We start from the raw sequence: 122,725 nt of genomic DNA, 5'->3' as shown, positions 1-122,725 counted from the left end.
ATGCTCTCTATCCCTCTCTCTCTCTCTCTCTCTCTCTCTCTCTCTCTCACCTACACTCACACATCTTATGAGCTTTAAAGAGAGTCTGTTAAGAAGGCAGGCCCAGCTGTTGTGTAAGTCAAGGAGGCTATTAGAGAAGCATTTATCTGCAAGTCATTAAAAAGAAGATGAGGAAGTGACACAGCTGAAGTGGAAGAATTGCTGGACGGAGGGACAAGCACATGAAGGTAGATGGTATATGGATACTAGATGGATGCTCTGTACGTCAGTTAAGACCATTATACAGCCGTTAGTCTGCAAGTCGTTAAACTGGAGAAGGTGACACCTACTACAACGGATGAGCGGATAGATGGATAAGAGAGATTGATAAAGGGTTTATTCAGAAGAAAAGGCAGAGAAGCATCTGATCAAGAGAGACAGCGATGGTTTCTTAATTAGTGTCAGGGATTTGAGTAAATCTGCTTTAATACTACACAGTGTTAGAGGCTATTCTAACGGAGTAATAAGAGTTCAAACATCTGTTTAACACATTACCAAGAAAGGTTGTCAGAAATGAGATGCATCTGTTTCACTGAAATTGATGCAGGATAGGCACGGCTCACTAAACAAGATAGCTCACTTAAAAAGTTGCTGGCTTTGTAAAAAACGTTATTACCAAGCTGATTAAGAAGTTAACTGATTGGACATTAAGTGCGGTCAGTTTTGATTTCCAGAAATAACAGATAATATGTATTGTTTTTAATATAATCACATCACTCTACAGTCAAGATGATTGGTGGAGGTTTTATTGAATCAAATATTCAGCAGCATCTCTATATTACCGTGGTCATGGCCAAGGCTGCTGCTACAGTGTGCTGTGTAAATGACAGGTTATTCAAATCTTAGATATAGGTTTAATTTGACTATATTTGTACTTCTGGCTTCTGGCTTCTATACTATAAGCAGAGCCAAACATGTTAAAACAGCAGTTTAAGATAGTGACTGATTCAGTGTTCATTCTCCATTACATAGCAACTCAGACGTTCATAAGAGGCTGAAAATACGTGCACATTTTTGTGTCTTTGTTTATTCAAACAAAACTTTTCTCTTCTTTGTTATCTTCATCCAGACGTCCCTCGCAGTGTGCTCGTTCAAGTGAACAGTATATTTGTGGTTGTGTGGGATGGGAAATAATCTTTTGATGTTTTCCCACAGTTCCATATAGAAACCACATTTTCAATCCAGAAATATAATCGCTTTGCTGCTCGCTACACATCATAATATCTCTCAGAAAGGGGAGAAGCTTTTCCTTTTTCATAGACACAAGCATAGCAGTAGAATCTCTCAGCTGTCAAATCAGGTTTCAGCATTAGCAGTAGGTGTTAAAACTTTACATTTCTGCAGAGGTGTTGGGATTCAGGAGGAAAACACTGACCTTATGTCCAAAACGGCTCTGAATCACCCTGTTTATTAATGCAATGTTAGCTTACTGCATTGACAGAAGGACCTCATTTGTATGCCTGTGCGTGTGCTTCTCTCTATTTATGTTTGCGTGTCTCTTTCTAGGTTTTGACCTAGTACGCTGCGAGGAACCAGGTGTGCCTAGTTATGGCTATAAGACTCAAGACGACGGCCATTATGCCAACACCTTTGTCCTGTACTCCTGCAACCCTGGATACAGTCTCTATGGCACCGGGACACTAACCTGCCTGAGCGGAGACAGACGTGTCTGGGACAAACCACTTCCTTCCTGTAACGGTTAGTATGCCACCACACGTGTAGGTTCTACATACATCAATAATTCAAAACCACAAGGTCTGAATTATTAACCATCTATTCATTGAGAAACATAGCATGGGGGAAAATCACGTTTATTTTACCAAGCTCCTGCAAAATTATGATGATTCAAAAGAGGGAGTGAGCGAACAAGAGATTGAGTCCATTCGGCTGAATGCTTGAGAAGAGGGCATAGGAACTGATTCCACACTCTGTGGGAAATATTCATGGTGGCACTGAGTAAAAACATTTCTTGCTGATCCATCAACCTGCGCACACATAACTATCTGAGCGTGGACAGCAGGATGTCACTGGGCATGAGATTTTAGTGGACCAGGCCTCTCTGTACTTTAAGGATGGCATGCTTAAGGTGCAAACATAGGGGATGACTGAGTTGAACTGTGATAAATGTATAATGTAAGCAAGGCTACTTTCTTGTCCCCTGAAGGTACTCACAGTATTTTATGCCAACGCTTTTGACAGAAGCCTTAGATTTCACTTCTATTCTGAGTATGCACATAAATAGAATATTCAATCTGGAGAGATTTATTTTCAGATGGCAGTAAATGATGTGATGTAAAAACCTTATTGATTCATCTGAAATTGTTGACTAGATCTTTCTGGTGCTGGACTGGAGTAAAGGTGCAGCCATATGGACTTTAGTATTAGAACCCAACATGTAATGACTGCATCTTATTTAAATGGCAAACTAATTCGAATACAGTACTTAATTTCTCCTGGCAGTAATTCCACCAGGAGATATTCAAATTGTGTCATATAAGATTACTTTTATACAAATATCAACTGTGATAGGAAGAAGAGACACATGATAATTGAGAAAGATTGTATTGATCTTGAACAGGGTTATGATGAAAAGTACCCGAACGCATCACTTAATAGTGAGCCATCTACGTGTCTTCCGCGCTGCACTCCAAAATTATCGGGTGTCATTTTTCAGACCTTGAAAATGCCAGAAATAAAAGTTTATTTTCTGGCATTCCTAGAATATGTTTGAATATTTAATAGGTTTTAAGGTAGATAAGCTGCTTCAGGGCAGTGTTAGCTTTAGTTGGCACTTGGCAGCTGTTAATTAAGCTGGAGAGGAGTGTGCCAAACAATTCAGGTGCTGTGACATGCTGTTTTTCCCTTTTGCTTATGGACCTGTAACATTATTTTTGTCTTTTAGCCACAGCTTGTACAGCTGGCCATTATGATTCCTTATTTTCATTCACTAACCACCAGTGAAGCATGAACTTGACATTTGTTTGTTTGTATTGTTCCTACCTAGCTTTAAAGTCCCTAAAGCAGATTCACAATTTTTGAAGTCCATAATTCCTACTTGTCCATAAATATTTTGTGGTTTTGCATATTTGACAAATGAAAGCACTTTCCCTAAGTATTTTTACCTTGCTGAGTAGATGCAGGCACTTGGCACATGTTCATTTGGAATTCCCTCCTGCTACCCACAAAGCCTTGTGTCTCTCTAACCTGCCAAAACACCTGAACTCTCTGAGGTGGGACAGGGCCTGATGTGGTTGCTAATGGCAACTAAGAAGAAAGTGTGTGCATTATGTGGGGTGAATGCATTTATGTGGGTGTGAATGAGTGTGTGTTTGGTTGGATGTGTGTAAGTGTGTGTGTATCCCTGCAGTCAGTCATTAATTTGTAGCTGCTCTGTCGCTGCCTTATTTCAGGCGAGCCAGCAACCAGGAGAGTACTCTGGTGGAGCCCTGGGCTAACTTCCTCTAAAGCTACCTTTGTATCTTCCTCCTTTGTCTGTCTGCTGGGGCGTTCATCGTTCTGTCTCCCCCCCTGTCTGTCTGGCTTGCTTCTACATCTGCATGTTCTAGCATGGAGAGGAGGAGATGGTTTTGCCTCCGGCTGTTTCTATACTGTCTTTCTCTCGCTGTCTCTCCCACGTTGAGTCAAACAGAGTTGTGGTCTCCCTCTTACTCTTTCTGACGTTTTTCTATTCATGCAGTAAACCTGTCTATCTTTTTCTGCAATTGTGGGTGCCTGTTATTCTCTCATTCTTTTTCTTTGCCGGGAAATTCCAGTTGTGTTTGGGCTCAGGCTTACTATATAACTGTTGTTTTGTGCCTCATATCCTCTCTACCGGCATTTCAAGATAAAACATAGTGAAGTATATATAGAACTTTTTATTCATTGGGATAAACCCCTTGAGATGCACCATCTCGTAGTTACTTTCCTGCTATGTTTGTATTTTTATGTGTCTGGTAAAGTGCTTTCAAGTATATTTCCGGCCATGTATTTGATTGTCATTTGCTATCTCCTTTGTGTTTGTGTTTACATATGAATGTGTTTTTGTGAGCATTCTGCCGAGGGTAATACAATAGCAACGGGGTTGTCATATTATTGTAGATTGCAGAGCTGAGTTAATGGTGCCCTCTTAAGTCACACAAACACACCATGCACTCACTGATATGAAGCATTCCCTATACAAAACAGTTTTCTAATCTGCAGCGATCTGGTTGCTCAGTGGGCTGCCATGTACTTCCATGATGAGTTCAAAATCTGCTCCCAGCCTTTTCCCCTGCTTCCTGCTATCTCTGCTGATACTCGCCATTGAAGACAATACAAAAATAACATTAAAAGACAGTCTTCTCTTGTGCAATAAACTGCATCTTTTCTTGAAATTGAACACTATTGGGAGTCCCTTAGAGGGAAAACAGCCATTCAAGTTATTCACAACACATAAAACTGTATAGCAGGAACTTGGATAATTCAAGGTTGATTTAGTGATTCAAGGCCTTTTTAAATGGATTTTCATTTAACTCAACCTTCACATCCCAGGATTATTTACAGCAAAGTAATCACCTCTTATAGAGATATGGAGATGAGCTAAAACTGTAGAAGGACTGGAGAGAAGACAAGAAGAAATACCATACAGGGACTCAAAAATAGACCCAGTGCTGAACACAGTCGACCCAAACAGACCCTAAAGAACAGAGACAACAGTTATTAAACATGATATGCAATAGAAGGAAGGTTCATGTTCCCTAAGCAAAAACAAGTATGATACAGAAAACACTCCTGTACAGATCCGTAGTCAGCTGGAACTCATCTTTTCAAACTTTTGCAGAAAGAAGTTCTGCATTTTATTTTTGAAAATTATATTTGAAATGGGTCTGTGTGTATGTACAACTTAAATTGTTAGTTTTGTGTTTGGCTTAAGGATGGGTGAAAGCATGACGAAAATGTTTTTTCCACACTTCATTATTAATTACATAAGATAAAGTCCTAGCCATTATCTGTGAATCTGAGAGAGAGAGAGAGAGAGAGAGAGAGAGAGAGAGAGAGATAGAGAGAGAGAGAGAGAGAGAGAGAGAGAGAGGAAGAAAGAGCATGAGCGAGAAGCAGAGAGTAGAAGGAGAGAGATAGCGAGACTCTGAAGATCGCTCGAGAGGATGGGACTCTCGATCTGCTTCATGGATAGAAGAGGGAAAGGAACCCAGAGCAAGAAGCCTTGTATCAGATCGGGTTATAATTTTTTTCAGATCCACCACAAGTGAATTTGCCTAACTTAAGGAGTTATTTTCTTTATAAGGTCACCTTATGAAAAGTTGATTCAGGGACTCACGGTCTCCAATACAGTTCAAATGTATTTTTCATTCAATAAAGTGGATTTTATAACCGAGTTGTTGCTGCAAGTCTCCAACACTATCTACAGCAGAGTTTTTTATTCGTAGTAACCCAGCAGCAATCCTTGAAAAGATGGGTTTATTTCTACTTTGTTAAATGCTTTGATGCTCCTGCTGTCTTTGATATGTCCAGGTAAATGTGTGAAGTATCGTTAGAGCAGCGGTTTTGTTGTTTTAGTAATGATTTGATCGATACATTTCAAAGGACATAAATCAAAAGAGGTGAAAACCTATGAAATGTGGTGTCCTTGTGATGTTCACCCTTTTGTCTCGTGATTCTAGCGGAGTGTGGAGGTCACCTGACTGGAGCCGTTTCTGGACGGATACTTTCTCCAGGATATCCTGCTCCATACGACAACAACCTCCACTGCACCTGGACCATAGAGGCTGACACGGGCAAGACTATCAGGTAATCGTGAAGCACTTTAGAATGATGATGTCCTGCAGATTTAAATGAAAGGAAAATATGAATAAGACAACAGCTATTCCAACACGTATATGCAGAATTGCTTTGCTCTGGCTAAGTTGAGGTAAGCTTACTAGTTAACTCTCTTAACAAGGACTTTACACTTTAACACTTACAGGACTGTCAGGTAATGAGCTGCTGTGTAGGAGAGTACACTACATTAGTCATTATGCCATCACTGTGTTTCTCAACACAGTGTGGCCCCTGCTGTGTGATGTGTCTATCTTCAACCTCTGCTTCATCATTTTTTGATGGTTGACTTGATTTGGGTAAAGCTGCTGAATAAAGAACAGATGTTAATGTTTGTATTTGATCTCTGATCTCTTGTGTAATGTGTGTGTTTTCCTCAGCCTCCACTTCATTGTCTTTGACACGGAGGTCGGTCACGATATCCTGAGAGTTTGGGATGGTCCATCTGGGCCGTCAGACGGGGGGATCCTGTTGAAAGAATGGTCCGGCCCAGCCTTACCTGAAGATATCCACTCGACTTTCAACATACTCACACTGCAGTTTGATACTGATTATTTCATCAGCAAGCAAGGATTTTCTATCCAGTTTTCTAGTAAGTAAACTTATCGTCAAACGTAAAAAATGCACAATTATTTTATTGATTTGGATGATCTCTCTCCCTCTACACCCATCATCCATTTATGATGAAAAAGCTTTTTTGGAATTAGCAATTAATATAGCTAGTTAATAAACTCATCACACTAATAGTCTTAATTATGATATAAACCTCATTTATATTAGCTGTAGGAAAATTAATGTGGAATTAACGCTGCATTTAACAGGATTTCTGAAAAACCTTTAGCCAAAGAATCAAATGGAATTAAATGTAATATCTCACCCTCTGGGGCCGAGGCTCATAAAGTGAAGAGCCCCCCCCCTAGCAGGGTTGGTATATAATAATTAAGGATATTGATACATTTGAGTAATAATATAAAACATGTGCAGTGTGTTATTTTTATAGGCTAATAAAAAAAGTCGTTTTCATTCATTTTGAGGGTTTGAACTTACAAAAGTAACAACTATGAATCTCAGTATTTAAAAAGGTTTGAAGTGTTTTCATCATATCATTTCAAGAAGAGCAAACTGGACAATAACTGTTCCCCTTGGTTGCACTCGTGGCGTTCGCTGCTGAGCCACTGGACCCAAACATGTGTGCACAGTCCTTTTAGAGTCATTGGCCAAAGTCAATGCCATCCTCTGTGGCAGCGAAATCAATCAGAGGCATACACTCATATCAACTTTAAAAACACACCCACACGTTCATGTGCTCGTATATCTTCTCTATAGCATTTATTTACAGCACAACACCTCCACTTCCTCTGTTGTTTGTATAAATCCACATGCAAAGCGGCAGACACACTCTAACACACACATGAACTTGTTTTAATGATGCATACATCCAGTCAAAAATATTTACATCCAATGCTTTCTGTCCCTCACTCTTTTTCTCAATCTCTCCCTCACATTAGTTTTTCGCCTTGCTCCCCTTATTTAAAACAATAAATATTTGCACTCACAAACATGCTAATCACAGCAGTGTTATTCCATTACTATGGTAATGACTCCTTATATTTACCCCAATGTTGATTTACTGATGCAAAGATAATGGTCTTTGCCACCACACAGGATTATTTAAAGCAAGGCTTTGTGAATTTATTGAGTGGGTTTTTTTGGGGGGGGTTTTGTAAATACCCATTCATTTAGGTTTTTCTCTAATTTGATCTTTTTACACTTTCTGTGTTCCTGATGGTACAAAAAACTTATTTACTAAAATAATATTATAAATGTGATGTTTTATACGATTTTATGCTATATACAAATTGTAATATAAATGCAAAAGATAACATATATTTAGTCAGGATTGTAAATCAGAAGGCCGGCTTCCACAACAATGTTGGCCAGAACTCTAGCTAATATTTGAGATGAAACTTTCTTTGAATCCGAAGCTTCATGAGATGAAATGATGAGTCTACTGTTTAATGAGGATTCAAGCAGTGCCTTGTATGTCCACTGTCTGAAACATAACATACAAACTAAAAGAAACGTAACACATGCCTGCCTATTCCAGTTGTTCACAGGAACACCAACATATGAAACCTAAAAAAAAAGGACGTCTAATTTTGATTGGCATTTTTATTTTACAGTCTAAGTTTTTCCTTCCAACACTCAACCTCTTTTTTGATCATAACATTATTCTTTTGACAAAAATATGCTTTACACAGATTATGTCATACATAGACACTTATAAACATATATAACATTTGTTTTGCCTTTTTGAACTTGATTCATTGATATGAGTGGAAACACTCTTAGGTAATTCAAACAACAATTAAAACCCAGTAGCTGAAACCCCCACACACAGACGCTGATTGTTGTGAATCCACACAGCTTACCCTAAGGAGGATCCACTAGTGAAAAAACAAAACAAAGACCACATTTCATTGCACCTAAAGGAACTTACCATTTAGTCTCTAACTGGTCAGTTGAAGTTGTCACTTTAACTGAAGCTAAACCTTGCTATCTTCAACAGTCAAAATACAGTAAGAATATAATTAATAGTACTGATAGTGTCCTCCAACCAACAGTAGGTCAATAACTGTCTCGCCTTGTCCGTCTCACTTTCTCCAGCTACTACAGCAACAACGTGCAATGACCCCGGCATCCCTGTGAATGGTTCTCGATACGGCGACAGTAAGGAGCCTGGAGACAGTACGACCTTCCAGTGTGACCCAGGATACCAGCTGCAAGGCTCCGACACCATCACATGTGTACGGATGGATAACAGATTCTACTGGCAACCTGACCCCCCAATGTGTATCGGTAGGTGTACATTTATCTGTAGATAACTGACTGCCAAACTGAGATTACATTAAATTAAAAAATGATACTGTGCTCTGACATTAATGAGTTGGAGACTTCAATGTCATACTGTACATTAAAAATGGGAGACTAAATATGGATATTAAGATTTTAGATAACGTCCATTTGAAGCTGCAATGAATTTATCAAACAATGAAACACCAAGTGCAGAGCCTTTAGGAAGAGGAATGATCCAAAGGTGTATCTTAAATCTCAAGTGTAGAGAGCAGACAACAAACAGCTCTCTGTGTTGTTCTGCCACATCTGATACACTTCTCTGAAGGCACATCAACCCAGGCTTGCTGGTGAGAGGATCTCCAATCCCAAATGATGCTGCTGTCAGAGCCATTCATTCTGGATGCTTGGTCTTTAAGATCAGAACAGGTGCTGAAAGAACTAAGGTTTGGATAAGTATTCAGCAGTGTCGCTGTGGACCACACACATTCAGAAGAGGAGAGGTACAGTAGGGTTGGAGAAAAAACGGAATGACGCAGGAATCTGTCAAAGGGTTTCTATTTGAAAGCTTTGAAAAACAACAATGCTTTTTTTCTCTATCATCACAACCATCTGGCCCACCTGCTGCTTATAACCCAGAGAGCTTCCGCATCCCACTCCACACCGCATTCACACGATTGGGCTGCAGTTCTTCTTTTTGTCTCTCCCACTTTTGGGTGTCTTTCCTTTATCGGCTCCTTCTGACACACTTGACTCTCTTCTCTTAAAGAAGGAAGGAGGGGAAGACTGCCTTTCTTGAGAAGGTACAGGAATAGCAGAGTCAGTGCAAGTAAAAGATGATATCTGTAATGCAGCAAGAGCCCTTCAGTGTCCTCACCGTACAAGATAGAAATCCCATTTTAGTGCAAACGAAGCCTGTAGCACATTCCTGACCACACTTTCCAGCCGGTAGTTTGATGCTGCTAAACTACATGCCTTTTTTGGGTGACAAATACATGCTGGATCCAGTTATTTCATGTGCAATTAGAATCATAGAATGAAACCCTCTTTAATGGTCACACATGCAGAGCACACAGCACACAGTGAAATGTGTTCTCTGCATTTGACCCATCCTAGTACCAGGAGTCTAGTACTAGGAGCAGTAAGCAGCTATTGTACAGCGCCCGGGGAGCAATGGGAGTGGGGGGATATCCGGTGCCTTGCTCAAGGGCACCACGGCAGGGCAGGAGGTGAACTGGGACCTCTCCAAGTAGCAGTCCACACTCCATATTTAGGTCTGGTCGGGGGCTTGAACCGGCGACCCTAAGCCTCATAGCCCCTACTGACTGAGCCACTGACGGACCAATTACCGTGCACATGAAATATCTAGTGTCGAGTCGGTCTTAGATGGATGAGGAAAATCACCAGAGATAACCATAAAGGTGTGGGGCTGCGTGTTTTTATTGTTACTATGCAGGATTAGGTATAAAATAAGACACAGCTGAAATGTTGATTTTAACAACATTAGCAAGTTGGGGAATATTCCTGCAACATCTATCACCGTGGTGACCCTGGAGCTCCCTTTATGTTCCTTCCCCTCTCTTTATCAGCCAGCCGTGTTGGGAAGTCCTGAAGCACGCTCACAGAGACTTGCCTTGTAACCATGCCTGTGAAACACCTTTATGCTTTGTTCCTGATATTGCTCTGACTCTTTACCAGTGACCTCACGTTTTGCGCGACTGTAGATACAATGTAGGGCGTAAATCTTTGTCTCTTAGCTTAGTCTGCGTGCGCTTCTCTCTCCTGCACGCTCACCTTGGGAGGTGATTCCCTGGGTGTTCAAGCGCTCCTCAGATTAAACCAAGAGCGTGTGTGTCTGTGAGTGATGTGCAACTATTAATGCCTTTGTTTACCTCTATTTCAGGGTTGATAATCCGTTCACACCCACCTGCCACCCCCAAGACACCTCTCCATGTTTCAAATCCTTTCTTCACATCACCAAATTGCTGCTTGAATGCATCTCTCTCTGTCTCTCTTGCCAATATCTCTTTCCTGCTTTCTGGCTTGTTGTGGGATAACAGGACCGCTAGGGGTGATTCTCTCTGCTAACTACCCCCAGCCTCACACTTTGTCTAAATCTCAGTCTCTACCTCTATCTCCTTTTTGCTCTTTCAACCTCTTCAGCTACCTGTGGCGGTTTTATCAACGGCCCACCTGGGAGTCATTTTGTCTCTTCTAACCAACCTCTGCCATACTTCCCATCGCTAACTAACTCTCTTCCACTATGCCGACCTGTGGGGGCAATATGTGTGGTCAACCAGGAGTGATTCTCTTTCTAAATTACCCCAAGGCCAATGCTGCGTAATCATCTTTCTTCTTCTCTTTCCCTTTCTACCTTCTTCTCTCCGTCTCTCTCTTACTATTTATCTCCAGCGACCTGTGGGGGTAACGTCAGCGGCCCCTCAGGAGTAATTCTGTCTCCTAACTACCCCCAGCCTTACCCCGCAGGGAAAGAGTGTGATTGGAGAGTCAGGGTCAACCCAGACTTTGTCATTGCTCTCATCTTCAAAAGGTAAGCCGGCAAAATGTAAACCTTGGCTCTGTATCTATGTATGCACTGTGTACCTTCCTGATATGTATTCTTAAGCTTTATACCAGGAACGCAGCCCGTCTGTGCTCATAGAGCAATATATTTAGAGCTTAGAGTTTCCGGTCAGAGTTCAGACGTTCCTCTCTTGTATTTGATATTTAAAAAGCTGTCCATGTTTTTGTGGACTTAGATGCATTAGACGGGCAACAATGAGAAGTGTCTAAATATTAATCAAATAAACGGATTGCTTTATGACAAACCAGTGTTCATTAAACATTTGTTAGGTGTTGAAGAAGGATTGCTAACAGATCACAAATAATATTACAATAAAAGTAGACAGATAAGAGGGCAACATCTTTGTGTGTTTTCCTGCATGTTGAGGCTGCAACAAACACAGCAGGGCAGATCACTGATCTCACTCATTAAAGACATTTCTAATTAGTCCACCCAAATACCTGAGGAAGCATAACACATTTTGAACTTAAAGATTTAAAGGTTGAACAGGGTCCCATTAGATTTGTTTTTTAAATGTGTTTTTTCTACTGGCTTAAATTAAAAAAAGTATCACCCTCCATGGACTTTGTTTTATGAGTTTAGTTAGTGAGTGAGTGGAGACATGTCATGCCTCACTGCCCCTTACGCAGCGTCCACACAGCGGCGTGCGTTGAAGCTTGCCAGTGGGTGTGTCTGAAACTCGACCAACAACCAATCACATGAATCTCCCGCCCCGGACACACAAGCACGCGGTTTGATTGGCTAGAGCTTGTACTGGCATATGATTTGATTGGCTGACGCTTCCGTCGAAGCTTCAAAAGTTGAACATTGCTCCACTTTTGCGAGCAAAGCGAAGCAACGGAACCACAATGCAGTTCGGCAAAGCGTGACGTCACCCCATTCAAAGTGAATGGGCAGAAGCGTTGAAGCTTCAACGCACGCCGCCGTGTGGACGGGCCGTTACAGTGTGAAGGAGGTCTCTGCTGTATCGTCAGGGATCAGGTCCAGTTCAGTCTAATGTAAACTAACACTCAGTAAAGGATCATTAAGGTAACTAATAAACCCATTTGGGTCAGGAAAGCTTAATCCGTCTGAAAAACTACATTCAAATCCACTGACATAACTATTGTAACTTAATGTTTGGTTTGTGGTGAGATGGTCTTATCTTGCATAGATTCAGGAAGTTGAAATGTATGATGTATTTCCTATGCATCGTTGAAGACAGGATTCATAATATGAGAAAATAGAATTGCATGAACTTTTTACATATGTTGGCAGATAAACTTTGTTGATTTGGAGAGTGATATTCGGGAGTAAAGAGAAAGGGATTTCTCAGTGTTTCTGTGTTTTTGTTTTTTGGTAATAGGGCAGTGTTTGTTTACATTTCCCGTCCTGATTGTGCCTCAGTGGTGAATATTTTTACAAGTCACAGTGGTTAGGGGCTTATGACTAAGGCGAAAATGAAGAGTTTCACATATAGCAAAGGAGATAAAAGCAAAGCGGATAGCCAAAGGAGAAAAAAGCAAAGCGGATAGCCAAAGGAGAAAAAAGCAAAGCGGATAGCCAAAGGAGAAAAAATGACCCAATTTTGGCTTCATGTTTTTCAGCTGGAAAGATAATTCCCTTCTTTACTAACAGTTAGACAGTTTTTATTTTACTTTTAATTAAGTTGTCTTGAATTTGATTGTTATGTGAATGCTGTGTGCATTTTCTTTTTTCATTGTATGTCCAATTCGATCCTAGTAATTTTGTTTTTAGAAATACAGCTGGACTACAATTTGCCCCAATTTGTGATGATTCATTCCTTTGTTCAGTTTTTGAATCAAATCACTGTTACTTAAATATCGTGAGAATCAAGTTTGTGGTGTCACAAAACGATAATGTTAGTGTCCACATAGAACTGACCTTTCTTTTATAGTAGTGCTTAAAGGTTAGCAGCCAAAAACAGAGATGGAGATACATACATCATTAATTAGTAAGAAATGTTTTCAGCATTGCTCTTAATTTGAATTGAAGTCTTAACAGACACATGCGGTCATGAGAGGTTATGTTGTTGTCCCATTTTTTGTTCTGTGAGATCTTTATGTTCTTGACATTTAGTGGCTTTAGAATTCAGACAAGGATGTATCACTAATGCAAAAGGTATTAGCACGGATCATTTTAATGCTTTGTCAGTGGCAAAAGGGCTTATGTGCAGTTACTGTAAGCCCATTCTGTACCAGATAGATACACAGGGCTTAAACACGAGCATTCTTTATACTTATTTGAACTTTGGTATTCTTTTGAATATCATAAATTATTGATTGTCTTTTTGTGTCTGGCCTCTATGGTATTCTTTTTTACTTCTACGCAAAACGTACGTGTTTCATTTCCTAACATTGATTTGGAAGATGTTTGAAATGTTCCTATTATCCACTAATGTTCCTATATTATGTCAGTGCTTGTGACATAAAAAGGTTTCCTTTTGTACATGATTATAATAATATACAAGTGCTTCACAATGGCGACATTTGAAATGCAAAGACAAATAAATTAACGTAACAACTGAGAATAAAACACAGAGATCAAAACCAACTTAGAGTTCCCTAAACATAAATAAATAACTGAAAATCAATTTTAAAATAGTAGGGTTTGAAAGTGATGTAAACGATCCGACAAAGTTTACAGCCATGATCACCTCAGGCTGGTCATTTTCAGAGTATAGTGTAGAGTATGAATCTGAACCTAAAAACAACAAAGAGGGACGCATCAGACGACCTCAGGGTGCGACAAAGGACATAGGGCAATAAAAGATCCGATACATGACATGGGGCAAGGCCTCTCAGGGCTTTGTAAGTAATCAATACTATCTTCAAATCAAGCCTAAAAGCCAGTGTAAGATAGCCACACACACACACACACACACACACACACACACACACACATACACACACACACACACACACACACACACACACACACACACACACACCACACACACACACACACACACACACACACACACACACACACACAGTTAAGTCCCTTGACTTCCATAACACTAAGGTGTAGTTTTACCAGACAGGTAGTAGACCGAGCTCATACACACTCAAGAAACCATAGAGGGAGGTTTATATATATATATATATATATATATATTTGTTGGTCTGTACACTTACAGACACATTTTGGACAGATACGAGACTATGCTAACGCAACATACACTAAGACCTTGTGTGTGTGTGTCTGTTGTTGGACTTTTACCCTTACGAGGACTGCATGTCTTCACCTATGTATGGAGAGAAGAGGAAATGCTGTCGAAGTGAAAACCAGAAAATCTTTTACCAAGAAATATGCTTTAGGAGCTCCTGTAGGGTTAGGCTGCAGGTTAAATATAATATGTTGTGCCAAACAAACACATGCATACACATACTGAGGATATAAATCAAATAGATCTTTACAAACACTTTCAGAGTGAGACAACAGTTTCTCCAATATAATATTCAGATGATGCAGCACGACTGCTTTGCAGCAGCACACACACCATTGTTATGTTTGTTAAATATCTATGAAGTTCAATTATTTTTGACAATATATTGCCGTATTAAATTATTCAAGAGAAAACCAACAATAAATATTTAAAGTTTACATTTGTATTCCACTTAATAAAAAATCCAGTAAACATGTCAAAATGAAGGTGAGATAACAGACCATTAGAAGAATGATAGCACACACTAATTGGCAGTCATTAGATTAATTATACAACCATTTGAATACAACATACATCATTTGATTAGAGCATTTGAAAAAAGAGCACAAACAAACTATGCAGACACTCTTGCTGGATTCTTAACCCCAAGTTTCTTTTTGTTTTCTACCCCAGTTTCAACATGGAGCCAAGTTACGACTTCCTGCACATCTACGAGGGTGAAGACTCTAATGGGCCGTTACTAGCAAGTCTCCAAGGCAACCAGGCCCCAGAGCGAATAGAGAGCAGCAGTAACAGTCTCTTCCTGGCGTTCAGATCGGACGCCTCACTGGGCATGTCTGGGTTCGCCATCGAATTCAGAGGTAACTACACCCCAAAAACTGTGCTTTTAATACAAAGTCCTTGTTTATCTTTCCTGCTGAAATTGTTCTTAGGAAATGTTTCAAAGCAGTCTAATTTACAGACGATTGTTAGTTGTGGTAGTACACGTATAGCAAGAAGTAGAACGAAAAGTAACAGTTGAAGTAGTACTGATCACAGTGGTACTAGAACTTTAACTGCAGTATTATTAGAAACGGAAGTAGTTTAGCGGTATTAGAGAAGCTGCATTACTAAAAGCCCAGTATATGTAGTCTTGGTAATAATCTGCGACAGTTTTCGTTGCAGCAAAAGTAATACATTGGCACTCGATTCTGGGCCTGATTAAGTTCAAAGCTACAAAAATATTCCACTAACTAGCTGTGATTATTATATTTGATGGATTGCAGGAGAAATCAGTGCCGTATTACACTTTTAATATTGTATAGGGCAGACTATGATTTTGTATAGGGCAGAAAGAGCCCAAACATGTGCTGAATGTGTCGACAGATACATCTGGCTAGAGTCTCAGTTTGCTTGTGATTGATGCAGGAATTTGCAATTAAATATAAGCTTTTTTAAAACAAAAAATAGATTATTAGAAAAATGTGATAATTAATAATGAACACAAGATCTGATAACTGTAATTTAAACTTAAAGTGGTTAAAGGTTGTTGCTTCTCATTTATCAAACTTACATTATCTTACTTGACCATCATTGAACTGTTAAATCACCGCAGACTTTGCTTTTAAGTCAATGTTATGGCATTTAAGTGAATTGCTGCATTTCTGCATCTATATATACATCCCACTGCTGAACTGCCGATGAGTTGTACTTCACTTGCAGAGTGTGTCGTACAGGGCAGTCCTAGGTTCAGCTCAGGAGCTGACTGTGTAATGAGCTCATGTCTGAGTAAATTAGTCAACACACACAGATTGCCGACGCAAAGTCAATGTGAAATGCTCTCACTCTACATTTTAATCCTAACCCTGCCCCTGTATTTGATACATATTTGGATTGACATTGAGTACAACACATTTGATACAGGAGTGTTCTGTTGATTGGATTATATCTTACTCAAGTAATTTCTCCCTTTCTGTTTATTAGAAGAGTTTTCCAGTTGGAACGGCTGCTGTTCCATGTCAGCCCATGGCTTTCTTACTTTCACAGATTGTGACTCATACTGGTTTTACAGATGTTGCTTGACTGGGGGTGATTTAACAGCCACAGACAATGCAGAGCTGATGATTAGTTGTTTGACTGACTAGAGACTAGAGACTGCTCTGTCTAATGTTATGAAGTATTTTTCCTCGTGTTTCTCTCACTCCATGTATTTCTAATTAAAAAAAGATTATCTCCTTCTCTGTTGTCTGTCTCCTCACGCTGCCTCACACCTCTGTACTTTTGTCATTAATTCACTACCTTTCTTCTGCCATCTCTCTAATTAAAATACAACCTTAATCATCTCCCTGTTTCACTTCCATCTCGCCCTCCATCTCTCTCTCTGTCTGGCGGTTTTCCTCTGTCAGGCCCAATATCTCACTGTTATTGGGCGATCACAGTAAAGCAAACAAGCTGGCCCAGTGCCACGTCATAAATAGCCAAGACAGTTTTGAGTTATCTTGACTGCACGATTACCCTTATTTGTTCCTTCCTCTCCCAAGGGGGAGATGATATAAAAGCAAATATTCTATATGATCTATATTAGTCTACAAATAGCAGCCTGTCAAGTCCCTCCAATAGTGTTTGACCCCTGATGGAAGCTGAAATGTCCTTTTATTGAGCTGCATAAACATTTTAGACACAATTTAGAGTTAATAACTAACTCAAATGCATGTCTGTTTATATGTGTGCACTTTGCAAGTGTGCTCTAGAGATTAATGGGTCATATTTATTAGTAATGGGTTATGTAGGGTACACACTTTGAGTGTAGAAAGAGGGGACCCTTATTAACTGTTACACTGCTGAATGGCATTCTGGGAACAGTTTGCTGTCTTTTGATTCTTGTGATGTATTGCACCCAAATGATAGGTGAACTCCAGCATTTCTAGATGTGACCCTGTCACGGCAGGTGTATTGCTTAGAACCCAAGGAAGTGTTTAGTGTGACGTTATCTGGATTAGTGTTATTCAAGAAATCTGCAAACAGAAATACTGAAGCATATTTTGAACAGGAAATGCACTAGTTTATCCAAATTGTAACGAAAAAGCATTAATTTGCCATCAATTCCACCATGTGGATAGAAACCCTGCCTGTTACTGAGCCCTTTCCCTCACCGCATGGGAAACTGATACCAGGTGCTGATAAGAGATCTCATGAATTTACAGATACAAAAATTATGAAAAAATCCAAACATTAGTAGTTTAGTGATATTCAAAATAGTTGATCCTTGTCCTTTTTCGATTACACTAACTTTTACTCCCCATTCTCCACAGAAAAACCAAGAGAGGCCTGTTTTGACCCTGGTAACATTATGAACGGCAGTCGGACCGGATATGACTATAAACTGGGATCTCAGGTCTCTTACAACTGTCACCATGGCTACACAACAATGGGCGGGGAAAGCATCACCTGTGTCATGGGGAATGATGGGAAGCCTGTGTGGGACAGGGCACTGCCAACATGTAAAGGTAGGAGATACATACAATAACTGCAGCTTTACAAACACCATGATGATGAAAGTGTCATGTGGGGGAAATATCGCTTATGATAAATTGTTTTAAAAAAAAACAATCTGCGTGCACAAACACTCAATGGCCAGCTTTCACGGTCCAATAGGACAATCTCATAAATGCCAATATAACTGTTGTGCCACTTTTAAGATGCTTATATTTTGAAGTACTTGCTATGATGTGAGGTTGGGCCAAGAACTGTGTGTGTGTGTGTGTGTGTGTGTGTGTGTGTGTGTGTGTGTGTGTGTGTGTGTGTGTGTGTGTGTGTGTGTGTGTGTGTGTGTGTGTGTGTGTGTATACTGTCTGTGTGTGTGTGTGTGTGAACTTCAGAGACAGACTGAGAGTCTGTCAGGGATTGGAGGGCTGACCTGTCTAATTGATTGACAGCTCAGAGAGCCAAGGAAGTGACACCCTGCCAAACTGCCAATCAAGTGTGTGTGTGTGTGTGTTTGTTTGTCTCGCAGTGACAAACCTGGCCTGGTGCCAAAGGTAAATATTCAAATAAGCCACAGAGCGAGGTGGCAGGACAGGGACAGAATTTTAAATGAGCACAAACACATATATGCAGACATACACACACACACACACACACACACACACACACACACACACACACACACACACACACACACACACACACACACACACACACAGTACAGACTTACAGTACTTATACTTCAAACACTTAAAAAAGCTCATATGAAGCTGTGTTTAATAATGTCTGTGGGACAATATAAACTGGGATTACTGTATAGGTTTTTGTAGAGAATAAAGATGAGATTATTGTATCCAGTAGCTATTGGAGCACAGCAACCAAGAAAAACAACTTCTCATGTCATTCAATGTTATGTTCACTTTCTTTCAGTTTATTTCAATGATACTGCCACTTATCAACTTTATATGTGTTACTAAACTATATAACATCTTTGTCCAGCTGTAGTCTTGAACACAACCATTAGATACATTATTTTACAGGAAGTTCAATTCCTACATTTTTGTTTTACACTTAGATTTCATGAATTTAAAGTAATATGGCAGTCTTTCAATTCAACCAACTATCAAGCTGGCCATCAGATAGTTGGTAATTCAGCACATAATTTAACTACACAAACATTACCAGAACTTCTTGGTGGCAACATAAATAACTTGTATTCATTATCACATAAAGTGGAGCTGAAATTGATTCGGTGTAATATTTAGATGCCTTTATCCACAATAATGTATTTGTGAACAGAAGCCAAGTATTGATATTTCATACACATTTGATGGCTATAAATGGAACAACAACAACTAATGGTCCTCTATACAAAAAAAAGGATTTGAAACTACTCGAAACTTCAGCTAGAATTGATTAATGTTCTTTTACTGCAATTGATTTTGACATAATGATAGTATAAGGTGTGTTTCTGTCAGCTTGTTACTGTTGTTAACATGTATACTCTGCAGCTTTTAAGTGTCGCTTCACAGATCATTACGCTGGAAGAATGACCTTAGAACACTGTTTGTCATATCTGAGAACAGAGACAGACTATATTGGCAACTATACCAACACAAGACTTAACAAATATCTATTATATTATTGTTAGGGGCTGCCAGTCGATTAAATAGTTAATCGCAAATTAATCGCAAATTTTTATATCTGTTCTAAATGTACCTTAGAGGAATATTTTTCAAGTTTTTAATACTCTTATCAACATAGAGTGGACAAATATGCTTTATGCTAATGTTATTATCATTTGAACAATGACAATATTCTCATGAATATTAAACACAAAACCTCTGAACATTACAAATATTAGCCTCAAATTTCAACCTGGAACCTCCTCTCTACAATACTGTGTGTGTGTGTGTGTGTGTGTGTGTGTGTGTGTGTTGTGTGTGTGTGGCTGTGTGTGTGTGTGTGTGTGTGTGGTGCTGTGTGGTGGTGTGGTGTGTGTGGTGTGTGTGTGTGTGTGGTGTGTGTGTTGTGTGTGTGTGTGTGTGTGTGGGTGTGTGTGTGTGTGTGTGTGTGTTGTGTGGTGGTGTGTGTGTGTGTGTGTTGTGTGTGTGGTGTGTGTGTGTGGGTGTGATGTGTGTGCTTTTTGTGTGTGATGTGTGTGTGTGTGTGTGTGTGTGTGTGTGGTGTCGTGTGTGTGTGTGTTGTGTGTGTGTGTGTGTTGTGTGGTGTGTGGTTGTGTGATGGGATCGTTGGGATCTATGTGCAACTCAAGGGCATATATGGCTCGAACGGGGAGCTGCCTGGACAGCTGCAATCATGTTGCGCGCACTATCCGTGCTGGAGTGATGCTGACTTTTCGTACAATGTCCACTGTCTGGCTACCTGCATAAGTCAAGCTGCTTGGCGACAATGTCGCTCCTCTGGTGATCATTGGAAAATGACGGATCCGTCTAGCACAGGCTAGCACCAGATGCTAACAAACACAAATACCACGTAAGGTCCTCTCTCTCTCTTTCTCTCTCGCGTCTGCTCCGCGCCACACACCCTCACGATGGCCAGTCGGTGCCCTGCGGTGAGCGTGGAAGTGCAAGCGGACGGCAGGAGCGGGGCTGTCAGCATCAGCTTGTAGAAGGTATTTTAAAACTCGAGGACAAAAAATACACATGCGTTAATCATGTTAAAATAATTAGTGGCGTTAATTTTTTTATGCGTTATTAACGCGTTAACTTGACAGCCCTAATTATTGTACATTTATATAGAACAGAAACCATTGTTGTATCCACATTTTTCTTTGGGACTGTGTTTTAGAAGCTCTTGACTGACCCTGTATTCTTCAATGGAGTTGTTTGTCGTTTTCTCACAGTGAGACAGACTTGGATCTGGTTCCTGGCCGAGGCCCTTACTTTGTCCCAGATTCATAGATGGATCTGCAGAGATCACACTCTACACTTAAGGACAGTCACATAATCAAAGCAGAACAATTTAACTAAATCCAGTCCTACACAGTCATCTTGCTCTCTGCTCATATTGCACATTGGATTTTCTCACCACATAGTTAGAAGTGTGTCTGTCTGTCTGCCTGTCTCTCTCTCTCTCTCTTTCTTTGGGCAGCTCCTGGGGCTTTTAGACCAAACTCATTAGATGGGGTGAGACCTCTTTAAATAATACATCCCCACTTACACTCCCTCTGTCTCCTCTCTTCTCCTCTTTTGATGCCCTCACACTTTCCTCTTTCATCTTCTTCCGTTTCCTTTTTTCTGTAACTATTTCTCACTTCCTGTTATTTTATCCTCTCTCTCTCCCTTATTCTAGCCTGCTCTTACGTCCTCTGACTCTGTCTGATTTACTCTCTCTCTGTTTTCTCTCTCTCTCTCACACACACACACACACGCACAAACACACATCCCATCTTAAACCGCTCTTTTATTGGTTTCCATGGTAACTAAGAGCTGGTGCGAGTAAGGAGGAATTCTCCGTGACTGTTGATAGGGTGTGTGTGTGAGAGAGAGAGAGACAGAGCGGTACAGAGCGAGAGAGAGAGGCAGCTATTACAGAGTGCCGCCTAGAGGCAGTATTCACACAAACGCACACTAACCCCAAATTGTAGAATACCACTCACGGTTAATAATGCAAACACACTTGAATGGTCAAAGTTTAAAAATATACTATATGTTTGAATATTAGAAAGACAGAAACTGGAGACAATTTATTTTGTGCTGTAGTGTATACATTATCACATAGATTGTTGTTGGCATATGATACTGTACATGAACAAGTTTGGTAAATTGTGGCCCCATTTAGGATTCAGACCAGAGGTTTTCAAAGTGTGAGGTGCGCCTCCCTGGGGGGGCGCCAGAGAGCTTTAGGGGAGAGCAGCGTGAGAAAAAAATAACGAGAAAAAGATTAGTAAAGTGTCACTTGCACACTTTTGGCTGTCTGTGGACTGTGGAGACCGAGTTCCCCCAACTCGCCAAAAAGGCTGTAAAAGTGCTCATTCCCTTCACCTCCACCTACCTGTGTGAGTCCGGGTTTTCCACATTGACTTTGATCAAAAGCAAGTACCGGTCAAGGCTGCAGCCAGAGGATGATCTGCGTTCATTCCTGTCTACATTGCATCCCCGCCAGAGTCCTGCACGGGTCTGATTTTCAAGACCCGCTCCCGCCCTGTACCCGCGACGTGCAATACCGAACCTGCCCCGCCACCCGCACATATTGCCAATTAGTTCCGCAAACAGACCCGACCCTTCGGCACAAGATCCCCAAACCAACCCGAACCCGCATATCCTATGAGCAGTGAAAACATGCAATTATTAACACACGCAGTTGCGTATTTGGCTCAAAAAGCATGGGATGTTGGTTATTTTCTCCATCTAGGATGACACCAAAAGCCTTCCAGACGTTGGATTTCGCTCTTGAGGAAGAGTTATTTACAATGCTGTATTCTGGCGCGCTCAGCAGCAGACTGATGCGGTGCAGATGTCATGATTATGCGCGGTCCCGCAGTGGAGAGGTCTGAGGAATCTTTAAACATTCAATTAAATTATTATTATTTAAATGTATTTATTATGCAACACCCGCGACCCGACCCGCATCTTCTTTGTTTTACCCAGAACTGAACCCGGAAAAAAATGTTTGAAACAATACCACCCGCAAAAAAAGTGATTTGCGGGTGGTATTTTTTCAAACATTTTTTTCACCGGGTACCCGACCCGATGCAGGACTCTGATCCCTGCATCATCCGCCTGTGCGCATCAAAGATGCAGACTCATTGTTCCCACTAAAGTAGGGGTGAGTGTAAGGAGACAAAGTTGACGTTCAGTGTGTTGCCGGGAGCATATAAGGATTTATCCACGATGTTGAAAATGTTAAAAATGTTTTTAAAAAATGTTTAAAACATAAAGATAAAAAGGTTTGAAAAAGTTATTGTTTAATGTTTTAAGGAGGTGACGCTACTCAGCCAATCAAATCGATGCAGTCGGTGAGTAATTTCAAATGGCGTGCTAAAAAAAGAGAAAGGTAGACAGCGAAAACGGATCATTTAATGACATTTTCTCTTACTGGACCTCTTTGAAATGCAATTGACTACCCCTGCATTATAGCAACAATAATAATAATAATAGCAATAATAATTGGGAGGGGGGCGCGGCTGTTCTTATGTTCTCTGAGGGGAGGCTCACCTAACCACACTTTGAAAACCCCTGATTTAGACGATACATGGATACCTTTTTCCAGGCTTTGCCTAGAACTTCAACCCTGTCACTGTGTTTTCTGTTCATGAAAGTTAATAGTAACATTTTGGTCACCTACAAAATGTCTTGTCCATTGGTTGCCTTGTCCACCGTGCATAACCGTGCTCCACTCTCTCCTGTCAGTTCAGGTTTGAAAAGAACAAGATGGCAAAGCTGAAAAACTGTTGTCCCCAAACAAATGAGTGACATCACGCTGGCTACGTCCACTTATTTTATAAAGAAAAAGGCTTCTTTCAGATATTTCAAACATTCTTATCCTTTCTTTCCTTGATAATGAAAGTAAATTGACTATTGGGTGTTCTTAGTGTTTGCTTCAGAGTTTGTATTCTGTACATTGTTGTGATGAATCTAAGTCACTATAACTGTTCTGTTTATTGTGCTGAAAAAGACTCCAGAAGAATTGCAACTCTTCTTAAAGGTTTGGGACATGTTTGAAATATGTTCCTGTTCTCTCACTACCCCTTCAAAAGCACAGACTGTGAGAGGTAGGACTACAAAAGTGTACGTGTGAGTTCATGTGGATGTGTGGATGATCAAAGCGCAGGAATGTGTGAGAGAAAGAGAGTGACTTGCATGGCATTTCTTTGCATTTATTTGTGTGTGTATGTGTCAGAGGGTGTGAGTGATCAAAGCTCATATGTGTGAAGGCTTTTGATAAGGCTGACACCTGAGCTTAGAGCAGCACTAGTGGGGGAATGTGGGTAGATCAAGACAAGTCCTCTAGACCTGAGGGTGTGAATGCTGCAACACAACAAGAATCAATCCTAAAAAATATCAATCGATACCATTGCTCGGGAGCAGAAAGAGAGGAAAGAAAGAAGGTGATTAGTTTGATGCTTTAGGAAACAAGAAGAAGTAGAAAGAGTTGGAGTGGGAAAGCGGCGGAGGAGTTGGTTGGAGTACAACACATCTCTAGCAAAGGAGTAGATACCAAACCAAGCTGTATTTTTTATTCTAGGCATGTAAATCTGTATTACTGAGCCAAGTCTCAGACGAGAGTACAGGCCACGTCTCAGTGTCCACACTCACTGTCTCATAGGCTTTGACATGTGTTCCTGATAAGTCCACAAGGGCTCAGGCTGTCCCACTGTGAAATCGGAAAGTGCTTCAGGGCTCTCCGGTGGAATTTTGAGCCCTTAATGCACAGTTTCCACTGAAATGCTGGAGGCTTGAGGGAATAACCCTCAAGCGGGTGTTCAAAATCATCCAAAAGAAAAGAGCTGAAGGAGCTGGAACATTTGTAACATGCTCAGTGGACCTATGTCCCTCAGCAAGTTGTTTTTAAAAGGGTGATTTTTATCAAACATTGTTAATAACATTAAGGCTTTTATTACTTTTTACAAGACAATACATGTCAAATCAAATCCGTACATGTTAATGGCCACAGGCAGGCCTATAAGACCTAGGCAACATATTCATTTACAGAGTGCTGTCCCTTTTATATACAACACTTTAACCTCCGCCCCCTTGTGCTCTCACATTTTCACCGAGTACAGAGGTGATGATAATTAAAGTCTGTTAGGGATCACAGCGTGTACGAGGGTGGACATGGCACCGCGCCCCAGCGGTACGCACACTAGCAACCGCAACAAGAAAAAAAGTGAAGAGGAAAAAGAGGTGATAAAAGAGACAAGAGTACACAATGGGAGTGTGTGTTTGGGGGATGACGTTGACAGATGTGCTATTTGCTGCTGTTGTCCAAACATACACACACACTCAGACACTTACACTAATTTAATGAACCTCTGCCGGCCTGACCAGCACACGCCCACCTGCGTTCACTCACAAGGATTTGAACTCTCTTGGTGGTGCTGAAGATGGATCAAGTGTGTGTTAAGTTTGGTTTGTAGGTCATGAAATTGTAGTAGGGATTAATAGGCTTTTGGAAATTGCAGTACGCTGATACAGGAGCTCCCACACTGTGCATGGGCTCAGCATCACATACATTCATTCAGTGTTAAGTGTTTTATCCTGCTAGGTTTTTGTTGAGTGGAAGGAATAAGAATAATGCCACTACGGTTGTCGTTTTCATTGATGTTTTTTTCTTTTATATTAAAGGTCACCTGTCATGCAATATTTAGGCAATAGCATAGGTCTCAGATGTATAACAATGTATAAAAAACATGTCTATGAAGTGTTTTGCTCAAAATACCAAACAGATCACCCATTCTAGCCATGCCTCATATCCCTCTATTTCACTTCCTGTTACTAAAGTGCTCATTCAGGGAATAAAGCTCATTCAGGGGGCAGAGCTTATGCCTGCTCATGCGGGACCCGGCACATACTGTCTCTCTAAAAACGGGGCTACAAGGAGCTGATCTAGATTTGCCATCCGATATGCCATCATATCGGATGGCAAATCTAGATCAGCTCCTTGTAGCCCTGTTTTTCAGAGATTTGCGCACGGAGGAAAAGAGAGAGGGTTTAATTTTCTGACACTTTGTGAGTTCCCTGACACACCGAGGACACATGTTTATGTCTAAAAGACATCAAAAAGTGCATTTTGCATGATAGGTCCTCTTTAATGGTCACCTATTATGCAAAATCCACTTTATGATGTCATAATGATTTTTTTCGGCTTGTGTAACCATTAGCCAATCACCAACCAAGGTAACCCCCCCCCCACCTTATCACCTGAATCTCCTTTTTGTGTTCTTTTCTTTTTAACCAAATATCTCTCAGAGGGGAGTGGCTCCTTATTTTCATCTAAAGTAACATACAGAGAATCAGCACTTTTGAAACAGGGCTGAAACAGAGGGGTTTATGGGATGCGACAATGATCTGTTGTGTATTTTGAGCCAAACACTTCAGAGACATGTTTTGTATATATCTGAGACCTGTAATATATTGATGAAAAGCAGTATAATAGGGGACCTTTAAGTTACTATCAGCTACTGCTCTATTGTGCCATTTCTAAACCATCCACAATCTGCCATCAATCAATGAAAGGCATCACTTAAGATATAATATATATTTTCCAATAATTTCATATAATAAATGATAAGGTTTCAACTGAAGTCTATTTAAACACAGCTAGATATTTGGTTCACACGTATACACACACACACACACAGATCAAAAACACATTATATAACAAAGCCTTGGAGTCACAAGGGTCCAAGTGATATTTGGGGACACATATCTGCTAAACTAAACATCTTTTGATCCAAAGACATCCCGTTTTTTAACAGAATAACAGATTAGAGTAGTGATACACTCGCCAGCTTTGAGTGCAATGGGCATTGCTCCCAGGAGAAGGGAAAAAAATAGGAAGAGGCACATGAATAAAATGTGAATGCTTCACTTCAACATAATTTCTCTGAATGCTGAGGGGAACAAAGGGGATGAAACAGTTGGGCAGCCAGAAGTGTTGTTCCTATATTACCATAGTTTTACCGTAACTACAGTACAGGGTAGATCAAAATGATTGTTACTTTATTGTTTAGACATTGTAACCTGCAACATATATTTAATACATCTACGTCTGTGTGTCTCTCTGTTACTTAAAGTCTTATTACTACAGTATTATGTACTTAAAACAACATTGAAATCATATACTGTGCCTATCATTCAGTAAAGTGTCATCTTACTTACCGAAGGATTTGTTAAATGTATATAGTAGGCATAATTAGGAAATGTCATTGGAGCAGGTGGTGCATGTGTAGTGGTTTTGGTATCATTTGGATACAAATATTCAGCTACCTGAAATACATTTTTCACAAAGATCTACCAAAACATCAATGACATGCTTTGCAAAATTAGGCATTTTCAACAGTTGTGGACCCTTATGTTCCTGAAATGCTGACCTTCATGATTGCAAGGCTGTCGTTCTGTTCGGATGATAAGGTACCGTAAGAGACAGTTCTCAATCGTTGCCATGGATATGACTAACACCATGTCACAACTGAATATTTATGTAGATATGAGGAAATGAAAAGGACGCAATTTAATATTGTATTGGTTTCGACATTAACCTTATGCTGTCCTTTTTTCTGTATTGAGCCATCTCTTAAATAATGCAGCTGCTGCTTCTTAGAATCCCAGGTAACTGTTATTGTCAAAACAAGTGCAATCACCAAAGGGCATTAGTAACTCAGTGAACATCAGTTCAAGTTGAAATTGAATGACCACGGGGCCATAACTCAGAGTGCCCTCTTTGTTTGGTGTTATTGAATCTTCAGATACTGTGTCAATTTTCTGCTCTCTTTATTTCTCCAAAGCTCATTTTTATTTGTTGAAGAGATTCATTGCAGCCCCCCTGCACGTCTTTATGTTATGTGTATACGATTTATCTGGTGAGATTTCTATAGAAAATATTGTACGCTAATTAAATTCTCTCTCATCCCATTGCAACATTATTTTAATACATCTGTTCAAAGTTGAACTCTTTAAAGGTAAATCATTTCCCACACCTTGCCCTTTGCAGATCGTGTGCATATTATTAAGAGCACTGATATCATCCTGCCATTTACAAAAACATTCTCCATATACATATAGTAAAGAAAAGAGGCTGTCCTTTTTTCTTTTCTTTTTTTTATACTGTATAGCACATTTATAAACGATTTTTGGTCGAGCCAAAGTGCTGTACATATAATAAAAATAGCCTACAGTAGAGACACTTTACAGCAAATACAACAGCACAGATTGTTCAGAATATCAGTATGAGAAAAAACGACACCCTCTATCCTTTGACCCTCACATCGTACAAGGAAAACCTTCCAGAGAAAACCCACAGTTTAAGGGGAAAAAATGGGAGAAACCTCAGGGAGAGCAACAGAGGAGGGATCCCTCTCCCAGGACGGACAGACGTGCAATAGATGCCGTGTGTAAATCGAAGAGATAATACATTTTACAGCATAGGTAGTCCAAATGTTAGGAAATGCATGTGTCTGTAATAAGAAGATGAATCTACGAAGATGTCAACTACAATCCTGTGGGAGCCTTCAGGGAGGCAGCAAGACGAGACCCAAGGCAGGACCACAGGGACAGGTTTAGCCACGACCCGAAGTCCACGACTTAATCCAGAACTCAGGATAGAGGATCCAGGACCACAGCAAGAAGATCAGCCTCGACTCCGGATCCCGGCGTAGATATAGACACAAAACAAGAAAACATTTGGCTGGGTTAATCGGAACAAGAGAATACACAGACACAGACAGACAGACGGAAGAACAAACACTCCCTTAAAATAGATTGAGGGCAAAGGATAGCAAGTAAGAGAGTAAGAGACATAGGTGGAGAGGCACACTCACACGTCCTTCCTGTGTCTGACGTTGCAAATGGCTCTTATTGGAAAATATGTACTGTACCAAACACATACAACTTACCTTAAACACAGCTTTAGTTCAAGAAAAGAAAAATACTGAAATTCCCTTTATCCGTCTTTCTTTAGCTCCATGCGGAGGACAGTACGATGGATCTGAAGGGGTTGTTTTGTCTCCAAACTATCCCCTAAACTACACTACCAGACAGACATGCTCCTACTACATCACTGTCTCCACACAGTTTGGTAAGTGATCGTACTATACATTCTCCCAATTGTAATTTTATCACCACCATAAAAGCTCATTTATAACTTTTTCGTGTCTTGGCTGTCCATCTTCTTCAGTGGTGTTCGGTCAGTTTGCTGTTTTCCAGACAGCGATGAATGACTCAGTGGAGCTGTTTGATGGAGCCGATGAGAATGCTCGATTGCTCAGCTCCCTGGCGGGGTCACATTCAGGTGAGTCACACTCCCATAAACTCACTTATTTTGGGTTGGGATCATTTTAGATTTTTACAAAGCTGCCATTCAGTCGTAATATTTTAAAGTTTAATCTTTTTTTGTTCTCTTAAATACACCTTTGAAAGAGAAAAATAATGAAATAGTCTGTACGAAAGCGGCTCTTGGGGGCTGTAGAACACATCACCAGTGGTCGTTATCACAATTTATTTAACAGTGATGTATTTGGTGAAAATCCATTATAGGTTATCTTTACAAGAATAAATCAGCAGTGGAAAGCGCCTCACTGGGGCCTTACACCATGGGTGTTTCTCAATGTCAAGGAAGGATGCTCCAGAGCCACTATTTCAAGGATGCTACGTCATCGAGTCCCGCCTGTTCCAATGTCCAGCATACTTGGAATTCTACCGAGCCCTGCGTCCTTCGAGGCTGCACATGTGTATCCTCCGCGGTCTTAAAATCCCCACAATGCTTTGCGCACGGACCAATTTCCAAATCTTTGGTGGAAATCGCGTTCCATTTAAGGTGGGGCCTCGCATATGACGCACACCTGTTAGCCTGTTCCACCATTATTTTTGTCCGAGGCTAGGAAGGATTCTTGCCTCGCTTCTAAAGGAAGTGACTCGGAAGACCTGTGCTACCAAGGAAGCGTCCTCAACATTGAGAAACACCCGAGGAAGTAGTGCTTATACTCCTGAACACAATCCTCCCTGGGTTTCCTTATCCTCCAAGTTTGATCCATCCCAGCTTTTTAAGTCTCTACACAGTAAGACACTCAGCACAGATTCAGAGATGAGCCAATATCTATATAGGTGACATAGTATCAAATTGAAATATGAAGAAATATTGATAACATGTTGGCTAAATGTGCTCTCATTGCCTCAGAGTTACGTGTTCTTCTGTTACCTGTCATGAGCAGAGGGCACACTGCAGGGGAATCCCACTGGAATTGACTGTTAGTTTTTTCTAAAGAATACAGGCTTTCAAATATTCACTTTATAATATGTATTCATTTGTGTGCTTGTAAAATAATGACTATTTAAATGAAATGACTGCAACTGCCATAAAGGTTGGTAGAGTTTGATACAAATCTGAATAGAATTAGAGAAATCACAAACATGAAGATGGATACAGTATGATAGCTGCCTAGAGCCTTTCTCTGCATGTGTACTCTGATGTTTACATTTCTGCTTTACTGTGCTGTTTGTCCCCTTATTTAGTAGATCAGAGAGCTTGATTCAATATCATTTTAACGAGAAGGATGTGACAGTTTTTATTTGGCTAAATGTTGCTGCACAAAATGCAATTTATTTCATCCATCTAAGTTAGTTCAAAGGGAAGAGGCCTGTTTATGTAATGTAGAATGGGTGGCTTATTCTTTAAAGTTAATTTGAGTTGGAAATTCCCCTTTTGGCCAAACTGGCAGCAAAGAATGAAACACACCAGGCTTTACAAAATAATGTTAGCTGCATCATTACCCTATCACGCACGCACACGCACACACACACACACACACACAAGCAAACAGCTTCGTAGCACATTGTTCCAGCTTACTGACTGATTATCCTGACACAAACATATTAACACACATACACGTATACCAAATGTACACATACACACACACATCCCGACTCAGCTAATGACGGTTCTAAATGTCAGCCACGCTAGACCATGTTTTTCTCATTTATCACTGTTACTTCGTATGTGTGTGCATATACATATCTGAGTATGAGCCTGTTAGTTGGTTTGTGTGTGTGTTTGGCATTTTTGTAGGGGCCACATTTACCACACAGGGAAATAAGGAAGAAGCTTCTGCCTGAATGCAAAGCAGAACATTTAAATGTATGCTTATGAGTGTCTGTGGGTGTATTGTGTTTATAAAAAAACTGTATTTTGTGAAATTCTGGTGATAAATTGTATGCAAAGTAAAAAAAGTAAAGTAAAAGTAGAGCAATTGCTTTGTGTTTTCATGAGATAAAGTAATTTTTGTATTATTATTGACATTCATTTTTGAGATCTTCATGTGTGTGTAATTGTTCCTTCCAGGAGAGACATTGCCATTGGCAACTTCCAATCAGATCATGCTGCGGTTCAATGCGAAGAGTGGCCAGTCTGCTAGAGGCTTTCACTTTGTCTACCAAGGTATTTCTCACTCTGTGTGTCTCTCTATCTCTTTTTCTCTCACTTGCATTCAACAGACACACAACACGTTTCATTTCATTCAAGTTCAACATGGAAATGGACACATTAACTTTACATTTCAATTTACACTCTTTCTTCCTCTCAAATTGTTGAATTACCATCCTCATTGCAGCCGTGCCTCGCACCAGTGAAAGTCAGTGCAGTTCGGTGCCAGAGCCTCGGTACGGCAGGCGGATCGGATCAGAGTTCTCCACCGGCTCTGTGGTTCGCTTTGAGTGCAGTCCAGGGTATCTTCTGAAAGGATCCAGTGCTATCTGGTGTCAGGCCGTGCCAGGTGCCCTTGCTCAGTGGAATTCAACAACACCATCCTGTATAGGTGAGGCTAACCAGCACTGAAATGTTTACCCATCATATACATCAGGGGTCGGCAATTATATCTGGCCTCGGGCAAAACAAATTCTCAGCCACTAGATGCCGGGCAGGGGGTGGGGGTTCTAGTGAACTGTCAACGGGGGAGCCTCGCTGCGGTGCCGCTGCGGTGCCGCTGCGGTGCCGCTGCGGTGCCGCTGCGGTGCCGTTCCGTGGTTCTCTAGATTCTACAGATGGCCAGTCCGCCACTGCTCACAAACTTCTTAAGATCCAAAGCTTTATTGCGTTTTGAATCAATGCTGAGTACAGCCAAACTGGACAATCTCTTCTCTGTCATTGTAGACCGAATGCTTCTCCTTTTGCGCAGTCCCGTTGAAATGACAATCACATTTCCACGCTTGGGCCAGGGCCGGGGGAGGGGTTACAAGGCTCGCGTCTTGTGCTGCATTCACTTGCACTCGGACATTAGGGATTTTCTCATAAATGTCCAATGAGCCAAAACTTTTCTTTCAAAACAAAGCTGCCAACTGGGGTGGCAGCAAATGCACCACCACTCGCCCTCCATGATCAAGCGGCTTCTCCGATTTTGTTGTCAATGTTTTGACTGAACTTTGTTACTGTTCACATATAAGTAAACATTACGTTTGAATGATTTAATGTGCTGGTGTTATTTTTTTCAGACCACAAACCTATTGGCTATTTCAACACCACGCTATCCACCAACTTATTGATCCACTATCAGCGTCAGTGCACCCCGCTGCCAGATTGTGCCTGTGCTGTGTCATTCACTCTCAACATGGATAAAAGTACAATAAGCATTCTTCAGGTGTAGGTAGATTCTCTATTCGGACATTATAGCCTATATGTGTGACTGTCGGTCCGATATAGTAAAAAAGAAGAAAAAAAGAATCTCAAAATAATATTTTATTTTTATTCTCAAAATAATTTTCCGGGCCAAATATTATTGCCGGCGGGCCGCCTGTTGCCGACCCATGATATACAGTATGAAATCCGTCCTGTCTATGTATCACCCTGTGCTATTAGGGTTAGGGTGACATTCATTCCAACAAACTAAATGTATGCCTGCAGGAAATGCCTCTCTGCTGAGTAGAGAGAGGCCTGTTGCAAACAGCTTCAACTGTCACCTTTGATTAAACCATAAACAATGTTTATCATATTTTCTCTCTGTGGCTCCCTGTTGTGGTAATGTTGATCACCACATTGTTTCAGGGTATGCAGAGCAATTGTTCTAACAACCTGTCCTATCTTTTAGCTATTGAGTTAATACACTTTGCCAAGGAATTCATATTTCATGTCCCCATTCTAGTTCCCTGCAGTGGCAATTTGACTGAACGTCGCGGTACAATCCTTTCTCCTGCCTATCCTGAACCTTACCCAAACAGCCTCAACTGTCTGTGGAGGATCCATGTCAGTGAAGGGGCCGGGATACAGGTACACATATGAATACACTAAATAAACTATTAAAACATCTATGTGTGATGTGCATGAGCTAAGGTTGTTAAGTCCATTTCTTTTTCATTGTTCGATATAGATCCAAGTGGTTACGTTTGCTACTGAGCACAACTGGGATTCTCTGGAGATTTACGATGGAGGAGACATGACAGCTCCTAAATTAGGGTCATTTTCTGGTATGACAATATGCTCATACACACAAACTCACAAACACCCATGCACACAAATACTCCAGAGATCTATGATGGATGAGATTTGACAGCTCCTAAACTATAGATACACAAACACACACACATAGATTGACAGAGATACCCACACAAGATCTATGATGAATTACACATGACAGGTCTTAAACTATAGATACACACACAAACATCACAAACCAGAGATTTATGATGGATGATTTGTAATACCAACAAAACATGATATATATCTTTAATAAATAACAAACATTAAAAAATACTTATAATTTATCAGACATTCTGGCAGTAAAAGAAGGACAATAAATGAGAGAGGGAGGGAAAGAGTTTTAGCACAAGGTTGAGTGAAGGATCGAAGAGAAAAGGGGAGAGGAAGAAGACAGCGAGGGATAAAGAATGATCTAACCTTTTACAATTTCCCAAAGGAGTTTCCCCTGTGACCTGCCCCGAGCAGATACCTGTCACACACCTATCACACATTAAACATGCCGCCCATAGGGCAACACACACACACACACACTCACAAATGACTGTGCCCTTCTCAAGAAAGCACACTGGGGAGCTGCCCACTATAACCACAATGATCTGCGGTCGGCCTCTGAGCTGCTTCACCGGGGCAGATGAAGGTTGCTTCACATAAGGACACTAAAATGCTAGCTGTCCGTAGAGGGCGCGGGGTCGCGGGGTCGCTCACCCTCTCCACACATAATTTACAAGCTTCAAACAATACTCAAACCAGCAAGTCTTGATTCAAAGCATTAAAATATTTTTAAATGTAATTGTCCTTATTTATTCCCTGTGTTGTGTTACCAAACTTTGCTGTTCTTATTTCATATTCTGTCATTTATGTTTGTCTTTGTGTTTCACAGGAACAACTGCTCCCGCTCTCCTCAATTCAACGTCCAATCAGCTCCTTCTGCACTTTCAGAGTGACATCAGTGTGGTGGCAGCTGGTTTTCACCTAGAATACAAGAGTAAGTTAAAGCTTTTAACATAGATAGAAAGATTGATAGATAGATAGATAGACACTATATAGACACACATCTAGACACACATGTAGATAGGTAAACCACAATGCACATAAAACCCACGGACAGACACACTCACAATACACCGTTTCCACCAAAACTTCAACATCAAATAACAAGAGTCAGTGACCTGAACTGGTACAGCCCTGAAGCATGCACACATACTGAGACCCAAATCGGAGCCCACACACAGCTCACACACCTAGAGGGACGTAAAGGGGAGCACACAGACTGAGACACAAGTTGTGCTTGTGCCATACACACACATGTCCAAAAAAAGGCAGATACACACACACAAATGTGTAGACAAACAGAGGTATAGACATGGATATTAACGTCATGCATATACACACGTACAAACCTGTCAGGGCACTGTTGTGCTTTTCAGTCCTTTGTAGTTGTTTTAGCTTAGAATCACTTCTAGATCAATGAACATGTCCCCGTTTGTGAGTATGTGAGAGAGCATTAGTGTGTGTGTTTGAACGCACATTTTTTGTGTGTCTGTGTGTAGGTGAATGCACATGTTTGTGGGTCGATGGTCTGTATTTTTCTGGCTCTATTAGTCAACATGCCATCACTAGGAATGAGAACCTGGAAGAGTGGTCACTTTTAGGGACAGTTCATCATTTCTATTTCTTTTGCGATTACTCTCAGCTTTTTAGTGTGGCTTTTATAACTGGATGTGCCAGATCCATTACATTACATTTGAACTCCCTGTACAGTATCATAAATAATCCTCAGCCAATCTTTTTTATTTTAGCATTTATTTTGCTCAGGTCTGCACAAATGTATAACTGAATTGAGAGCACAGCAGGTGGCAGACTTTGGGGCTTTCTTTCTCTTCATGTCCCACATTTTCCATGCAGAGAGGATTTGGGGTGAAAGTTATGATGAGAGGTTTTGATGGGTCCTCTCTGTGTTTTGTAACAAAAACCCAATCTGAGACCTGACTAAGGTCTTAAATTATTTCAGTCAGACAACTCACGTGTTCTTAATATGTTTATTATAAGCAGCATATAGTTTGAGTTTGGCGTCTAGGCTCGGGCCTCATCACTCCACAGATTTACAAAGAACATTGAGTGATGATTAGATAACTATCCCCCGAGCCTACAGGTGGAAGCTGGGGTGGTGGTGGGGCAGGCAAGTAGCAGCAACATGAAACACAGCAGGAACATGAACGCAGCAATAGCAAGTGAACACAGCAGCAGCATAGCCAGGCAGAGGCAGGAAGACCTGGCAGCTTAAATAGAGCGGCATGTTTAGGAGAATGTGTTTGGTTGGTTGTAAGAGGGACGAGGTGCGTCACGTGTTAATGTATCATTGGTGCTCGAGTTGACTGCCTGAACTAGCTCGCAGGCTTCGCCCCATATATTATATTCAGTCTAAATAAGGTTGTGTAGGACTTGGGTCTGTGTGCCACTATGTTTAATATCTAACAGAGTCTGAGCTAACTCTGTATGAGCTCTGATCACATGACAAATCATTATAACAGGACAAAAAAGGGACATGTATGGCTGTATAGTATTTGTATTTTTATTTGATGCCGCCACCGTTGGGGTTCTCTCGCAATTTTGGTCGGTTGAAATCAGGTCTGATTGTACTTTTTGATATAGGGTCTCTCTTTTTAAATAAACCAAACACATGTTAAAGTATGAAGAGTGTATACGTAATGGGTCATTTGGGTGTTGTTGCCTTTGTGTTTGAGTCAACGTCTGCTATTTTGTGGAGAAATCAACACAATCTATGATGTTTCATAATGTTAGTCAGCAGGCAGGCCATGTTATTACAAAACCAAGCATGCTCATAACTTTTTCCAAGATCCCCTTTAAAATTAGATTTCAAACTTTACACCGCTATATGAGCACTTGCAGGACCCTGATGATGGTTTTGCTTATCTCAAAATGACTGCCAACTCTTTAATCTGTCGCACAATGTGTTCCACGTTTGCCTTAGAGGTTCTTAACAGGAGGTCTCTCCACAAAGTAGGCTTTTAACTTTTCATTAAACACGACATTTTGCCAAGGTCGGCCAATTTACCAACTCAATAGGTGATAAGAGCAGCCCACATTAGTATTTACCCTCAGATAATTGTTCATGCTAATTCTCATAGCAAACCCTTTAGTTAAAACAAATTGCACTTCCCTTTTTCATAATAAATATTTAGAGATTTAGAGCCTTTTATATCTCTAAATCTCTAAATATTTATTATGAAAAATAATTAAAAAAAATAAATAAATAATAATTGTAATGTCAACTCGAAAACCTGGAATAATGTAATTATTTGTAGTGCCTTTCAGCACACTGCTGTTCACTTTGTTTTCACTGTACTGTCTTTGTTTTCCATTGTGTTTCCTGTAGAAACAGAAAAAACAAAACCGCACATGTATCTGATGTCCTGTTAAGATTCTCCTTGTCAGTTTTGAAGTATAAGTATAAGTGGGCAACACCATCTGCTGGGGAGCCGAGGATGATTGTGGTGATGATGCCCTTATTGTTTTAAGCTGACCAAAGGGCCTTTCCTCTGAAGCTAGAGTGAGCCATCTCTCTCCCCTGACTGTCTTCAAATAAACTGAAACAGAAGTATAGTAAATCCAGTCAGTTAGACTTAAGTGCTGACGCTATCTAGTTGTAGTGTAGTGGCCCTAGTGGGGTATTTTGTGATATAGTCAGCATTTTACAGGGCATCACTGCTCTGTCATAACCAGGGAAAAGAAGTAGCCGTTTGCTTGCACAGAGAGAGAGAGAAAGAGATGGTCAGCCAAATGGAATAGTTTCATTGATCAGTTGTCCTGACAGCCTGCTGAAGCTCGACCTAATAACACACTGTGTGTTCATGGGTGTGTGTCTCCAAGTCACAGTCTCATGCAGCCTTTTCACTTATGCTCCATCTTTTAGAAAAGTCCCCCTCATCCCCTCGCAGCAAGCACACACTCATGTAACAGTCAGTCATGTACACACGCTCGCAAATGTCATACGCTGGTGCTGGGCCACCTGGATTTTTGTGTGTGTCTGTTTGTGCGTGTGTGCGTGTGAGCACAGTGGCATCGTTTTGCTGGTAGGAAGGTAGATAATGAACCAACAAGAAGAGACACACACGAGCATTCACTCCTCTCTCTTTCTTTTTCTCATTATCCCTCTTCCACCCCTGTGTTGCCATGGAAACCGCTCTAGGGCAGTCTCCTGCGGAAGTTTCCAAGTGAAACACACACACACAGATACACCCCTACTCAAACTGTTTGATGAAGGGCGGGCTGCTGTCAAACTTATTAAGGATGTGTTTATCCTTTATTGCGTTGGGAATACACAACCAAAGTCATTATGTTACCTTCACATATTTTTAAGCACATTTCAGAGGCCACTGTCACAGCTGACGACATACACGTTTTTTTTTTTTGTACTAGCTCATAAATAGGCAGTTGTTTATTAGGGCAAAGAAAAAACATTATGACCATTTTAAAATTAATCTGCCACATTATGTTTTAAACAACTTGAGTTTACTTTGATACAATATAACCTTGTGGGATGTTAACAAGTGGTATATAATATAGATAAACTGCTGTTTTTATCTAATCAAAAGGCCACATGCAACTGACAGGAAAAGCAATGCTTTAAAAGTCACCTATTGTGCAAAATCAAATGTTTCATGTCTTTTATACATCAACATGTGTCCCCTCTGTGTAAAGAGACTCTGAAAGTTTCAGGACAAAAGATTCTCTCTCTTTTTGTCCTGATCCATTTATATAAAAACCTGTCTGAAAATGAGCTGATCAGATTTTGGCCACTTTATGATGTCATAACGATTTTCTGGCTTGTGTAACCATCAGCCAATCAGCAACCAAGGTAACCCCCCCGCCCCACCTTATCACCTGAATGTCTCTCAGAGGGGCGTGGGGAGTGGCTCCTTATTTTCATCTAAAGTAACAGACAGAGAATCAGCACTTTTAAAACAAGGCTGAAACAGAGGGGATTATGGGATGCTGCAATGATCTGTTTGGTGTTTGGAGCCAAACACTTCAGAGACATGTTTTGTATATATCTGAGACCTATAATATCTTGATGAAAAATAGTATAATAGGAGACCTTTAAAGTGTTTTTCTTGACTAATCTTTAAGCAAAGACAAGGCAGGGAACAGAAAAGGGTATTTATTGTTGCTGTAATTTTAGTGTAATAAAAAAAGATATAATTTTCCATGATTACTTTGATGATTAAGGTCAAGACAGCAATGTGGTTTTAGATGTCTAGAACTTAAAGAAGAGATGATTATATCACATTTTGCTTACTTTTAATTTGTCATGGGTCAATGTCAGACAAAACCTTGGTGTTTCCATAGAAAATGTAATGGGAAAAACATAATAATCATGTTATGTCCTTTTTTTTTGTAGCTGTTGGACTTACCACCTGCCCAGAGCCAATGATACCAGCCAATGGGATTAAGTCAGGAGACAGATATATGGTCAATGAGGTGGTGGCATTCTCCTGTGAGCCTGGCTACACGTTACAGGTAATGAACACAACATGACCAATTAACACATGTAGAGTATATAATATACCTTTGTAATTTTAGATTATTGTACAATAACTGGTTCAAATATTGTAGTTTTTTTGAAAAAAAATGTAATATTGTGCAGCAAAACGTGTGTATGGACATTGGACACAAACTACTGTCAATAACCCTTAGCAAGCATATACCATAACATTTTCCACATTGGCTGCATAATGTGTTTACCTATCTGTTAATCAGACTACGAAATGATTGTCATGCTCCTAAATGAAGTTAAAGTCAAATTCCAAACCTAGAAAATCTTAAATCTTTTTTTTAAACTTAACCCAGTGTATTATTCCTTTAACACTTCCAGGGCCACTCTCACATCTCCTGCATGCCGGGGACTGTGCGTCGATGGAACTACCCACCACCTCTTTGCATAGGTAACACACACTGACTAAGAACACATACGATCTGCTGGCTGAATTGTTTTATGAATAATTGACCCAAGGGGAAAAGCATATGTCCTTCCTGCAGGTGTGTTGTTAACATAGACGTTTACGGCCTGCACAGCGAAGTGACTGAAGCATTCCAGTAGATTACAGATGTGAGCTTGTGCTGTCTTAACACTAAACATTTACAGGTTAATTGTCACATAGAAGTCTTTGAAAATATCTTGTTTGATGATTTTATTACTAATTTTCTATTTTTTGGCTGATAAGAAATCTCTTTATTAATGTCATTTGATTACAAGTTGTTGTGTGAAATTCTTTCGTTGCACATGATAGAAAACTATAAGTTACTTACGTAACCCCAGTTCTCAGAGTAACATGAAGTGAGATGTCTCACTATGAGATGCGCCTCATCGCGGAGCAAACGGAAGCATCAATCTCATTACGCCAATCCTGATTGGCTGGTGATCTTGACGTCAGCGTCAGGGAATTCACCCCCTATAAGTAGCTTGCGCCACGACGCATGCGTCATTCAAAATAAGCACCTCTTCTCGCTTCACCATAGCAAGGAGGGCCGTCTGGTGAGACATCTCACTTCATGTTACTCTGAGAACTGGGGTTACGTAAGTAACCTATAGTTCTCATTCATAACACTCCGTTCGATGTCTCACTATGGGAAATTGTAGCTCCCGTATTGTCAGACGAACTTATCTCGAAAATCACCAAACCAACCAGAACTTAACAGGTAGAGCTCTGACTCAACCAGGTGCCCAGCACTGCTTGAGTCACACTGGGAGCAGAACGTCCAGCCTGTTAAGAGGCGGACAAAAGTGAGCGGCGAGGACCAGCTCGCCGCTGCACCAATGTCTTGGATGGGAGACATCCTGGACAGAGTCCAGAATGCACCCAGACTCTGAGTTCAAAGAGCTCGCGGACCCGAGGATGCCTGCGAACTCTGACTCGTATGAGCCCCAAAGCAATTGCTTCCACAGACCAGTGGGAGAGCCGTTGCTTAGTAACAGGCTTGCCCGTATAAGGGTTAGCCCAGGACACAAGGGGTTGGTCATTATGACGAAGCACCCTTGATCTGTCCCTGTACGTGCGTAAAGCACGGGCTGGACACGGCAAATCCGGCCGCTGTTCCCCGGAGGAATACAGTGGCGGGGAGGATGCCTCAATGTCAAATGTGGTACCTGAACCAACCGCCTTAAGATAAAGGCAGGGTTGGGCTTCAACCACACTCTGTTTGCCCTGGGGCGAACTGAGTGCATGAAGACTGTACAGATAGTGCATGAGTGCCACTGGCTCGCTTGGCAGCTGCCAGGGTCAGCTTCATGTCACACTGTATTCAGATTGTACCACTCACGGGCCAGGCCCATAGAGCCAAGCGCTCTGGGTGTGGGTGAAAGATCGCCCCCCCCGCTTGGGACAGTATGTCCCTGCGTAGTGGGAGCTGCCATGGCTGCCCGCACAGCAGCTGATATATCTCCGCTAGCCAGTACATAGCTGGCCAGTGCGGAGCTATCAGGATAAGTGTGTGGCGTTGCTCTCTCACTCTGGCCAGAGTTGGGGGTATCAGAGCCAGGGGTGGGAACGCGTACAGAAGGCCCGGGGGCCAATTGTGCGCGAGTGCATCCACGCCTAACGGTGCATTTAGATCGCGCATCGAAAAGAACAGCTGACATTGAGCGTTGTCTTTCGATGCGAACAGATCCACCGCGGCTCTGCCGTAACGCACCCACAGCTGGCTCACAATCCTTGGATGTAGAGTCCAGTCTGCATAAAGTGGTATACCTCTGGACAGTAGATCTGCCCCGAGGTTCATCACTCCCGGTACGTGCGTCGCTCTCAGAGAGAGGAGACGTCTACCGCTCCATAGGATCAGTTTGCGCGCCAGTGTGTGTAACTGGAGAGAACGCAAACCCCCTTGGCGGTTAATATACGATATTGTGGTCGTATTGTCTGTCCTCACAAGGACGTGATGTCCCCTGAGGAAAGGCAGAAAGCGTTTTAGGGTGAGAAACACCGCTAAAAGCTCCAGGTAATTTATGTGCGCCCGCTGGAGGACTCTGCTCCAGAGACCCCTCACCGGGCGACCTTCATAAATACCTCCCCAACCTGTCAGACATGCGTCCGTGGTGACCACTTTCCGTGAAAGGACAGCACCCATAGGCACACCTCGTACTAGAAAAGTCGGGTGCAGCCAGTGGCGCAGTGCCATTACGCATTTCACAGTAACCATCACTCTTTAGTTTTAGGGCGGCCACCCAGCGCTGAAACTCCCTCATGTGTAAGCGTCCCAGTCGTACGACCAGGATGGCTGACGCCATGAGCCCCAGCAATTGCAGGCATGATCTGAAGAGAACATGTTTGCGCAGCTGGAAAAGAGCGAGACAAGCTCTGAAAGCTTTCACTCTTTCCGCTGACAAGCGAGCTGAAAAGGGCACCGAGTTCAGGCGTAAACCCAGGAGGCACAACATGCTCTTCTCTGTGTTTATTATGAAACCCAGGTTGAGCAGGTGCTTTACGAGGACATTTGTCTGCGTAACAGCCTCCTGCTCCGACTGTGCGAGAAGCAGCCAGTCGTCCAGGTAGGTCGCCAGGCGAATACCCTGTTGTCTTAACGGGGCTATCGCGGCTTCCGTACATCGTACAAACACCCTTGGACTGAGAGACAGACCGAAGGGGAGTACTCTGTATTCATAACAGATCCCCTGAAATGCGAATCTCAGATATTTCCTGTGTGGGTAATATACTGGGATGTGAAAATACGCATCTTTCAGGTCGACTGATGTAAACCAGTCGTCTTGTCGCACGAGCCGCAGCAGAGATGTGTGAGTGAGCATTCTGAACTTATATCTTTTTAGATATTTGTTCAGAGCCCTCAAATCAAGTATTGGCCGAATTCCGTTCCCTCCCCGTTTGGGAACGAGGAAGTACTTGGAATAGAAGCCGCCCTGAATCTGCTCGGCGGGTACAATAGATATAGCCCTCTTTTCTAGGAGAGAGAGAATCTCTCTCTCCAGAATATGGGCTGACTCTCCTCGGGCATGCGAATGCAGAATGCCCGAGAAGCGAGGGGGGGTGACAGCGAATTGGAGTCTGTAGCCCCGTGTTACTGTCTTGAAAACCCAAGCAGATGATGTGAACATCTTCCACTGCATGCTCCTTAGAGCCAGTGGAGATGTCACGTCTCTTCCCCTTTGAGTCTCTATTTGTTGTGTTATGGGGCCCTCTAGTGTCTGAACACAGTGGTGCCCCTTTTCGACAATCCCCACCGACACTGCGCATGCGCATGACGGTGGTGCCTTCACAACCCCAGCCGGCACTGCGCATGCGTGTGGCGGTGGTGCCTTCACAGACCCGCCTGTAATCCGCCTTTTGAGAGATGCCGTAGCTGCTCTCAGAAGGGGAACAGTTGACGGGCTGTTTATTGGTTTTATTGTTTTTCTTTTCATTTTTTTTTGAGCTGCGCCCTCGGCCTGAAGCCTGGATGCGTCAGCGGCAAATGTTTTATGACAGAAAAATCAACAAATGTGTGACATGTGTTTGTGCGGACTTGAGGATGGTGTTGAGGCATCTCTCGAGGCGGCGTGAACACATTTAGAGCTGGGGAACCGTGGACTTCCAGCTCTGTCACAGAGGGGAGAAGGAGGGGCTGTCACGCCGCTCGCTTCTTCTTCCTCGACTGCTGGCCGAAATTCTGGGTTGGCTGCGCCTGAGCTGCAGACGGAACCGGAGATTTTCTAGGCCAGCTCGCCCTCGTCTCCAGCCTGGGCTGGGGACTCGGGGCGGGCTGCGACCTCTGCGTCTTCGAGCAGGGTTCGAGGCAGCTTGGGCGAAGGACTGCTGCTGCGAAGGACTGCTGCTGCGAAGGACTGCTGCTGCGAAGGACTGCTGCTGCGAAGGCAGCGGCTGGACCCTTCGAGGGAGGCAGAGGTGGAGTGCCTCGTCCTCCTTCTTTTTCGACTCACACCTCCTTTGCATGGAAGCAAGAGCGGAGCCGAAAATTCCCTCGGGAACGATGGGCATATCCAGCACATCCTCATTTTCCCGGTCTTGGAGGTTGGTGAGGTTGAGCCATCTCGCTCTTTCCTGCACCACCATGATCCCCATTGCCTTGCCCGTGGCCTGGACGGCGCAGCGTTGGACACGAAGACAAATGTCCGTGACCGCTGCCATCTCGTCCAGAGTGGCTGCCCCCGGGTTACCCGACAGGTCCTCGCAGAGCTCCGCTTGGTAAGCGGTTAGCAGCGAGGACACATTCAGGGCCCTGGCGGACAACGCTGCGGCTTTGTAGGACCGTTCAGTCATTGTCGACTGAAATCGGTCCGACTTTGCTGGCAGCGTGGGGTTCCTGCTTGGTGACGGGCCCATCCTCGGTAGGAGGTGGGCCGCTACCAGCGGTTCCATGGGCGGTATGCGGAGCAGGCCGAGCTTCTCCATTCCGTCACAGTCTAGGGAGGAGGCACCCTGGATTGGGACCTTGTTGCTGAAGGGCCAGTCTCTCCACGAGACCGACACCTCATCCAACATCTCCGGGAAGACCGGAAGGTGTTGCCTCTTTGTCCGCGCTGCTTGGGGAAAATGTTTCCCTTCGTAGTGGGACCCGGAGGTCTCCTTGGCCATTTCAGGCCACGGGATGTCCAGTCTGGCCGCGGCGCGTTTACACACGGCCTGCAGGTCCATGCTCAGACAGGGCGAAGCTGGTGTGCTATCGCCCGGGAGAGCAGCCCTCGCTCCAGGCTTTGCAGCCTGAGCCGATGACATGAAGATGTCCTCTTCATGTTCATCCGACTCGGACAGGAGGAACACCGAGGCGTCCTCTTCGTCCTCATCGTAGTCCAGCTCGAGGACATCCTCCGCGGGTGAGACCATGGTGAGGTCTAACCGGGAGCCCCAGCTCGGTAAAGCGTGGGGTCCCGTTCCTGCGTGTCTTGCCGTCACCGGGTCCCGGCTTGCCAGGGCGCGGGATTCCGGTTCTGCAGCCATCGCAGATAATGAGCCCCAGACCGACACGGAGAGGGGTTCACTCTCTGCGGCGGACGCCCCCGCGTCTTGACTGCCGGCCGGCAGGTCAGTGGACATGGGGGGGTCCTGCTCCGACAGGATAGCTTGGCGTGCTAGCCGTCGGCGGAGGCTCTTCACGGTGAAGCGGACACAATGTCCGCACGAGCCGGGGTTGTCGATAGCGCCTCGGGCGTGTTCCAGCCCGAGGCAGGACGAGTAGACCTGGTGTGTGTCTGTGCCCGAGATCTTCAACCCGCATCCACAGAGTCGAGCCACCGAGTCCCTGACTCCTCTGGTGTGAGGGAGAGAGGCGTCCATCTTGTTCGCCTCGTGGCATGGAGAGGTCCCGCTCTCAACAGGTAGGTTGGGAGAAAAAAGGTGTTACCACCCTGTCCTTAATCCGGAGAAAAGGACGGTGTGGGTCTTTTATTCCCGGAGAATACTGACTGGTGTGACAGTATGCTCCTTTAATCCTTTCGTCCTCCGTGGGGAAGAGAAAAGAAAAAACGTCCTCGCTACCGTGGTGTCGATAGTGAGGGAGCGAGCTAACGCTAGCTTGAAAAAGTCAGACCTACCTTACTTTCCGGGGAAAGAGAACGGCGAGGTCGATTTCAATACTAACTGGCGTTAGTATTACCGTCTTCCTGCGAAGCAGAAGGAGTAGCCGGCGAGCGCCCGTCGACCGAAATGGTTATTTGGGTTCAGTCTGTGGACCGTTAAGCTTGTCCGGCTACTATAGAGATGTGCTCTGAAGCGAGAAGAGGTGTTTGAATGACGCATGCGTCGTGGCGCAAGCTACTTATAGGGGGTGAATTCCCTGACTCTGACGTCAAGATCACCAGCCAATCAGGATTGGCGTAATGAGATTGATGCTTCTGTTTGCTCCGCGATGAGGCGCATCTCATAGTGAGACATCGAACGGAGTGTTATGAATGAGAACTGTCAGTTATAAGTGTTTACCTTTTAAACTGTCAAAAAAAAAGTCAAGTCAGTAAATTCACCTACATATTTCACAAATAAATGAATAGTTGTAACTAAATGAGAACTTCTTAAATATGAATTATTTTTTATATTTAGTTATATATAACCTTGGAATCAGATGTGTGGAAGTAAGCAACTTCCTAAATGATATGATCAATATACCTGCTGGATACAAACATAATTGTGTAGCTTGTTATGTGAGCCAAGGCTTCCTTACCTACTCAAAGGAGTTTAGGGACCTTGATCACATCGATGTTTGTGTTTGTTGAAAACTTGTAGCAGGTCTGGGAAGCCAATTCGAGTTAAACTCAACCTTGACATGTCAGGACTAACTAAACTCAGCCACAGTCTCCTTCAGTATTTATTAAATTCAGCATTTCCTATTCCAGTCAGAGAGACTTGCGTCAACCAAATCATTTCTAAATCTGTCAACAGAAGGGTGAGTCATAATCAGAATCAGAATACCTTTATTAGTCCCACAGAGGGGACATTTGCATCTTTACAGTAGGAAAGAGCCACAGACAGCTTAATGTTACATTAAAAAAAAGTACTAAGTTATGATATAATAAAAAATATAATAAAAAAATAAAAGTAAAAAAAATACTTTTCAAAATACAAATCCTGTAACAGTTCTTAGGATTTAGCAGCCAGGTATATATTTCACAGTTATTAATGGCATATGTATATACTAATGTATATATTGCACATATAGCACTTATTGCACATAGTTTGATGGTATTTAACAGCAGCAAGTTACACAATTTACAAAATGCAAAAAACACACACCTTGTAACGGTTCTATGGATTTAGCAGCCTGGTATAAATTACACAGTTATTAACGGCATATATATATATTGCACATATAGCACATATTGCACATAGTTGATTGGTATTTAGCAGCAAGGGGTGATATAGTCTGTGTTGTGGTGTGTGTTGGGGAGGGGGGGTCTACTAGGGGCTGTGCTGGTTGTAAAGTCTGACCGCTGCAGGAAGGAAGGACCTGCGGTATCTCCGTGAGACAGCAGGGGTGCAGCATCCTGTCGCTGAAGGAGCTGCACAGTGAGGACATGGTGTCCTGGAGGGGGTGGGACATATTGTCCAGCAGGGAGGACAGCTTGGCTGCCATTCTCCTGTCTCCCACCACCTCCACAGTATCCAGAGGACTCCCCAGGACAGAGCTGGCCTTCCTTACCAGTCTGTTCAGTCTCTTCCTGTCAGCACCCGAGATGCTGCTGCCCCAGCAGGCCACACCATAGAAAATGGCTGATGCCACAACAGAGCTGTAAAAAATCTGAAGGAGTGCCCCCTGCACCCCGAAAGACCTCAGTCTCCTCAGCAGAAAAAGTCTGCTCTGTCCCTTCTTGTACAGAGCAGCAGAATTATCAGTCCAGTTTATTGTTCAAATGAACACCCAGGTATTTGTAAGATTTCACAATCTCAATGTCCGCTCCCTGGATGTTCACTGGTGTCGGGGGGGAGTGTTGGCACCGTCTGAAATCCACCACCAGTTCCTTGGTCTTCGCTGCGTTCAGCTGGAGGTGGTCCCTCTGGCACCAGAAGGTGAAGTCCTGCGTCAGCTCCCTGTACTCCCTGTCATCCTCGTTGGAGATGAGGCCAACGATGGCGGAGTCGTCAGAAAACTTATGCAGGTGACAGGTTGCAGTGTTGTGGGTGAAGTCTGCAGTGTAGAGGGTGAAGAGAAACGGTGCCAGCACCGTCCCCTGGGGGGCCCCCGTACTGCTGATGATGGTGTCTGATTGACACTCCCTGGTCCTCACGTACTGTGGGCGGTTGGTGAGGTAGTCCAGGATCCAGGAGGTGAGGTGGTGATCCACCCCAGAGAGCTGCAGCTTGTCCCCCAGGAGCGGGGGCTGAATGGTGTTGAAGGCACTGGAGAATTCAAAGAACATGATCCTCACAGTGCCCCCAGCCTTCTCCAGGTGGGAGAGGGACCTCTGCAGCAGGTAAATGACGGCGTCATCCACCCCAATGGCAGGCTGGTAGGCGAACTGCAGCGGGTCCATTGATGGTCCCACAAGGGGCCGGAGGTGTCCAAGGACCAGCCTCTCCAGGATCTTCATCAGCTGTGATGTCAGCGCCACCTTCCGGTAGCTGTTGAATTCCTTGGGGTGAGGGATCTTTGGCACAGGTACCACACAGGACGTCTTCCACAGTTGTGGTACCCTCCCTTGCTTCAGGCTCAGGTTGAATAGAAGCTCCACAATCCCACACAGCTGATCCGCACAGGATTTGAGGAGCCTCGAGCTGATGCCATCTGGACCCACCGCTTTCCTCGCCTTACGGCCCGTCCACACAGCGGCGTGCGTTGAAGCTTGAACGTTCTGCCCATTCACTTTGAATGGGGTGACTTTCACGCATCGCCGAACTGCATTGTGGGAGCAAAGCGTAGCTTTTCTCGCGGTGCTCGCTGCAAAAAGTTGAACAATGTTCAACTTTTGAAGCTTCGACGGAAGCGTCAGCCAATCGAATCATATGCCAGTACAAGCTCTAGCCAATGAAACTGCTGCTTGTGTGTCCGGGGCGGGAAATTCAGGTGATTGGTTGTTGGTCTAGCTTCAGACATGCCCGCTGGCAAGCGACAACGCACGCTGCTATATGGACGGGCCGTTACACTTCTGCAGCTCCCTCCTCACCTGGTTGGTTGTGAAGGACAAGGTGTCGTCAGCGGGTGGAGAAGAACCAGGGGCTGATGTGAGAGGTGTCTGTGAGCTGATGGCCAGGGGCTGAGTAGAGGTGGGAGGGGTGACAGGGCCATTTCCAGGCAGTGGAGACAATGGGGGGTGCAGCAGGGGGGAATTGGTCGGGGGTTGGGGGGGAGGGCGCATGACTGATCAAATCTGTTGAAGAAGTTATTCAAGTCGTTTGCCCACTGGCTTTCATAATGGGGAGCTATAATATCAAAATATATCTGTCTGTTTCTAACGGTTCTCAAGGATATACAGGTATTCAACACACACAAGCCCCTATACAATTTAGATTTTAGTTTTAAACATGATATCCTCTCTCTTTAAAAATTGGTTTCATATACGCAATAGCACCAAATGAACTAACAAAATGTTTCTGTTATCTCCAAGTTTGTTTTACATGTATATTTGTATGCCACTAATGCATTATACTTGCTACAAAGGATTAATGTAATATCACTGTCCTTTAACCTAAACTGAGAATGCAAGAAAAAAACGGAACATTATAAACTTTTCAAAAGGTACAATACAAACAGCTGTATTGAATTGCATTAGATTGTAGAGGTATATCTTATTAAGTGACCACTGAGTGTAAATGTCAATACAATAAATCCCCCTGTCCAACCGAAGGGTACTCAAATCCCAAAGGTTGCTGCTTGTTGCTGTAATTCCAAATATTCTTGTTTTTTAGCTCTGTAACCTTCTTCCTGTTAGAGCAGAGGAGATGAAGTGATGATCTCCACTTTACATTTCTCATGTGTTGCCTGTTTTAACAATGTGTTTGCTGGGCCTGTGTTGTCAGCTCGGTGCAGTGGGGTGTTGTCTGAGATGAGTGGTGTCATCCTCAGTCCGGGTTTCCCTGGCAACTATCCCGGCAACCTGGATTGCACCTGGCAAATCACCCTGCCAACTGGATATGGTAAGTATTATGGGATAAAGAGCATTCAGTACATCTCTTGGTCTATTTGGGAAAACAAATACTTTTTTCTAGCACCAACTCTGCAGCAGCAACATAATATTTATTGAAAGCTTTTTAATGCTGTTTAATGAGCAGTGGCGAGCCGTGACTTTTATACCTAGGCCCTCTGACCCCCACCCCTTCCCTCAAAAAAAAAAAAAAAAGGGAGTTATTACGTCACAGTGTATACTTCAGCTAAATATAAAAACAACGGCCCAGGGTGCAAAACGCATCAATGAAAGCAACCCTCTACCACACAAAACAACACCTGTAAATAACCCAATTTGTGTTCTTTGAAATTGAAAAGGATATTGCATTGTGTTTGTTACTTTCGTTGCAGTTGTATGTCTTCAGTGTAATTTGGCATGCTTTTATTTTGAAGGCGAGTTTACGCTGTTGACAGGAAGTTGTTGTTGCTATGGAAACAAGAAAAGCTTCACAGCGGGCGGAACTTGTCATAAAGTCCGCGATAATAAAACCCACCCATTTAGAGGGAAGATATGATTGGTCAATTTTACTGTCATTTGACATTACTCTTTCGTTCAGTTACTATAGCTGGCCCTCTGTGAATTCATAGCTGGACGTCCAATCAGCTCCTGTCTTCACCTCGCAGAGACAAGCTTCTTTCATTTAACCCTTCACATTCAATCAGAAACTGAATAGGCAGATTTGAAGGATTTATTTCTTTGGAAATGTTATTTTAAATACAATTAAATGAAGTTATTATGGTAAAACGAATGACAAATATAACTAAAAATATATAAAAAAAAAATATATATTTAAAAATGTTTTTAAATATTATTTTGTAGAATATCTTACTGAGGGCCTAAGATATTCTGCGGCTCGCCACTGTAAGTGATGGTTTGAAAATAAACCTTTTATGTATGTATTTTGGCATGGAATACATGTCCATGTGTGTAAATATTGCTAGATTTGAGTGGAAAGGATATGACATACTTCTTTCATTAATGCTTATTATTAATGATCAAAGACTTGATTCTTGTCATTTCTATTGCTTTGGTAATCTTTGGTATCCTTGGGACTGATTGTGAAAATATGTTCAAAATAAACTACATTGCATTCATTAAAGATAAGTTTTACTGTTATTATCATATATATATTTAATATGTTTTAGTCTAATACAATCTGTGTATGTATTCTAGGAGCACATATTCAGTTCCTAAACTTCTCTTCTGAAGACAACCACGACTTCCTTGAGGTCAGAGCTGGACCACAGCACAGCTCTGCTCTGATTGGACAGTTTACTGGCTCTCAGATCCCACCCCTTCTGCTGAGCACTACCCACCTGACGGTCATCCACTTCTACAGTGACCATTCAGAGAACAGACCGGGGTTTAAACTAACCTATCAGGGTGAGTTTACGTGTGATTTTTGAATGTTGACCTAAGGCCACAAACCCTTAGGTGTCCCTGCAGGCGCTTCCAGTTGAAAGTGGCCCCTCAAGGGACTAAACCTGTGTTCATATTGAGCCAACGGTTGGGAACACAAGATGGTTCCTTGAATGATTTAGAAAAGAGAGATGGACTGCCTATGGTTTCTGAATAATCCTAGTCCCCACATAACAAAGCCTTCTCAACTCCAAGAATGAAGGCTTCAATGAAAAAATGCATCGCTATTAGGTTTTGAGCTTTGATCCGTGGATGAGGCATGCTAAAGACTTAAAAAAAACGTATAGCTTTCCTCTCATCATTAAAAGAGATGGATTGTTAGTAAGCCCTGTGAGGGACTGGCATCTTGTCCAGCAGGCTTTGCTCGTAGCCCTAAGTGTTTCACTTCAAAGACACCAGAGATGCACTGTGGGTCTATACGCCAGCATAAGTAGAGCACGGCTTACTTACACATAGGCTAACCCACATGCACATAGTCTTTTTACCCTTTTTTCCTCCTAATTTGCAATGACATAGTCCCCTAAAACGGCATCTCTTGTCACTGCTTACTTCCACTTTCGGCTTTTGAAGCTTGTAGACATATTTTCCTTAAATAAAGTTGCACCAGATGCTTTTTTTCATCTGACATCAACTATCCTGTCCTGTCATAATACAATGATTGGTTTTGTTGAATGAAAACATTGTGAGAGCTCTGACAGGGTGCATGATTTCGGCCCGCAGCACTTAATGACATAAGCTCAGGTTCTGTTTTAAAGGTCCAGGAGGTATATGGTTCAGTAGGCTGAATTGCAGTGTGCACATCCACAAAATCTCAGAGGGATAAGTGCAAAAAATCAATAGAAAGTACCCTCACAGTGATTTTTAGACCCATATGTCGCTAATAACATCTTTAGGGAGATCTGATTCCAGTTTTAGTGTTTGGCACTCTGACATCGTACGTTCTTGATTGTAGTTTCACAGCCGCACATACTCCCCTATGACTGACAACTTTTGGCTTACATTTTCCACATTCTCTCCTCAGCCCCCGGTATCACTTTATCCTTTCCATCTCTTTCCCTTGATGCTGCTTTCACATGGGACCTCTACTGTACATCTGTCACTACTTACTTTTCTGTTCCTTCTGTATTTCCACTATGTCCAGGTCTTTTAGTCAATATTTGTATAGCGGTCGGTATCTAAAAGTGGCAGGGGTACTCAGTTCTGACGTTCTTAAGTGTCCTTTGTGGTGTCTCCAATCAGGACTTGGGATGGTTTAGCCCACAGGTGTTCCTGTACACATGCAGTTTCTTCCTGCATAAAGGTAGCCTGGCAGCAACTGTTAGTCAACTTTTTATTTTTGGTGATGCCCCTTGAAGTCTATATACCTCAGACAGAAAAGTTTTGACTGAAATTTGGCAAGCAGCCATATGGCGCATTTCCACTACAGCGCGGAGCTCGCTTTAAGCGTGCCGTGCCCGGCCCGTTTTTGGTTGCGTTTCCACTTGGCGTAGTACCGGCTAGCAGGTACTATTTCACAGTTTTTCTGGCTCTCCAAAATCGAGGTTCTTTCCGGGCCAACAACCGGGCTGAGTATGCTAAACTAGAAAGAGAATCGCTGGCAAGGGGGCTACAACTACAACAAAATGAACATATTTGACCGTGATTTAATTGTAATACACTTTTCAAAATGATGCTGAAGTAACAACAGACTGATACCGGTTAGTAAAAACCATGAATTAATGCTTTGACAAGTCTGCAGACAGACGGCAGGCGAAAAACCTTTTAAAATGCTTGTTTTCTAAATGGAGATCGGCTAAGCTAACGCAGTATATGCTCCGTCCGTCCACACTCACAACAACGGCCTATACAGACATAAATAAAGCAGCGACTGTATTCGCCATGACACAGACAGTCTGTGGTTTGTACTTGTTTAACTTTTGTCTAGTTTCTGAACAGATATGAGGAGCTGTGAGTTTGAGTGCTAACGGCTGATGTTGTTTTTCTGTGGTTCTCATTGAAGATGACGTCACGGCTCCGCCTACACTGCGTTACTATAGTTACTGCCCCAGCTACTAAACTGTAATGGAAACGCAGCATAAAGTGAGCCAGTCCTAACAAGTCCTAACAAGGCCTAACGAGGCCTAACGAGGCCTAGCCATACCGAGCGAGGCCCTGTAGTGGAAATGCGCCATTAGTGAGCTGCTGTTTAAGGCTACAGGGTACAATGCTAATAAACACATTCACAAATACCTTTGGTAATCTCAGTTGAATTGAATCGTATAACCTTAAAAATCAAGTGTATCTGAAATTAAGTTTCCAATTATTTCCACTCTGAAAGTTATTTTCTTTATCTGTCTCTTCAGCCTATCAACTTCAAAACTGCCAGGACCCCTTTCCTTTCCTCAACGGTGACATCATCAACGGTGACTACAGCGCTGGCCAATCAGTAACTTTTCAGTGCTACCCCGGTTATGTTTTGATCGGACACCCTGTCCTAACGTGCCTGCACGGGACCAACCGGAAGTGGAACCACCCATTTCCACGCTGTGAGGGTAAGAAGAATAACCAATGAAATGTTTTATACTATTTGATTTGATGGGTGATTAGTATGTATCAAGATTACAATTAAGATACAAATGTACAATTGTCACATTAGCCAGTTTATGTTGTGTGGTGATCCATTGTTTCCCAGAACATCCCCATCCATCAGGTTAAATGGTCATTTAAAGTCTAGACATTTGGAAAATGTTGTTATCCTAATTGAGTTTTAGAGAATGTAATCTCATCTTTCATCAGTACCACAAGCGCTATAAAGCAGCAGTTAAGAAGAAAGTGAATATTCCTATGTCACTTAGATATTTTACTTTATACATCAGTAGCACACTCATTGTTCTTATTAATAGCACCACTGCTGCTGCTTTTACTAATACTACTACAAATAATAATGATATTTATATTCCACACTGTCTATAGTTAAATATACATCTCCATCGTTTCAGGACTAGCAGGTTAGACGAATGGGACAAATTTGCACATAGATAATCTCATAACTCTGCTTTTTACAGCTCCTTGCGGCTATAATGTCACAGCTGAAAACGGGACAATCTATTCACCTCAGTACCCCATTGAATACCCCAACTTTCAAGACTGCAGCTGGCTCATCACTGTTCCCCACGGACACGGAGTTTATATCAACTTTACCTTATTGCAGACGGAGCCTGTCACTGATTACATCGCTGTCTGGTAAGCCTGGGTACACTTGAACTTACATGCACACACACACACACATATTCACTCAAATGCAAAAGCTTCTTTTCATTGTTGCCCTTTATCCTTGGCCCGATTTCATCACTGACAGCTAAGTCTTGAATTGACTTGCATCCTGCCTCCTCTCTGAACACCAATAAGAAGTTATATCAACTTTTGATTCTGTTTTTTATTATCATTCTGTCCCTCTCTCTCTCACACACACACTCACACTCACACTCACACACACACACACACACACACACACACACACACACACACACACACACACAAACAAACTATGGGCTCAGAACAGTCTCATAATACACACATGCACACAGAAGAATTCACACTTGTATTTCATGATCCGCAAAAGGATTCAGACTTGTATTTCCGGATCCACACTTGTGTTTTTCAATGCACACACAAATGTGTTCTGTTTCATATATATGTAAATAAAATCCAAATACATAAAAAAGTTTCACATATGTATTTTTGATCCTCACATATTTGTTTTCCGTTTAAAACCGCTGCACCTGCAAACACAACCCGCTCTCTGTGAACGGATCGCTGTGCATTCGTGTGTGGGTTTTTTGAGACTCCCCTGACAGTCAGCCGATTCATACTTGTAATTTTTTCTATCTATAGCCAATCAGATGTCTCCTTCATTCTAAGTCAATCACATGAGCGCGCCCCCACGAGGGTATGATTTCTTGCGTTCATGACACTTCATATATACGCATTTTGCGCTGTCCAGTCAGCTCGCTAAACAGAGGGCGGAGCTTCAGGTGATCATGCAGAGCTGCGTGTCTCCGTCAGACTCAGCAGCTGATCTGATCTCTCTCGCGTCCGGTTATACTTCACTCGCGTTTATGTCCATATCGATCAGATCCAGCTCTCCTGATCGGCCTTTATAGAGAGCACCGATCAAACTAGTGAATATCGGCCGATAATGACCGGCGGGGCTCCCCCCGTTGACAGTTCACTGTCTAGCACTGGCTTCGTAGTGCACTGATCGATTAAGCTAACCTGTAGCTGCTCCCTCCACACTCACAACAACTTCATACAGACAAAAATAAAGCAGCTGTATTCGCCATACAGGAAACACACATTTAAAACGGTTTTGCCTGCCATTTTGTGTACACAAGCATTCATCAATGGTTCGGAAAGTGGCGCTGTACCTTAATAATATAAAAGATTGTATTCGCGTGCATTTCCTGTTCGGAAAGTGGCAATGTACTGAGAGTGGAGATGTCCTGAGATTAGCGCCTGCAGGCAGGCTCCATGGACCTGTCAGCTCCGGACTGCGCAAAATGCGTAGATGAAGCGCTACGTCATGAACGCAAGAAATCATACCCTCGTGGGGGTGCGCTCATGTGATTGGCTTAGAGTTGAGGAGACATCTGATTGGCTATAGATAGAAAAAATTACAAGTACGAATCGGCTGACCGTCAGGGGAGTCTCAAAAAACCCACACACGAATGCACAGCGATCCATGCACAGAGAGCGGGTTGTGTTTGCAGGTGCAGCGGTTTTAAACGGAAAACAAATATGTGAGGATCAAAAATACATATGTAAAACTTTTTTCTGTATTTGGATTTTATTTACATGTATATGAAACGGAACACATTTGTGTGTGCATTGAAAAACACAAGTGTGAATCCGGAAATACAAGTTTGAATCCTTTTGCGGATCATGAAATACAAGTGTGAATCCTTCTGTGTGCATGTGTGTATTATGAGACTGTTCTGAGCCCATAAACAAACACACACTTCTGCTTTCTCTCACACACACTTTTATTAGTGGTAACCTTATTCCTGGCATTGATGGCTAGTGTTCATTTCGTCAGCTATTTTTTAATTTAGTTTTAGTCTTAGTCCTGTGTTAAATTTCCTTTTTAGTTTTAGTCATATTTAGTCACCTTCATCCTGTTTTTATTTAGTCAAGTTTTAGTCGACTAAAAGTCTGAGCATTTTAGTCTTATTTTAGTCAAAGAAAACTAATTATTTTAGTCTACTTTTTGTCAATGAAAACTGTTGAGTCTTTTTTAGTCATCAGATTATATAGAACATTTCTGTCAAACTAGTCTAGCCAAAACCAATAATTTGTCATTTTAGCATATATAAATAAATAAGATTATATCTTGTCCTTATTTGATGAAAAACACAGGTTGAATGATTAAGAAGCTTTGCAGAGAGTATCTGCTCAGGTTTGTGGTGTTTTCACTAGCTGTGTTTTGGCCACATTGCTTCCCTTCTGATGAAACAATGCATTCGCTTTTTTTCTCCGCCTCATTGTAGCGAAAATGGGCCCAAATATCACATTGTTCTCCCAAGCAGTGGTGGCTTTAGACTTTTTCGTTGTCAGTCATTTTGACGGACAGGATCGTAACATTTCCGTCATAATCCATTATTATCCGTCGAGTGCACAATTTATCAATCACTCGCGCTGACGGGGGGATATTCGGTTAACGCGAGTGCGACCACCGCTCCCAAGCCCTGTTGTTGCCATTTCATTTTCTGTTGAATAAGGTTAGTTAGACCATGAGTTAGACCCGAGTCTTCCTGACAGTTCATATTGTGCCGCTGCCCGGTGTAATTCAAATCTACCGCCGCGCGCAGCACGGACACACAGCTGCTGCCCTGCCGCAGCACCGGAAATGGAACTGCTGGGAGAAAAACTGACTATCAGAGATGTAACGTTATCTTTGATAATATTTCGTCTCCTCATTTTTCGTCATCGAAAGTAAAGAGAGATTTTGGCATAGTTTTTATTTAGTGAACTACATTTTCGTCTCGTCACTTTTTTTTTTCTTCATGATGATTTAGTTGCAGTTATTGTTTACTGCCGTCTCGTCATCGTCTCGTTTTCGTCATGGAAAAAAAGGTCGTTGACGAACATATTTCGTCATAGTTTTAGTCAACAAAATGAACACTATTGATGGCATGTCTTTCTTACCTGTACAAAGGAATTTACAGAGAAAACATCAGTGTCAATTGTTTATGATATCATACAGCGACATACACAAAAACCCATATGGATCTGTGTATGGCCTGGTTTATGCACAGGGATCACAGCAACATACAATACTAATACATACACCCATATATACTATGTGCTATGCATAGAATGAATATCCTGCAGTAATAATGGGATTCACTGTGGAGGTCAGATTGTAACAGGGAGTGTGAGAGTAATGCATTTACAATGGGACCACTGACCAATTCAATCTAACTCGGCACCATGGCCATAGGCAGACCCAGAGAGGGCTTAGGAACTCTGGCAGTAATGATGAGATTCAGTGAGGAGTGGGAAATGTAATGAAAGGAGCTGGGTTCACATATCCAATGGGACTCGGATGGCTCTGACAAGTTTGGGTCAGTGCGAGAGACATTTCTCACTCAATACAGTTTTGGAAAAATAATATAAAACAGTGAATCTATTACTAATACAATTAAGATCAAGTAGGATTGTGTCACTCACTGTCATCATCTGGTGGAGGTTGGTTTTAGGAAATACATATTTGGTGTTAGGTTGAAGCCAGTCTATAATTGTCATGCTCCAGAGTAAAGCTCTAGGGAGTGAGTAGTTGAAATGCAGGCAGTGGGAAAGTAATACATTTACACTCTGGGACTACTCGCTTTCAATCTCACCAGCTACCAGCGCTATGGATATAGCTACTGTATGGAGAGGCACAGCATCAAGTTATTTTGTAGTTGCAACTAGATTTCTGTGATTTATTTGGCACATTACACAGGGAACAAAATCCTCGATTGTAGGGTACCAAAAGACATCTGTGATGTGAGATTAGTGCATAAATGATGGACTGTTGCACTGTTCAATCCTGCTTTATTTCCCAACACATGAATATATTTGCAAGTGACTGGGGGCCGACACTGAAGGAAAAGTGCTTTGCTCAGAGCCAGTGGGATAGCATCTACCTTCCAGGGCCTTAGACGGATTTAGAGTGAGTGATCTGAAGGTCCGCTGATACTGCATTACACACATGTAAATAGAAAAGGAAACGGCAACGTCCAGAATAATCATAAAACATAGTCTTATTTTAAGATGGATAGATGGATTCAGTCATTCATTCATTTTAAATTAATATGTCATTCTCTAAGAAACGACAGAAATTCTCCAATAAAATATATTTGTTGTTATACTTCAAGGCAGATGTACTGTAGATATTGATTTCAGCGAAGTGGAAACACCCAGAATTGCTTTCCAGTTGTTGTCAGTCAGATCAAAGGCTGTTGCATCAGTGACTCTGCTCTGGACACCTTCTTTTCTGGACGGAGATGCATTGCTCATCTGAGCTTCGATAGATCTTCTATTCTATTTTTGTAATCCCTAATATCTTTTTCAGTGAGTCTTTGGCTTATTTTGACTTTGAGAATGTAATTTGCTTTTCATGTTGAAAGTTGTAGCAACAGGAGAGGTACTGTACAGAACAACGGATGTACACTGAGTCCATGTCATTAATGACACACAGAGTAAAGTGTTCATAGAACATTGCCTTTGTTCAGGTTGAGTGTGTTCAATGCCATAAGTATCAGCTGGCTTACAATCACCTCACACTCAAACAAGTCAATGAGGTTGTTTTCTTACTCATCTGAAGAGCCTACATTTACACTTCTCTGATCACTCATTCTACCGCTGTCAGTAGTTATGCTGATTTCCTCCTCCGCCAGCCTCCTCGTGTTCTCGCTTCTCATTAATCAAACTTGTGATGAATGTCTTTTGCCTTTGTGAATCACAATGTCCTGTTTTTTCCATAACTCAGTGATGTGTATCTTCTGGTTTCTGCCCTGTATACCCCTGGGGTTTATGTGACGGCAGCTGCATCCAGATGTCAGGGACTGAAGCCAAACTGTCTCTATGCTCTGCAACCAGCCGAAGTTTGGCTTCTTGCCTAATATCACTGGACCACTTCTAACAGTGGTCTATGGATCTAACACCAGAGCAACACAGTAGTTCTCCTAAAATCATCTGTCTCTAAAGTCTGGTTTGACTAAATGTGTACATGGTGTAAATGTATACACATACAAACTCAGAAAAAGACAATGTTTTATATCAGTGTACTTTCTTTTTCAGCATTAAGAGTTCACTTTATTTTACAAAGACTTTTTTTTGTTGGATCCACTTTTTTCTTCAAACCAGGACTCTGATAGGGTTGTGAAAAAAGTGCAGTGGTTTTACTGTAGGAGGGGGGAAATGTGATTTGGTTGATGGTGAATCATGTCAGCCCCATCTCTCTTCTATCTGTTAATGTATTCTTTCCAATTCCAGCCTATTCCCAGCTGCAGTGGGCTCTTGTCAATCACCTGTAGGAGATAGACAGAATAGATAACTCTTAATAAATCAAACTTCCTTTAAACCCTTATTTCTAGAGGTAAGGCTTACTTAAAACATTTTCTGCTCACGTATCAGCAGTGTTTGAGCTTCACAAACCAGCAGCCTTTTAGCCTCACAAGCTTACATCTTATGGTTCGAGGGGACTGACTCTATTAAATGGGTTTCATTGAACCTGATTCTTTCACTGAGGGAAAGGTCACTAACAAACTCTGGGAGCTAAGTCCAAGTCTTCTCTGTGCTGTTGTCCAATGTATTTACTTTTTCAGAAACAAGTTAAAAATATATAGTAATTACAACCCCCAAAAACACGTTATAATAAATGTTAAATGCATATGATAATTATATATTGGTTCTGTATATGTTCTCTAAGTAAAAATAGAGCCACAACATTCTAGGTCTGCTTTATTTTAAATGACCCAAAAAGCACATTTTGATTCTCCAAATGAGCTGCAACACCTTCAGAAGGCCTTGAATTATTGAGCAGCCATGAGATCCCAGGCGCTTCTCATGAATAAAATGTTAAAAACCCTTGTTTAATCCAATGGCATGTTCATTAAAAATCGAAAACTGGGCATTTAGGAACTTTAGAAAATGTAACCTTTCAGCAACATTCAATATTTAATGAGTTAAGTTAAGCCTTTAATCCACAGGCTTTGTTCAATGAACTTGTGTGAAATAGGTTAAAAAAAGCATACAATATTTGTTCTGCCCTTTAAAAAGCCAGGCGTGTGGTAGATACATGTTTTATTTTATTAATAAAGGTTGCTTTTGGTCTGTCTTTCTCAGTGTTATTACTTTTAATCAGTGAAAGCAAATGCAAGATTAACATTTCCTAAAAGGTTCAGACTGATCCAAATCCCTGACTTGCCTTTAGTGCTGTGGCAGACAACCAGTCAGCGGTTTGTTTATTCAGTATGATTTTAATTACCTAATCAATGTAGCCATTTAGGATTTTCATCACTATTATGGATTTTCATTATAAAGAATCCACTCAGACACTTTTGGAGATAATCATGGATTTGTAATAAAATATTTTTTCTGGTGATGTGGGGTTAAATGTTGCCGGCAAATCAATGAGACAATCCATATATTTCTACTCAGAGTAGAAGAGAAAATAAAAACTGTTGCAACTAATGGAGGTTGAGCCTGGGCAGATACAGTGCACCAGTGTTCCAGATTTACCCTCAGGTTACCTTTTAGTTTCATTACATTAATATTCCCATGAGTAAGATGTTACTCAGACTATGGCTGGTAATCCCCTGCAATACCCCAATACCTCTTTGAATCTTTTTAGTTTAAGGGCTTTGCTTGCAATGTAGAAAAGGATTTGTGGAACAAAAGTAAATCAGAGAAACAGTTATCTTTTTTTATTACACATAGTTGTCTTTCTGCCAGCTGTTACGTGACTTTTGGTTTCTCTCTGTCCATCCAACTATGTGCAATATGTGCAATATATACATTATATGCATATGCCATTAATAACTGTAATATATACCTGGCTGCTAAATCCTTAGAACTGTTACAGGATTTGTATTTTGAAAAGTATTTGTTTTACTTTTATTTATTTTATTATATTTTTTATTATATCATAACTTAGTACTTTTTTTAAACATATGTAACATTAAGCTGTCTGTGGCTCTTTCCTGCTGTAACGATGCACATTTCCCCTCGGTGGGACTAATAAAGATATTCTGATTCTGATCCGTCTTCTGCAATTATTCCAATGTTTTGTGCTTCCAGTTTAACCATCGTCTGTCGTCTGTGTTCCTCTCTCCGTGTCTTCATTCAGGGACGGCCCAGAGATGTCTAGTCCTCAGCTGGGAGTCTTCAGCGGCAACACAGCATTGGAGTCGGCCTACAGTACCAGCCCGAAGGTCTTGATCCGCTTCCACTCTGACTTTTTCCACTGGCGGGTTCTTCTTCAATTCTCAACTACCATGGTACAGATACAAACGCACACCAAAACCCTGTAGTATAAGCATGCTCATATGTAGCTGTGTACAGTGGTACAGCTTATACTGCACAAACAGTTAGACACATACGGTATATACAAATAGTTATAGGGACAGAGCAAACCACAATTTTTAACACTGCCAAATCATGGCACAGCAGCATAATGCACTAGAGTGTTTGAGTGGCCATCTGCGTCCCTGAATAGACCAAAGTGTTTTCCTAATTGGTTAAAATATGTTTTTGTTACATGGACTTTAGTGAAATGAATTGTGAACAGATCATCCACTCTTGGAAATGACCTTTCTTTTATTGTTTGTTTTTTTTCACTATAAATCTAAGGTACATTGATTAACACGTTTCTCTCTCTCTCTATCTCTGAGAGAGAGGAGAGCGAGGAGAGAGAGGGAGAAGGAGAGAGAAGAGAGAGAGAGAAGGAGAGAGCAGAGTGAGAGAGAAAGCTCCCGNNNTCTCTTCTCGACTCTCTCTCTCTCTCTCTCTCTCTCGATCTCTCTCTTCTCTCTATCTCTCTCTCTCTCTCTCTCTCTCTCTATCTTCTCTCTCTCTCTCTCTCTCTCTCTCTCTCTCTATCTCTCTCTCTCTCTCTCCTCTCTCTCTCTCTCTCTCCCCAGCCTACCGTCTGAAGAAATGTCCTGCTCCGCCTGTTGTGGAGAACTCAGAGGTGATCTACGAAGATGAAGACTTCCAGATTGGTAATTCATAATAATAAGATCTTAATTGAATCAAAGTGATGTCGCACCAACTAGTCTACATAACTTCAGCAAACTAAAAAAAAACACCTGGGTTACTTCTTGACCTTTGCTGTTTAATTCAACTTATTTTTTTATTACCTTTTGGGTGGGGGGTGCGGGCATCATACTGTAACATCAAAATGACCCTCACCTGACAGGTCTGACATACTGCCTGTTTTTTGTGGGGTCATTATGCTGTATACTAATGGGCTAAATTACTCTTTACATGCATATTCAACGTGAGAATGCTACTGTTAATTATATTTTGCTTTGTTAGTGAAGCTGTGCCCTCGCTCCAAATAAAATCCACACAGTGTACAACTGTGTGAGCATGTTGTCAGTATCTGTGACACAGAAAGAAACACAAGAGCGAGGAATTCACAAAAGAAAATTAAGTTATTCAAAATTCTTCATTAATATGTCAGTTGCATCTCTTTACTCTCAGTACAGAGATAGGTTTGGGGTGTGTCTGGTGCCTCTTAGCATAAACAGTGACAAACAGCTGGCTCCATCAATGGAGATAAAATAAGCCTTCCAACCCCTCTACAATTGGCTTAATGGTATTTAGAGTAAATATGATGTGTTGTTATATCACTAGTCTCCAATACATTTGAATACCACCTACATTTTGACCAGAAATGCTAACAAAAACGAAGCAGCCTATTCTTTGTCCGTAAATAATTAGGATATTTCCAATCTGTTTGAGCTGAAGAAAAATGCAATGTTAACCCAGTCATGGCTCTGTAATTGGTCAAAAGTAAAAACCTATGTTTGTGCACAGGACAGAGGAAATGCCATGATCTTATAAAGGGGAAGGCAGTGGGAGAGAGAGGGATAGTAAATCTGGAGGGGGGGGGGGTGTTAAGTTCCAATATCAATAATCTTTCTCCAGAATCACTGACTCCACCTTGTATGTGGTTTGTTGACATGTAATACCAGTATGTTCTCTCAAGATTTTGAAATACATTAATTTTGGTAGAAATAATCACATGTCAAGTTCTCCATTTCCCCTCAGTTCTGTGTTATGTGATTTGCTCAAAACATTTACTCTTAGGGTTGGTGACCTTTTGGATCAACAGGAGATGTGTTTTGAAAAAATCAGACATCTCATAAAGCCCCCGCAAGCTCAATTTGCCCCAGCCGATTTATGCAGAGCCTAGCCGCTGCTGGCGAAGTATACAATCATTTTTCTGCAGAAAACTCACATTTTGAAATGTCAGCTTTTTTATGAACTCTGGAAAGTTGGTTGATTTTCGAATAATTAGTTGATTTGGGGGATTTGGGGATTTTACACTTTTAAAGACACTTTTAAAGTGGTCAAACCCCAGAATCAGGAAAGACTTAATTATCCCTCAAATTGATATTAGAAAATGTTCCTTAGATATGATCTTCCTAACAGGACACTAACAATGTACAGAGTGATAATACTACACCAGAGTGACGTCAAATAATTGACACTTACACCACAGCAGCACCTTTCTCAGCGAGACTGAGTACAAATGAGGGCTATTTTAGAATAATCATACACAGAAGTCTCACAAGCCCTCAGAACGTTGGGCTGCATGTACTTAGAATTTTACATTGTCAAACTCTGGCCGGATGGAGTACCTCGGAGACCACACTACCTTTGTTTTTGTCGGTCAGTCTAATAGCCAATTATACAATCTGTGAACACGCTCAAAGAAAGGCTGAATGTTCTTGTTTGTTCTGTTTACCTTTTTTTATAGTCCATGCCTCATGCTGAGAGCTTTGGCACTATGCGCCTCTGGGGCAAAGTTTGAAATAGGCATTAAATCTGGTGGTGGATATGGATATCCTCCCGATTCAAGATCAAAACCCCTTCAAACTTTTTTTCTTTTCAAAACAGGGCACCACATCTTAACTATTTTGGAGCATACAATATTTACAGTTAATATATAAAGACAGTTATTGGTTGCGGTAATCGTCCTCCTGTCTATACTTGGTATAAATAGATCCTTCCTTGCACAAATGTGTATTAAAATACAAATATTATATTCATTCCTTGCAGCAATGTACTCATGCAGACAATTTAAGGCTTTTATATAAAAATCAGTCTTTTTATTGGAAAATATCCCAGGTACGTAGGAGAGCATTAACATCGACTCTGAATCTGCTTTTGGATATGATGTGTCCAGGGATTTGTACTTACTGCACAAACATAAAGACTCAGCAGAAGCACTAGTTAAATGTATAATCTGTGATCATTCAATAGACTTTTTATTTTGTTCCTGCTTAGGTGATATTGTGAGGTACCGTTGTCTACCTGGATATACACTGGTGGGAAAAGCCGAGTTGATGTGTAAACTCAATACCCATTTGCTTTTTGAAGCCCCGCCACCAACATGTCAAGGTAATGCTACTCCCAAACCATAAAACAACATACAGCATGTTTATGTCACAATCATACATTGACTCTGTGTTGTGTCGTTTAAAAAAATCCTCAAACAAATATGAATACATAAAATGTCATAACTATCAAAATTATTCGGAAACCTTGATCCTACGTATTGGATCAAGTGTCTACATATTGACATGTTAAAGCAGGAAAAGCACAGGTCAAGCAACTTTGTTTGGTCCAAGTAAGAGATGCCAGTTAGTGAGCGTGCATAGAACCAAGACCCTGGACCTTAAAGTAATGCATTTGTTTTCAAAAGTAATTTATTACATCTGTGCCTTTGCTGCCTTGACATGCTTACATGTCTGCTGTGAGAAAGGTACAGTATATTAGGCAGGTTGAGTTAAGCCAGTTAATGACATGAGAAGTAGCACATGTTTCTATTGTGTGACATTCCTACTATTGTGTGTTGAAGTTAAAAATTTTCAATTGATAATATATTCCACTTTTTCAATACTCTGAAATACTCACAACATTTCATTTTGGCATGTATGTGGCTCTTTATTTCAAGAAATTAAGAGGCAGCAGGAAAAAAGCACTTGACTTTCAGTTAAATGTATCCACACTGTGAGGTGCTGGCTGCAGTACCTGGTATTTCTACGAGACAACAGGGATGCAAACTTGTCACCTTTCGGCAAAATTTGCCGTTTTGAATCCAAAATAGGTCGATTGTGTGATTCATGTAGATCTGCAATAAAAATATTTGTGGGGTATGGGGGGGGTCTGGGACCCGGAGTAATCTGCGGCCGCGAGCCGTTATGTGCCATCACGCATGGTGTTCTTTTTTTATATATTATAATGAAGCTCGAGTCTTCCTGCCTGTCGGCTCTGCTCATCGATGTATAATAAGGCTCTGCTGCTCCGGTATGAGGGTCTAGCTTCAGCAGCTACATTACCTACGGGTGCGTTTCGTTAATATTAACTGTGTGGTCCGGAGTCACTGTGGCACAGACTGGACCGCTGGTGAACAGCTGTTAGAACGGGCCGTTCAGGTGTTCAGAGCAGAGCTCCCTGTCGGAGCAGCAGAGCGTGATGTGCACTGAAAACTTTTTCTGTCGCAATATTATCGTTGAGCTAGCTAGCTAGCATACATTGTCACAATCTGCTAACGTTAGCTTTAGCCTTCGTTTTCTAATAGTTTTTTTCATAGGCTATAAACGGAGGTCGTATAAGTATAGATCTGGTGCTTGAGTAAAAGTAGAAGTACTCAGGTCTTGTACTTGAGTAGAAGTACCAGAATGTAGGAACAATTCTGCAATCAAAATGTTCCTCAAATAAAAGTACAAAAGTATTATCATCAAAATATAGTTAAAGACAGTAAAAGTAGTCATTGTGCAGATTGGTCCATTTCAGAATAATATATATGATATGTTTTATAATGATTGATCATGAAAGTGTTCTCAAAGCTGGTAAAGGTGCAGCTAGTTTGAATGACTTTGTATACTGCAGGGTAGCTTGTGGATTTACTCCAGGTGGAACTAAAGTCTGATTCAACACTTGATTAGATTTCACATCATTCATCCACATCTGTGAAGTAACTAAAGGTATTAAATACATGTAGTGGAGTCAAAGTACACCATTTACCTCTGAACTGTAGAGGAGAAGAAGAACAAAGTAGCAAAACATTGAAATACTTAAATAAAGTACAAGTATCTCAAAATTGTACCCAAGTAGTACTTGAGTTTATGAACTTAGTTACTTTACACCACTGGCGATACAGATAGAAAGACTACGCCTTGCACAGAGGCATGAAAATACATTTTCAAAATGCTCAACAGTGCTGCCAAAATTATAAACTGACTGCTACACAATTAAAATAAATGCTTTTATATATTTCTATTAGATGTGACTCTTTGGCGTTTCTGTTATTATTAACTGCTGCTTTAGTTGTTCTGACTGCTAAAATCCTGTTATTCCTCATTTTAAAGCCGATATTCCGTGGGGTCGGGGGGCTCGGATCCTTGTCACCTTTTCCATACCTGATGAGTTTGCCTCCCTGCGAATACTGATTTGAATTCCTCTTTTGAGAAAACTCTTTTGTGTTGAACTGATGCTCAGCCTTCGCCATCATCGTGTAAGATGAACAGAATGTCCTTTTTATTATAAAGCAGGAGAAGAAAGTTTGGCGCCTTTTGTGTGAAATCCTGATTCCTAAACACTCATCACACAGAAAGATTGAGTCAGACTTCCATTGTCTCGCTAAAGGCTAATAAATAGGCACATTTTAAAGGCAGAGAAGATGGGCATGTGGCATTGAGATTATTTCGTAGACCCAACATGACCCTGACGCAGGCAAGCTAATTCGATAGAAAGTACATTTCAAAAGAAGGGCTCTTTATACATGTGAGTTGGAAAAAGGATACAGATAATGGATATGAACAGGTAAACGAGAACAGTGAGATGGATGCATTTTGAGAGTGGTTCACACCTAGTATGTACCAAAGAAAAAAGTTTCACGGTTCTTATCAATCTCACTGGCTTTTGTCTATAACTCCTCCAGCCCAGTGCCCAGCCAATGAGGAGCGGACATTGTCATCAGGAGTGATACTTAGCCCTGGGTTTCCTAGCAACTACCCCAACAGCCAGACGTGCTCCTGGCTGCTTCACATGGTTCCAGGTACAGTGTGTATGGAGGGGGTGTAACCAGTGTGTATTTCCATCCTGCTGTTTTATATATATCTGCACTTTGATTATAAATATGTATAACAGTTTTTTTTGTGTGTGTGTGTGTTGCATATTGCGGTTTTCTGGTTGTGCTTGTTAATAATGTTGTCTTGTTTTTCCAGGTTACACCATCAACATATATGTAGAGATGTTCCACAGCGAGAAACAATTTGATGAACTGGAGATTTTTGATGGTACACAGAGACGTCCTTTTCTATTTTGCAACTCACTAGACACACACAGAACATCACATACCCATACATGCATGCACACACATATCCACACTATCCACTTTTGAACAGGTGGAGGGTCGTGGTCCATAAAACTGGGATGAAAGTATACAATGTATTTCAATCAGGATCATGTAAAACAAGTCATCTGGAAGAAGTTAGCGACTTAATGATGCTGTCACCTTCATGTGATGCATGTCTCAGAAACAATAAAACACAACATGTTGTTCATCTTCATCTGAGCTTAGGCTCATACTATTCTAGGGGAACATTATATGTAAACCTACGAATCCCACCAACAAAAACAGACCACTAAGCAAAACGACATATTGTACGTGCATGTGTATTCATGAGAAATACTAATATATACAATATACTGTACACACAGCCGTCCTGAAGTGTCATTCATTTGTTTCTCTAGGATCCTCAGGGCAAAGTCCTCTTCTCGTCGCTCTAAGTGGAAACCACTCATCTCAGCTCAACTTCACATCGAAAACAAACCAGCTCTATCTACGCTGGTCCACTGACCATGCCACAAACAAGAGAGGGTTCAAGATACGATACTCAGGTACATACAATATCTTCCATTTTCTACATTCTTTATGTCCCTTATATATAGCTGGCCTTGTTATTGTTAATAAAACACCAGTTATGCATATTATGCGTCTGTTTACATGTGTAACTCTCTCTCTGTTCTAAATATTATTTTAGTTTGAATAACAATTACATGTAGATAGGACCGGCAGTTGCTCAGTCAGTAGGGGCTTGGACTGGGAGCCGTAGGGTCGCCGGTTCAAGGCCCCGAACAGACTTAAAGTATGGAGTGTGGACTGTTACTTGGAGAGGTCCCAGTTCACCTCCTGCCCTGCCGTGGTGCCCTTGAGCAAGGCACCGGACAACCCCCCCATCCCCCCTCACTCCCATTGCTCCCCGGGCGCTGTACAATAGCTCCTACTACTAGACTCCTGGTACTAGGAAACACATTTCGCTGTGTGTGCTGTGTGCTCTGCATGTGTGACCATTGAAAAGGGTTGCATCCCTCCCAATATTGTAGATGTGCATTACTTGCATGTCAGGGAAGACATCTTGAATGTGAGATTAGATCAAGATTAGTGTGTTGCCATCTGAAGAATACTGTCTGCTGGCTGCCCTGCTTCTGTCTATGCTTTCACACACTGTACCCATCCTTCTGTGTGGTAAAAGGTTTGACTAATGTTGGCTGAAGTGATTGGTCTCTAATAGAATTTATAACCAACCCCAGCTCCTTATGATGAAAATTAATTGGTGCATCAAGGCTGTAGGTACCTGCATTGATCATTGAGAAGACGTTCCTAACTGGAAACATTCTTTTTTAATGCATCAGACTAATTAAGAGCGAAAGAGAATTAGGAAATCCACTTTGTTAATTTGCCAATTTGTTTCAGCTTGAGTTTATTATATCTATCTGCAGGTTCTTGCCAACATTGTGGCATTCTGATCCTTAGCTTTGTTCGGTTTAGGTTGGCAGGTTTTCAGACGCTCCTTATTCATTGCTTTTAACATTTGAGGAATGTATTGAAGATGACCATCAATTTCGATATTTCTAAATACTATTTACAGTGACACTGATCCTCTTTGGACTTGAGATGAGTGAGTCACAAGGTCTGTCTCATGGCTGTCTGTACTGAAGAGCAGAGTGATATATTTTAGTCTGTGGGTTATATCAGCACAATGGCTTGAAGTAATAGTGTTTTCTTTTCCCCATGGTGTTGTATTGCCTTGACAACAGCAGCTATACAGAGGACATAAATATATGGTTGAGACTTTCACTTACAATACACTTTTGATGCTCTCGTATATTGAAGCACACATATTGCACAGTATATATGGTATACCTAGCTTTAGCTTATAACATGGGTTATTCTTCAAATGGTTATTTGAGGTGTAAGATCTGGTTTAAGGGTCAATGTAACAATTGAGTTTAGTGTCAGTGAAGTTATTATGTTATCTTTACGAGGGTCCTCAAACATGTTGTGAGTTTGTGTGACTCTGGATCTGTGTGGGCTGTAACATTCACTGCTGCATTTTCGTTATCGTTTTTCCTTGTTGTTCATGCTTGCTTTAGCTGTGAAATGACCTTGCAGACATTATGCTTAATGGTATCAGGTTTACCCACTGACCTTTCTGAAAGCAGCAATAGCTCATCGCTTGTATGCATCTTTCCTGGTGATTCACTATGAATTTCCACTCCTCTCTTTGTATCTCTCTTTGTGATATTTTTTCTATTTGCTGCCTGAATGTGTGTGGGGGCACTTGCTAATGCTATAAACAATAATGGCCCTTAATACATTTTAAGTAGGTATCAGCAATTGTACAGAAGTGCTATCAATAATATTTATCTCAGCATATTTTACCTCTATATGTGAGAACAAAGCTATTATATTTCTTACATAAACGTTAAGAGGTCAGCATTACTCAGCTAAAGCTATTTCAAATGGTACCAAAGCCATACAATATGTTTGTCAGTATCTTAGGGAGACATTGATAGCTATATTACAAATGGATAAAAATGCAGTCAATTTAATTATAAAGATAAGCATTGTGTGTTGACACGTTGTTATTATTATAGTATATATATATATATATATATATTATATCAAGGCTAGGGTTACATGTTAGTATATATATGAAATTAGATATGCATTGATGTCGGTTGTACATTAAGCAAGCAGGGTTTTCAAATTCAGCTGCTTAACTATCGTAAAATCCTTTGTCCCATTGTATCTGTGAAAGTAATACCATATCTACTTCTTATCCAAAATGTATCAATGAACATCACCATTTATTTTTTGCATGTATTAGGAAGTTGCCACAGAACAAATTAAGCATAATGATGATGAAAACTGAGAATGGTATGGTGTGTATCATTCAATGCAGAGGCAACGAATCATACACACCATGCCATTCTTTGCCTCTGCATCGTCCATTATCATGCAGCTGACGGACAGTCTCTAATAACTCTATTGTTGCGTTTTCCAGTATAGCCCTTTTGGAACATTATCAATGTTTTGTTCAAAGGAATTTCTCTTATCTTTCTTGCAATTTCCCATACTGCATCTGTATTTAAGTTTTCTATATTTTTTGTTTTGGAAGTCAAACTCAATGTTTCCAGAATATTCCTGTTGGAGAGAAGTGGACTGATAAGATATCAAATTAATGATGCAGATTACACACACATTTTAGAGCAGATAGAGTGAGCAAAAAGAAGGCCAATATGACTCTTTTGAGGAAAGGGAGGCATAAGATACTTCTTGGAAACAAAAGTTTACAGTAGAATGAAAATGAAAGCTACTCTTTTGTCCTGACGTGGGAAAGTAAATCCTCCAATGTGAAGCTGAAAGGGAAAAGAGCAAGTACAAGGCGGAGCAACGACCACATCGGACAGGGAGGAGCAAAGTGGCCCATTGAGGCCTGTTGTGGAGGATGGTTATATTGTACTGATTCTATATTCAGTTCCTGGAAGACAAAAACAATGCATTACTTGAAAAGGTTTCAGAAAAAGTTATTTATTTGCGTCCATTATATTATGATATAATGCCAGAAGGAATAAAGCTCATATTTGATATGCCTGGCAATAGCAGCATTAGTGCCGTATTGTTTCCAGGCACACCTTTTCTTATTTTAAATACACCCGCACGGAGCTAACCTTCTGTTTTCTCTCCTGCTCATTATTATCTCCATAGAAAATGAGTTAGATAAGACTGGTTAGTTTCCTGTGAAGTGTGGACACAGAACAAATGTTGTTTTTCCAACTTTTCTTCCTCTGTATCTCCAGCTGCCTACTGTAGCATCAATGATCCTCCAGTGAACGGTGGCGTGGTCAACCGAACCAAACTCCGTCCAGGGAGCAGACTTCAGTTTTATTGTAACCGTGGTTACCGCATGATAGGCTCAAGCAATGCCACCTGCAGGCTTCACCCCAATGGGCTTTACCAGTGGGACGTACCAACACCGTTTTGTCAAGGTAATATTTTAAACGATTGCTTCAAAAGAGATGACAGCAGCTTGTGAACGATACCATTTCAACACGTATCTCTTTACGGCAGCTGTCTCATGCGGAATTCCTCAGTCACCCGGCAACGGAAGCTTCCAAGCCAACCAGTACACCGTTGGTAGCCAGGTCACCTACCAGTGTAACCATGGTTTCCACCTTGACCCAGGTGCTCAAATGACTGCAGAGTGTTTGGAGGATGGCAGCTGGAGTAATACTGCCTCAGCCCCCAGATGCCTACGTAAGTTTTATGGGCAGTCAAGACTATGAGATGATAAGAAGAAAACATATTCTTAACTCAAGGTCATTTAGGACACTTATGGTTATCATTTCTGAGCTTTTCACCACATTTTGTAGTCTTCCTCTGTGAAAGAGGTGAGAGTGAAGTTTGCTCACTTTTCATGGTGTAACACTTTCTCCATGATATGACAGCTGATGAGATGCAGTTCAAAGCTCTGTTAAAAGCTTGTTAGTGGATTTTGAGGAAATAAACTGCTGTTCCCAAGGTCAATAGTATAATTCCACATTTCATTCAGAAAATGCAAAAGGCAGGACAAGGATCGTCAGATTTTCTTTTTTAATTATTTTGTTGAGAGATGCTAAGAGTATTTCACATACTGTAACACCCTGTTTCTTAAATACATGACCCCACTAGCTTAAAGTTTTGGAAAACATTCAATCAAATGGGAGTCGATACAGTAGCTTGTAGTTGAGGACATAAATGAAGCCTGAAAACCGAATTGAATGTTTTATGTAATAGTAATTTGACTACATTTTATTTTCCAGCGGTCCACTGCCCCAGCACAGAGGGCACCTTGTCAGATCACATGACCTCCCGCCTGCTCTCTGGTAGGTCGGCAGAGTTTGGGTCTATGGTGATGCTGGAGTGCTCCACAGGGTACTATTTGGGAGTGGGTCATCGGACTCTTCGCTGCCTTGCCAATGGGACCTGGGAGGGGTCAGACGACCTAGCTACATGCAAGAGTAAGTATTTAAAAAAAACACAAACAACATCGTGACTATCCTGTGCAAATGAAATCTCAAATGCTGCTGTCATGCTGCTGTAACCCTGCTGTAACCCCGTCCCCTCTGAACAAGATAATAAAACTTCACTATGATATTAGTTTTGTGCGCCTGTTCACCTCCCATGGCAACTCGATGACAAATAACTCAGACTTCGAGCCTAGAACTGTATTATAAGAGATACCCTTTAAACTGGGTTGATACACACATATAACCACATATATGAAGTGCTTCAACGTCATTGGTACTATATAGTGCACAGATCATTTTTTACTATTTATGTTTCGTAAGTTATTAAAGTAAACACCCTTTCATAGATGGAGAAGAAAAGGCACATGAACAGAGTGATGAAAAAGAGGAACCTCATCTCTCTCACACACACACACACACAAACCATATATACTGTAGACCAGTGCTTCTCAAAATATGGTCCGCGGACCACTGGTGGTCCGTGAGTATATTGGTAACATTTCACATTTGAAATAAATAAATAAATGTAAGTTTTCCGCACTCTCGCGGGAATATCTCCGCAATGGAGCGAGCTTAAGTTTCGATTGCATGATATAGCCCAGCGCAACACCTTCATCCTTCACCTTCACACATGTTGCCACTTGTTTGTACCATTTTCAGGCGATTTGTAATGTGTTCTAGAAAAACGATGTGATTTTGTATATTTGTGGAGTTAGGTGGTCCGCGAGTGTTTTTTTATTGGTTAAGTGGTCCTTGGTATGAAAAAGTTTGAGAAACACTGCTGTAGACACATATAGACACACCTGCATGAGCGGGCATCACATTCGCTATCAAAACAATAAAACCACAATGCAGTTGCTTCCAGAGTCTGTTTTGAACGAGTCATCAATACAGCTTGCCCACCTTTGTAAAAGCAAAATGTAAAGGAAAAGAGACAAAGGGATTTATGATTCTTTGTGCCCAGAGATGTTCACAAGTCTTTTTTTGCAAGTCCAAGTCAAGTCTCAAGTCTTTGTGGGGTGAGACTTGATCAAGTCTCAAGTCTTTGGTCACGAGTCCAAGTCAAGTCTCAAGTCTCTAAAAAATAAAAGTCTCATGTCTCTTCTGGTTGTAATAAGCCTTCTATTGTCTGCTGCTATCCAGTCTGTTAAGAATACTGCACAGCTATATCTAAGACATTCAAAGCATTGACTGTATTATTATCACTCCTATATCTATTAGCATACAGTATCAGTACTGATTAGTTGTTTGTTATATGATCACTTTAAACAGGCTATTGCAATGCAATATGAGGAAAAACATCACACTTTAGCTAAATGCAAACAACTTATAAGCAAAACACTTCAGAATCAGAAATCAGTATCACAAATACTTTATTAATCCCCCGCAGGGAAACTGTGTTAAAAGTACTTAAAAGTAAACATTTGTTCTGTGCCATTTGCAACTAAAAAAACTATTGCTGCAATATTATCTGAAATATACTGAACTGGTGATATTAAAACATGACCTGTTCCAAAAGAGATATCTACCATTAACACCATTTACCAGCCAAATGCTGGTAAATCATGCAAGTGGCTGGTACTGTATGTTGCACGCACCAGCCACAAATAACAATGGCAATCTATTGAGTGGCTGGTAACATTTCAACATTCACTAGGCTAGCCCAGAGCCGTATAATAGATTATCTATTATAAATCTAAATCTATTATACGGCTCTGGGCTAGCCATTTGGCCAGTGGACAAAAATGTTAAAATGTGACCTCTGCAACCGTATTGTTTAATTACACTGGGTCTCTAATGACATCTTTGAAGTCTACTATAAATAAACATATTCCTCTATCCTCTCACTCAAACCCAGTGTAATGGTAACCTGATACACCTGTAACATTAACGTTACGTGGTCAACAATAAACCTGTAACCTGCCTATAAACCGACAGATGTATTTATGTATGTAACTATGTATTTTTCTACGTTTAACGTTAGCCAGTAGATGGTGGCAGCGGAACGTAATGATTAACGTTACCGACCTTGTTTATGTCATGTCAAGAGTTGGATGTCAACGCCACTCAACGCAAACAAGTGTGACAAGCAAACATTCACTCATCTTTTCAAATATTCAGTTACAAAGCTAGTAGCAAACTAAGTTAACATTACATAGCTGATGCTGAGCTAAACATGTTTGCTAACCGTCCATATGCGTTAATGTGACTGACCTCTCCGGGTGAGTTTTCAAGTGCCTGATGACATTTGACGTTGTTGCACCAGCATCCTTGATTTTAATATTGCAGACTTTGCAGTGTGCGCTCCTTTTGTTGGTGCCGCCGGCGTTTTGTTCGAAGTTTTTATAGTTGAACCTAATTACAAGCGGTACAGCTGCAGGTGTCCCGCCGGTCGCCATGGTGTTACCATGATGTTAATGTTAAAGGTGGGGTAGGTAAGTTTGAGAAACCGGCTCGAGATACACTTTTTGTTATATTCCATGGAATGCTCTTAACATCCCGATAGCCGGCCCGGCTAAAGTAACTGGATGGCCTACCTGCCTGTCAGCCTCCATCGGGGCACAAACTTATCTCGTGCCCTCATTGGTCATGTGCTCGTTCGTGTGTGTTGGAGGAGGGGCTCTGTGAGGAAGTGGCAGATTTTCTCCGGTTGTGTATTTTCAAATTCTAGCGATCTCGAGCCGGTTTCTCAAACGTACCTACCCCACCTTTAATACGCCAAAAATAGAAAACACAATGATTGTTCACGAGTCCCAAAACACGAGTCCAAGTCGAGTCCGAAGTCTTTTGAGCAGGAGTCCAAGTCAAGTCTGAAGTCTCTGTGTGTGCGACTTAAGTGCGACTCGAGTCCGAGTCACAAACTCGAGTCCCCATCTCTGTTTGTGCCTGAAAAACCCGTGTTTGAGCAAAAGCATGGAAATGTATTAAAATGGCCGCCGCTGGTCTCGGATTGATGGCAGGACAGAGTTACTCTCTGTCTGTGTCTTACCAGGGGGCATCTTTACTGCACATTGTCTTGGGACTGTGATAACTATTTTAATCAGAATGCTATTTCTCGGCAATAGTGGAAAATTGGCTTTTCAAATTGAGTGTTACTATGAAATGTGCCTTTGCTGCTTCTTTCATAAAGGGAAGGGGTGTTAGCGCATTGTGACTTTGAAAACTTTCCAATAGGCACCAGAATTTCTTAGCATTGCATAATATATTACGTGCCAATGAAAGGGTGAAATGGGTACACTTGAAAAGTTTAAAACATGATTACAAATTGAAACCCATCTTACATTAGACCAATGTTTTTGTTAAATGTATTTTTGCTACATTTTAAATATATTTCTTAATTGTTCTAGTTGGCCTACCTACCACTGCTGCAGCTCTGAGGGATTTGGCAATGTAACAGAAGTGTCTTTACTTTAAGTTGGCCAGTGGTTTGGAAACAGTGTCACTCACATTAAGGAAGAAAAGGTCTTAAATCTTCTGACCTAAATCTAATTCAGCCTGGTATTGTTCCCAAAACTCAATTGACACTGTTCTAATCCAGGATGGTTTATAGTGTCATCTTACTTACAGATTTTTGAAATTAAAGATAATAAAACCGTACCCGTTGCTGCTTAATGTGATGTTATATATCATATCCATTGTCTTTTTGTAACTATGTGATCCTATCATATTTATTCCATTGTTTAGTCATCTCTTGTGGAGAGCTTCCCACTCCACCCTTTGGGACCAAACTGGGGACGCTGACTACATTTGGAGCAACTGCAATCTTTATGTGTAACCATGGTTACACGCTGGTGGGGTCACATGTCAGGGAGTGCGGTGCTAACGGGCTGTGGAGCGGAGCAGAGACCAGGTGTCTAGGTAAGGTCCATTAAATGTGATAGCATGTAAATCGTGTTGTGTCTGTCCAAAACCCCTTTAGCTGAGAAAATTACAATCACTTCGAAAAAGAAAGTAAATCTTTTTATATTGTTAACATTTCTGTACAGAATCAGGTTAGGGTATGGTATCAACAGTCACACTGGCTGTATTATCAATATTACAGTATTCAATATAGCATGCAAGAGCAAAACATGATATTCCAATTTAAAGGCCCATTTGTGCGAAAAAGAAAAAGGCATTTCATGTATATTTTTCTGCCATAACCTGTGTCAAGGACATTTGTAAAACCTTAGGCTCTAATGGAAATGCATGAACATACCAATGTTACAGGTAAGCTTTATTAATTTATGGGATTGCTACAGGTGTCTAGGTAAGGGCTATGGAAATGAGACCAGCAGAAAGGAAGACACATGCCTCAGTAACTCAAATGATCTAGTACTGAGGCATTTTATTACTTAATACATTAAGGGCTTGATATAGACCTTCAGAATGCACTGACCAGAGATGATTAATCCTGATTTAACATACACACTCTGGTTCAGGATTCAGCCTCGAGGTTACGCCTGAATAATAAGTCTCATGCGGGATGCACAGTTTATGTGTTGAACGTATAAATCAAACCACCGTCACATTAAAATCTGAGATTCTGATGCTAGCAGGGCAGCAAAATATACCTTGAGTTGATGAAAGAAGTTGATGAAAGAAGAGTTCAAAGTTAATCACCTCTACAAATATGGGTTTAAGTGGCCAGATGCAAATGTTTTTACCACAGGCTGTGTATTGCTGCTTTCTGCAGGTCTCATGCTGACATAATACAATCACAAATGTTATTTAATTAAAAGCTGTTGTAATTGATTGAAGAAAAATGTTGGGAAAAAACACCTGCTGCTCACAATTTGGAAAAGCCATGACTTGCAGTGAGTAACATGCAGCCTTTTTTACACATTCATCTTTGTATTCAGGAGGCACACATATTAATGACAAAACAAATCACTATTTGCTTCAGAAGAACCCTTAAAATAATGACACGTCTACTGTATATAGTATTGGTTTGATCAAATCAGACATCTTGGATAATGATTTTCCTTATACGTGTTGTCTTTGAAAAATTAGTAGAAACATTTGCATTACATCAACAGTAGTCTCCAAAGAGCTTCGCAAAATATTGAATCGTATAGATGTTTTCACAGCATTAATTAAAGTCTGAGAAATGTCGTATGTGCAAAGCAATTGGGAAATAAAAAAGACTATTAAAAGCTAAATACATGAAAAAGTACTGGGACACAGTCCTGACTTCATGCAGCACAAAAACATGAAGCGAAATACGAGTGATTGATCTCCTAATACTGTAGATGAAATGGTACTGAGCAGAATTCAATGATTCCCACACCTAGGCCAATGTTCCAAAGTTTTTCAGAAATCATAAAAGGATGTGGCACTTCAAGGCCTCTTAGGAGAACGCAGTTAAATTGTGTTAATTTGCCAATTTGAAAATGCCTTTAGGGCAGTCACAGAGCAGTGCTGCCTTCTCACATTGATTTCATAAATGCACTGAGGATGTCAATCACCCGTCATAGAGGGGATTGATGTCTACTTTAAGTAAAGACAGCTCATATACATTGTTTGACGGACTAACTGTTGCAATAAGTAGTTGAAATGGGCGTCTTAAGGTCGTAACTATGGGAACATTGATCCAGCACTGATGATTTAAAGTCACGGATAAGGAAAGTGACCTAAAGTTGTTTCTCATTATACTGCATTAATCCCTATAATTTCTTCTCCTGCAGCTGGTCACTGTGACTCTCCAGATCCTATAGTCAATGGACACATTAGTGGAGAAGGCTCTAGTTTCCGTGACACTGTGGTGTACCAGTGCATGTTGGGATATCGTCTTATCGGCACATCGGTCAGGATCTGTCAGCAAGACCATCGGTGGTCTGGAACAACTCCCGTCTGCGTCCGTAAGTTCTTTGTGATTCAAAAACCATTGTAGTTCATCTGTATTGTATGATGAGTCATTGCTCTTTCAGTTAATGTGAAGAGCTAAAATGCTTTTTTTATATAAAGTAAATCCATTACACACACTAGTCTCAAAATAAACCACATCTTCTTTGAAAGCCTTTCAGGGGTTTAAATGGTTCCTTGAATGAAAGCCTCTGCAGCATCTTTGTGTTCCAAAAAATATGGAATATAACACAATGCTGCAAATAATACTTTTTCCACACCTCAAATTTCTCATCATACTTCTCTGCTCCCTCAGCCATCACTTGTGGTCACCCCGGCAACCCAGGCAACGGGCGAACCAATGGCAGCGAGTTCAACCTCAATGATGTTGTAAACTTCACCTGCTACAGAGGTTACGTCCTGAGTGGAAATGCACGTGCTCAGTGCAGACTCAACGGCCAGTGGAGCAGCCCCCTACCTGTCTGCAAAGGTCACAAACACAGTTATTACCAAAGTTACACACTGACGTACATCCGAGCAAATGCTCGAGTGGAATAAGCTCTTTAAATTATAGTGCACACTGCACAGACAACATGTAGTGTTTTATGTTCAGTTTAACTTATGGTATATGTTTAGTACTGAAATAAATGATTTAGCTTTTTTATCTTGATTTAGATAACATACTTTACTGACAATTCCAACACCTTGGATCCTCTCAGTTGAAAAGTAAAATATTATCATAAAATCAGAAACCCATGCATTTAAATGGTCAGCATGGATTCAGTATTTGTTTTTGCCCTGATTTGCTTCTAGCTCCAGTATGTCAACTGGAACATTTTTGGCCAAATCTTCTGCCAGCTGACTGTAAAATTGAGAACTGAATAATTGTAGCATATAAACACACTTAACATTGTGCTGTATTCAGCCACAATCTGTGTGGTGTGTCTCTGAATTGACTAACACATTCATACATGTGCACAAAAACAGCTGGGTTCATGTCCAGAGACACGTTCTACTCTGTTAACCATGCATGGTCGTTACACTACAAGCCTCTGAAAACCTCCGGTAGTGTAACGGTTATGATAGACTAAAACACACACACACACAGAGCCATGAGAGCAGATCGATTCAACATCGTCGTTCACATGGGTTTTCTATGAGGAGATTCATGTTCGCCTGCTTGCTTTCTCCCTCTCCCTCAATTGTTCTGTCCTATCCCTCTCTCCTGCTCTCTCTCCCTCCCAGCAGCAGCTGTCAATTATAAGAGTGAAACTTTCTTTGTTCCCTTGGGGTGCCAGACACACACACACACCCTTATCCATGTCCCCCCATGGACTTGAATTTGAGTGAATGTCAGTCTCCCCTGTGACATGTGAAAAATAAAACCTCACTCTTATTGGACTGGCCTCCACTCAGAGAGAGTAGAAGGGACCAGAGGAGAGAGTAGAACAAAGAGCTCCAGGAAAGAGAGTGGGACACAACAAAATAGCAGTTTTTAGAAAAGACCAGAGTAACATAGATAATCTAAATTTGTAACCCTGTGATCCGGGGTTTAGTACCCGAAAAGTACCCAATTGTGTCCTGTTTTCTAATGGCTGCTTTTCAAAGATTAAGCTCCAAACTATTCACAGTCATTTGATTTAGTTGAACCCCAAAACCCTCCAAATCCAATGTAAGGTGCAATATATTTACTGTAGATCCATTTAAGGACATGTGTGTGTGACATTTATGCACTTCAGTGTCTTCAAAAATGATTCACAATGGCCCAAAAATATAGCAGCCATGCACTACTTTCCGCTAACAACCCCATTATGGACATTGTTGCACTTTCGGGATGAACAGTCATTAACTGTCAAGAATGACGTAAAGTAATGATGATTACGGTGTGTCCATATTGTTAATCTAATGGTCACTTTAAACTAAATTGTAGACTGCCTATTATACAGAGAGTAGTCATTTCAGCCACAGACAATGTTATCTACGCCCTAATGTTATAAACATATTTATTTCATTAAAAATATATATCTTAGGTGTTAGACCTTCTCTTCTCCTCTCTTTACATTACTGTTGTATTAGATTTTTCTTAGTACAATCTCTAACCATCAATATGAAGAAAGTCTACTTAAATAAATAGTTTGATTAGGTTTTAACAGTGTTGCTCTTCTGCAGTGGTCAACTGTTCCGACCCCGGCCACGTGGAGAATGGTGTGCGCCAGTCGAGCCTACGTTACCCAGAAGTCTTCAGCTACGGTGTATCCGTGGCGATCCACTGTAAACGAGGCTTCTACCTCCTGGGCTCCGCCATCCTCACATGCCAGCACGAAGGACGGTGGGACCGACCAATCCCTCGCTGCCTAGGTATGGATGGAATAATGATCTTTTCTTGAATTGATATAAACTATGTCAATGCAAGTTTAGGAGACAAATGGGGCATTCATAGTCCTTTTAATGAAATGGTTTCTACTATTGAAAAACAGGTTACAACTTTTTGGAACCCTGCAAAAGACAATGTCTGCAAAAGTTTGGCATGCTGAACACAGGTAGACATAGGCAGGTGTTTTTCTATTAATTTTGTCTTTATATTTGTCAGAGAAAGCCATTTGTGAAAGTGAAATGGCTTGGAGAGCTACTGGGAGGAGGATGAGGAGCGAATGAAAAATTGAGAGAATAAGACAGGGTTCAAGGGAGAAAATGGGAGGGAAGTAATCATAAAAAGAGGGCAAGAGTATGAAAGAAAGAAGCTTAAAGGTTTGAGCATCTGTGTGAGTGTGTGTGTGTGTTGTTCTGTGTGAAGAGAAGGAAAAAAGGTAAGCATGTGTCTCTTCGGGCAATAGGCATTCTTGTGAGGGAGCTACAATGGCCGATGGAAACATAGAGATTAAACTAGAGAGTGATGGAGAGAGGATGCTGATTCAGAGATGGAGAGAGAAGCACAGGGAGGAGAACAGCAGTGAGGACACAGTAACAGAGAGATAGGGACGAGGAAGCAGACAGAGGGAGAGAGCAGCAGACACTGGAGGGGTGTCTGTGCATCGAGCATTACATTTGAGAAACAACGTCTTATCGGAAATTTGGGGGATGAGGGCTGATGACTAAGAGACAAGGAGAGGATAGAGTAATACAATTTGGGGGTAAGGGGAGATATCGCAGGACCAGTCGGTTGGCAGAAATAGAAAATCAAGAACAGTTTCATATCTGTTTCCCCAAGTAAGATGTGCTCTGTAAATGTCGATTTTCCCCAAATTGAAGGAAAACGAAATAGCAGATTACCGCACTGATGTTCGTTGCTTTGACACTGGAATGATTTTGTTGGCTAAAGTGAATTTAGTTTGAGATAAGTTATTATGGGCTCAGAATGCAAAATGCGTATATGAAGCGCTACGTCATGAACGCAAGAAATCTACCCTCGTGGGGGCGCGCTCATGTGATTGGCTTAGAATTGAGGAGACATCTGATTGGCTATAGAAAATGACAAGTACGAATCGGCTGACTGTCAGGGGAGTCTCAAAAAACCCACACACGAATGCACAGCTATCCGTGCACAGAAAGCGGTTTGTGTTTGCAGGTGCAGCGGTTTTAAACGGAAAACTAATATGTGAGGATCAAAAATACATATGTAAAACTTTTTTCTGTATTTGGATTTTATTTACATGTATATGAAACGGAACACATGTGTGTGTGTGCATTGAAAAACACAAGTATGGATCCGGAAATACAAGTGTGAATCCTTCTGTGTGCATGTGTGTATTATGAGACTGTTCTGAGCCCATAAGTTATTGGTTCTCTCTTAGGCAGTTCAATTAAACTCAATAAAGATAAGCTTAAGTGTCATGACTATATTCTTCTGTACGGTTAAGGAAAGGAGTATGGGTACTGCTTAATGATGTGTATATTTACAAGTTTATGCGCCATAACCATTAGGTGCATCATTTTTATGCCTCTTCAAATGTTTCAATATAACCGTCCTCGGTTTGATTCCAACCCGGGGACCTTTTTTGCATGTCAAATGTTCCCACTGTAGACAAAGGGGTAGACAAACAACCGAGTGTAAACCATTTTTTTACATATGAAATAGTTTTTACTCTGAAAAGATACCCAAAAAAAGTAATTGTAAGAGAAAAGGGTTTCTTTCCACACTTAATGAATATGTATGCAGTAAAAAACAAGCGAGATTGTATTGTTGTTGAAGTTTTTGTAGCTTTTTGCTGAGTGTGTACTTTGACACCAACACACACACACACACACACACACACACGTACACAAAAACAACGCAGACCCAGTGTTATTTCCACCCCATCCTTGCTGTCACCCTCTCCCTCTGGCTGTCTCCTGCTAAGACACAGCTGCACCACCTAATGCAGTAGTATCTGGAATCTATACTTGGACCCAGTCTCGCACACACACTCCAACACTCTCTTTCAATCTCTCTGTCTCTGTAGCTATTTCCTGTGGCGACCCGGGTGTACCCCCTAATGCGGTAATATCTGGGACTCACAGTTGGACGTACGGTTCAGTGCTGCAGTACTCCTGTCTGCCTGCAGGGGTGCTGGTGGGCAACGCTTCTCGTCACTGTCAGGAGGACACCACGTGGAGCGGAGCGCCGCCATACTGCACTGGTAAAGGCACACTGGTCCACTGGTCGGGAGGCACAGTTTTCAGCTGGTGGAAAAGCAAAGCGTAGAAAAGTATTTTACTTTGTCATGCATGATCCTACAGGCTGTCATCAAATGGGAAACATGTTTGATTGTGATTTTAAATCTAAAGTGATAATCCAGCAAATACACCCTTCAAAATCAACGGCATCGATATTGGAGAGTTTAGTTTGTGAAAAAATGTAAATGCTCGAAGAAAATAAACAAATATATATCCATCAAGAAAACTAATTGCCAGATTAAGCTCAACAGATATACAAACTACAAAAGAACAACTAAAACTTGCTGCTTTAAAGAAAAATGGTTTTAGTTAAAAAAATAGTTTCAACTGTCAGAAAATAGATTCATCCCATCTGGGGCAACCAGCTCGAGGCATATCACACAGGCAAGTCTGTATAAAGATGTTTTCAGATTGTTGTTTCTCCAGCAACAATAGCAGGCACTAACAGGAACAAACAAGTCAAATATGATTGACAGAGATGTCCCTGTGTGACTCAGATTTCCATATACATTACATTTCAGCACACACTTCTTCAACTGGATTGGCCTTTGATGTTAGATCAGTGGGTGTGATGTACTGCATTTATATGATAACAGCGGTAGACTGTCAACGAGGCTACTACCTACTCTAGCCAAAGGTCATTCTTCATGTTGGCCTCACAATAAAATGGCTCTGTGGTCCAAATCTGGGGTGGTAGGCATAAATAATGCATAACAAATGCCTACTACCCCAGTCTTCTACAATGTTATTTGGCTTTGTTGAAGCTTGTCTTGTTTAGTAACTTGTGCTTTGTTATGTTCGGAGGGACTAAACCTGACTAAACTTAAATATCCAGCAGAATTACGACTGTCACTTTTGCCTGCAGCCACCAACATCCCTAAACTGCTCATTCTGCAAACAAATGTGTTCATATTTGAGAGTCCCTAACAAAATCCACACAAGTAAACAATGCGGCGGCAATTTATTTAACGCAATAATTTGATCTGTTATGGTGACATTAGGTAACATAATGATGGGAAAACAGGAATGACTCCAACTCTATGGCACACTCTTTCCACCCCAATACATATTTCCCTAGATCTGCCTCTGTTGGCCGAACGAGCATGTGTTACAGGACAAGACTTTCCCTAATTCTAGATATTAATAACATAACATACCAGAAGAAACATTATCATTTAAAATCCATTCAACCATTCACTGACAAACTGTAGCAAGTTGTTTTTATCTTTGATTATAATTGCTTACAGCTCACTGAAAACTAGGCTCTCTATGAACATGCTGCCCTTCTTTGTACATTGCTCCACAAAATCGTCTCTGTCCCACTTACATAAGACATACTGTAGGGAGAAATCATTTCAACTATTTTCCACAGCGTTAACTCCAGTAATTTCCCTGCTGGTGTTTGTGACAGATATCCCCATTCTGCTTATGCTAGTAATCTTCAGAAAGTGGTATATGTCGTTATTATCACTTCATTTAAAAATACAGAGAACAAACATGTATAACTAGTGTAAACTGAGCAATCTACTCTTCTGCAAGTGAGCAGGCTTGAGCTGCATGTGTAACAACAGGCAGGGGAATGAGGCGATGAGTCCTGGTTTACTTCCCAGGCTGTAAGTGCTGCTCTGCAGTCGGCTTACACAGATCCCACAACACGAAAATACTACAACTGATCATTTCCAAACTCAGCATCAACTGTCTCAATGGCTGAAATGCAATAAGCTTACTCTGCTCACCTCAAAAATGAATGCTCAGCAGGGCAGAATCCATTCTGCAGCTGAGGACCTCATTGAGATGCAAGACGCTGCATTTGGAGCTGTACCCTGTTAAACTCTCAAATCCCTACCGGTGGAATTTAAGCTGCTAAAATTGTGACACGCTCAGTGCTTTTAATGCTAGAACAATTTAGTATAGCCTAAATGCAAAGTGCAGCTCTTCAAAGTTTTCCATGTGTGGGTATGTGCATTTAATGTATATGTGTATGTGTCACTTCACGAGTATGTAAGACTGTGTAACTTTATGTACTTAATGTCTCTCGCTGCTATAGGTGCAAGTCCAGGAATCTGTGGCGACCCGGGGATGCCTCCCCACGGCGCCCGTCTAGGAGGCGAGGAATTTAAAACCAAGAGCCTGCTGCGTTTCAGCTGCGAGGCGGGATATAATCTGATTGGCTCAGTCGAGAGGACCTGCCTACACAACGGGACTTGGAGCGGCACACAGCCTGTCTGCCAAGGTGGGGAAGCGTGTCAATGTGAATTATGTGGCTACATTCAAAATTGACTCTGCAAAAATATAAAATGAAAGTCTCTATACACCCTTACTGCAACTCACTATCCTAGCATCAAACAAATCACCTTTATTTTAATTATTTTAAATACATCAATGCACTTGATTCTGTAGTATTTAATGTTAAAGCATTGAGTTTCAGTCTGATATTCCATTTATATACATCCTTCATTAGTCATGTTTAATATTTAAAAAACTGTTGCCTGTTTCATCCAAGGGACTTGATTTGGCAACATTTGATATGCCTGTTTAGAAAACGTCATATACTTAGATACCAACTAATCCCTGTCTTATTTGACGTTACCTTTGGGTCCCAACCCAGATTCTATAAAACATTGCTATATACAAATAAACATTGCTGTAAAATTAAGCAGAGCATATTTTGTGTACTTGTGGCATATGGACTTAATTATTCAGCATTTTATGGGGAAATAAATCCGCAGAGCTAGGTTAAACAGCTTCATATTTTCTTAGAGAATCAGGGTACTTGGCATGCTGGTGACAGTAAGTAAATAATCCATTACCAAACATAGCTTAAAGTATGTTACATACACTGCCCGCCGTACATTGTACCCGATGTATCGTGAGCAAAGATTACACATTGCTTATACATGCATGCATTCAGATGAATGACATTCATAAAGATAGTAGAATAAATATATACAGTTGTATCTGTCCTCTGTCCCTATTTTTTATATATGTTACACACACTTTTCAAATTAAATGGTGATCTAATAGGTTGACCAAATTTGCAATTATCTTTCGAAAGGAAAGGTCCACATATGTAGGAGGTTTATAGCACTAGCAGTTTGTAGAAAACGAGTGTTCGCATGTTTAAATCTGTGTGGCCCATATACGACGGATTGAAGGGTGCCACTCCTCCCTTACTGAACTGGATCTTCCACAGCGCTGTGATAATAAAGTGCGTCCTATACAACAGCAGTTTTCAAAGACACTCTTTAAACCCATGGGAGTTTAGGGGGAAATCAAAGTGGGTCCCCATAGTGCTGTAGGGCCACTAGAATACTAAGCTGCTGCCTGTGTTACCTTCCCCATCCCCAACTATGTTAGGATGGATGAGGAAAGCACCGCTGTAATTTAGCTTCATCGCACTCTGATGCAGATTTTAGATTCAGTTAGATAAAGATAAACAGGCAGTCATTTAAGTGGGTAGGGGGAGGAAGAGTGAGTCATATGTGTCAGTGTGCTCTTCTGCATTACTGTAGGTGACCTAAACACCAGCAGTTTACTAAATATAGTAAGTACTGTGTGTACTGTGAAGCATAAAGACCGCACTGACTTAGATGAGAGAAATCAGCAGTCACTGAATTAACATTGACAAATATGTTTGGCATCTTTAGTTTAAACCTTTTTAGGGGAACCAACAATTCATGGTTTTATAGTCATCAATCTTATGATTTTCTTTCTCGATTAAGCATTTAGTCCATAAAATGTCTGAAAATGCTATTCTTGAATGTCTTGTAATGTCAGTATAAAACCCAAATATATGCTTTTTGATTTAATATCAATGTAATAAGAGCAAGAAATATTCATTTTTGAGGGTAAAAACAGACTCTTCGAAGTTGATCAAAAACAGTTATTATTTTTCTGTGGATTAAATTATTGTTGTAGTTTTAAAATTGCAAAAATGTAGCCCTCTGGCCTTACCTTAGAGGTGTGTATCTCTCTTTGTGTGTGCGCCAGGGTCTGTGTTTGTGTACCTAATTATTTATGTCTGCCTACAGCTGTTTTTCATTGAGCTAATAGTGGCTGATTCAGAAAGGATGAAACATCTATCACTGAGACACAAACACAAAGAAATCCATACACACACACACACGTATACAAACCTTTACTCACAGTATGGATACTGATTACACTGCCGTAGATGTACATTATGTGCACCACTTGGACAGAGCTTTTAAGGGCTCTAACTAATGAATCCCGTCAATAGGTGTTTGATTGTTAAGCCGCTGTCAGTTGTCATGATCTCATTAGTGAAATGTGCTTTGGTTTACTTGCTTATCCCTGTCTCTGCTGTTAATGTGCTGTGCCAGCAAACTAAAGATCGATGAATCACTATTTTGGACAAGAGACTCCATAGCCATGTGCAGTCTTCTGTCCTTCAAGACAGTTTTGTCTTTCAATCAGGAGTGGTTCAAAAACAAAGAAAACTAAGGGTGGATTAAGACCCCAGCATTTGGCACAGATACAAACCAAGGAACAACTCGGCACAAAAAAATATCATTGTACATAAATGTATAAATAGCTACTTTATTTAGTAGGAGTCACCCCCCACAAATACAGTTATTTTACAAAGACCTAAAGTTGCTCTTTTTGATTTGAACGGCATAACTGAAATATCCACATTATTTCATTTTTCACCAAATGTCCTTGCAACAGACTGTTCACTGTAAATAATATCAAAAACTATGAGGGAACCATCATTGTCTCTGCAAATAGTCATGGTCCATCTGCTGATGTAGATGGACCATGACTATTGGCTGCTGTTAGGCCAGCAATCAATATAGGTATTTGTTTTTTCTACAGTAAGTGTCAATTTCAATAAAGAATCCTCATTCAACAATGTAATCAATAGAAACATGGTACAGATTATTACTTTACCTCTGACCGACATGAAAGACCATTTCTGGACCATCCCATACTATTTTTAAAAATGCCAGGAACTCCCTGGGGGGTGTGTAGATGTATTACCAGCCTCTAGCACACAACTGGAATACTGTGCAGCTGCCATTCAGAGCTGGGAATCAATCCAACACCCTTTAGTTGTTAATCAGCCTCACTGCCTCAAAGACATATTTTATGTTATTTCCAGCTGACTCCAGTGCTACGCTCATTATTGCAGCCTACAGCTGATCCTTGAGTGACAGCATTGCTCACACTGATATCATCACGCTGTTTAATATTTCCTCAATTCTCAGCTGTATCCTGTGGTAACCCTGGCACTCCAGCACACGGCAGAATAGTCGTAAATGATGGCGTCACCTTCGGCAGCTCGGTAGCTTATGCATGCTGGGACGGCTTCAAAACATCAGGTCTGATCAACAGACACTGCACAACCAATGGGACATGGACAGGACAACCCCCAGACTGCGCAGGTAGGATAGATATAATATCATTGCTTCTACTGTTACTATGTGTGTTGTTATTATCAGTGGTTACAGCAGCCGGTGCAGTCAATATTACAAAAGATGTTTATTACTATGATACAGTCAATTAGCATCAGTATTGGTTATCGATAACATGTAACAACAGTTTTTTTATTTATTAAAGTACTGTATTTAAGTACCATTTTGCGCTCAAACTCCTGCTAGTTTATACTTTAACTTGTCTCAATTATAGAGGGAAATATTGTAATCTCTATTGCACTGCATTTATCTTACGTGTAGTTTCTTTTCACATCACAAACACGTATTAACTTATATGATAATATGCAGTTATATACAACCAACTGCCTAAATTGCCCCTACAGTATATTGCCGAATTTGTTGTGACAAAACTGAATGATATGACATTCTACCATAACATAACACTTTTTAAGAATCTGAGTATGTAAAATTGTAAGATTTTTGATATCTTTTTTTATACTTAAGTAACATTTTGAGTATAGGACCATTACTTAAGTGAGTACTTCTTCCACCTCTGGTGTTGGTGCATCAATAGTGGTGTTTTAGTAAAGGATCCAAGGGTAGTATACATTTTGCATGGACTGTGCAACCCGCTGCTGTGCAGGTACAGACCTATACATTTGTAATATTATTGTGTCTGGGATTTCAGCTTCTAAAGTTAGACAGAGCCAGACAGAAGCTTGGGGAAAAGAAGGTGGGAGGTGGATGAAAACATGCTGGTACGTTTTTTTTTTTTAAAGGCAGGATGTAAGACAGATGAGTAGGAGATCGAAGTTAAGGGGCAGGCGGGTAAAAACAATGTTGTTCTGGGCTGTTGTGAAATCAAGGTTAGTTGTACAAAAATGTTACAGCCCTTGTGCACGACTGCAGGATTACATCTCATAACCTGATTTATGTTTTGTCCTGTCACTTTTCTCTCCCTTCCTTTAGTGATCAGTTGTGGAGATCCTGGCCCAGTAGCCAATGGCATCTATATAGGAAGTGATTTTAGTTTCAACCACACAGTGACGTATCGCTGTAACCCCGGTCACCTGATGGAGCCGCCTGCTCGCAGCGTTCTGCGCTGCAGCAAGGAGGGAACCTGGAACCAGACCAAACCCAACTGCAGAGGTGAGAACATCTTCCACTCTAAATAACTCCTTCCCAAGAAATGATGGACAATGCCAGATTTGAGTTTAGGATGGATCCACAGGTCCAGTAGCATGTCTGGAAACACTGTCTGGCAAATGTATTTGATTTATATTAGCCATCATTTGTTTTTGTTTGTTTTTAACATAAACGCATTATGTATGTATTCAGTAGTGTTCACCATTATTTAATTAAATTATGTTATATGTTGTTATTTTATAATGCATTTTTTTAATAAGTAAAACTAAAAGGTGGGTACACAATGTATAATCATGATAAATAATGCACTTTTTAAACACAAATGCTATATATACTGTACAGACTTCAAACAACTGCCTTACATTTGGTTTTTTAAAGTTATGTACTGAGACATTTTGCAATTACATTTCTTTTTTAAAACAAAGCATTTTATGTATTTTTAAAGAGTAATTACATTTATTTCAATAACAACAAAACTATATTGTACTTAAGAACGTAAGTATAGCGTGAGCAAGAATTTCATACCAACAACAAATTATAATTTGGATAGTCATTGTTCGTATATTGTCATATTAATGCGTCATTGATTCACTTTTTAAAAATCTCATTGTAACGGCAAAGTTCTAATAGTTAAAAACAATAAAGTAAATCAATGGCAGTTGTTGTTACAGAGCAGTGCAACTGTAGCAAATAAAGCTCCACAAAAACAAGGGACAATTTGAATGGGAGCTGGCATACTAGAGTAGAATGAGAGACTGTGACTTTCAACAGCACATTAGAAAGAGGCCAAGAGAAGATTTACATTGCTGCCTAAAATAAAACTGTGGTGAGTTAGGGTTTATTCCCTGAAACCCTTCAAATCAAATGAATCCAAGTTTTCCAACAGCCCATATTAGCAGTTCAGACGATGAGGCTCAATAACAGGAACAGGGCTGGTTTCCTGAGATCCTCCCTGCCGTTTCTTCCCACAAACAGAACATCTCCTGCTGGCTCTTGCAGTTGCAGAAGCTTTGAACTGAGATGAAAACATGTAGAAAGCCGGCAGAGTGGCTACAGAGGAGGAACCAGAGAGTGATGCAGAGAGGGGTAAACAGCAGAAGTGAAAGACACTGTAGGTGATAGAAAATGAGACTTAGGCTGCAGGTCTAAAGGGAAGAAACAGTGTGGAGATACAACTGATGCAAGTCCTCTCTCTTTCTGTATCTGTTGTCCTCCTCTTCACGTTCTTCTTATGCTCACATGTTTCTGTTCAGCTCCCCTGTTTTCCTCCCCTATGTTTTCTCCTACTTCAAACAATCCATAAGTCTTAATTTGATCCTATTTTGGAACAGCAGCTTCCTCCTACACAGACACACCAGCACACACTGGAACATATTGAATGAAGAAGTTGCAAGCTATAAAGGTGTAGCTCGACAGGCAGAATAAATCAAGTGAGCCAGGAGGAGAGATGGGAAGTAATGAGGATGAGAACAAGAGGGGGAAAAAAGGAAGTATCAAGAGAGGAGAGAATTGATGGAATGAAGAGGTGTAGTGGAACAAACATCAACAAATAGAGGAGATACAAAAAACCCACAAAGATAGAGTAATGCAGAGATTAAGAAACACAGAAAATGTGAAGTGGCTTAAGAGATGTTTAAGAGAGGAAATGAGAGAAGGTGATGAGCCATCAGTGCAGCTACAAGGAGAGATAGACAGAGAAGTGAGTGAGAGAGGAAGCAAGTGGTGGGAGAAACAAAGAGAAGCTAATCAATATCTGCCCCAAAGCTGTAAACACACAGTGAGAAAAGGGATTAAGTCCATCAAATGTGTTGCCTGGCTGAGTGGAGCCAAGAAAGATATATACCTGGGAGACGAAGGGAGGGAGTAGACCAAGAGAGCAATGGAAGAGGATATAAAAAGGATTGGAGCTGAGACGGAGACGAGTAAGAAAGGAGAGGAGAGGGGCTTGAGGAAGACATTGAGAACAAGTGGGAAGTCAGAGGAAGTAAGGGGATCAAAGTGTAAGAAAGAACAGAATGTGGAGACGTGAGTGGGAAAGAAGAAGTGGTGAGGAAAAGGGAAGGAGTGAGTGATCACAGTGACGTAGGTGTGTAAGACAGCCGGGGTAAAAGCCATGTGAAGCAAGCCCAGTCCATTCACAACAAAGAGCCCTGTGATTGCAGTTCTTAGGGCGTCAGAGACCTGCAGACATATTGTTTGACTGTTCTGTTCGATCCCTAACTACAGGTTTGTTTTTAGAAAACACATGTAATTATTCATTGGGATCCCCATTAGCTAATGGCTAGCCACCAGCCATTTTTCCTGGAGTCACACGACGGAAAGTGATGAACTGCATGCAGGATTTGTCAGTGTTTTGTGTGCAGGTGTCAAGATGTTTGACTAACACTAACACTTAGTAGATTGGAGAAAAACATGTTTGAGTCTGGGAGGATGACTGAGGGGAGATATGAGCTTCTGCGGGACACTGGTGACGTGCACAAAACAGAATAAGTCAACTGATTAGTTTGCTGGGAGCTTCCAGCAGTTGCGTAGAAACTGCAATGTTACAAACAAAATATATTTTTTGTAGTTCAAAACAATTTTGTTAATTGCACTGCTGAATCCAAAAGACTGGTCATTATGCAACGAAGAAGCAGAAAAGGGACTGAAAAACACTAAATAGGGAGGGAGGGAGAAAAACCAAATAAGATATAGTCAAACATTGAGGGAACAGAAGATGTCCATATTGGGGTGAATATGTTAATATTTCTGCTTAAGCTTTAAAGGTCATATCACTGCATTTGATCCATACTCTATTAATGTCAGTCTGTGCTGATGGCTGCCTCTACTGTATATACAGCGTGTATGGATCTGTTTGCAGTTGTGTCGGTCTGCCTCTCAGTTTGCATGCTTGTTTGCACTGTACTGTGTATCATCGGAGCAGAGTGAGGGAAGCATGAAACCATCTGTCTCCTGGTTGGATGAGAATTACACTGACTTTATTAGGTGTTTGAAACCAAGCAGATGGTTATCATTATCTTAGGGAGTTAGGCGCACGCACACTCAAACAAGCACACACACACTCGGATGTTTATCAGGGTGTTATGAAGTTATATGCACCCATCTCTTTGCTAAAACAACACATTTGCATGTACAACACGCACACAGGTGCATGCAATCGCACATGCATTGGCCGATTTAAGGTGGTCAGGGGCCCCTAAGCAACTATCTGTGTGTGGCCCCACCTCTAATACTCGTTATGCTTTACCTTAAAAAATATAATTTAGAGCCATGTGTAAAATCATGCTAGGAATAATAATTGGCTTGCACACACTCTTGGGGGCATTAACATACACAGACTTGAATAGATCTTGGTCAAGGTGTTTTTTTATTGACCTTATTGGGACAGCTGATTGGATAGATGCAGCCCATGCACATGCAGGGCCCCAGGCTGCAGCCCGAAACAGATTGAGCGTTAATCCACCACTGCGTACGTGCACACAGCTGGTGTAACATCATTATGCATAAACGGTATGTCTTCATATGATCACAGATTCCATTCTCTGTTCAACAGATGCTTTGGTAATTCATATTAATCTATTTGATTCGCTGGACCAGTTGATATAAACATTGGTTATGTACAACGTTATGACATTTTCAAAGTAGCTTTAAGTTTGTATAAATCATTAACATTACATAAATAGCAAGCCCACGTAGTGAGTCTCAATTATAAATATGTATTTCTCGCTTAAATCCCTAGTGTATGACAGCTTTTCAAAAGATTAAGGTTGATGGAAAAGTTGCCTTATAATATTGCCAGCATTTAATTGAGCAGACTTGAGGAAAACAATTGATAAGTTAACTCCCAATCACAAGTGTGGAAGAAGGAATGCACCATAGACAATGCAAGTCCCTAAAAGTCTCAGTCCATATCGTGACCATGGCGTCTCTTTAGGTTAACCAACCTAAATGTGGTGACGAGGTCATCTATTGCATTTGACCTGGTGCAATCTAGGGTTCTTAAGAGAAACCCCTTATTAAACTTACTGTGACAGTTGTTTTTGGTATTTTGTCTTTTGCCTGTGATCCATCGTTTCTTCAAAGGGGAAATTGTTTCAACTGTCTGTTCATATCCTTCACATCTTAGGACTGAATATCCACCAGGGACATTTATAAACTGCTGTTTTGTGACAGTCTGAGTGCTTATTTGGTGATGAGTTATTTGTCTCAACTGAAGGTACAATTGTGAATATTAGCAAATAATTATCCCATTGAAGGAGTATTTGTCATTACCTGCAAAGTGTTTGTTGAACTGTCTGTTTTGTACTTCTATCTACAGTCTAGCACTGTAGATACTGTACAGTGTTGGAGCATATCCACACACACACACACACACACACACACACACACACACACACACACACACACACACACACACAATAAGGAGTAAATACATTCCCATGCAGCTAATGAGCAAGTAGCAACCTTCAGGTCTGAAAAGTGAAACCTATGTGCAAGTGTCTTCCACCTGCGTTCTCTAATATCCAACACAACTATTCCAAAGAATCTTTTTCACCTTTCCAACGCTAGTGAAAAAGATAAAGCATTTAGGGCATTAGTTTTGTTAGGTTTGGGTGATCTCTGTGTTTGTCATAGAGCTTAACCCCTCTCACTGTTTATTTTCAGTTCATCCAAGCAAACAGTAAACGTTTTGGTCGATAAAATGGTCCTCTTCAGTGTTCTGTTGTACTTGGTTCCATCCTGTCGTGTCACTTTTGCTTCCAGGAAGATAAGATGTCATTGAAAAAAATTACTTACTCAAGGTTTTAAAGCCCTGGTCCACAAACCGATGGGTCACTACGTCCACCTATTTTGACAGTAAATGCTTTTCAGCCAGAAGTGTAACACCATGTTGTCCTTTGAGCTGTGTATCTAGACGTATATGATATCCTTACATACCTGTTTGTGTGTTTCAGTAATCCAGTGTGGGCCTCCTGCTCAAGTGCACCACGGGAAAGTGGAAGGAACTGACTACTCATGGGCCTCGAGTGTTAGTTACAGTTGTTTCCATGGTTACCAGTTGTCCACTCCTGCTGTGTTAACATGTGAGGGGAACGGGACGTGGACAGGAGACGTACCGCAGTGCTTGCGTGAGTTAGCTTTATTGTGTTACGCAGTACCCTAACTGATACACATCATTGTTCCTCTTTCAGTATGTTAGCACTAGAACTAAAAACAGGTCCTAACTGTATCTGTCGTTTTATTTAAGCTGTCCTGTGTGGAGATCCTGGCTCTCCTGGAGGTGGATTCAGAGAGGGGAACATGTTCTCTTACAGGTCAGTGCGTAGACATAGCAATGATGTGCATTTTGTATAGTTAAATACCTGTGCATGATTGAATTAACTGTACAAGGAAATGGCTTTTTTATAGACCAATACCGTATGCCACCTGATATGTTGTCACTCAAACTTTGTTGTGGTTTTGTGGTAAACTAAAACTGATGCATAAATATACTGTTAACAGCTGAAGTCTCAATGTGTCACAATCTCTTAAAATATAGAGGCTTTACTCTACTTTCTGAAACCATCTCAGGAAATGGTGTTTGTTCCACAGTGGTTGTCAAATGTTGACTCAATAAGTTGTTTCCAAAAATAGATTTCTTTCAGCGCCCATGTCTGGATGTCAGTCGGAAACATTGCAAGGACAAAGTGGATTTTAGATTGTGAGCAGAAACAGGAAAAAGATAAAGGCCAAAGGTCTAGTTGTAGACAACAAGGCAGTTAGGTAAGGAGCAGAAAAGTCGAAGATATGACACCCTAAACTGTTCTTTGGACGTCAAAGGATAAAGTAGAAACTTTAAAACCCAGTTTTACTATTGCTGCTCACTACGTTTTGTTATGTTATGGGGTTTTTGTAATTAAAATGTTGTTTTGATATGCAGGGCGGAGGTCCGGTTCTACTGCCACACGCCCTACCTGCTGGTGGGCTCCGCGTCCAGAGCCTGTCAGGCTGAAGGGATTTGGAGCGGCCAACAACCAGCCTGTATAGGTATTTAAAACCACTGCAAGGACACACTGCAAGTCTATGTTTATGTGTTTAAAGTATACTTCCATGATGATGGTTATCTTTAGACTGTACTGTAGCTACATATCAAATCACCACATGATACACTAACATGTTAAAGGAAGTGTCATGTTGTGATGTTATATTACAAAGCATTTCTAAGCTTTGAAATGAGTCTGCCTTGACGGATATATAGAACAAATCTTGCTGAGAACTAACTTGTTTTTTCACAGCAAAAAGCTCTTTTATGCTAATTTTCTAAAGGAAATATTGAATATTGTATTAATCAACACTCCTAAAACCATTCACACAGAAAAACATGCATAAATTGACATAGCGTTTATGTAAATATTTGAAATATTACATATAACACATTTTCCATAATTAGAAAGAAGACTAATTTTGTTTCGTGCTAAAGAGAAACATTTCATCAAGATATACCATATTATAATACCATTTTGTGAAATATGATTATTGGTAAACAAGACTGTGGAGCTTACTCTTTTACATTCAAGCATTAGTATTCCTGTGCAGATAGAGCTGAAGATATCATCTAATCAATGCATCAAGTGTGTAGTTTTGATGTCAGCATTTGATTCCTTTAAGATTATATCTTCAAAAGCGCTTCATTTTTTTAGATGAAATGTGGGTTGTGGTTGTTGTTCTGTTCAGAAAGCATGAAGATTATTTTTAAATAAAAGTTGTGGAATTACAGAAAAAATCTGAATAATGATGTAAGAGTGAACATGGAAAGCTGCCTTGTAGCGGTCACAGATCTCAGTCGTGTTCCTCTGATGTAAATAACTCTTTTATCTGTCTTACAGATACTATCTGTCAAAATATATCCATGGCGGTACCCATATTCCCTAAACAGTATTGCACTTTGTTTTGCTTTTGTCATTGTCATATGATGTATGATTAGTGTAGGTACACAAAGCTGTAGGTGAGGGGAAAAGTGTATTTTTATTAAATAATTATTTTCAGATAAAGTTGTGGTAATTTATAACTTTCTTCGCCTACATTTTAGTGTGAAATATTATCCTTTTGTGTTAATGACTGTACATTTATCTGACACAATTTACTCAAAAGGTGAAGGTTTAAATAAATGTTTAACAAAACTAGTGAATGCAAAGTTAAAAAAAAGAAATTGTGATACTGTTGAGGATATGAAAACTTTTGTCATGACTAAGTGTTAGTACTGTAGCTGCACTATGCTAATCTTACTGCAATACATTCAAATGATAATACTCTAAATACTGTGTGTGTGTGTGTGTGTGTGTGTGTGTGTGTGTGTGTGTGTGTGTGTGTGTGTGTGTGTGTGTGTGTGTGTGTGGTGTGTGTGTGTGTGTGTGTGTGTGTGTGTGTGTGTGTGTGTGTAGTGTGTGTGTGGTGTGTGTGTGTGTGTGTGTGTGGTGTGTGTGTGTGTGTGTGTGTGTGTGTGTGTGTGTGTGTGTGTGTGTGTGTGTGTGTGTGTGTGTGTAGACCCAGCCTTCAACAGCTGTCGTGACCCAGGGACTCCGGCCTATGGGGTCCCAGTCATGGGCCAGGGCTTTCAGGTGAGACTCCAGTTGACCTTACACTTGGTAAAGCTACTGTATATCCTCCTAATGACTTTAAATGTATGAGTTAATACTTTTTTAAAAGACACAAGTTTAGATACTGCATTTTATGCATTTTGAATACAAAAAGATCGATTATTGATTGTCCGGCAGTGCTCAGTCAGTAGGAGCTTGGACTGGGAGCCGTAGGGTTGTCGGTTCAAGTCCACGAACAGACCTAAATATGGAGTATGGACTGGTACTTGGAGAGGTCCCAGTTCACCTCCTGGGCCCTGCCGTGGTGCCCTTGAGCAAGGCACTGGACGCCCCCCCACTCCCATTGCTCCCCGGGCGCTGCTCCTAGTACTAGGATGGGTTCCAAGCAGATAACACATTTCACTGTGTATGTGTGTATGTGTGACCATTAAAGAGGGTTTCATCCTCCAATGCTATTCAAATTGCAACTTGGTTGATAAATAGGTGTCTGTGCTCAAATCGTAAGTTGAATAGGAGCTGTTATAAGAAAGTAAAGACGAATAGAGCAGCGGGAGTCTACCACTTTTATGTGATACAACTCTTACTACTTTTAAATCCAGGCTTAAGACTTTACTATTTGCCGCTGCTTTTAATTGAACTATTCATATCTTACACTGCATTGTAACTTGTATTTGTTATATATTAGCTTGTTTTTGTTTATTTTATTCTCTTTGCTTTTTAATGACTGTTTGTAAATGCCATTTCATAATGTGTTTCGCTGCACTATTTCTAATGCTCTAAATGTCTTTCATTTTTGTAACCCACTTGGAATTGCCTTGTGTTGAAAGGTGCTATATAAATAAACTTGCTTGCCTTTCAAAGATGCACCAAGAAGCCCAAAGAAGTTTCAATAATGCAAGCAGAAAGAATGAATGAATGAATGAATGTGTAAACAATCTGAGAAATGGGGGGCTTTGGATTTAAAAGATCATCAGATAGAAAAACAAGAAATCATCAAACACATGACATGCCCATCAGAAATAAAGGTAAGGGAAAGTGGCCCCCCATTAGAGGGGAGTTAGACTTCATGGATGTCAAACAGCCGCATTGTTTTTTGTCTTAGAGACCGAGTGTCTGGAGAGATAAGAACCTGTTGGATGGAAGATTTTGGTGTTAATGGAATTTAAGCAAACACGCAAATCCTTCAATTTGTGGAGGTATAATTGGATCCACAAGTCATATTTCCTCTGCCATCTCTTCAAAGAGAACAGACAGTTACTAACCACATTGAGCAGGATAACAATAACATGCTCTCTAAAAGAGATGAATTGATATAAGAAATGATTTGGTTTTGTTTCTTGTTTTGTCAGAATCAAACAATAAGCAATTAATTGAATGTTAAAAGCTTTTATGTTCAAACTAATGACAAGTACCCCATGCTGAGTGTGGCAGGTCTTAAGAAGCTGCAAATAAAGAAGATTTATTCATTGTGCTTTTACATTATGCAGGTTGGCAGTAAGATTTCCTTCAAGTGCCGCAAGAACTATCACATCCTTGGTTCTACCACGAGAACATGCCTAGAAAACCTAACCTGGAGTGGAACTCAACCTGAGTGCATCGGTAAGAAATAACACTTTCATCATAATTAAGCGTTATTTAATATTATCAAAGTGTGTGTTCTTTTATATGTTCAAATGTTGTATTTTGGTTCTATGAAGAAGTGTTAACACTGTGTTTATGTTCCTCTTCCCTGTCACTCAGCCCATTCATGCAGACAGCCGGAGACCCCCAGTAATGTTGATGTTCGATCCATGGAGCTGCCCACCCTGGGATACACGCTGATCTACACCTGTCAGGATGGTTTCTATCTGGCCGGGGGATCAGAGCACAGAACCTGCAAAAGTGATGGGAGATGGTCGGGTAAACCTCCGCTCTGTAAAGGTATACAGATCCTATCTATAAAATTAGCTAATGTTGAGCCTAGAATCTTAACTGGATGTCCTAATCCCATATGGTTTAAAAATAAATACAGATTATCGTCCTGATATTATTGGTATGCTCTCATAAATCTCCCTCAGGCGTATCATGAATGCTCGGGTGATGTTTTTGTTTTGGTTATTTATTTGTAATCACGTACTCGTGGCCCCTATCTAGTCTCAAAGACAAGGAGCCCATGGCTATGCATACCGTGATGAATGATAAAGTAAACAGTCTGCCAGTTGGCTCTTTTGTAGAACCAAATAACTGATAAATGTCACTAGATTACATGTTATCTCAATGAATACACATTCATCATATTACCTTATTCATGTCATCTATTCCCAACCCTTTCTATAACAAATATACTTTCAATAAGCTTAAACATGAAGTGATTTGATCTGAACAAAGTGCTTTTTGTTGTTTCAGTTGGAGTGAAAGTCAATCCCAAAGTCAGAGGAGACTCAGATGTTCAGAAAAACAAGATTCGAGGTATGCAGAATAAACTATTTCAACACATTGTTGTACCTAAACCACAGATGTATTGTCAATTCTGTAATGTTATTATATTGGCTTGGAATACTATTCATCACGCCTTTTTTTAATCAAAAAATCACAAAGTATATCCAGAGAGGGATAGCTTTTGTTGCAGTAGGTTGTACCGAGTGTCGACTACATGGGCCTTATTGCAGATGTATGATGGCTCAGACTGAGTAAATAAATCAGTGAAAACATTCAGGTGCAATACCATGTAATACCTTGTAAGTTTGAAGAAAGCTTTTTTTAAATCAATATATGCATTTTGAGGGAGCCTGTGAAGAGATACCAACAAAGATTTTTGCAAGAATACTGAAGCTGTTGAGTTTTGAATAAGTCATAAATCTAAGTGTGTGATTCAGATAGAGAGTAACAGAAACACTGCTGCAGTTTAATGTGAAGGAAGCAGAGCAAGCTTTACTTTTCCTCTTTCTTTGTTTCTCTCTCTCCATTGCAGTTCCAGTGGATGTGTTTTCTCCAAACTCTGAGTGGAGCGGTTTCTACGAGTATCTAGGGAAAAGACAGGCCACCACATTCACAGTTACTGGGTTCAACACTACCAGCAGCAGAGTCAACGTCACATTACTGGAAACCAGCGGGGTGTCAATCAGACTGTCAGGTAAAAAACAAGCAAAACAGATACTCTCGTTTTTATTTTGAGAAACTTAAAAATATAACTAATAATGTTGTTTAATGTTTCATAGCTTTCATATATTTTTAGATTGGAACTGGATAACCCTGAATTAGATACGTACCTATACATGTAGAGAAGAGATGAAAAATACTTTATTTCATACAACACTTGACAGATAATGTGAAAAATAAATGCACTTGTCATTGTGCAAATGAGTATTGTAACACCACCTTTGATTCCAGCTGAAAAAAAAGCATTCACTTTCCAGATTTTGAAGATTTGCAAACTTGAAATGCATTGTAAATCACGCTTTGGGTGTTAATACACATCTGGCTGATAAAGATCAGGCTTTCATTTACACTTATTAGCAAAGCCTCACTGAAATCTAAAAATATTGTTGGCGCCACATTTTGATAAAAATCCAGTAGAAAATACAACGTACAGAGGCACAGATGGGAACCATGAACCTCAATGCAACTGCAGAATCACCACAATAATGTACAGTATATACAGTTTACATACATGTTCACAGCATTACTCCCATGGACATGTTTTGTGATCAAATGTGCTTCAGATATTGGAGTATGAGAAATAGTGGAAGGTTAAAAATGTAAAGCTGCGCTCTTGAATGAAACCTAAAAAACGGTCTGACGCACCAACTGACACTAATGTGTGTTTTGACATTTCACAACATTTCACAATCAATAGTTCAGCTTGATCTCCGGGTCATGAAAGATGTTCTGCAGGTAGAAGGCAAGCGCTCTCAACATATAAAATGATTTCATTTTAAATCTGTGATATTTCTCTTTCATGGGCTTGTGATATTGAAAGCAACAGTTTCTGTGTTGGTGCTATAGTTAATCTTGTATGGATATGTAGCTGAAGGGTGAATGTCACTTTCTCCCCATTAATGTGGCAGGTGCTTCGTGAAGGGAAAAGAGTATTATAAATCAAAATGTCAAGGTATCTTTTTTCGACTAAAAACTCATCTCTTTCGACTCCACTTCGAGCAATACAATTACTAACAAAGCACTTATATGCTAATAAAGGACTGGCTTATCTAAAGCCAGTTGAGTAGCACTTGAAATGTTTTAGCTCTATGAAACCTGATGTACTTATATGATTCTGTTTTCTTCAAGTTTGTATCTTCTTGGTCGAACGCACTTATTGTAAGTCGCTTTGGATAAAAGCGTCAGCTAAATGCAATGTAATGTAATCTCCTTTTCGCTGTTTGTCAGTCAACCTGTCCTTCCGTTTGCTTACCACCCTGTCTGTCTGCCTAACTGTCTGTCTGTTTGTTTACTTATTAGAAGTCAGTTTTTTCAATATATATGTATCTTTTCATGCAGGTACCTACAAGTCAGAGGAAAACCAGCTGCTGCTGAAGGTGTACCAGGTGAAGGGGCCCACAGAGCATTACTACAGCAAGTTTAAAAACGACAACTGGGCCATGGACGGATATGTAAGATACACTTACTCTCCTTTTATATAAAGCAATTTAAAGTGAATGTTGCCCTTGCACATGTCTTTATTCACAATCAAAATCAATGCTACAATATCAACATCACTGCCCTATTTGGGAACAAGTGTGGCACAGTCCACACTACTGCGCTGGGCAGGGTCTTGCTAAAGAGATGTATTTAAATTCCAGTCAAATGTTAATACACGTTATACAAATCAGATTTTGAAATACTATTTTTTCTTAAAATACAGGATTAATGTGGATTACCAAGAAGTGTTGCAAGGTTGCATGTATACGTGAGGTTGCAAGGCGTACCGTAGAGAATCCAGGATGTTACTTCAGCCAATAAATAGTTCCAGCACGTATCCTCACATAAAACCTACATTTGGTTTATTTACACCTCCCTGTGCATTCATAATGTATCTTTGATGTACACAAATGGGGCTTCTTTAAGCTGTGAATTTAGTCAATCAGCTCCTTTTATATGTGAACATATTGAATGCCAGAAGTGTTTAAAAGGAAAAACAAAAAAAAGAAAGTCACCTTTCATGTTCCATGGAGACTGTTAAACTTTGTTCGATGTGGTTTTTGAAGCTGGGACTTCTGAAGATTGTGTCTGCAGCTGGGGAATGGATTAGAAACCGGATCCTGTTTGACTTGATTACAGAGGAGGACAGAGGAAGGAACCGAGTGGGATGATTTTAAAAGATAGTCAAGCAGGAATGGATAACAGAAGGGTGTAAGAAGGAAGGAAGGAAGCAGAGACAGACAATTGTTCATGTTGCGGATGACAAAAAGAGTAAGGCAGGAGGAGAGTCAGGCTGGTTATGGCTTAGTTGTGATTCCTGGAAAGCAATTTATTTACAGTTAGAAGATGACATTTCAATTGTCGATTTGGGGGTAAAGCGTTGCTGCTTTGGCCTCCAAACAAGAGAAGAAAAGAAGGAGGGTGCGGAGGGCCAAAGTACATGAGGGGCAGAAATATTGCTGATCAGGGAAGAAGACAGGGTGAAAACTAAAATAACGTTGATATACCACAATGTAAAATTCAAGAAATGAAGAGGTAGCTACATATGTATCTACATGCTAAGAATATTATCACATGCCTCATACTTCACATGTAAAACAGCCTTTAACTGAACGTCGTTATCTAAGAACAAACAACAATCTGCTTTCACTTTTCAGGTTACTGCAGAATCCGACCAGAAGACTTTTGTCTACCAGGGTCATACTCACAGTAAAGACTTTGGCAAGTTCCATCTAACAAGGCAAGGTAGGTCTTTCCGTGACATCAGCATCAATAACAAACACAACTAGAGTGCCAGTCGCAGAGCGGAGAGGCCAACGCTGCAATCACACACTCCTTGGATGGTCCAATTCCCTGAGTTGCAAAGTCGTTTGATGTGTTAACTGCCTTTTAAGTCCTTTTGTTTGAAAAATATTGACTCTTAAAAGCTCAGAGCGTTTAAACAATCCGTTATTGAATTGTTGTTCCGACCTGAAAGGGTAAAGACGGATTTTTTCCTGCCCAATTATTCTGACCCCACATGAATGCAGCACAAATGCCAAACATGGCGCAATGTTAACGAAGTTGAAACATAATTGTTGTATCTGCCCCTTGATTCGGATCTTCTCCAAAATGTAATGAGGTCTTGCTTGGCCCGTGCTACAACCTTCCACCAAGTTTCATTACAATCTGAAGAAACTGCCCTGAAACAGGCAACTGTGCCAGACACATTAGCTTCTTGCCAGATGTGACAAACAACACAGCCTTGATATCTTCTTTTGACACCATGTCATACTGAAAATGGGAAAATATAAATATTAGTTCAAACTGAAGAAATATTAGCAAAAGAAAATGTGTTTGTGTAATGTAAAAATAAATTACATTTCAGACTGAGTAAACACTGAAACAGAACTCAAGTGTAAAGACTAAAAGGACAGGAAATCCTCTATTACTCGTGCACAAAAGGGTGTTAATGTGTTCATGCATGTGTGGGTTCATCTGTGTCTGTGTCCCCAGGCCCTGTAACCATGGCAATGGACCCATCCAACCCCTACACCAACAGCAGCTCCGTGGCAGCCGCCATCTTAGTTCCTTTCTTTGCCCTCATCCTGTCTGGATTCGCCTTCTATCTCTACAAGCACAGGTACGCTATATCCTCAGAGTAAAAACAGACAATAAAAACTTACAAATGATTAAAAGAAAAATCTAGCTTGATAATTTCCTCATGCAGATATAACTAAAACAAATTGGTGACCGCCACAATTAAATATCGTCCGCCACAAATAGGTCTCATATTTATTTTTTATTTATTTATTTTTTATTTTGTTGCTCTAATCATGTATAGTGAGGTGGGCTGATGATCGGAAGGTTGCGAGTTCAAATCCCACCTGGAACACCACCAATAGTGTGCCCTTGAGTAAGGCAGTTACTCCAGGGAGAATGTCCCTGTAATTGGTCATTGTAAGTCGCTTTGGAATAAGGCGTCTGCTAAATGCCTAAATTGTTAATTGCAAATTATATTTTTGGGAGAAAATAGAATAGAATCAAATTCTGTGGGAAACACTGCCAGAAGAAGACAAATACCACAATGTATTTAAGGTAGTTAGAGCTAGGGATGCTCCGATCGAGATCGGCCGATACTCACTCTACCGATCGATCGGTGCTCTCTAAACATGCCGATCGCATGACGTAAAATACATGACACTTTTCTCTGTGTGCGGCAAAACAAGCTCGCCAAAATGGCTTCACCGGTCTGGCATTATTTTAAGGTGTCCGAAAAAGACAGTAAAATAGCGGTATGCAACGTGTGTGAAGCAGAAATCCTGCAGCTCCGCCCGCCGGACCGGTGAGCGGAGCGAAACACACAAGAGTTAGACCTAACACACTTAGCTATTTTATCTACCTCTGGAACAAGCTAAACTAGTTATTATAAATATATTTATTATTCACTGTCGGGTCACTCATTACTAGATCAGTGAGCTGCATGAGATACTGACAGGCTGTCAGGAGAGAGAGAGGGGGAGGGGAGAGAGGAAAAGAGAGCGCTTCCGCTCATTTCTCCCGTGTTATTCTCCAAAGTGAATGCAAACTTGAATAATGTACTTCATTTGAATGTAATAATTAAGTTGATTGTTGTTTGTGGAAGCTCCAGTGAATGAGCCCCATTAACTGAGTTTTAAACATCACTTTAAATGGAAGATTAAAGTTTAAATCTTCCATTTAGGCCCCGCCCACTCGATCGGATCGGCGATCGGTATCGGCCGATACTGATTTTGGTGATCGGCCCCGAAATTGCCGATCGGAGCATCCCTAAACTTAGAGCTCACAGGAAAGAAAGGGAATTCCTTTGCATATCAAGACATTTTGGTATTGTAAAAAAATCACCAAATATTCCAACCCAGTAGAAAAATCCTCTTTAATTACTCTGAATATAGAATACTGATGGGAATTTAGAAATGTATGAGATAGGATAAATAGGTGATGTCATTTACCGAAGACTTTCCAAATTGGCTGTCCACTAGCATTTGTGCTTTCGCCAAAACCAACATCAAAATAGAGCCTAATGCCGATTTTTGTCTTTGAAAACGTCATATATTTGTGAGTGACTTCAAAACTAAGTAGAAGAGTAGCTGTTTGATAAACCCCTTGTCCTTAAGCTCTATTGAAATACATTAAGTGGACCAGATACCATTCTTGGGAGGAGAGGCAGGTTTAACGAAATGTTCAAACATAATTAAAGCTTTAAAACTCCAAAGCGTACTATGAAGATTACATCTGATTGACCTTAGATTTTAATTATTGTTCCTAGAAAGTTCACAAAAGACTGTGCCTTAAGATGCCAGATTATTCTCAGCTATATTGAGGGTAAAATGTCATCATTAACGTTTCCTATATTAGACCTATTTAAGATTCTACATCTTAGGGCGGTTCTGATCTTTGCACTTAATCACTCAAACTTTTACAAAGTTATCATACTCATCTAACAAAAGTCATTACTGCAGTGCACGCTAATCTGTTGGCTTGTCATTAATGGTAGCTGTATGATACTTTATCTGCAGTGAAACATGTCCTGACCTCATTGAGGCAACAGTCTAATGCATTGTTAGAAAGTTAGTAAATTGCATGGCTGTAGTGTTTACTGACTTGTGAGTATAGTAAACCCTGATAAGACCGTGACTCCTATTTACAGGTCTATGAAGATGAGTGCTGCACGGTATGGGGAAAATATGTTGATATCATTATTTTGAATACTGCAATCATGACGGTACCTGTTATAATAAACAGACACTTTTAGTACACAGCTGTTGAATTTAAATCAATCAATTTGAAAATACTTATATTGAACACATTGAAGTAGGCACAAAAAGCATCACTAAAATAATATACATTTTAGTTGTAAATGTTTCTATTATGCTCTTTGACAACACAAAACATCCCTATTGTATAATACAGCAGACTTTTTTGATATACTGTATTGTGCAGCTTCTATTGTGATATAAAGGATATATTGTGCTGCCCAGATTTACACAGATATTGACAGTACAGTTGGATTTGTATACAATAGCTACCAAACACTAATATTACTTTACAGTGTGTTAGCTGTGTGCAATGATAGCCCATGTATATTAAAGCTGATGGTTGTATGCAGGACATTGTCTGCTGAGACAGATGACAATGAGAGACCAAAAGACACCTGGGGGCCTGGCGGCAGGTAAGACCTGTCACCCACCTGGTTTCCAACAGCAACCAGACCTCCGCCGCCGCCACATACTCCGTCAAACTCTTCATCTCTTGTTTTTGGTTTTAAAATGATTCTTCATGCTGTTATGTAAGGCTGCACAATTCACCAAAATATGACATTTGAATTGTCTGTTCTGAGCTCAGTTCAGTACTTTGTCCTACATTATTTGTATTGTTAGAAAACACAAGCTTTTAAACCAATTGAATAGATATTCAGAGGGAAATGGAACACACAGACTCCTCATCTCAGATGAAAGTAATTGTTTTAAAGTTGTTGCAGCCTTACTATGTCATAATAGCCACCATTTAACGCTTGAAAGCGATGTAATTTGTCTTTAATCTCATTGTCATCTCTCCGTCAGCATGATGTCATCAAGAAAAAACACCGTTTTTGATGTTCTATTACGTTTAAGTAATACTATGAAGTGTGAGCAAATATACCTGTATTATTTTATTGTTGTATTTGTTTCATCTTTACTAGACAGTAGGTGTGCATTTAGTTAACATAACGCCCTAGACAAACAAAATGCTAAGATGGAAATAGAACATTGCTTTACATAACAATGCAATAACTTAAATAATAAAACTAAAAGAGAGGTGTGAGTGTGCACACTGCAGATCTATATGTCAATACAGTATCTATAATACTGTCAAAGCAATTGTGTGAGCTGTTTTTCATTCTACCAATAAAACTAAAGTATTGCACCTACAGCCACAAACAGAAACTAGTGCAGAGACTTGAACTACTGCCATGCAGGGAGGTCTGCCGTGTGTCTTGGTGTGTGTGCAGTTTTGTAAAGTAATGGATTGAGCATGTAGGGTAGGCTTAGTGGCTCCCCAGGGTTGGATTTCTACCAGTGAGTATTCACACACACACGTACACACACTCTTAATGAGGTCAGAGTCAAACAGTGTTTCGGCTGCAGCATTCCTCGCTGCTAATAGTTCCACAGGGTTTGGGAGTAAGTGATTATATCTAACTGGATTATAGGACCTGATTATCTAAAAAAGGTAATCTGCGACAAACACACAAGTTAGAAGAGTGTATTTCACTGCATAACCTTTTGAATCCCTGCAGTAAGTTTCCTAAAATCCTTATTCAGGCACATTGACTAATAATGTGTCCTTTTGAACTCAAACCATTGGGCACCATTTACAGGATGATGGGAGGTTGCATGTACTGAGACTCACATGAGATCAGCAGATGGGATCTGGTTAGCTGAACCACTGAAGCAGACGGTTGCTACGGTTCATGTGATCGCGCCTGCCAACCATTTCCATGCAATTAGTAGATTTATACCAGAAACCAGCTCTTACTAAGGGGGCGACTTTAATCCCAAGGCTAAAGCTCTTGCCCATCATGTTAACAAGACAGTTGAGAAGACAGAGAAGGGCATTTTATGTTAACTTGTCTGAATAAATTGTCTTTTTTTAATTGGTTGTAGAACTAAATATGACTATATAAAATAGAAATATATATTCTTTTTTTTATGAATTGTTCATCTTTATACCAACAATCATTTGCTGGTTTCTCTGTATGAGTAGTGTTAAAACATTCTGCTGTTAAGTAGTTCTTGAACTCATACATCCCTAAAATGTCATTACCACCAGTGCTTTCTAAATCACGGATGTTGAATAGGCAATGCAAGGAAAATTATAAAATTCTGTTTGTGGTTTGTCTTGCTGCATGTTGATATGTTTCACAAACAAATATTAACAACTTAAACATGTAATGCTGTTTTGCAGACAGCTAAATATTTCTACTTAAAGCTCTATTTTGAAAAGCTAGAAAAAAACCTCAAGGACTCACAAACCACAGAAGAACATGATTATCCCTTGAGTCACATTTCTGGCTACAGTACCTCACAAATAAAATATATTTCACCAGGCTTTTTGGTTCACCAACTTCAGAGAAAAATATATTGATGTTAAGCTGGTAGTTGCTCCACTTATTCACACATCACTGATTCACCTGGGCTCAAACTAGACTTGACATGATTTGAAATGGGAGACTTGGTAAGAGCTTATATTAAAGAAAGGAAACAGGCACATTTAAGCAAATTCATCCTAATGTCTAACATATCTTTGAGTTTGTCTTTTGCTTGTTATTGTCTTGCACCGTTTTGGTTTACTGTGTTTTTTTTCTTCCAAACTTTGTCAAGATATCCCTGTATAACCAAATACCTGCAGTGAGCATCATGTCAGTCTTTCCTCTCTCTTGCAGGACACGTCCCAAGGTCCAGTTCAATGGCTATGTCGGCCATGAGAGCTCCAACGGTCAGGCATCATTTGAAAACCCAATGTATGACACCAACATGAAGCCCACTGAGGCTAAGGCAGTTCGATTCGACACCACACTCAATACAGTCTGTACCGTAGTATAGTACAACAACCTGCCACCACCTAAACAGTGGTTCAGTCCAACCTCCCTGTCGCAGTCTGTGCTGTGGTTTCACCAAACAGAAGAAAGAAGAAATGATTTGGACTTGTTACTGTGAGCAGTTTGTGTTGTAGCATGCTGGTCCTCTGGCAGTATAACCTGCACAGTAATGCAGCTCTGCTCCACCTCCTACCTGCAAAAAGGTATCATCCTCCTCTACCCATAGTCGGAAAGAGCGAAATACGTTGGAACCAGTACACAAGGGAGTAGACAATGAAGTTATCAAATGTGTTGTTGAGGAGATCAACACTGGGACTAGAATTATTCTGAGGCATTGTTGCCATTAAAACACCAAGGAAAAACACAAAAGATGGTACAACTAATTCCTTCAAGAGCGACAACCTCACTGTACAGTGTGCATCCAGTGTCAGATGACTACTGCAAAAATCAACCTTATTATGGAAAGTGCTTTGTATGGCCCATGAATACCCTCCCTGCAACCTGAATGTGGTTTGCCCAACCTGACCCCACGCCAAATGTGCACAGTGTAGGCTCTTAACTTATGAAGTCCCCTGCTGCAGGCCAGACATGGGTGATGCAAGGGGGAAGCACATGGACTCGCACTCTTTTATCCCCTTCAGACATCAAAAAGTAATTTGATTGTTCCTTATATGTCAACATAAAAACCATCACTGGTGCTAGACCAAAAAAATCCCTGTAGACCTCCATCATGCTTGACTTGACGGGACTAGACTCTGACGTAACTTAAGCTCTCAGATTCTGTTTTGGGGGAATCTGATATCAATCGACTGCTGTTAAATGGATCACCAAATGCAGTCAATGCAGTGACGAGCTCAACACATAAATTCCTTAAAAGCTCAAATCTCATCCAGTACTGGACACTAGTATTAGATGTGTACTAGGAGCTGTGGACTAGTGCTGGACAAGCCAGGGTCAAATAACAGTTGCAGATACAATTAAAATGTTTGTTTCAGCCTACGTAGAGAACTGAATGGCTTCAACAATATCAGGAAAATCACAGAGTGAGGTATGTTGACTTGTCAGATTCTCAAAAAGATAACTGTGAGGTGGTGTTTACGTTCTGCCACTTATGACCTACTTATGAAGTATTTGAAAACTAATGTATGCTTAAACATATCAGATCAAACATTTGCAAATGCTATTTACCCCAAGTTTATTACAAGACCCTGTGATCTAGTTCTAGATGAGTTTTTGCCGTTTTTAAAATATTCTTTGGACGTACTATACACTTAAGATCAATACGATGAACAATATTCAACACTAGCACTAAGCAGACTTCGTTAAACCAGAAAACCAGACATTTGAGTTGCCGGGCTGGTGTCCACAGAGGCCTGTCTCACACAATCAAAGAGTCAGACAGCTGATTCTTGTTCTTGGACTGGCCAGGATTCAGAGCTTGGTGGCCGAAAAAGAGGAAGCCTGGAGGCAATAAGCTGTCAAGATCTTCAACTGCTGCAATCAGCTGCGGCCAAATCCTGGAAATGATTCGTCTTCTCCTAACTCTGGGCGGGATTATCAGTCAAATGTTGACTGATTTATTTTCTACAGCATACTCTCCAGCCACAAGAACAGAAATGATCAACAGATTAACGGACAGACTGGTTGAATGACGGAAACAGACAAATGGACGGATAGCCCCTTCTGTCCGTCATGCTGGAAAAGAGAGACAAAGACAGGTTGCTATGGAGACTGAGGCAAATAGTTGTCTCTTTTAGTCTCTTCGGTCATTTTTCTTCAGTGAAGATATTGATGAACAGACTCTATGTTCAAATACCCAGTGGCCCCTGGGACTTCCCAAACCACTGCTGCTGGGGACCCCAAAATATAAACTTTATATAAACTCTTAAACCGCACAAATTTTGCACTAGTGTGTTTTTCTGACTTGGGTCTGAAATGGGTTTGAAAAATGAGTCATTCGAAAAAAGAGAATTTTATTCAGAAACTTCTATCTTTAAAAAGACGAGAAAAATGACAAAATACAGGGTTACAGAGTGTTTGTATATACACATTTATATCACACACTCCCTGTAAGCAGAAGGTGTGACCACATGCTATACTGTTGTTTATTTTGTTGCCATGAGAACACGCTAGCCAACCAGAAAGTTGGGATCAGTTTACCCTCGGACCTCTGAGCTTTTAGTGTCACGAAATGACACCACTTTCATTTGTGCCATTTATAGAACAGTGGATGCTTCTGAAAGCTGATACTGCACAGTGTGAGTGCTGTAATGTGTGGAAGAAATACACAGAAAGCCTCACATCCATAATATGCAGTATGGTCCCACTGAAACACAGGTACACCACTGCTAGTTTTATTTTCAGGTATTAAACTCCATCATTTCCTGAGATACTGTACAGTGTTTTATGAATATTAAATAGTATCTCTCTATGGGCTTTTTTTCAGTTTAGCAGTGTTAGCTTTCAGGAATGTAACTGTTTCTATAACTCTTTAAAAATATGTGTTGCCAGTGTCCCAAACTATCAACATAATCCTACGTCATCTCTGAACACATTTGACATATCTGATTTTATTTCAACACGTCTTTTTAAAGAGCCCACCATGTATTCGTGATCAGTTTGATCATCTGTCACGTAAGGCAGAGGACAAACGAATACAGTACGAAGACAACATGCACAATTATTGTTGTCGGCAGTTATTGCCCCTATCCATTTTAGAAATACCTCGTGTGCAGAGAGAAAGTTACATCCTGCTTATTATCGCAGGAACTTCACTGCAACAAATACACAAGCTTAGCGAGTGCGACCTTTCATTTCCTGGTATTTTAAGACACAATGTCGTACAAACACCCTGTAGTCTTGGGAATTCAAGAAAATCCACTGGTTTTAAATCACTTGCCAAGCTTGTTATTTCTCGCAGTGTTCTCTCAAAATAATTGTATTTTTGGAAAGATGCTGCACTTGGTTTAGAATTCATAGATGTAACTGCTTTCAGTGTGTGTCTTCAGGCCTGTTTCTCGTTTGTATCACTCCATGCGATCCATTTTGGCATTACACCTGCATGATTTGTATTGTCCAAATAAGCTCAAACCATCATACTGTCATACGTACAAACAAAAAAACATATCCATTGATTCGCACAGGAGTGTGGAAGGTATGAGATATTAGTTAATGAAAATATGTCATTCTAATTATGATTTTGTCGATGAAACACTTAATACAATTATATTGCAGTTAGGATTTTAACCAAGTCCCAAATATTGAGGAGAAAACATTTGTTATGAGAAGTTTGTCACATCCACCTTTTTGATATGCTAGAACGAAGTGACAAGCAAATTGCAGTTTTGCATTTGCATTTCCGGCTCTTTTAATTGAAAAGGATTTTCTGAAAATGAACACCAGTTTGAATGTTGCAAATGAAATGAGGACGAAACAATGGGGGAAATGTTTGGAAGCATGAATACAGGATGTTGTTGGTATTATGGTATCTATTGTTAGCCTGTCATTCATAGCCTCAGGGTCAGGGTCGTGGTCAGACAGCCAGAAACATTTACACCCGTTAGAGAGAGAAAATTAGGGTACAAGTTATTATACTGGGAAGAGTTAGAGAGCGGGGGAAAGACAGTAGACACACTTTGAAAATCTTCTCATATACAGATAAACAGACATCTGTAAACAACAGCAGATAGTGATCCTCTTCACCTTTTATTGCTCGAGTGCTTCTATTTTAATTGATTAAATTAATTCAGTTGCGATTCCCTATGGAGTCAAGAGAGCATAATGGAGCCTGAAAATTAGAGGTTGCAAGGTTTCTACAGGCGTAGTAAAAGGTGTAATTTTTAACAATTACTGTAATGATACGGATCTGATCTCCCAGTGAGACTGAACCAGAGCACTTCGACTCAGCGCTGTCCCATCAGAGGGGCTCTACCGAGGTTAGCTTTCACATCTTGTGTACCCATAGACATGTGGGTAATTGCAGATTTAAAATACAGTGAGGAAGTTCACATCTAAGTATTACAACATTGCTGTATTATTTAATCCCCTTGATTCTAATACCTCGACTCTGTTTTAAATTAAAAAAATTAAAGTTTATTCTATATTTGAAAATGTCTGTTATAAACAAAAACATCATTATCAAAGGCACAGAGACAGATCTCCATTGTTCCCAGTTAGTACTCCAAAATGAGTGAGATGTGGAGCTGAAAGCTGGGCATAATTCGCTTTCATAGCTATTTAATTGAAATTAAAGGACTGCGAATGATTGAAAAGGGAAGAAAGCCATTCCTCTGTGAGGTCTACCTGTATTTCTTCTCACTTATAAAATAAGGAGGCCTATTGTTGTGGCTCTGATTAAAATCACTCTTTTGAAAAATATCTTACAATGGACAACTTTTTTTGTTGAAGTTTGCCGTGACTTCATTTCAATATTAACAAAAGCAAATCTTATAACAAAGGCCCTTTCTTAGAGTAATGACATAACGAGTGACGTCTAGCTTATGTCTTAATTTCTATTGGAATATGTAGAAAAGACAGTGTGCGGAGGCTGTACAACTTCATCTGTTTATTGATCAGTCTTCTCCTGGATATGACACATACCTCCTTGAAGATAAGTTGAGAATGACTGAAGACTTTCTTTACAACATAGGAAGAAGTTTTCACATTTGCCTTTAATTTGGTACTGTCAGCAGTCCTCGCCGTTTAAAGAGCGACAGCTGGTTAAATATTTTTAAAACTTACCCACTACATTTTGAAATGCCAAGGTTGTTTCTGCTTCTTCAGCTCAGACTTTTCACAGTTGGGGAAATAGGTTGTCCCTTACTAAAGTGGTATTGTCAGCAGTCCTCATTGAAACAAAGGGGCCTAGGTTGCTGCGAGCTTAAGGAAAAACACAGCTAAAACTGTAAATGTCACACGCTTAAAATAATTACATAATTGATTCAATGCAGATATAAGACATGAACACTACATAAAGATGAATTTATTATCCCGCAGGGAGGACACTGATCTTTTCTAGGAACACTAGTATGGCTGCTTTCAGATTCAGTTTGTAGTGAAATTAAAATGTTATGTATTGCCCTTGACAGGCCTTTGTCAGCTTCTGCTCAATAGTTTGGATAGGACAAACTTCTCATGTCATACGCTCAGCTTTAGAGCTTTGAAGAAAATCACTATCTTTGTCAGAATTGAACGTGAGTTGACTGACTTCACTGCTTCAGTCACTCACTTCACTCACTGCTTCACTGCTGACTTCACCTGCTTCACTCGGATGAATTATTGACATTACGGCACATGGCAGCTTCTAGATTGAGACACCACACATATAAGTGTTACAGTCACACATGATGATGGGATACAGTCTCCGCAAATCATTTTGACTTGCAGTAAGTGAGATTGTGGCTTATAAATGTGTACTTTAAAAAATGGTTTCATTTGGTCATAAATGGCAGAGATATGTTAAAAAAAAATGGCAAGTCTTTACCAGGAAGCTGCCATCATCATTAATGTTATTGTTTAAAGCATCATGATCACCTCCATGTCACCTCTCATCATCATCATCATCATCATCATCATGTGCTGCTGAACTTGAAGTAGGTGCAAAAGAAAAAAGTTTTGTACAGAAATCTATTTTTTATGGAGAATTTGTAAAAAAACAAAAACAAATTATTAAACATGCTGTACTTTTTATGATTAATGATGTAGGTACAACAAATTCTTGTTCATTAAAGTCAATGTTTTTACTGTTTCACTCCATGTAAAAATCTATGGTTCAAACCGAGTATATAAAATTCAAATGTCATGTGATCTCTTTTACGGCTGATTTTACACAGGAACAGAAAACCTTGTGGGATGCAGAGTTTATTTTCTCCATGCTGGAGAGACACTTATCTCTTGGTCACACCTGTAAAAAAGTTTTTTATTCAAACTCAAAAACACTTCAGTCCTATAACTGATGTGTCAGCTCCAACTCCTCCACAGATTGGGGCTGGCAGAGTTTGCGTTTCATTTTAACATTTAAATCCCCATTCCCTGCAGAAATATGGTATATAATGTGGCTTTTAATGCGGCAGCTGTGCCGTACAAGCTGCCTTAGCATTTGTGATTTCATGCATAATGTTTACATTCATTTTCTGAATACATTTAAGATACCTACACCAGATGTTTAGTGTCAAAATGTCATGAACGGTATTCATGGATGGGGTGAAAATGACACTTTCTTTAAAACATAAGTGTTCCTGTGTAAAAACAGCTCTGTGTGGCTGATCCTGGTGTCTATATCTGGGAGAGGGATGACTTCCACGGGCACAAAAGATTTTGAATGACTTGACCTCTTTACGGCCCAAAATGTGACCTTACGTCTGTTAAGCAAGGAGTCATCTGGCTCTCCTTGTTTAGACATAATGGGTTTAGAGTGGAAAATAAATTGGTGGTAAATGTAGGCTATGAAAGCAGCATAGGCAAGTCTGCAACAGTTTGGATGCTCCTAACTTGACTTGTAACTTCTTGAGTTTTGAAAAGGGCATTTTTCTGACAGATCATGAGGGGGGGAAATACATGAGTGTTATAAATGATTATACAACAGATACTGTATGTGTATATGCAGCCTCACAACCTGCTGTTAAAGAGACTCAAAGTTTATCTATCAGATATTTTGAAAACATTATTTGAGAATAAAGTTTTTGATACAATACTTTCTCATCTGTGCCAGTGTTTTATTGTTATCCAGATTTTTGGAAAATGTTCAATTACAATCATATCAGTATGGTACCTTCAGGGCTGAGTGAAGATGACCTGCAGGGCTGCAGCCCTCTGTGAGCATGCTTTCTTTAATATAGTGTATGGTGACAAAATATGGCAGACATATTTCCAATTGTGTAATGAGCCTGTTGAAATACAGGCTCATGTAATATCACCATATTGACTAATTAATTTTAATTTCTACATCAAATCCCTTCCTGGGGTGGTCAATTCCATCAGGAGCACCTTAATCTTGACTTTAATAAGGGATAATCCAAGGCAAAGTGTGCGCTAAAGAGCCTTATATTTGCCTCTGGATTGTGTAAATAGAATAATCCACACTCACTGAATATACGAAGGTCAATTACTGCTTACTAACTGGAGGGATTTGAGTGGATTATGTGGTTTATCGCACTGCAACGAGTGTTGGTTACTAATATGTATTGGTTGTTCCCTATTTAAATAACACCATGCTTCAGAAATGATGAATGTTGTGTCCCTTCTTGACCAGAATGTTACCATGGTTACACAGGTTGTTGAGAAAATGTGGGACCAGAGAATCATATCACTGAGAAATGTAATATACCCGTAATACAGAATTAAAGCTACTTAATCAAAGGCAGAGTGAAACTAGAGGAGAGAGCTGCGGTGAGAAAAGAGAGAAGCAGCACAACCAGCTCGCCGCAGCAGGTTTGAAACAAGGGGCTGAATTATGACTTTTAACATCGGAAACTTTATTTAATCAGCACCTAAAAAAACAATGTACAAGCTGGGTTACACAAGCAATTACAAATAAACATAACAAGGTCTAACCATGAGTTTGGGAGAAAAAGATGCAAGCAGAAAGAAATAAAACAGCAGGACAAGTAATGAAAGCAAATAATTAAGAGGACAAATGGGGGGGGGAACTGAAGAAAAACTAGAGCTACAAAAATAAAAGCTGACATTGATTTAAGGCTCAATAAAGAAAGGCCAGCATGTGACTTTACTTTTAATTCGATTGTTACTTTAATATCAGAATAATTTCACTTGTTATTGCATACAGTATAGGCCTACATTGTTTCACATTAACACAAAAGGATAAACATATATTCAAATGTACAGTGTGGGTTAATAAGGGAACAAAATCTAAAGTAGCCTTGTTTGACGGGACCTAGGAGTTGCTCAGTCTCTTAAATCAGGGGATCAACATGAGTATCTCATAACACATCCCATTAACACAAAACGTCTGTAGGCCTATTACAACCAGTTTATAGCTGCAGTCAGTCAAACACAGGCTTCAGAGATACAAATGCAACTTGTTTTGATTTATCTTGAGGTTTCAAGCTTTGTTTCTGCTAACCTACTTGAATCATGAAGTTATTTTATGATAAAGGTCACTAAAATATTCAAGTTATCTTATAAACCAAGGGGGAGGATGGATCCTTTATAAACATCACAGTAATTGAGAGGTGACCACTGAGGGGGAAGCCTATCACCAAGTACTACCAAGTTGCCTATGGTTTAACAAGAATGGTATTGTAGGCTATATAGAAAACGCCTCTTTTTGATGGATAAGGGTATGCAGGTGAACAACCCCAGTGAATAAAACATTGTTTTTATTTTGTACCTCTGACTGTCTTCATCTGTTTGCGTTCATCTGTAAACTAAGGCCCCGAAAACGAACCAAGGTCGATATCAAAAAAGTATTCCGTCCACACGGAATCGGCACAAGAAACGTGTCCGTCCACACGAGACCGCTCTAGACCCAACACACTCTCACTCCATAATCGTCCAGGAGCGACGTTTGGTCAGTGTCCGTGGCGTGCAGTTGTGACGCTCCTAGGCTCCTTCAGCTTCATAAAGGGACGTAAATAGCTTTCAACTGATTGCAATGTATTCCCATCTGCGGCGGGATTTGACGCTCATGGAAGCACGGCATTCGTTTGTGTCGGCTGCCCTTAAAGGCAATGTGAGCGTCCATTCTCATTGGATAACGGAGAATTGTACACAGTTTAATACTGGCAACTTCTTATTATGGGAAATACGAAAACGTCTTTTAAAACTCCAACTCCCATGACGTGCCATAGATCAGAGATGTTCACAAGTCTTTTTTTGCAAGTCCAAGTCAAGTCTCAAGTCTTTGGTCACGAGTCCAAGTCAAGTCTCAAGTCTTTGTGGGGTGAGACTTGATCAAGTCTCAAGTCTTTGGTCACGAGTCCAAGTCAAGTCTCAAGTCTCTAAAAAATAAAAGTCTCATGTCTCTTCTGGTTGTAATAAGCCTTCTATTGTCTGCTGCTATCCAGTCTGTTAAGAATACTGCACAGCTATATCTAAGACATTCAAAGCATTGACTGTATTATTATCACTCCTATATCTATTAGCATACAGTATCAGTACTGATTAGTTGTTTGTTATATGATCACTTTAAACAGGCTATTGCAATGCAATATGAGGAAAAACATCACACTTTAGCTAAATGCAAACAACTTATAAGCAAAACACTTCAGAATCAGAAATCAGTATCACAAATACTTTATTAATCCCCCGCAGGGAAACTGTGTTAAAAGTACTTAAAAGTAAACATTTGTTCTGTGCCATTTGCAACTAAAAAACTATTGCTGCAATATTATCTGAAATATACTGAACTGGTGATATTAAAACATGACCTGTTCCAAAAGAGATATCTACCATTAACACCATTTGCTGGTAAATCATGCAAGTGGCTGGTACTGTATGTTGCACGCACCAGCCACAAATAACAATGGCAATCTATTGAGTGGCTGGTAACATTTCAACATTCACTAGGCTAGCCATTTGGCCAGTGGACAAAAATGTTAAAATTTGACCTCTGCAACCGTATTGTTTAATTACACTGGGTCTCTAATTACATCTTTTAAGTCTACTATAAATACACATATTCCTCTATCCTCTCACTCAAACCCAGTGTAATGGTAACCTGATAAACCTGTAACATTAACGTTACGTGGTCAACAATAAACCTGTAACCTGCCTATAAACCGACAGATGTATTTATGTATGTAACTATGTATTTCTCTACGTTTAACGTTAGCCAGTAGATGGTAGCAGCGGAACGTAATGATTAACGTTACCGACCTTTTTTATGTCATGTCAAGAGTTGGATGTCAACGCCACTCAACGTAAACAAGTGTGACAAGCAAACATTCACTCATCTTTTCAAATATTCAGTTACAAAGCTAGTAGCGAGCTAAGTTAACATTACATAGCTGATGCTGAGCTAAACATGTTTGCTAACCGTCCATATGCGTTAATGTGACTGACCTCTCCGGGTGAGTTTTCAAGTGCCTGATGAAATTTGACGTTGTTGCACCAGCATCCTTGATTTTAATATTGCAGACTTTGCAGTGTGTGCTCCTTTTGTTGGTGCCGCCGGCGTTTTGTTCGAAGTTTTTATAGTTGAACCTAATTACAAGCGGTACAGCTGCAGGTGTGCCGCCGGTCGCCATGGTGTTACCATGATGTTAATGTTAATGTTAAAGGTGGGGTAGGTAAGTTTGAGAAACCGGCTCGAGATACACTTGTTGTTATATTCCATGGAATGCTCTTAACATCCCGATAGCCGGCCCGGCTAAAGTAACTGGATGGCCTACCTGCCTGTCAGCCTCCATCGGGGCACAAACTTATCTCGTGCCCTCATTGGTCATGTGCGCGTTCGTGTGTGTTGGAGGAGGGGCTCTGTGACGAAGTGGCAGATTTTCTCCGGTTGTGTATTTTCAAATTCTAGCGATCTCGAGACGGTTTCTCAAATGTACCTACCCCACCTTTAATACGCCAAAAATAGAAAACACAATGATTGTTCACGAGTCCCAACACACGAGTCCAAGTCGAGTCCGAAGTCTTTTGAGCAGGAGTCCAAGTCAAGTCTGAAGTCTCTGTGTGTGCGACTTAAGTGCGACTCGAGTCCGAGTCACAGACTCGAGTCCCCATCTCTGCCATAGATAGAGAACATGTTGCGAAACACAATAGCCAGCATCTGTAGTTCTGGGGACGGGGTGGGGGAGGGGGGGACGCGGTGGACCCGTTCAAATCCAGTTTTGGACAGTCTGCCGTGGTTCCATCCCATTTCAAGTGCTGTTCGAGGCTCGGCGTAACCCTCAGAGCACACTCTCCAATCACAGAGCTTGAGGACTATCACGGGGTTTGTCAAACAGAGCAAATGGTGTAGTCCAAACGATAGCTGGGGATTCTGGGTAGTGTAGTGTCTTCTTCCATCCTTTACTCCGAAAAAATATTTGTTTCTCCGAATCGAAGGGGAAAAATTCAAAAGCATTGCACACAATTTAAACCAATCAATGTTGTGTAATTAACAAGGATAATCTGGTGTTTTTTAGTCGATGAGTAGTGCAGATATCACTGTAAAATCAATCGACATTAAGGGGAATACTTACTTCCGGGTGTACAATTCTCCGTTATCCAATGAGAATGGACGCTCACATTGCCTTTAAGGGCAGCCGACACAAACGAATGCCGTGCTTCCATGAGCGTCAAATCCCGCCGCAGATGGGAATACATTGCAATCAGTTGAAAGCTATGTGCGTCCCTTTATGAAGCTGAAGGAGCCTAGGAGCGTCACAACTGCACGCCACGGACACTGACCAAACGTCGCTCCTGGACGATTATGGAGTGAGAGTGTGTTGCTAGACACGCTGGAGTTCCGTTACGGCCTTGTGTGGACGAACCGTCCATACGATAAAGAACTATAGCTGATGAAGCCATATCTAGGAGCTTATATTATTTAATAGTTATCCATTTATTTTATTGTTCTTTTTTGTTTATAGTAAATCTTCCTTTTAATTCTTATTTAAGTTGATCAAATAAGTTGTACCATGCCTCTGTTTTGTAAAGACAGCCTTTGGGCACCGGGGGAGGGGAGACCGGCTCATTATAAATATGGGAAACAGGTGGTATTGAGCGGCGCACCCGGTAGGCTTATGGTTTTTTACCATCGGGTAAGAAGGAAGAGAAATGCTTGATGTGTTGACAATAAATTGCACTGAAACGACTTTTGCTCGGACCTTGATTTTTACCCATGCGTAAGATTCGCTGACGGGTGCCTCAGCGGCACTTTGCGTTATATTTCTTTCTTATATTTTTATGATTTTGGCCGCTATATAGTAAAAAACCCGCCTCATGAATGGATACTATTTTTTTTGGAAACCCTTTTTCTGTGGATGGCCCGCTGCAAAGAGGGAGAAAAGGATTTCCTTATTGAAACTTCCGTGAGTCGCGTGGAAAAGAGGACGGACGCCGGCCTCGAGTTGGACATGTTTGTACGCGAGGCAGAGCGCGTGGGACTCGTGAGTAAACAAGAGGAAAAATGAATGAGTCATGCTTGTTGTGATTTAATCAATGGATGCATACGCAAATGAAGATATGAGCCAAACGTGTCAAAGGTTATGGATGGAATGATTAAGCGCTTCATCAAAGAAATAAGGATGTCTGTGCAAGCCAGCTTTACGCACGCTGCGGAGAACAGCGTGATGGATTAACGCAGACGCAATCTGATCAAAGATATTGAATACAATTAAAAGCAACTCTCAAGTAAAAATGACTGAACCTAAAACTGCCATTGAGGCAGAGGATCTTTTAAATCCCTCACGGCCACACGCAGAGGGAAACTTGGAGTGTGCACAAGAAAACTAAATGAAACTAAAGCCCTGCTCACTGACGATGGAAATGTTGATGATGTTGATGATTGCATGGATATGTTTAAAACTGCTATGGATGAATTCAATAAAGTGCATCATTCTCTCCAACAACTCTTATCTGAAGAAGAAAAGGACATTGATGCAACGGACTGGTATGAACCCAGAATTATGAACTTTAATTACTTTGCAAAGGAAGTTAAAGCATGGAGAAGAGAACGTATTGCACAACTACAAGTTGATCCACTTGACAGTATCTCCAATGCCTCCAAAAGGACTTCAACATCAAGGGCCTCATCTGCTGCTAAGTTAGCATCAGCAGAAAGGGCAGCTTTGGAGGCTAAGTGTGCTGCTTTAAAGCACATGCATGCACTGCGACTGGAGGAAACCATTCTCAAATCAAAGATGGAAAAGGTGGAGATGGAATCACAGATTGCAGCAGCAGATGCCAAAATGAGGGTACTTCTCAGCCCACATGAGGATGATCATCTTGGGGATGCTATGAATGCTTATTTAGATGAAGAAGGTAAACTGGAAAATGTGGAGCAAACGTATACAGACACTTCTGTCTTGGAATTTATTGAAGTAGCTGCTGTACCTAAAACTCCACTACATAGAACAATTGTGGATTTCCATAAAAGATCTCGGCAAGCAAATGGGAGATCAAGCCCACAACTGGAAAATCCTGCAATCAACATTTTTACTCAGGAAAACCTCAACACACTGGCACAGAGACAAAAGGACATAGCTGATCTCATGATAATGCAACAAAATCTATCCCTGCTACCTAAGAGAGAGGTGCCTGTGTTTAATGGGGACCCACTCTCTTATCAACCTTTCATGCATGCATTCAGATACCTAATTGAAGAGAAAACTAGTGACTGCCAGGACAGGCTCTACTTTCTTGAACAGTTTACATCAGGTCAAGCCAGAGATCTGATCCGTAGCTGTCTTCACATGGATGCACAAAGAGGATATTCAGAGGCCATGCAACTTTTAAAGAGACATTATGGAAATGAAATGAAAATTGCAAATGCTTATCTGGATAAGGCACTCAACTGGACAGCTATCAAGCCAGATGATGGACAATCTCTTCATGCCTACTCACTATACCTAAGAGAATGCCTTAACGCCATGCAGGACTTGGAGTACATGGATGAGCTAGACGTCACATCAACGTTAAGACTAATTGTATCCAAGCTACCATATAAGCTCAGGGAAAGATGGCGCACAACAGCGTATGAAGAATTTCAAAAGAAGAACATCAGGGCTAGATTCAAACATCTGGTCGAATTCACCGAAAAGCATTCTGACATATTATTACACCCAGTGTTTGGAGAAATTAAAGACTCAAATCCCACTAAAAGGATAATCACCAACAATAGGACAACTGACCTCAGAACACCTAAAAGGAGCAGTAACTTTGCCACGGCTGTCGCTGCAACTGAACATCATGACACCAAGCTATAGGCATTTAAGGTGCAGCAACCCACCTACATCAAAGCTGCCCCTGCAACCCTATGTAGTTTCTGTCAAGGCAGGCATGCAGTAGTGGACTGCTTAAAACTAAAATCAGAGCCTCACGACCAAAAGGTTAATTATCTAAAGACAAATGGTTACTGTTTTGGTTGCCTTAAGAAGGGTCACATGAGCAAAGACTGTACATTGAAGCTAAACTGTCTAACATGCCAAAGGAAACATCCAACACTGCTGCATAGTGATGATTTAAATTCAAAACAAGTCACCCTGCAAAACAGTAGAACAGAACCAAAGCGAGTGTCCATCAACAGTGCGAAGGTATCAGCTGATCAGTCAACAGGGGCCGGTGAGGATTGTGCTCTTGCTATTGTTCCGGTGCAAGTTAAAGCAGCAAAAGGAAGCAAGTATATTCAAACCTACGCCTTTCTTGACCCTGGGAGCACGGCCACATTCTGTACTGAAAACCTAATGAACCAACTGAATACTAAAGGACGAAAGACTGAAATTCTACTCCGTACAATGGGACAAAAAAGGAATGCAAAAAGCTATGAAATCACAGGTCTGGAAATAGGAAACATAGATGGAGGACAATTTATCAACTTGCCCAAAGTGTATACACAAACTAAGATTCCTGTCTCAACGGAAAACCTTCTCACACACTCCGATCTTGAAAAATGGCCTCATCTCAGTCAGATCCAAATCAAGGAAATTGATGCAGACATTGAAATGCTGATAGGGATGAATGTTCCCAAAGCCTTGGAACTCTGGGATATAATCCACAGTCAGGGTAATGGACCATATGCAGTG

The 122,725-nt window shown here is 40.8% G+C and overlaps 1 protein-coding gene across 1 annotated transcript; it reads left to right on the top strand.

Annotated features, from left to right (window-relative positions):
- Positions 1-1,545: 1,545 nt before the first annotated feature.
- LOC117536456 (CUB and sushi domain-containing protein 1-like) lies at positions 1,546-114,726 on the top strand (the record flags this gene model as incomplete). The annotated part of the gene is given in 53 exon segments (XM_034201329.1): positions 1,546-1,737; positions 5,700-5,826; positions 6,234-6,445; positions 8,521-8,712; positions 11,119-11,257; positions 15,132-15,319; positions 17,750-17,944; positions 28,566-28,682; positions 28,782-28,895; positions 30,942-31,037; positions 31,210-31,413; positions 32,734-32,858; positions 32,959-33,055; positions 33,949-34,053; positions 38,491-38,609; positions 38,965-39,034; positions 48,542-48,658; positions 49,861-50,070; positions 52,449-52,637; positions 53,151-53,328; positions 60,479-60,587; positions 60,589-60,612; positions 60,614-60,629; positions 61,272-61,352; positions 63,649-63,762; positions 66,308-66,424; positions 66,594-66,665; positions 67,123-67,269; positions 70,516-70,704; positions 70,787-70,972; positions 71,518-71,715; positions 75,409-75,582; positions 77,391-77,564; positions 77,864-78,037; positions 79,717-79,905; positions 81,987-82,163; positions 84,248-84,433; positions 87,429-87,605; positions 88,566-88,745; positions 93,698-93,871; positions 93,991-94,057; positions 94,663-94,769; positions 96,267-96,340; positions 97,807-97,918; positions 98,060-98,239; positions 98,705-98,767; positions 99,270-99,431; positions 100,796-100,908; positions 102,094-102,181; positions 102,932-103,058; positions 105,105-105,128; positions 105,564-105,626; positions 107,880-114,726. Coding segments are annotated over 53 exon segments (7,184 nt in total), but the record flags the coding sequence as incomplete, so codon positions are not given.
- Between the last annotated feature and the right edge of the window lie 7,999 nt (positions 114,727-122,725).

This window comes from Gymnodraco acuticeps, unplaced genomic scaffold, assembly GCF_902827175.1.
Source record: "Gymnodraco acuticeps unplaced genomic scaffold, fGymAcu1.1, whole genome shotgun sequence".
NCBI classification, from domain to species: domain Eukaryota; kingdom Metazoa; phylum Chordata; class Actinopteri; order Perciformes; family Bathydraconidae; genus Gymnodraco; species Gymnodraco acuticeps.
Note: the sequence above shows the minus strand (reverse complement) of the source record. Positions and strands in the feature narration are given on the sequence as shown.